Source organism: Peromyscus maniculatus, chromosome 1, assembly GCF_049852395.1.
Source record: "Peromyscus maniculatus bairdii isolate BWxNUB_F1_BW_parent chromosome 1, HU_Pman_BW_mat_3.1, whole genome shotgun sequence".
NCBI lineage: Eukaryota > Metazoa > Chordata > Mammalia > Rodentia > Cricetidae > Peromyscus > Peromyscus maniculatus.
The window spans coordinates 200,163,011-200,306,359 of NC_134852.1; the positions used below are offsets into that span (position 1 = coordinate 200,163,011).

The 143,349-nt window shown below is 44.6% G+C and overlaps 2 protein-coding genes across 3 annotated transcripts; one reads left to right on the forward strand and one right to left on the reverse strand.

Moving 5' to 3' along the window:
- Window positions 1-17,902: 17,902 nt before the first annotated feature.
- Window positions 17,903-74,617, forward strand: Slk (STE20 like kinase). Of its 2 annotated transcripts, XM_016001833.3 has the most exons (19): window positions 17,921-18,229; window positions 39,344-39,508; window positions 42,249-42,297; window positions 42,611-42,760; window positions 45,728-45,800; window positions 45,921-46,115; window positions 47,247-47,328; window positions 49,312-49,440; window positions 49,766-51,094; window positions 52,682-52,812; window positions 53,622-53,745; window positions 59,142-59,321; window positions 61,512-61,604; window positions 68,146-68,275; window positions 69,023-69,147; window positions 69,605-69,793; window positions 70,277-70,402; window positions 71,213-71,326; window positions 74,099-74,617. In XM_016001833.3, exons 1-19 carry the CDS (start codon window positions 18,080-18,082, stop codon window positions 74,243-74,245), a joined length of 3,681 nt encoding a protein of 1,226 aa, XP_015857319.1. In that variant the 5' UTR covers window positions 17,921-18,079; the 3' UTR covers window positions 74,246-74,617. The 2 variants fall into 2 exon arrangements, with proteins under 2 accessions (XP_006983371.1, XP_015857319.1); XM_006983309.4 differs by lacking the exon at window positions 61,512-61,604 and having other exon boundaries at window positions 17,903-18,229.
- Window positions 74,618-79,401: 4,784 nt separating this feature from the next.
- Col17a1 (collagen type XVII alpha 1 chain) lies at window positions 79,402-127,212 on the reverse strand. The gene is made up of 54 exons (XM_006983308.4): window positions 127,034-127,212; window positions 121,372-121,434; window positions 118,313-118,357; window positions 117,146-117,250; window positions 115,976-116,107; window positions 115,009-115,056; window positions 114,077-114,112; window positions 113,094-113,141; window positions 111,449-111,592; window positions 109,850-110,008; window positions 108,995-109,066; window positions 107,602-107,673; window positions 106,840-106,908; window positions 105,678-105,839; window positions 105,172-105,252; window positions 104,709-104,753; window positions 103,669-103,884; window positions 102,898-103,113; window positions 102,585-102,614; window positions 102,214-102,240; window positions 101,330-101,356; window positions 101,158-101,220; window positions 100,523-100,627; window positions 99,682-99,744; window positions 99,021-99,056; window positions 98,399-98,452; window positions 98,127-98,162; window positions 97,631-97,666; window positions 96,943-97,005; window positions 95,960-95,995; window positions 95,642-95,713; window positions 94,462-94,488; window positions 93,564-93,599; window positions 90,887-90,922; window positions 90,558-90,638; window positions 89,529-89,564; window positions 88,811-88,888; window positions 87,920-87,973; window positions 87,741-87,782; window positions 87,504-87,557; window positions 86,885-86,944; window positions 86,002-86,052; window positions 85,417-85,530; window positions 84,787-84,924; window positions 84,276-84,338; window positions 83,727-83,867; window positions 83,231-83,320; window positions 83,026-83,136; window positions 82,344-82,490; window positions 81,783-82,142; window positions 81,141-81,278; window positions 80,828-80,890; window positions 80,639-80,719; window positions 79,402-80,324 (listed from the first exon to the last, which is right to left on the reverse strand). Exons 2-54 carry the CDS (start codon window positions 121,421-121,423, stop codon window positions 80,272-80,274), a joined length of 4,404 nt encoding a protein of 1,467 aa, XP_006983370.2. The 5' UTR covers window positions 121,424-121,434; window positions 127,034-127,212; the 3' UTR covers window positions 79,402-80,271.
- Between the last annotated feature and the right edge of the window lie 16,137 nt (window positions 127,213-143,349).

Here is a 143,349-nt window from a genome sequence, read left to right on the forward strand (position 1 = left end):
CTAAATACTACTGATGTATTCATGTAGGAAATATTGGTTAAAGTTACAGTGTAATTATGGCATAGTGTAGTGATTTGCTAATAGGAAAAGCTTCATATGCAGAATATATTGCGATGAAACCAATCAATAGTAACCAACTTATCTATTATTCTCTTATAATGGTTAATTTGGGTCAACTCAATTGCATTAAGAAACTCCTAGGGCATCAATGAAGGTGTTTCCATTGGGATTGGGAATACCACTGCCCTGAATGTGGGAGGAACCATCTCATAGGCTGAGGTCCTGGACTGAATAGAAAGGGAAAAAAGCTAAAGTGAGTTAAATGACAGCTTCTCCCATTTACACTTCCTGGTACTGAGACTGGAGCATGTAGACTCATATGGCCACGACTTCCATGCCATGACGATTGTCTCTCCCCAAATCACAAGTGAAATGAACCCTTCCTCTCTTAAACCAGTTCATGTAAGGTATTTGGTCACAGTGATAAAGTAATACAACTCTTGTTTATAAAAAGTAATGTGCATTGCATGGTGGTGTACACCTTTAATCCTTGTACTCAGGAGGGAGAAGCAGGTGGATCTCTGAGTTTGAGGCCAGCCTGGTCGACAGAGAGAGTTCCAGGACAGCCAGGGCTACACAGAGAAACCCTGTCTCAAAAAACAAACACACAGACAAACAAACAAACAAAGTAATACATAGGCAGGGAGGAAGGGAAGGAAATGGGGAGAAAAGAAGGATATGTAACTATTTCTATAGATGCAGATTTATATTCAGTTTCTGGAAGATAATCCAGAGATAGTGAGCAATTATTTCCTCTGGAAAACTGTAGGTGAACTTTCTTTCCTGCCTGCCAGTTCCCACATAACTGACATGGAGACATAAGATAAATGATAAATGTTTGGCTGATAGCTCAGGCTTATTACTAACTAGCTCTTACAACTTAAATTAACGCATTTCTATTAATCTACATTCTGCCACATGGCATTACCTCGCTTTCATCTTGCACCTTCTGTTTCCTCTCTGTGTCTTGCTGGTGACCCTCTGACTCTACCCTTCTTCTTTCCTGGGTCCTCCTCATCTGGCTCTCCCACCAATCTCTCCCTGGCCAGCTATAGGCCAGTCAGCTCTTTATTACCCAATGAGAGTAATACATATTTACAGTGTGCAAAGATTTTTCCACAGCAGGGAACAGTCCAGGGGAGCAGGATTCTGACCACTCACTAAAAGTTTGGGGAAGACAGCTCTGGGACAGAGGAATGGATATCGGGTATCAGGGAATGCTACAGGGTTCCATATATGTGGAAGGGGAAAGAGAGAAGCAGGATCAGGCAGGGACTGTGGAATAGTCTTAACACAGGCAGACCTCAGCAAACCCCATTGAGATCCCCAGATCTAGGAGGGCCCTTGGGAGTTGTTTCAAGTTAAGAGGCCCTTGATAGACCCTGGCATCATTCAGCTAATTGGTGAGGAAGTGGGTGTAGCCTGGAAAGAGGATCCTCACTTGGGATGATTTTGAAAAGTTCAGAAGTGGGAGTGGCATGGCATATTAAATTCACTTCTATAATAAGCCTGTTTTTGCTAAGAACAGCGAGAGGTGGGGGCTGAAAAGATGGCTCAGTAGTTAAGAGCACTGGCTGCTCTTCCAGAGGACCCAGGTTCAATTTCCAGCATCCACATGGCAGCTCACAACTGTCTGTAACTCCAGCTCCAGGGCACCCAAAACCCATAGCAAAAACACTAATGCACATTAAAAAGTAATAATAATAATAAAAATTAAGAACAGCTCTGGGTTTGGGCCTTGCTCTTGCTTGACCCTGGCTGTCCATACTAAAGTACTGACCAAGGTTATTTAATTGCTGGAGTTGGGTTAGGAGTGTAGCTCAGTAATAGAGCACTTTCCTAGCATGGGTGAGGTCCTGGGTTCAATCCTCAGTACCAGCAGAAAACCACCACCACAACAGAACCATCTGCAGGCAGGTCTTTCCATGAGCTTAATTTGTGTTAAGACAATTTAAAAAGACAGCAATGCCACCCGTATCAGAAACTTCACTGTTTTGTTTTCTTCCCATTATGTGTGTGTGTGTGTGTGTGTGTGTGTGTGTGTGTGTTCTGTTTTTAAACCCTGCTTCTATTCATCATTAAAAATTCTTGGTAACGGGGTTTAAAATCCTCTGGTTAATTTGCCTGGAGTCTTGGGAATTAAGGGGCTATTGAATGTTTCTTCACAGAAACCCTCGTTCTTTAATAAAAACCACACCATCTTACAGTGCTTTGATACTAATAATTGAGCTAGCTGGCTTTGCCAGCCCAATAAAGGGGTGAGTGATTTGAAGATAACGCAGCTGGGTGGTTTTGCAGGAGTGTCCCACATTGTAAATGAGTTTATCTGGGGGATCTGGATACTATCAAAACAGAATGGAACATGCCTCCCTTTGGGAAACCAAATCACACAGCCTGAGAGGGAGACAAAGGAAGAGGAACAAGGGCGTCCAAGGTTGTTGGTTTAGCTGGATTGGTTCTGGTGCTGGTTGGCAGTAATACTCGATTTCAAAGCAGTCTTTATCCCCTAATAATTCTCTAATCCTTGTTGTTATGTGAACCAGCAAACATTTGAAACGCACACACGAAGATTAGAATTAGGATGGTCTCTTGAGTAAAGCAGAAATGCTCACGTGGAAGCACAGGACTTGCAAGAGACTCACTAACTCACGTCCTGTGAAACTCCGTGAATTCTGATCAGAAATGAAATGTCCCTGAATCAGTGAAACATCAATGCTAATTGAAGTTACAAGGACGAATGAAGTGGCTTCCATATTATGGGAAGGATCACAGCAGGAGGAAGACCTTGTGGACGGGCAGGAGCGCTGCTGTCGGTCAGACCCAGACACAGGAATCTTCTCTTCGGTTTTCACAGCATCTTATCTCATACCAAGAAAAGCATGTCTCTCTTATCTGTCCATTTCAGAGAGTGATTGCCAAGCTGTATATGGTGGTGCCTTCATAACTGCAAGCCCAGAATTCAGGAAGCTGAGATAGGAGTTTTATGAGTTCGAGGCCCAGCTTGAGCTACAGAGAAAGATCCTGTCTCCAAACACACACACACACACACACACACACACACACACACACACACACACACCAACAGCAACGAAAAGACTGGCGGTTGCTGGTGGCGATGCCATAGGTCAACCCTGTCAGCGGCCTATGAACCAGACACAGGACCATCATGGTTACATTTGTTGGTTGAGGAGACACTGTTAGAGGCACTTTTTGGTGTCACTGAGGTACAACTGACACAGAAAGTCACTCGGACTTCAGATGTGGGTTCTACGTCTTGACACCCGTGGTTCTGGCACCACAGCCACCAAACAGACCTCACCCCTGGGTTCCCGTGCTCCTCAGGACAGTCTCGCGCTCTCCCCACCCTCTCCTCTGGTCAAAGCCAATCTCTGCCTTTTCTCACTGTCATTGGTATTGTAGTCTCTATTTACTGTATACATGGACTGGGCTCTTTTGGGGAGGAAGGTCTGCCTTTTTTCATTTACTATAATTCTTTTGAGGTTCCTCTATTCTATTGTGTGTCTCTATGGCTCATTCTTTGTATTGCCATGTAGGGTTCCTTTTTATGAACACACCATAATTTCCTTTTTTTTTTTTTTTTTTTTTAGGGTCTTACTGGGTAGTACTAGCTGTCCTAGAACTCACTTTGTAGATCAGGCTGGGCTCGAACTCAGAGATCCACCTCCTCTGCCTCCCAAGTGCTGGGATTAAAGGAGTGCGCCGCCGCCCTGTGTTACCTTTCCCCAGCAGTGCAGTAGAGTTGGTCCATTTCTGCTTCCTTGCTAACATCTACAGGGGAGAGTATTTAAAATCTCCATCATTTTTGTAGGTGGTTAATAGTATTTCGTTGTGGTTTTAATTTGTCCTTGAGCATATTTGCATATGCATATGCATATATATATATGTATATATATATGTCTTCTGTATATTGCCTTTGGTAAAATATGTGCTCAAATTGGTGAGCTCAGGTTCAGTTGGAGATCTTGTCCTAAAAATGGTGGAGGGTGATTCACACCTGATATTGACCTCTGACCTCCACCTCATTCACATGCACACTCACAGGTACACATGTACACATGTACACATGTACACACACACACACACACACACACACACGTACACACGTACACACACACACACATGCCCACACAAAACAGGAAAAATGCAGCAAGAAGAAAACATAAAGATAAGGTATACATATCAGAGTTATTGGGCTGTCTTTAAAAAAACAAAAACAAAAACAAAAAACAAAACAAAAACCACCTTTAATTCCAGCATTCAGGAGGCAAAGGCAGGCAGATCTCTGAGTTTGAGGCCAGCCTGGTCTATAGAGTGAGTTTCCGGACAGCCAGAGCTTCATAAAGAGACCCTGTCTCAAAAACCCAAACAACCAAACCAAACCAACAAACAAAAAGCAATCATAGACAAGCTTGGCACACAGCACTTGAGGGACAGAGGCAAGAGGGTCAGGAATTCAGTGTCATACTTAGACACATAGTGAGTTCTCAGGCTAACCTGTCTTTCAGAAACAATAACAGCAAAAGCATCCATATATTTAAAAAATATTTTTAAAGTTGTACTAGAGAGCCATAGGATTTAGAGTTCAGTTTGGGCATATCTAACTAACATAGTGTCGACGTGGGACAGAACCGAATGAGACTTCTACCGTAGCAGGTGAGGCAGTGATGGCCTTTGAAGTGGAGGGACAGGCACCAGGCCTCTGAGAAAAAGGGAGGTAAGAACAGAACGTCAATCCAAACTTGAGAATGGAGAAGGATCGTGCAAGCCACTCAGTCAAACTGCCCATATTTAAGGACGACCTGAAAAGTCACAGAACAGGACAACAGCTAGTGAAGAGATATGACAGGGATGAGACATCGTGGATGTTCTGTGAAGCCGAGGCCGGGACAACACACCACTGTCAAAGCCAGAGAAAGGTGACTGGACGGGTCAAAGCAGACTCACAGGCACTCAGTCTGATAAATGAAATTCAGGCTGGATTTCGGTCCGTGTGGACCCCCTTCACTGTGTATTTTTGCAAAGCACACAGCAGCCAAACAAATGCTTATTCCACACGCTGAAGAGAACTCTAGAAGCCAGAATTCCTAACACAGCTGGTTCGTGAGGGAGATTAGAATCAGCATACTTTGGATACAAAGGTTCAAAGAGAACAGGGCCTCATCCAGTAGTCAGGTACAGGTCACTGAGGTCAGCCCTAGGGGGAAGTCAGGCACTGGAGGCCCCAGGGAAGAGTGGAGGAAAGACTACCGAGTGAGAGGGGAGTGTGGTTATCTGTAATCTCACATTAAACACGGAGGGAGGATCAGGAGTTCCGTGTAATCCATGGCTACACGGCGAGTTTGCGGCCAGTCTGTGTTACCTGAAACCATCCATGAGCAAAACAAAGCAGCCAACTGAAGGGAGGAGAAGGACATGTTGAAGGCAGGACCTAGCAAGATGGTCTGAGAGGCTGAAGTGGCACCGAGGGGTGCTCTGTACCTCAGCCTTCACAGAGCTATGCCTGAACCCTGCCGTGCTTAATGAGCATGTCTTTTAAATATACCACTTGAATTATTTTTTGAGAATTTCACAGTTCATATAATGTCTGCTGGTTATATTTCCCTCCCTCTCTTTGCCCTAACTCCTCCCAGACCGCCCTCCCTCCATCTTCCCCTGACTCAAGTTCTTTTTATGGCTCACTGATTCCTATTTGTGCTACCCACATACTCCTAGGTATGGGGAATGGATGTGCTTGAGGGGAGATATAGGGGAACTGGAGGGATGTAAGGGCTGGGAATTAGCCTTTGGTAGGAAAATTAAAACCAATCTTCTCCCGATTTGGATAGTAAGAATATACAGCCTAAAACAACTCTGATACTGTACCTCACTCGTGTATTTTCCTTTTGTTGAATTTTTGTTTTGTGTGCATGCCCACACACAGGAATGTGAAAGCCAGAGGGACTTCAGGAGTCTTCATCAGTCACCCTCCGCCAATGAGACAAGACCTCCAATGGTACCGGAGCTCACCAGTTCACTAGACTAGTTGGCTACCAAATACCAGCCACCACGGCTTCCCCAGCTCTGGGATGACATGCCTGTGCCATCTTACCCAGCTTTTTCTATGAGGCTGGCAATCCAGATTCAGGTCCTCATGCTTGCATGGTGAGCACTTTGCCGAAGAACTTTTACCAACTGGGCCATCTCTTCAGGCCCCTTTTGCTGAGTTTTTTTTTTTTTTTTTTTTTTTTTTGGTTTTTCGAGACAGGGTTTCTCTATGTAGCTTTGCGCCTTTCCTGGAACTCACTTGGTAGCCCAGGTTGGCCTCGAACTCACAGAGATCCGCCTGCCTCTGCCTCCCAAGTGCTGGGATTAAAGGCATGCGCCACCACCGCCCGGCTTTTGCTGAGTTTTTAATGAAGAGGAATTTGGTAATCTGTTAAAGGAATCCGCAGCAAGCACCTTCATCCCCTGAGCCAGTTGACTGGCTCAGCACTGCTAACTGCTTAACTCCTGGCTCTGGAGACCAGTCCATCATTGCTTCCATGGCACCTTGTTGGTTAAACAGCTGTAGTTCCCAGACGCGAGGGGAGGGCACATAGACCCTACTTTCAGAGAATGGGGTGACTCTACACTACAATACATAGACAACACAATGCAGAATTTAGCAAGTTTGTATATATTAAATTCACACATTCAACTGGTTCCCAGGAACTCTCCCTCACAGGTAACTGTCATCTTCAAACACGGTTACAGGGAATCCTTTCGAGCTATTCTGTGCCTGTAGAAGGGTTAGCAATGTCCCTGGCCCGTACCCAGCAGATGCCACTAGTACCCTGTCTCCTAGCTGTGACAACCAAAACTGTCTCCAGATATTACCAGATGTTCAAGGGATGATGAAAGTGCATGAAATCACCCCCCACCACCCAGACAAGTGTCAGTAAAATCCCACATAATCAGCTGAAATATAAGTTTTATGTGAACGTAAGAACTTTTTTTGACTGTTTTGATTTTGAATGACTCCTAGGACACTAGACCACCAGGAAAAATTGATGACCACCTGTTAGATGAATGAATGAATAAATGGTAGCAATTTGAAATAGCCAACTCTGGAATCCATATTTTCAGTCAACTGCATCCTTAACCACACATCACTTGACTCATTATAGTTGGTGATGTCCATTTTATGGAGTTGGCATTGATATAAAATACATTTGCCTCTGACAGGAAGCCATCTTAGTTCACTGCTTCATGTAGCAACATGAAATATGTGCCACGGAGACAGAAAAGATGGTGATTTCCCAGACACATAGGCACTGTCTCGTGACTGTGCTAATGATCCGGCGTCACAAGGCTCAAACTGTGGTTTGTAATTGCTGTGACAGTTCAGTGAAACAGGATTGAACAGGAAGTACTGGGTCCTGGGCAAGAGGAGGAAGGGAGAAGAGTACTGTAGTCGGAAAGATTTAGGAAGCTCTTTCTCAACTCTGATGCTGTGCAACAAAACTCTTCCTAGGAAGACGCCACACATGACTACTCACCCCAAATCGGGATTCCATAGACCACAGTAAGGACATCACCAAGTCTAACTTGGTGAACCAGTGAGTTTTATTGGCATCATTTACAGGAATATGGGTGAGGGGTCACTTGCAGGAACAGCAATGACTCAAAAGACAGCAGCGTCACCAAAGCCCACCCCAGCATGGGTGACAGCTCACAAAGGCAGGAACCTGGAGCACACTGCAGAGCCTGTGGGCAGCTCCACAGGTTGGAGAGTGTCCTTTCCAGGCGCCTCAGTTGGTCTAAACCTCTTCCAGGCATCTGGTCTGGTCTCAGAGTCTTCTTTATAGCTCAGCTTCACTACTTCTGAGGGCGACTGTCATCTTTTATTATTTACTCTGGTGGGGAGGGGCTACCGAATCTAGTCAGTTTTAGGGACTTCCCAAAGCTATTTTGAGTTGTTTACCTTTTTGCTTAAGGAGCTTCCGGGAAAGATGGACTGTTTCAATCTGGGAGGGAACTTTCACAACCTGTAGAAACTCAAAACACCTCTTTTGGAAGATAGCCACTGAAATTTCTTTGAAAATCTTCCCCTCTTCCCCTAGTGTCCAAGACAGGCTTGTCCATCTCACTATGTAAATTTCTTAAGAGTTACTTCAAAAATACTTTTCAGGGGGGATGGGATTCTCTGTAAGTTTTGACAGCTGTCCTTTTTGAAACTCACACTGCATTTATTCACTGGCCAGCTATAATTATGTCAGAAAAACGAACGTGAGCACCTTTCTAACGCATAAAGCAATCAAACACCGGGGCAGGGTGGAAATAGAATTGTATGTCCGCAAAAGCCCTTGGAGATCATGTGGTCATTTAATGTGGTGACTGCTGCAAAGATCTGACCTTAGCAGTGACCCTGTCCTGTCATTCTGGGTTGTTCCAGCTCCTTGAAGCCATGTGTGATGATACATATGCAAGCCTTGAGGGAGGGGCACAACCCCGCCCAGTGGCTACCAGATGCTTTAGGACAGGACAAGTCCTTCCAAACTGCTCTTATTAGGCAGGCATGGTGGTGCATGCCCTTACATTTGTTTGGTTTTGATGTGCAACCCCAGCACTTGGGAGGCAGAGGCAGGAGGATCTCTGTGAGTTTGAGGCCAGCCTGGTCTACAGAGTGAGTTCCAGGACAGCCAGGGCTATGTAGTAAGGCCCTGCCTCCAAAATAAGTTTTAAAATGAATTCTTTGAGAGTTTTGTCCAATGTATTTTGATTATTTTCATCTCAAACCACCCCCTTAACTCTTCCCAGGTCACTCCCTCCTCTTTACCTTTGAGGACAAATCATTTTGAAAGGCTAGTTGAACTGTCACCTCTAACGAACATCTTATGGAACACAGAAAATGTTTACTACAGAAAAATGAGAGCAACAGGGGCTGGAGAGATGGCTGAGCAGTTAAGAGCACTGGCTGCTCTTGTAGAAGACCCACGTTCAGATCCCAGCAACCCCATAGTGGCTCACAACCATCCATAACTCCTGTTCCAGGGCATCAGATGCCCTCTCCTGACCTCTGCAGAGGCCAGGCACACAACACATGTGGTACCACACATATGCTTGCAGGTAAAATAATTGCACACCTAAAATAAAATAAATAAATCTAAATAGAGAATTAACAGGAACTCCCTCCCTCTCTCTCTCTCTCTCTCTCCTCCTTTTGTTGATGCTCTTGGACCTGAACCTCACCATACTAGGCAAGTGCTCTACCACCAAGTCACATACCCAGCTTCATAGCAACTTTTATCAGCCCCATAGAGGCGGTTGCCAGTGGCTTCTGCTCCTGGGTTACTCCTACATAGTCAGTGTCAGAATAAAGAAAATTCAATATTGAACATCCATATTTAAGTTCGGAAGGTGTTCAGGATGGGGTGGGTGTACTGGGTGGTTTTGTCTGTCAACTTGACACAAGCTAGAGTCATCAGAGGAAGGAGCCTCAGCTGAGGAATTGCCTCCATGAGATCCAGATATAAAGCATTTTCTCATTCAGTGATCAGTGGGGGAAGGCCCAGCCCATGTTGGGTGGTGCCATCCCTGGGGGGCTGGTCCTGGGTTCTATAAGAAAGCAGGCTGAGCAAGCCAGGGGAAGCAAGCCAGCCAGCAGCTCCCCTCCATGGCTCTGCATCAGCTCCTGCCTCCGGGATCCTGACTTCCATCAGTGATGAACAGCAATGCTGAAGTGTAAGCCAAATAAACCCTTTCCTCCACCACTTGCTCTTTGGTCATGGTGTTTCGTCGCAGCAATAGAAACCCTCACTAAGACAGTGGACCTAGGTTTGAAGGTTACTTATAAATCAATGGGGTCCTTATTGTTTTCATTTTCTATTTTCCCAAGGTTTCAGTGTGGTAAGCCTTTTCATTACACTGCCAAATGTTCATGATTCATTTTAGCACAAGTAACTAGGAATGAGAAGTGGGTGAGTGTGGAACAATTCCCTATGACGCAGAGAGATGAATCGGAACTGAGGATATTTTTAGAATCCTTTTTTGAAACAAAAGAAAGCTTAAGGCAGGTGATTGTTTACTTCTCTTTCACTTTTAAAATGGGGGAGACAGCCAAATTTCCCATTCGGGGTATTCTGAATGACACACACATCTATTTCAGGAGAATAATTGCCATAACTGCAGGTATCTTTCTTAAAATACTTGCAAAATTCCTTTCTAAAAATACAATACCCAAAGATAGAAAAATGTATTTATACCACTGAGTATACCAAAGGAATTCACTACTTCTGCCTAATGTACACAGTAGCATTTAAAGAACCAATTAGGAAACTTACTGTCTAAATTAGAATCGTGGAAGCGGAAAGGAGCTAACGTGCCCTTTCTTTTACTACATATGTATACATTTTTCACTTGAATACATTCATTTAACAAAAGTTTAAGGAATAGGAAGACACTGGGCTGGGTTTAGGAGTACCAGGATGAGGGTGGTGACTCAGTCGCTAATCTCAAAGAACTTTCAGCCTGAACACAGAAACATATGTGTACCCTCTCACATGTTCACAGACACACAGGGCACCTGTGCAAACACCCCCACACAGCTGTATTCACACATATACATATGCTCATACAATACATGTACACATACATCAATACACATTACACACTTTTACACACTCATACATATGTGCATATAAGCATATAAAACATAAGTAACATATATACACACACTCACAGGCTTACATGCTTGGGTGCTGATAATGTTGAGGTAGTGAGTGGAAGCGTGTTTTTATAAGTTAAGAAAAGGGAGGAGAAAGCAAGTTGTAATGATAATCAAAGAAAGTTATGATGAAAGCTTAGTGAGGTCAAGGGGAGCGTCTTCGTGGAGTTGTTAAATATTAGTTAGGTTTGCCAAGTCCTGCGTTCAAATGCAGATTGCCATTATTATCCACAAGGCCATAAGCAAGGCACTGAGCTCTCCGGTTCAGTTTCCCTGTCTTTCACACAGGGATTATCACAGCACCTATCAGCTTTGGTGTGAGGTTAAAATGAGGTGACGTCCACAGACCACTTAGCAGGTGCCAGCTGTGCAGTAAGCACTGTATGGTAGGTGTCTATTTTTAATGACATCCTTATTCTCAGAGAGAGTTACCAGGTAAATTACTATCCTCTTCAGTGAGGCTAGAATGGAGCCAAACATTGTATATCAGATGCATACATGATGGCTGGTTAAATTTACTTTTAAATTTCCAAAAATTTAGCAAAGTCAGACTTTGATTATAAATAACACAAACATGTAGACAGAATAGTTTATTAATAGAAGTCTAAATCAGCCTCAATGACATAACTTCAAGGTGGAAATGTATAAACTATTATAACTCCATGAACACATCACCAAAGTATGTCAAACTTTAAAATCTAATTAATAGAATACTAACAAAATCATTTGGTATCTTTTATTGATAAGAGTTCATTTATAAAAAGGAAATAAAAGTGGCCAAAACGCATCTGCAAAGGCATAATTTCACCCATGATCTGAGAATTGTAAATCAAATAGGAGGTTATTTTGGGGCTGTCAGCCTGGCAAAGAGCAAAGGAAGGAGCCCGGGACCTTGGTGTGCTCTTGAGGGGGTAGTGCAGTTGGCCACACACATACTGTTGACAGAAGTATGAAGAGGAATAAGTCATACTTTTTGAAGCTAATTTGACAGTATAGGTAAACATTTTTAATACAGTTTTTGTCTTACTAAATCTACTCGGATTATATCTTAAGTAAACACAATCAGACAAACACACAAAGATACTTGTGTCTGCATGCTCATTGGGGTAGTGTTCACGATGACAACACACTGGAAGCCACCTGAATGCCTACAATCGAGAAATGCTTCAATACATTATGCCCTAAGTAGACAGTGGGACTCTCGCCGGCCACTGAAAAGGGTTAGAGAGGCTGACTAGCGCCAGCAGTGAAAGATGATGTATGGATACAAACTGCTTAGGGCCTGCTAAGCAGGGACTACTCACTACATGCTGTGTCTATTTTAAAATTTCTTTTTATTTTTCCTTTTACTGAAAATAATTTTTTTCTCACATAATATATTATGATTACGATTTTTCCTCCCTCTACTCCTTCCAGCTCCTCCCCTCTACCCTCCCATCTGGATCCATCTCCTTTCTGTCTCTCTTTGGAAAATAAACAGGCTTCTATGGGAAAACAATAAGATAAAATATAATAAGGTAAAACAGAAACTAACACACTAGAATGGACAAAAGAAAGAGGGGAAAGAGCCCAAGAGAAGGCACCAGAAACAGAGACCCACTCATTTGCACACTCAGGAATTCCATAAAAACACTAAACTGGAAACCATAATATATACACAAAGGACTTGTAGGGTAAGAAGAGAGAAGGAAAAAATATAAATAAAATAAAAATAGAAAATAATAATATAAAACAACCCAAAACAAAAACCCAAACCCTGGCATGACATTATGAGACAGGGAGCCTCCAAAGACAGCCCTGACTTCCTTTTCCGTTGGTGTCTGCTGCTGGGCGTGCAGCCTGCCCACCCCAAGAGCATTTGCTTCCCCAGTGAGACTCCCATGGACGAAACTTATTTTTCATTTGTGTGTGGTTGTCAATTGGAGAGAGCTTCTGGGTTAGGGATGGGGGCATGTGTCCACTTCTCCTTTCAGCTCTAGGACCCTAACTGGTGCAGACCCTGGAGGCTCTGTACACGAGCCTCAGTCTCTTTGAGTTCATATGTGTGCCAGCCTTGTTATGTCTAGAAGGCCTTGATTCCTTGGTGTCCTTCATGCCCTCTCTGGCTCTTACACTCTTTCTGACTCCTCTTCCACTGGGTTCCCTAAGCTCTGAGGGGAGGGATTTGATGGAGACATCACACTTAGGGCTGAGTGTTCCAAGGTCTCTTTCTCTGCATAGTGTCTGGCTGTGGGTCTGTATTGTTCCCATCTGCTGCAGGAGGAAGCTTCTCTGATAATGGCTGAGCAAGGCATTGATCAATGAGTGTAATAGAATATCATTAGGAGTCATTTTATTGCTACATTTTTTTCCTCTCCTAAATATCTTTTTTTTTTTTTTTTTTTTTTTGGTTTTTTCGAGACAGGGTTTCTCGGTGTAGCTTTGCACCTTTCCTGGGACTCACTTGGTAGCCCAGGCTGGCCTCGAACTCACAAAGATCCGCCTGCCTCTGCCTCCCGAGTGCTGGGATTAAAGGCGTGCACCACCACCGCCCGGCTTAAATATCTATTTTTAATGATACCTTTATTAACAGAGGGGGTTACAAGGCAAATTGTGAAGGTAGTACTGCACTTATTTCTTTGATGAAAATGTCTTTTGTGTAAATAGGGTCCTAAATTGTGTATTGAATGATTACTTGTCACTGGTTAAAATTTCTTTTTAAAGTTCTAAAAATTCAGGAAAGGGGCTGGAGAGATGGCTCAGTGGTTAAGAGCACTAGTGGTTCTTCCAGAGGACCTGAGTTCTGGCCTCTGTGCGCACCCACATGTATGTGGCATGAACACACACACACACACACACACACACACCCAAAGTTAAAAAAACATTCCTAGTTAAGACATCTTTAGGGAAGTATAATTTACATACCATAAAATCCCCCTTCTGTATAGACCAATGATGTTGTATAAATGTTGTTGGTTATTTTTTTCTTTTTTGGAGGGGCCTGCCACCCAGCTCCCAAATAAATCACTCACAGAGGTTTATTCTTAACTATAAATGTCAGCCTTAGCTTGGCTTGTTTCTAGCCAGCTTTTCTTAAAATCTACCTTTTGCCTCTGGGCTTTTTCCTTTTCTTTTCCTGTATACCTTTCTTTCCTTCTTACTCTGTGGCTTGCTGTGTAGCTGGGGGGTTGGCCCCTGATGTCCTCCTCCTCTCGCTCCCTCTTCTCCCCTCTCCCAGATTTCTCCTTCTATTTATTCTCTCTGCCTGCCAGCTCCACCATTCTCCTGCCTTGCTATTGGCTGTTCAACTCTTTATTAGACCATCAGGTGTGTTAGACAGGCAAGGTAACACAGCTTCACAGAGTTAAACAAACGCAACATAAACAAAAGTAACACATCTTAAAATCATGTTCTACAACAAGTAAACTTAACCAGCGTACAACCATGGTTTAGGTGGCTTTTTGGGGTGGTGTCAGGGTTCCACAATGTAAATGTAAACCCAACTGCTCTAGTATTCGTGTGTGTGTGTGTGTGTGTGTGTGTGTGTGTGTGTATGTGTGCATGTGTGTGTGTTTCGAACTGTTCTGGAACTTGCTTTGTAGACCAGATAGGAGGCCCTGAACACACAGAGATCCACCTGCCTTTGCCTCCTGAGTGCTGGGATTAAAGGAGTGCACCACCATGCCCGGTCACTTTTGTATTCTTAATTGTCCTGCCCTTGGCTTCACAATGGCATTTTATAATTTTTAAAAATTAGGTTTATTTTATGTGATGAGTGTTTTGCCTGCATGTACCAAGTGCATGCTTCATGCCTATGGAGGTCAGTAGAGGGTGTTGGATCTCTAGGAACTGGAGTTATGGGTTATTGTGAGTTGCTAGGTGGGAGCCAGGAACTGAACCTGGGTCCTCTGCAAGAACAAATGCTCTTAACTGTGGAGCCATCTCTCCAGCTCCAAATTTTAGAGCTTTTTATTATCCCTGTCTCAAGTTACTTCATATTCATAGACTTAGCATCTTTTGCCCATGCCTATTACCTTAATTTTAAAACATTTTCAGAAGAGATCCACTTATTTTTCCATAATACATGGAAAAAACTATGAGGATATTTATAATTGTTAAAGACGTCTGAGCTTTTCCTTTGCTAAGTGTTTTTTACTTTTTAAACATAGAACAACAGACACTTTTTTTTTAACACGAGCCACAGATGAGACTTATTTGTCTTTTTGGGCTTTGCTTCACCTTGCCCTCTAGCCACATAGCCATCTGCTCTACTACACTGGCTCTTTTTCATTTAATTTTTCTTTTCTTTTAAAGAAAACACGTTATTGAAGTATGATTGACACATACAAATATGCTCATAGCTAATGAAGAGTTTGGAGACAGGTATATGTTCATGAAGCTATAATCATAGTCTATGCCAGGAATGTATCTATCATCATAGTATTAGCTGTGTATGTGTGTGTGTGTGTGTGTGTGTGTACCAATGTCACATGTCTTCTTCTATTATCCCTACTTTAGTGTTTTGGGATAGACTATCTCACTGAACCTGGAATTTGAGCTTTAGGCCGGCTCGCTGGAGAGCCCAGGAATCGGCCTGCCTCTACCCCCACCACTGGGGTTATAAATGTGCTCTGCCTGGCTTTTACACGGGTCCTTGGGATTGAACTCAGGTCCTCAAGCATGTACACCAGTACGTTACTCACTGAACCATCTCCCTAGCCCAGCTTTGGCTTTTAACAGGAATGAATTTGAATGAGAATTCAAAAGGTAAGAACTATAAATAGCTTCCTAGATTATAATTTCTGTATTTCATTTTATATTTTTTTAAACCTGGAAGTCATTGTAAGCCTCCTGCCTCAGCCCTGATCAGGTGTGCTGAGATTACAGGCTTATTTCTTAAAATTTAATATATATGTATATAATCTTTTGGGCAGGCAGTAAAGCCGCTCCTATTTTGAAATGGACACCACCAAAAAAGAAACAGACCTACCCTTTTACCTAAATCTAATTCTGTGGTTTACACAGAGGAACTCATCAAATACAAAGGAATGTGAGGAAGGATTTGAATATAAAGGTACTTATCAGTGTTTTATTTTAAACAAAACAAAACAAACAAAAAAACTAACTAATCCAAATATCTCACTATGGCAGAGAACAATTACAGATTATACTAGAACCTTACAAGCGCTAGATGTAAATCTTTATATGAGGTATAATCTAATTTATGCAAAAAATTAAATTAGTACATGTAAAAAAATTCTGTTTGGAAATATGAGAAAATCGTATCAGTGGTTATTATTGGCTGGTGGAATTATAGTACTTTTTATTTTATTCTTTACACCTTTCTTCATTTCTCCATAAATGACAATAATTAAAATTGACTCGGTCATTTTCATGGTGTAAGTATCTGTAAATACGCGAAAGTGTACCTTTGTAAACGTTTGCAGTTCATTGTAAGTCAATTATACATAAAAAAACTTAAAACAATTAGAAGGATCTTGAAAAAACAATCTTAAAACCTTTATTGGAAAAAGGATTTTGCTACATTTTGGGGTTGGCACAAAACGTGTTTAAGAATAAATGCGTTTAACTGTGAAGCCATCCCTTCAGCCCCAATTTAGAGCCTTTTATTATCCCCTCCCCAAGTTACTTCACACTCACAGGCTTCATCTTTTGGCCATGCCTATTATTTTAATTTTAAAACGTTTTCCTGAGCTCCACTCACTCATTCCCTGTTCTGCTCACCAGGTCTGTTTTCTATTCCTACCCTGGAATGTTGCCCTGCCCTTGGACACCTTGACGGGTGACCCCACCTCTGCCCTGAAAGGGCTTTTGTCAGGTGGAGGAGGGGAAGGTAAATCATTTGACAAACTTCAGGCAACACCCACAAAGCCCCAGCAGATCTGGAATCTCAGGACTTATTAGCTCAGGTAAGAGTCACCAAGGGCGGAGCACCAGTTTTCTGGCTGTGGAGGTGGCCCAGAGGTTACCATTAGGGGAGTGTCACCACCCCAGATGCGAGCTTAAACAATTTCCTTTTTACTTTTTGAGACAGAAGTTTCTTTATGTAGCCCAGCCTGGTCTCGAACTTGCGATCAGTCTCCCCGGGCTCCACCACACCTACCTTTTCAACAGTTTTTACAACCTATGTTTGCACTACCTCCATACTTAGAAGAGTTCAAGACTGAGCATTTGCTGGTGCAAGCAAAGGGTTCCCATCTATTGTTTCTTTTGATCTAATCCACAACCGTCCGCAACCAACAGTAAGGACTATCGGGAATAGTAACAGTAAGCAATCCGGAATCTGATGCTCTATTCAAAGTCACTGAACTGCCGCTGAAAGCCCAATTGCCCGGATCTCCCCTCTCACTGTATTCAGGGTACTGGTTCTGGTACCAGCCCACTTCCAGGCACCAGTAAACGTAGCCAGCTTTCCCGCTTTCCCACTTCCCCCTATGCAGAATGAGGCAACATCCGCCAGCGCAATCAACAGGGTCGTGCCGGTGGAGACCTCGCTAGCCTCGCCGGAGAGCCACCGGGTTCCGGCTCCGGGAGGTCAACTCGAAGCACTCCGGGCGGATGGAAGCGCTCAAGCATCCACCACACCTCCCGCCGCAGGCGCCAGCGAGCCGCCCGGCAGCGAGCCCAGCGGACCCAACGCGCGTGCGCGGGGCCAGAGGGTACGCCCTCGCGAGCGCGCGGCGAGCGGGGCGCGTGCCCGGGACGCGCGCGCGAGCGAGCGCGAGCGGCCGGAGAGCGCGGGCGCGCTGCGAGTCGGCGTCGGCGTCCGCGCGCGCGGCGGGCCGAGGCTTGTGTGGGTTGGAGCAGCGAGCGAAGCGGCGGCGCCCCAGAGCCGAGGGGACGCGCGGGCCTGGCGCAGCGGCAGCGGACGGCTTCGGAGCGGACGCGGGGCCCCGGCGGGACAGCTCAGCCTCGCCGCTGGGCGCCTCGCCGGCGCCGGTCGCTTCCCGGGCCCGGAGTGGCCGCCGCCCCGGGAGACGCGCGGTGACACGGGCCTAGGGCGCCGCGGGCCGCGGGCGTCCGCGCCGTTCGGCCCGGTGCGGCCCGGTTGCGGGGCGGCGACGAGCGCCGGGGCAGGTGCAGCCCCCCGGGCCCGCGAGCGAGGTGTCCACGGCGCCGCTCGGCCCGTCCCGGCTCGCAGCGGCCGCGCGCCCCCCTCCGCGGCCGGAGCTCGGTCGCCGCCCCGCCTTCTCCGGGGAGCGCCAGGCGGGAGCGGCCCGGACCCCGGGCTCGCGCGGGAGACGACGCGCCACAAACTTTGCCTTTTATTGTTCCTAGCCCTTTAAGTGCGAGGGACTCTGGTGGGCAGGCAAAATGTCCTTCTTCAATTTCCGTAAGATCTTCAAGTTGGGGAGCGAGAAGAAGAAGAAGCAGTACGAGCACGTGAAGAGAGACCTGAACCCCGAAGAGTTTTGGGAGATTATAGGAGAACTGGGCGACGGAGCCTTTGGGAAAGTGTATAAGGTGAGAGGGAGAAAACGGGAAGTTGGCTTAGGAGATGAAACGGTCGCCGGCCTGTCCAGGGTGGCGCGAGGACCTCCCCCCGCCCCTTCCCGGGTCTTGCCCCCTCCTTGGGCTTTATGCATTGAAACTTCAGCTCAGCGTCGAAGCTGTGGCTCCGACCGTAGGGTCTACTGGAGACACTGGGGCCGGATGCAGTTCCGAGAGTGAGGGTTGTACAGTCCACCCTGTCAAACTTGGAAAGAAATGAGTGTAATTTAATGGGAGGAGCGGGCGGCTGTGGCCCTCAAGGATTTTAAAATCGGAAACTCGGTCGGCTTTTCAGTGTGCTCATGTTTGTTTACCAATGGCGTTTGCATGCACGCTTGCACCAAAACAGGTAACTTTTGGGAGATAGGGGCATGTAGCTGGCAGCATCTGTAGTTCAAATAAAACAAGAACAAAGTGATTGCCTTTTACTGGATGATGGCAAAGTCAGTCCTTGAGTTGGTTGCTTGGCCACATGGAATGGAATTTCTGACAGAAAACTTCCAGAAGAAAATCTGCCTTTCATCCTAGTTTCTAAATATAATAAGCATTGGCTCTACCAGTGCTTGAGGAATTAAAAAACCACACGCGTATTTATTTATTTCAATAGAGGTTTGATGTTTCAACATGAAGGTGTGAATGTTAACTGTTTACATTGTCCTAGGAAGTATATGAATGATGTCATTGGAATATTTACTTCCTGAAGGGTGAGGTTCTTATGAGCCGCAGTTTAGGGGAAGGATCCACAGGGTTGCCTAGAAGTGAAAACATAAATACAAGACTTTTCAGTTTTATGTAATTTGGCCCCTGTAAAAATTCTGGGAAGTGATCAGGTCAGTAGTAGCGTCCACATTTCCATGGATGAATACACTGAAGCTCAGAAATAGTTCACGACCACGTGATTCAGTTTAACCTTGGACTCAGGTCTTATGTTTCCCTATGTAGCAGTGTGTTTTTACTTGAACTTTATTTGATAGAAAGTGTTTCCCCTACTTTCTAAGCATAGTACACTTTATCTTGTAATGTGTACCTTGAATGCATTCTGTCAAAATCCCAGCCCTCATTTTTTATCCAGTCTGAAAGGCACACTTTCTTTGCTCTGAGTGTTTCACTTGTCATATATTATAATTGACATTTATATATAATAAGATTAAAGTCCAAAGTTTCACATTTGAATCTGTTTCTCAGCACTTGCATTTCCTCATGTGTTCATTGAAATGAAATAGTCTATGTTATCTTCAGATGAATGCTATTCAGAGTTGGCATATAATATGGTTTCAGCAAAAGCTTGCTCTGTAAGGTGTATGGTAGGAAGGGCACTTAGTGTGGTTGGAAAATCATTCTGGGGAGACTTGTTTAGTGCTGGCTGTCAGAGCCAGCTCGGTGGTCATGGACAGAATAATCACCACATCCAGCTTCGTTTTCTTAGTTGTGAAGCTATAGGTTCCCTTGGATGTTTCTTGGCTCTTGCCATCTGCTGATGTCCCTCTGAGTGTGCAGTTGCTGAGGAGAGGCGAAGATAAACCCACAAAGCATCTGAAGCTTGTAGTAAGAAGTGGGCAGTTTTCATGGTGTGAAGACATTTCATCAAAGAGAAAACAGCATAGGGTTAAGAGCATGGGCTCCTCCTATACCAGAATATTTCTTGCTCTCCCATACAGCAGTCTGTGACCTTGGCAAGTTACCTATGTATTCAGTGACTGACTTCCCTTGTTGAAAGGCCTACTTCTCAGTACTTGTAGTATAAATATATAGAAAGTATAAGGCACCCAGAAGGGGTTCAGTAAATAATGGAAATTACTGTCTTTATCTATAGAGGTCATAGAAGCACAGTGTGGTATGGGAGAGGAAAAGGGACCCAGAAGATAACAAACTATTTCTATGGCATAGGTAGATTGTGCCATTTTTCTCTGCAGAGGGTCATGTATAATCCTATTGCAACGTTAGTTGAAATTTCCTGCAAAATTTGAGACTTCATGTAGCTCAACATTACAAACCACTTAAGCATAATTCCTGTGGGCTTAAAGATTATGTTTTACAATAATACTGAAGAACACAAGTTCTTTGCATTTACTTTTGAGGAATCAGGCATGCGTTTTTTTTTTTTTAAACAAAAATTTAAATTTAAGGTTATCTGACTTTTTGGTCTTATTTTTCATTTTCTAAAAGTTGTGTATTTTTCTGGATTCTCTGGAAGTTGTAAATTTATGTGAGGGAAACTAAAGTCCTTTTTGAGGGGTGAATGCTATCATCGTACCTTACTTAATATTTGTGGTAGTGTGCAGCAGACAACTATTTTAAAACTTGACTCCAGCTACCATGTGCTTATGGAAATTGAGGACTATTAAGATGTTAAGTTAGCCGGGCGGTGGTGGCGCACGCCTTTAATCCCAGCACTCGGGAGGCAGAGGCAGGTGGATCTCTGTGAGTTCGAGGCCAGCCTGGGCTACCAAGTGAGTTCCAGGAAAGGCGCAAAGCTACACAGAGAAACCCTGTCTTGAAAAACCAACCAACCAACCAAACAAACAAACAAAGATATACTAAGTTGTAACTAGGAAATCGTGTTATGTACTTAGTTTATTGAAATGGGCTTTGCATCAGAGAGCTGCAATCCTTCCACACAGTCCACATCTGTACAGTTCTCACATAGTCACCTGGGTGCTTGTAAAATCATCACTGTGTAAGTTATTTTTCCTTTTAATGTAGTATGGTTGGATGTGCATGAAGATACCTAATATCCTTCGCATTATCTTATCAGAAACAAAAAAATAGTGACATAAAAATACACATTGAGTGGCATGTCTGGAAAACTGTTTTACCTGTTAAAGCAGTTGAAGCTGAATCCTGGCTGTGTCTGTGTGGCAGATGACAGGGCTATGTCTTTTATTTTATTTTATTTATTTATTTGTTTTTACATTTTTTAAAATTTTATAATTTAATTTAATTTTACATATCAGCCATAGATTCTCCTGTCCTCCCCGCTCCTGCACCCCAGGGCTATGTCTTTTAGAAAGCAGTGAAATATGTAATTCTTGTATTGAAGAAATACTGAAACATGTATGTGTATTTAGCAGATAATAAAGTGTTTACATTGACAGCATCAGGGTCAAGACATTCTGTTGCACCTCAGACTCTCCTTAAATTACTCCTTTGTTTGCTGTGTAGTGTAGCTTTTAGTTGTGCATCTCTAAACAGTTTAGTTTCATGTGTTTGAACATTATAAAAATAGAATCATATCAAGTGTACTCTATCTTCCTTTTCAGAATAATATTGTTAGTTATGTGATCTTTGTTATCACTTATTGCTGTGATTAGTTGATTTTCATCGCTCTATAGCATACTATTACAGAATTGTAGTGAGTCTTTTTCTGTCCCACCAGCCAGCTCCCAAATAATGACATGGAGACTTATTATTAATTATGAAAACTTGCCCATTAGCTTAGACTTGTTCTACTAGCTCCTAAATTAATCCATATTTTTATTAATCTACGTTCTACCACATGGCTTTACCTCTCTCCCATTCTGTATGTCCTCCACATTTTGCCTCTCAATGGTTTCTCCTTGTCCTCTTTCTGCCAGGAAGTCCCACCTATCTCCCCTAGCTGTTGGTCATTCAGCTTTTTATTACACCAATCACAGTAACACATATTCACACAGTGTACAAATATCCCACAACAGGTTGTATCTCAGTCATTTGCCATTTTACTGTTAGTGAGCACATGGGTTGTTCCTAGTTTCCACTCTGACATAAAATGCTGGGATAGTTCACCAAGACTTAACTCAGGAGTAGTATGGCTGTGTTTCTAGAGCATTATGACTTTAATTTTACTGGATGATGGCAAACTAATTAAGCTATTTTATATTCCTACTGGAGTGTATAAAGATGTCTTTGCTCTTCATTCTTGTCCCCATTTAGTATTGTTAGAATTTTTGACTATCTGATTATTAGTAAATGCTTTTTTATATGTTTATTGTAGTTTATTTGTGTTCCATTCTCTTGTTCATTTTCTTATTAATGTCATTTTCTGTCTATATGTAGTGTATGTATTTGTAGTATATTTGTGTATATTATAAACATGTGTACTTATCTTTTTTTTTTTTTATTTTAGCCATTTCCTGGTTATGGTATCATAAATATTTTCTCATTTTGTGACTTACCTTTTTATTTTCATTATAATGTCTTGACTGAGAGACTTCATGTCAGTATAGTACAATTTTCCATTTTTTTCTTTTCTTTTAATGTTGTTTATTTTTAAGGCATTCTTTCTAAACCAGTATCATGAAGATTCTACTTTATCTTCCAAAAGCTTTAGAATTTTTCCTTTAGCAAGTCCACAGTTTGCATAGACTAAATTTTTGTGTGTGATGTGAGGTCGGGATCCAGTCCGTGTGTTGTGTTCCCTTCCTCCCATCACGAATACTTAAAGTTCCAGAACCATTCAGGTTCTTTCTCTTAAGGAGGGCGGTCTTTCTGCTCTGAACTGTTTTATCTACTACATAACTTGTGCTTTTTGGCAGTTTTTACTTTATTGGTCTATTCCTAGCTCACTATTCCACTATCTTAGTTAGAAAAGCACTAAAGTAAGTCACCCGACAGGAAGACGGCCTCCTGCTTTTTCAACAGTCTAGGGTATTCCTGGTCCTTAACACTTGCACGTATATTTTAGAAATACCTTGATTGAAATTCAGAAAAACAACCACAAACCATTGTATTATTTTTGAGAGATTTTATTGAATTTATGAATCAGTGTTGAGAAAGTTGACCTATTTTCCTACGTATATATTTTCTTTCTGTTTATGCCTTTCCTCAGTAATGGGTTCTTGGTTTTTTGTTTTTTTTTTTCCTGAAAGTCTGGGGAGCACAAACTACTTCAAAAGTGTCCTTGCTCTTAGGATTTCTTCCTTGATTTTGTGTGAAGCCTTTAGGCCTTTTGAGAAAGGATCCATGGAGAGTATGTTTTTAGACTTTGCCTGTTGGAGTATCTTCTGTTTATAATGCTGAAAATGGTGTGTAGAATTCTACTTCAAAACAGGGTTTCCTAGAACTTTTAAGAATGAGAATTTTTCTGACTTAGTTCCATTGTCCTTTGGCTTCAGGTGCTGATGTTGAAAATCTGATGCCAGTTTGTTTCCTGATTGTGTGTGATCCTTTTGTTTTCATAGCCTTTAGGATTGCCTTTCTTTTTGTACTGTTTTATGATAATGTGACGCAGGTGTACACCCTCCACTTCCATCCTGTTCTGCTCTCCTTAGTCCTCTTAGTGCAGAGGCTCATGTCCTTCACTTCTATGGCATTTTCTTATATTATTTATTAGACAGTTTCTGCCCCTGCCCCCAGTAGCTCTTGTCATGATTTTGAGATTCTTTGTCTCCAAATTTAGTGGATACTTAATATCCTACTTGACTTCTCAGGAGCTCTTGGTACACTTGACCATTCTTTCCTTTCTAAAGCCTTCTGTTGGCTTTGATTTTCCTGCTTCTTCTATGTCTACTTTCCAGGCTCCTTTGCTAGCTCTTTTGCTAAAGGATATTTAAGTGTTGAGTTCCTGAGAATTTGGGTGTATCATTTTCTTTTTCTTTCCTCCCACCTCCTCTCACCTCCTTGCTGTGGGATGGTCTGTATGTCAAATTGCTCTGATTGGTCAATAAATAAAACACTGATTGGCCAGTGGCCAGGCAGGAAGTATAGGCGGGACTAAGAGAGGAGAAAAGAAAGAACAGGAAGGCAGAAGGAGTCACTGCCCCCTGCTGCCATGACAAGCAGCATGTGAAGATGCCAGTAAGCCACGAGCCACGTGACTAGGTATAGATTTATGGAAATGGATTAATTTAAGATATAAGAACAGTTAGCAAGAGGCCTGCCACGGCCATACAGTTTGTAAGCAAAATAAGTCTCTGTGTTTACTTGGTTGGGTCTGAGTAGCTGTGGGACTGGCGGGTGACAAAGATTTGTGCTGACTGTGGGCCAGGCAGGAAAACTCCAGCTACAGCTCCTTTCTCTCAGTAGCTCTAGGTAGCCTGGAACTCCCTGTGTTGATGAGGGTGGCTTTGAATCTACAGGAACCCTTCTGCTTCTGCCTCCTGAGAAGTGCTGCCACTCCTGGTTCCCTTCTCCTCTTTGCTTATGAGAGCCTATTTTCTCCCATGTTTTAATTACCACTTAAGGCAATTAAGTCTGCTCAAAGATGGTTCTTGAAATTTAGATCCACACATCAAGCTGTCCATTAGCTATGTCTTAACCTTTTTTTTAAACAGATCTTGCTGTATAGTCCTGATTGGTCCTGAACTGGTGATGTAGTCTAGGCTCCTTAGCCTCCGAGTGCTGGGATTATAGGCTTTAATTTATGTGGCTGGCAGTAATTTATAGTTGAGTTGATGTCTAACAGATACCTAGAACAAAGTCCAGAACATGAGTTCTAACTGTTGGCCCCTAGTTTATTCCTGTGGTCTCTTTAGTATTTACTATCTGGGGCTGCCATTTGTGTAGACCTACAGCTCCTGGGTTGTTGTTTAAGATGGGGGCCATAGCACAGTATGGCTTTGAAGTACATCTTCCCACCTCTCTTCCAAGTTCTGGGATTACTGTCATAGGCTTTCTAGAGGTTATTATTATTATTTTTAATTTTGTTTTTCAGTTAGCTTACAAAGTAGCAGGTTTCCCTATGGCATTTCATACATGCTTAGGTTTGGCCGACCCTTTCTGCTAACCTTCCTCTTTTGCATGTTCTTGTCCCCCATCTTCCTTTCCCCTTCCACTTTAGCAGCTGGTTGTTTACCATCACCAAAACTTGTGTACATTTTGTTTTAATCAATTTTCTGATTAATTTGTCTGTGTGTGTGTGTACGTGTGTATGTGGTGGTGGTGGTGGTGGTGGTGGTGTGTGTGTGTGTGGTGGTGTGTGTGTGTGTGGTGGTGGTGGTGTGTGTGTGGTGGTGGTGGTGGTGGTGGTGGTGGTGGTGTGTGTGTGTGTGTGTGTGTGTGTGTGTGTGTGTGCAGGTCCTCATGCCACAGGACGGTGTGGAGGTCAGATGACAACTCTCAGGCGTTGATCGTCCCTGGGATCAAACTCTGGTTGTCAGGCCTGCCCTCCCGTGCCTCTGCCTGCTGAGACATCTGACTGGTTAGAGACCTGTAAGTTACACTTAGTAAACAAGCCCTGACACACACGCTCTTTCTTTCCCTCTGATTTTCTAGAGAAAACTGCTCTACCTTATGTATACTCTTACAATTCTTGTTGCTATGTTTTGGGCTTGATATAAATGTATTCTTTTCTGTACGTTTATATTTTTGGTATAATGAGACTCATTGATGTCTCATGTAGTCATTCGATTTTTTTCTATAGTATTAAAATTTTTGAAATGCTAGTTTACAATTTATTCTTTTGTTGGTAGTCATTTGGATTGCCTTTACTTTTTGTGTATTAATAGTAAGATTAATCCATGTATATATGTTTTTTCTCATGTATATGTGTTTGTGTGTGTATGTATGCAATTATGCCTGTGTGTGGGCACTTCTGTGTTGGGGTGTGAGTGTACAAGTGTGTGGAAACTCAAGGCTTGATTGCACTCTATCTTATTCATTGAGGCAAAGTCAGAGTTCTCAGTTGAACTCAGAGTTTGCTGGTTGAGTTCGTCTGGCTAGCCAGCTTGCTCCAAGGGTCCTGTCCACCCTTTCCTAGAGCTGGAATTACAGGCAGGTCACATGCCTGCCTGGAATTCACATGGTGTTTTGGGGATTTGAACTCATATCTCTATGCTCCTGGTAAGCTCTTTAACCACTGAACTATCTCCCCAGATAGAAGGTCTCTCTCTATAGTCCAGACTAGTATAGAACTTTTAAGCCAGCTTGCCCTTGATTTTGTGGTCTTCCTGCCTTTGATTCTCGAGTGTTGAGAGGGCAGGCTTATGCCCTCTAGCCTGGCATCATCAGTACTCTTGAATAGGTTTTTTTTTTTTTTTTTGGTGCATACCTTCATTTGTGTTGGATGTGTACCTGGGAATGGATTTTCTGGCTTTTAAGTAGTTATGCCCACCAGGAAGACATTGAAGTATTTTAGTAAATTTTTTGATTATATAACTGAACATCATGGACTGAGGAGTATAAAGAGTGGAAGCTTATTTGGCTTGTGATCTTGGAGTTAGGATCATCCAAGAGCTTGGCACATCTGCTCAACATCTGGTGAAGGCCTTCTTTTATGGCAAGAACCATCACATGGAGACAGTAAATATGTCAAGATTTGCCTAATAGCCTGACTATTTCTCCAGTAATTCATTAACCCATCAATGTACTCTGGTTATGGAAGCAGGTACTGACTGCAAAGTGTGTGCAAGGGAACTTCTTGGACTTGACAAAATGATCTGAAGCTCAGCTATGGCAGACCCTTCATGATCCTGTTGTCTCCCTAAAGTCCCACCTCCAGTTACCATAAATGTATAAATTTGGGGATGAAGTTTCCAGCATATGAAGTTTGGAGGCTATGTTCAGATTTTCCCAGGGAGTCCTGTGTCCTTAGGCTGGGGTGATAATTGTCCTGTGTCCTTAGGCTGGGGTGATAATTCACACAGTAAAGTGCTGGTGAGGGCCGGAGTACAGTCTCTGAGAACCCGTGTCACAGCTGGGCATGCTTGTGATCCCAGTGCTGGAAAGGAGCAGACGGACAGATCCTTGGCCAGCTGTCCTAGCTAATTGGTGAATCCAGGCCAGTGAGAGACCCTGTCTCACAAAACAAGTTCACCAGTGCCTGAGGGACAGCAGTGAGATTGTCTGCGTGTCTCCACCCACAGACACATGTATTCGTGTATGTACTTAAATGTGTGTGTGTGTCTCTCTCTCTCTGTCTCTCTCTGTCTCTCTCTGTCTCTCTCTGTCTCTCTCTGTCTCTCTCTCACACACACACACACACACACACACACACACACACACACACACACACACACTTACCCAGCTCTTTTCACAAGTCAGTAAGAGAAACAATTTCTTTTTGCCAAGGTCCATGGATGTAAGATGTAAGATGCTGCTGTTACTATATAATGTTGCATCTTCATTATAAGAATTGGTGCTGTTATGTTCTAAAATAAGAGTGGGAGTGGCAAGGTTTTTTTTTTTTTAAATTTCAGAACTGCACACCCCCCCCCCAGGTTTTTCTGTGTAGCTATGGCTGTCTTGGAACTCACTCTGTACCAGGCTGGCCTTAAACTCAGATCTGCTTGTCTCTGCCTCCTGAATGCTGGGATTAAAGGTGTGGGCTACCACCCCCTAGCTTCAAAACAGATTTTTAATGATTAATACTAATCTGAACTCTGCTGAATTTATTTTCTTTCCTAAAGCTCTATTTTAGAAGATTTTAAGTTAATAATTCATCTTAAGATTATGAAAAGAAAAATGTCAGAAGCAGGACAACTTGCTTTCTACCCCTTCACTTTCTTGTTAGCTTTCTGCTTTTCTATATGGATATAATTAATTACTCAATGCACATACAGGGCGTAAAACATATTGGCCTTTTTTCTTTTAATCTATAAGATAGTCATCTTTGCTAGTTTATCCTTGTATTGGGTCACATGTCTTTGTAATGTGCTTTATTGTCACTAGCCTGCAAATAATGACATGAAGACTTATTAATTATGAAAGTTCAGCCTTAGCTTAGGCTTGTTCCACTAGCTCTTATAACTTAATGCTGTGGGATGGTCTTTCTGTACGCTGTGAATATGTGTTACTCTCATTGGTTGATAAATAAAGCTGATTTGGCCTATAACCAGGCAGAATAAGGCTAGGTGGGAAAGCCATATGGAGGGAGCTAGAGGGAGAAGGAGGGCGGAGTCGGGCAGATTCGATCCAGTTGCCCAAAGGAACAAGATCTCAGAGTTGGTAAGCCACGAGCCATGTGGTGATGCCTAGATTAATAGAAATGGGTTAATTTAAATGTAAGAGCTAGCTAAAAATAAGCCTGAGCCATCTGCCAAGCATTTATAATTAATATACGCCTCTGAGTGATTATTTGGAAATAGCTGCCAGGCGGGGAGGGACAGAGAAAAGCCTCTGGTTACAAATTAACCCATATTTTTATTAATCTATGTTCTACCACATGGCTTTTACATCTTCCATCCTATATGTCCATCTCATTCCTCCTGCGTGCCTCAGTTATCTCCTCTGACTCTCTCTGCCTGGAAGTCCTGCCTTATCTCTCCTGCCTAGCTATTGGCCATTCAGCTTTTTATTACACCAGTCACAGCAATACATCCTCACACAGTGTACAGATATCCCATGGCATGTCTTCCTATAAATTAGTGGGGGAATATTAGTAAGAATGCTTTTTTTGTGGAAAAATATTTGAATCTGTCTTCCCTCTCTTCTCATCCTTCCATCTTCTCTTCCTCTGGCCTTCCCTTTCTCCCTAACTCCTTCTCTCATTTTATGGCTTGAAAAATGTGGACAATACATTTCATTTCTCTTTGTATGTTGTCATTTTTACAATTTTAAAGAAATTACTAGAAACCAATATAGCTTATTTTAATTTTACTTGTAAATTTCCTGTTGATGTTTTGTATAGTGTGAGATTTATAAAGTGATTTAAAATTTTAAAGATCTGACTATAGTTTATTAGTATTCATTGACTAGTAATACTAATTTATTTCAGAATATCCTGCCAAAATTTCATAAGAATAGCCAAAAAGTAATAGACAGTATCTAATTTTGTATCTTTAAGTTGTCTTCAAAGACCCTTTAGATTTATTAGCCCTGTTTTCTAGTCTGTGACTTGATGGCTGTGAAGTAATTTTTCCTTCTCAGTGAGACCAACTCCTTTTCCTATGTTGATTGGCTGTTTCCATTCTTCTCGGAAGTGCTTGTAAGGTCTTCTGAGTTCTTTCTATTTCTCATAGGTTTATGGGAGTCATCGGATACTGGTCCTTTGTTATATATGGTCCACACATTTTCTTTGCCTCTGTGGTTTGTCTATTCTCTGTATCATGTCTTTTTTAAAATAGATATTTACATTTTTAACGTTCAATCTGTTAACTTTTCTTCTACATACTGAATGCTTCTGTATGGAGAAATTCCTGCCAACCTAATGCAGTGAAGATGTTCTTTTGTTATTTTCTTCAAGTTGGTAGTACTGTCTTCTCCATTAGGTGTATGATTAAGTGTATTGATTTTTGTTTCTAGTGTGAGGTGGGGATTCAGCTTTACTTTTTTCTGTGGAGATCCACATGTTATCACAGACCAGCCTCTCCTTTTTTCACATTGCGTTAGTCCTGTATCACATATCTGTTTGCACGAGGTACATTTCTATCACATTCTTTCTGATAAACTCCTAGAAAGAGAAAAGTTTTAGGATAAAGTGATTATTAATGCTTACTGTGAAAATACTTTAGAAAGGTTGTATACATTATTTCATTTTCAAGATTTTTTTTTTTTTCCGAGACAGGTTCTTGTGAAGTAGCCCACGCTGATTTTGAAATTGAGGTCTTTGTGTTTTAGCCTCTTCAGTGCTGTCATTGTTATGAACCATCAGGCTCAGCTTTTTTTCTTTGTGGTAAAAAATATATATAATAGTTACCACCACCACCCTTTCAGTATTGGACCCAGAGGTGGTTGTTTTTTTTATTTTTTTATTTTTATTTATTTATTTATTTTTTTTTTGTGGGGGTGGTGTGGGGTGGATTTTGAGACAGGATCTTGCTACATAGCTCAGTCTGGCATGGGTCTTATTGTGTATGGGACCCTCCTGTCTCTGCCTCTCCAGCACTGTAGTTATAGGTCTGCAGTTACAGATTATATGGGTGCTGGGGATCTGAATACAAGTCCTCTTCCTTGCATAGCAAACACTATACTGACTGAACCATTTCCTAGTTCCTCATTTGCTCATTTTGAATTATATTTTTGTTTGACAAGATTTTAGTTAGCAGTATGTGTTCTTTTTTTTTTTTTTTTTTGGTTTTTCGAGACAGGGTTTCTCTGTGTAGCTTTGCGCCTTTCCTGGAACTCACTTGGTAGCCCAGGCTGGCCTCGAACTCACAAAGATCCACCTGCCTCTGCCTCCCGAGTGCTGGGATTAAAGGCGTGCGCCACCACCGCCCGGCCGCAGTATGTGTTCTTAACTACTGGGTAGTCGATGTCACAGCCAAGGAGTGAGATATTAAGCATTTTGCCTCATGTATTCTTAAGAACAATTACATTTTATTTATTTTGTATGCGTGTGCATGTGTGGACATGCGTGCTGTGGTACACGTGGGCTCAGGACTGCTTGTAGGAATGGAGTCTCTTTCTCCTAGGTAGGTCCAGAGGTCAGATCCAGGTAGTCTTGGTAGCAGGCGTCTTTACATGTTGAGCTATCTCTTTGGCTTCTTAGTGTATTCTTATAGTTTTAGGCCTTATATTTTTATGTTTTGAATTAATTTTTGTATGTGATATTGGATAAGGTACCAACAATTCTTTTGCACATGGATACTAATTTTCCAAGCATGATTTATAGAAACAGTTGTCTGTCCTGTTGACATCCTGTTGAAGATCATGACCACACACGCCATTGATCAGTATCAGTCTTTATGCCCTGCTACACTATTTTGATTACTACAGTTTTGTAGTAAATTTTGAAATAAAGAATTATGAATTCTTGAAGTTTGTTCTTTTTAAAGATTTTAGCTATTTAGAGTTATTTGAAATTTTATATTTTAGGATAGCCTTTTTTATTTCTGAAAAAACCTTGAGGTTTTGTTAGAATTTACATTGAATGTATAGATTGATGTGGGCAATATTAACATTTTAACAATTCTGTCTAATCCATGAACATACAGTGTGTTTCCTTTTTTTTTAATGTCTTCTTTTCAGTATTGTTTGGTTGTTTTCACTTTCTGTCTTCTTTATTAAAATATTTTATTATTTGCGATGCAATTGTAAATGCAACGAAGATCCTTAAAATCTAAAAGCATTAGAATTAATTCTAGAAGGTAGTTTATGTTTGTCTTGTTAAATATATATCTTGAAACTCTTTGTAGTCTCAGTTTTCCACTTTATAGCTCTCAGTGTTGCTTTTAGCATGTTCAGGTCATTCAGAGTCAGCAGTCTGTGAAGTAAGTGGGACAGTGATGTAATCTGAGAATCGGTAGACATTTTAATTGTCCTTATGCTCTGGACAGTTGGGGTCTTACTCCTTGTTTGGGTAGTAGAATGAAACCTTTGCCTTTCAACCCCCAGAACCAGAAGCAGCCAAATTAACAGGACCAGTATTAGGATTAGTGAAGAGACTGAGTGTGTCTTTCTCTTTCTTTTCTTAATTTCTTTCTTTCTTTTTTTAAAAGATTTATTTATTATTATGTAAACAGTGTTCTGTCTGCTCATATCCCTGCATACCAGAAGAGGGCACCAGATCTCATTACAGATGGTTGTGAGCCACCATGTAGTTGCTGGGAATTGAGCTCAGGACCTTTGGAAGAACAAGCAGTGCTCTTAACCTCTGAGCCATCTCTCCAGCCCCCATCTTTCTCTTTCTAATCTTACTGTTTTAGGATTTCATTCATATTTATCCTGTATGGGGTTTAACCTTTTAGATTGCTACCTTTGTGGGACTGGAATCAACTTGATTTTCATTGTAGATCTTTATAATTTCTTTTCTCCTTTTTTAGGTCTTTTAATTTCTAGCTGAGATTATTAAAATCTGCTTGTTATAAAAATATTATGTAGTCTCAGAAATGTAGAACTGTAGAAAGAAAATAGGATTTAAAAAAATTTTCTCACCATCCAGGAAGTGTAGTAACTGTTAAAACAATAGTGTAGGAGAGTTTAGTTTTTACCCTCCTTCATTTAGAACATAAAGTCAGTAGAGAACTCAGGTAAGTTATGCTTTCCCATGGTCCTCTATTTGTTTATGTAAAATAGCCATGCTATATTGATATGTTACAAAAATAAAAATACAAGTTTGAATGTCCATGGTTGATCCTTGGAACCTTTTATCAAAGGAAGTCACATTTTAAATTAATTTTTATTACTTGTTAACTTACTCTTACTTTTTATTAACATTTGCTTAGTTATCTCATGAAATCTTTATGTTGGGCAGATAGAGCATGTGTTTAGCTTTTGCGAGGCTGTCGGTTCAATCCCAAGCTCTATATTAAACAAGACAAGACAAAACTAACTAAAAATACCTTAAAACTTCAAATTAGCAGTTTTCATGCTTTTGGTTATTGTGTAGATGACTTTTTAGAGTCATGGGTATTTATTAGTGCTTATTTTGGCTTGGGTGTTTTAGAGCTCTCTGGAACCAGATTCTAATGAGTGATTAAATTATTTTAAGGTAGAAAGTAAGAAGCCTGGCACTTTACCCCTTTCTTTTTTTTTTTTCTTTTTGCTCCAGGAATTGGAGCTAGGGCCTTTTAGGTACTAAGCATGCAGTGCACAGAACTACACTTTTAGCCCTTAGATACACTAATGTAACTTTTATTTGTTACATGAAGCAGAAAGATAGCATTGTTGGTTTCATCATTATATCTAGGGCAATGGAGTATAAGAATTTGTTACAGTAAGGAATTTTAAGGATTACCTAATAATGTCAGTTTCTTTTCTCCATTCTGTTTACTAGGGCTGACACTTTACAGTGCTCTCTCAGGACAAGCTGGCTCAGGTCTGTTCTTCCTGCAGTGTTACAGTAAAATGGTAGGAGAAGAGCTAATCTCTCCCTGGTTGATTTTTGTCTGCCCCAGAGGAAAGTAATTTTTAATTGCTGACTCAGCTGTAGTACCTTTTTAAGGGGGACAAACTTAATGCTGTGTCTTACCAGTTGTAGTAAGTCTCAGTGTAGCTAGAGTTTTCCTGCCTTGCCCACAGTCAGGAAAAAATCTCTATTACCCTCCAGTCCCACAGCCGCTCAGACCCAACCAAGTAAACACAGAGACTTATATTGCTTACAAACTGTATGGCCGTGGCAGGCTTCTTGCTAACTGTTCTTATAGCTTAAATTAATCCACTTCCATAAATCTATACCTTGCCATGTGGCTCGTGGCTTATGGGCGTCTTTATATGCTGCTTGTCATGGCGGCGGCTGACAGTGTCTCCTTCTGCCTTCCTGTTCTTTCTTTTCTCCTCTCTGTTAGTCCCGCCTATACTTCCTGCCTAGCCACGGGCCAATCGGGTTTTATTTATTGACCAATCAGAGCAACACATTTGCCATACAGACCATCTCCCAGCACAGCCAAGTGCAGACCATCTCAGACACCTGCACTCAGGCCTGTGGTCCTAATCATCCTCTATGTGGACCTGCTGGGTCAAGCCACGAGGAACCGAGAACGGGCTCCCACAGGACATATAGAACATCCTACAGCATCTCAGTCTCTCTCTCTCTCTCTCTCTCTCTCTCTCTCTCTCTCTCTCTGTGTCTTTCTCTCCCCCCTCCCTTCCCTCCTCCCCTCCCCTCCCTCCCTCCCAAACAACTCTGAAATTGGTGAAGTGGGAGGTGTTTTTGCCAGTGCCATTTTATAATGGCTGAGGGCTAGGTCTTTGTCACCATGTAGCCATTCCCGAATCACAAATTTACATGTGTCCTTAGTGTCATACAATGACAATTCCTTGGTATCTCAGCCTCTAAACTATTTTAAGGATCTTATGAAGAAGCAGTGTGAGTCCTACATAATTAAAACTTTTATGTGGAAAGTTCAAGAGGGCATCAGCATTATCACCTGCAAAATGGGAGTCATTCATTATCTTCCAGATCTTGGAGAGGATTTTGGAGTACTTGTTTAAGAGATGCTGGACCTCACTCAGTGTGGTGTTGTCAACATACCAAAGGTGGAGGAGGCAGGAGGAACCCAGGTTTGAGGCTAGCTTAGAATACTGCAGCAAGATCCCATCACAAAGCTAACCAATCACTCACCCAGCCAGCCAGCCAACTGACCAAAATTCTTCATTACTAAAGCTTTTAATGTTCAGAGGATGGTAGCATAGTGAAAATACAAACATCAGATAATGGTCAGTGAATGTAATTCAGAGGAGTCAAATTTAAAATTTCATATATTCATAGGGATAATAGATATACAGTAGTAATTTGGATGAAATTTCTGGATTATTGGCAAAATTTTAATTAGTATTTTCTTCTTTGGTCCAGAAAATAATGGCACATCTTCTTTATTTGGCTTTTACTTTTGAGATAGGGTGTAGTTTGGGTTGTCACTCACTATGTAGCTCATGCTGGCCACCAACTTGGAAGAATCCTCCTGCCTCAGCTCCCCAAGTGCTGGGAATACAGGCATGTACTAGTATACTCAGCTTTATTTTTTTCAATAATAATGCATCTTAAAAGAAATTCTAGATTGGATAAAGTTTGATGGATTATGGTATCTATCTAGAGTGGCAGAGTAGTAATGCTGACCTGTGTAGCAATCTTTTTATCTAAAACATATTCTCTGAACCCTAAACCTTAGTATTAGTTCTGTTTTTTCCAAAAGGAAATACAACTTAGCAATAATCTACTTAGGAAATTCCCATGTGGAAGCCGATGCCTTCTTTATTTTCTTTTACCTTCCCTGAGAAATCTCCAGTGTACTGATTTTGTTTTTAGTAGAAAGAATGCATGTCTATTTAAGAGAATTCAAATACTGTAATGAATACCAAAGTCAGGAACCTCCGTCTTCACTGTGAAGTCATCAGTGTGTGTGTCTGTGATCTGTCTGCAGGTGTGCGTAGATTCCATGTGGGAACATTATATACTTAGGCAGTTTTTTTTTTCCCACTCAGCCACGTGTTATGGCTACCATTTCATTTAAGAAATGCTAATTGATTGGTCAATCCTAGTGACTGAGTTTCCATTTTAGAACTGTACTGTGTGATTTAAAGGAGTTCTTGTTAGGCTAATCAGTTTTCTAGCATCATTGTAAATAATGCTTTGATACTATTTTTATGTATGGATATTTATTGTATGAAATTGTGTTTTTTTTGTTTTTTTGTTTTCAGTTTTTTGAGAGGGTTTCTCTGTGTGTAGCCCTGGCTGTCCTGGAACTCACTTTGTAGACCAGGCTGCCCTTGAACTCATAGAGATCTGCCTACCTCTGCCTCCATGAGTACTGGGATTAAAGGCTTAAAGGCTTGTGCCACTACCTCCTGGCTTGAAATTATGTTCTGATGATTCTTAAGCTAAATTGTAAAAAGTAGGATTTTTTTGTTTTTGAGGTATCATCTCACTATATTCTCCTGGCTGTCCTGGAACTGTGTAGGTAAGGCTGGCCTTGAATTCACAGAACTGTACTTGCCTCTGCCTCCAAAGTGCTGTTGGGCTTAAAGGCACTCGCCACCACGCCGACTTGCAGGATTCGAACCTCTGTTTATTCACACACATCTGTTAGTACTAGTGTTTGCACTTGGTCTTAGCTGAGAGGCCAAGAAATGATTTTTAGTAGTTTTAAAAGCTCATCACTCTGTTGCTTTAAAGGTAATAATGCAGTTTTGTTAAAATAACACATAATATTAAAACATCTTATAAAAACAAACTAATTAGTATTTTAAGGTCTGATTCCTAACCTTTAAAAAAGTGATCTTGGGGGTGGGTGAACCCCAAGATTAGACACTTTCCACAAAACCTGGTGACCCAGGTTCAGTTCCGGAGACCTACATGCCAGGAGAGGACTGACTTCCAAATGTGTGCCTTGCTGTGGAACCCCCATGGGACTAGACTAGGCCCTCTGGATATGGGCGATAACTGTTTAGCTCGAACATTTTGGGGGACACCTGGTCAGGGGGGTTGGGATTCATCCCTAGTGCATGGGCAGGCTTTTGCAAGCCCGGTGCCTGCGCTGTGCCACCTTGTGCAGCCTTGGTGCAGCGGGGAGGGGCTTGGACCTACCTTGGCTAGGTGTGCTGGGCTCTGCTGACTCCCCATGGGAGGCCTTGATTTGGAGGATGTGGGTATTGGGGGTGGCTTGGGAGGGAGGAGGGATGAGGTGGGATCTGTGGGTGGTATGTAGGGTGAGTAGAAAATTTATTAATTTAAAAAAGTGTGCCTTGGTGAGTGTTCACACACAACAAAATAAATAAAATGTAAGCTGGGTGGTGGTGGCACACTCCTTTAGTCCCAGAACTCGGGAGGCAGAGGCAGGCAGATCTGTGTGAGTTCAAGGTCAGCCTAGTCTACAGATTGAGATCCAGGACAGGCTCCAAAGCTACACAAAGAAACCCTGTCTCAGAAAACCAAAAACAAACAAACAAACAAACAACAACAACAACAACAAACCCAGATTTTGTCCTACTACTTAGTCAAAACCTTTAATTTATAAATGTTGTAGGTGAGAAATTATCCAGCCATAGGGGTAAAAAATGGAAAACAGCAAAATGGGACAAGGAAAAAAAATAGGTGGAAATATAGACAACCGAAAGGATTTGGAACTTAACCTGTACTCTTCTTTCAGGGTCCTGATTGGACCTGAGAATCAAATTGATCTAAGATGGATTATTAGGAGAAAAGCATACAAAGGTCACAGAAGTTTTACAGAACATGGGACCCAAAGAAATAATAACATAGATATGCTTTGTTTGGATCTTAGGTTGAACAAAGGCAGTTGTGGAAAGCTAGACAAATGATGCACGAAGATTACAAAGAAAACAGTGTTTTTTTGAACAGGGTCTATCTGTTGGATTCTCTGGGCTACAGCTTCAGTTAAGAATGTTCTTTGGGTCTAGAGAAATGGCTTAGTGGTTCAAAGGGTTTATTGCTCTTATTAGGAGATGCAGGTTCAATTCCCAGCATCCACATGATGGCTCACAACCACATGTAACTTCAGCTCCAGAGAATCCAGTGTCCTCTTCTGGCTTCCTGCACACATGTAGTGCATATAAATTCATACAGGCATGCATGTAAAAACAATACATCTTTTTTAAAAAGGAGAAAAAAATAAAGATGTTTCTTTTGCTGTACTGAGAAATGGCATCTTTCTTGCTTGACTTAAAAAAATTTACTTTTAAAAATTCTTGTTTTCAGGAATGGGAGCTGTGAGAATTGTCTTTTTGCATGTGTTTTTCAAGGCCTTTTGTTGAAAGTTACCCTTGTATCAGAATGATATATTTGGAGTACTCTTAGATAATAATGATTAATGTGAAAAATGGGCTTGGAAACATATGGATCTAAATCCTACTTCTGCCTTTTACTAAGCTGCAAGATCTGGGGAAGCTTGTTACCTCTTGTGTTAGGGTTTCTATTGCCGTGAGGGGACACCGTGGCCAGGGTAACTCTTAATAAGGAAAACTTTTAATTAGGGCTGGCTTACAGGTTCAGAGGTTTAGTCCATTATCGTCATGGCGGGAAGCATGGTGGCATGCAGGCAGACGTGGTGCTGGAGAGAAAGCTGAGATTCCTACATGTGGATCCATAGGCATCCGGAAGAGAGCCACACTGGGCCTGGCTTGAGCATTTGAAACCTTAAAGCTGACCCCCAGTGACACACTTCCTTCAGCAAAGCACACCACCTAACGGTGCCACTCCCTATGAACCTGTGGGGGCCATTTTCATTTAAACTACCATGCCTGTTTGTTTATATTCTCCTTTGAAGTGGGGGTAATAAGATATCTGGTGTTCTAAGGATTACATAACAGTAGTAATAATTATAGCTAATACTTTTGAATTCTTACTATGTGCGTCAGATATATTAAATGCTTGTATGTATTTTAAGCATGGTTAATATGTATTATCTTGTTCTCCCGAACCTGCAAAATGTAGGTAAATTTTACTGGTGATGGAACTAAAACAGGAATTTTTAAAAAGTTGCTGTAAGCAAGACAGCTTGGAAGTGGCAGCAGCGGAATGTGAGCCCCTGGCAGTGGAGCCGCCAGGGCAGTGAGCGCCGTCCTGGCCTGGAAAGCACTTAGCCCTTTGCATAGCAAGTGGGATTCATTTATTTGTGTGAGACAGGATCTTGCTTTGTAGCTGTGGCTGGCTTGGAATACACTGTGTAGATTGAACTGGCCTCAAACTAGTGTTGATTCTCCTATCTCTGCCTCCCAAGTGCTAGAATTGCAGGTGAGAACTACCTCACCCAGCCTGCATAATTAATATTTATATTTAAGTTACCTTTTAAAAACAATGTGTAAGAGAATGAGAAACCACAGGCTGGGAGAAAATATTTGCAGAAGACATCAACTAAAGGTTTGAAAACTCTTAAAACTCAATAATTAGAAATTAAAAAAACAACAAAACATGAATAGCAACCTCACCAAAGAGGATATACAGAGAACAAGTAAGCACTTAAAAGATGTCCCACATATGTCTGTAGGGAATTATGATTTGAAACATACCCATAAGACTATTGGTGATTACGCAGACACCATTGGGATATGGAGCAGTATTCTCACTCATTGTTAGTAGGGATGCAAAATGACACAGCCACTTTGGAATTCAGTGTGGCAGTTTTCTACAAAACTAAGCCCACTGTATGTTCCAGCAGCTATGTTGTTTGGTATTTACTCAATAAGCTGAAAACTATCCATACTGAAACCTTCACCCACATGGTAATTCATAATTTCCAAACTTGGAAGCAGCATGTGTCATTAATTAGGTGAAAGGGTAAACAAACTGGTACATTCTAGCACTAAAAAGAAAGAAGCTATCAAACCATGAAAAGACCTATAGGAGATATATATATATATATATATATATATATATATATATATATATATACTAGGAAAAGTCTATTATTCCTTATGTCATTCTAGAAAAGGTAAAAGCAAGGAGGTAGTAAAAGATGAGTGGTTGTCGGCAGTCAGGGGAGGTAGAGGTGAATAGCTAGAGCACAGAGGACTTTTAGGGCAACAAAACCTTCCGGTATGATCAAATGGCGGCAACATTTCATTACACATTGCTAGATCCCATAGAATGTGAAGCACCAAGACTGAACCCTAATGTGAGCTGTGCATAGAAGTGAAAATGGTATGTTAATGTAGGCTCACTGGCTTCAGCAGAGCAGGTGTAGACTGTGAGATGGGGTTGTGGGGGACACAAAGGAACTTTGTGCTGCTGTTCAGTGTTGCTGTGAACCTAAACATTTTCTTAAAAAAGGAAAAAATTTGAAATGTAAAGGCAAGCATTTAAAGTGTGACAGATATTTCTAATACTTTCATTTTTAGGCCCAGAATAAAGAGACCAATGTTTTAGCTGCTGCAAAGGTGATTGACACCAAATCTGAAGAAGAACTTGAAGATTATATGGTAGAGATTGACATATTAGCATCTTGTGATCACCCGAACATAGTCAAGCTTCTAGATGCCTTCTATTATGAGAACAATCTTTGGGTAGGTAACTTCCATTCCTTTACAGAGTAGCTGGAAGGAGTTAATTGTCCTAAAGAGGTTGTGAACACTCATTTTGTGTACTACCTCTTCTATTACTTACTTGCATTACTTGATTGAGGGTTGATTGAGGGTTGACCTGCCAATGAGAGTCATTAACAAGATAACGATCTCAGTTTCAATGGATGTTCAGTTTTAGTTTCAGATTATACCATTGCATTACCATTGTTTGACACTGGATCTAGGTGGGAAAGCTTGTTCAGAAGTATTAAAATTTCCAAGATACGTTTGTGTTTGTAGTTTCAATTTAAGTATTAAATATTTTTGAAGGATTGTTTCTCTTTTCTCTTCCTTTCCCTTCCTTCCTTCCTTCCTTCCTTCCTTCCTTCCTTCCTTCCTTCCTTCCTTCCTTCCTTCCTTTCCTTTCCTTTCCTTTCCTTTCCTTTCCTTTCCTTTCCTTTCCTTTCCTTTCCTTTCCTTTCCTTTCTTTCCTTTCTTCTCTCCTTCCTTCCTCCCTCCCTCCTTTCTCTCTCTCTCTCTCTCTCTGTTTTTCTATGTGTTATTTATAATATTTATCCCAAAGTTTTTATAAATCATACAATACTATAAACTATGAGAAATGTAAAATTTTATACTAGTCTCAACTTCACTGCATGATGAAGTGGTTAAATTATATACATTTTGTTCATTTTTAAGAAAATAGGTATAAATAGATAAAGCAATAATATTTTAATATTTACTTGAGCTAATATAGTTTTATCAGGAGCTTTTTTATAAATTAAAAAATATTGATTTATGTATGTTGGTGTTTTATCTGCATGTATGTCTGTGCACCATGTGCATTTCTGGTTCCTATGGAGGCAGGAAGAGGACATCAGAACTCCTGGGACTGGAGTTACAGATGGTTATGAACTTCTGTGTGGGTCCTGGGAATCAAACCTGGGTCCTCGGGCTGGAGAGATGGCTCAGAGGTTAAGAGCACTGACTGCTTTTCCAGAGGTCCTGAGTTCAATTCCCAGCAACCACATGGTGGCTCACTACCATCTATAACAAGATCTAATGCCCTCTTCTGGCCTGCAGTCATACATGCTGTATACACAATAAATAAATAAATCTTTAAAAACAAACAAACAAACAAACAAACAAACAAAAACCTGGGTCCTCTAGAAGAGCAGCCAGTGAGTGCGCTGTTGAGCCATCTCTCCAGGCTCTCAAGAAAGCTTTTTATAAAATAGAGTTGTAGATGTTTTTCTTAGAACAATGACCATATGGCTTGAAATCAAAAGGCTATTAGACCCATCTGCTGCCAGTTAGGAGCTTAGTTGGCTCAGCTCACTCTTGAAGCCTGTGTTTCTCTGGGGGATGAAAAAATATTTAGCTCTTGAATTATTTTTCAAATCATGTAATGAACTTGAAAATAAGTTGTAATCAGCAAGCACTTATAGAAATATTGTATAGCCTGGTGTGGTGATGTACACTTTAATTGAAGCATTCAAGAGGCAGAGGCAGGTAGATTTCAGTGAGTTTGAGTCTAGCTTGGTCTGCGTAGTGAGTTCCAGGACAGCCAGGGCTATGTAGAGAGATCCTGTCTCAAAAAAAAAAACAAAAACAAACTAAAAAATTTTTAGCAGGAGGGAAGATGTATGAAATTACACTGTTTGCTAAAAATATTATTTTTAAAAAATATAGTTATTATTGGTATGGTGTCTCTAAAATATTTGTTCAGGGCTCTAGCCTAATATTTTTAAGTATTACAAGAAAGTCTCCTAGACATTTTAACAAATAGACCTTTATTTGACACTATTGCAAAATAAAAATTTGGTTTACTATGAGGTACAATTTAATGGGAGACATAGATACAAACAAAATAATCATATTAGAAAGTTATAGCTAGTACCAGTGCAGAAGATCAGTACATGACAGTGATAATTGAGTTTGAATCTGTGTGTTGTGTGCCTGCCTGCTGGCCTTCTCCACCCCCCCACCCCTCTTTTTTAAATTAAAATGGCTGGAGAGATGGCTCAGTGCTTAAAAACATGTACTGCTCTTGCAGAGGACCCAAGTTTGATTCCCAGCACCACACTAGGTAATTCCCAGCTGCTTGTAACTTTAGCTCCTGGAGATCTGACACTCTTCTCTGGCCTTCAGGAGCACTTGCACTCATGTGCACACATCCCTGCGGAGGTACATGAACATTATCATAATTAAAAAAATGACTCTTTAAATTAAAATAAGTCTTTCTTTTTTCAGGATTTATTTATTGAAAGTTAAACAATACATTTGGTCACTTAACATTGCAATAGTTACTTGAAAGATGAAGGTAATAAGATATTTCAGTAATAAAATCTTTTAAATGTATATGGATAGTATTATAATAATGAAATAACCTATATTTGGTAATTTTAGAAAAGGATACTAAAAATTGTTATTTATAAAATTGGTCATGTCTAAGTATGTTGAAACTTATCTGTTATCAGCCTTTGGGAGACAGAGGCAGGAGTATTGCAGATTTGAGTCTAGCTTGGGCTGGACTCAAAAAATAAAAACAGAAGAAAAGGAAAAGGGGAGATAGGGTGTACTTCTATTGCATGTTCTCCTGTGCATGCTCAGAAGACCATCCTTAAGACTTGTAACTGATGACAAAGAATCCTTCATGTTTAAATCAGTAGCTTTTCATTTATCTGTCTTTGCTAAGTTTCTGAAAGTTGGTGTAATCACAGACATGTGTTTTGTTTGTGTGCAGATCCTCATTGAATTTTGTGCAGGGGGAGCAGTAGATGCTGTGATGCTTGGTAAGTACCTCTGTTCTTTATCTTTGCTTCTTAAATTGTTCTCAAACAGAAAGACTTCAACTATATGTGTACATATATGTAATTTTAGAGTTTAGTACATTAAGTAAATCAGCTTATATTTTAGACAAGTATAATTCTGAAATGTAATGTTGAATATTCTATGTCAAGAAATTAATCTTTTTAGAAACTTAGCTCTTTTACTTTAAATGATATTTGACAAGATCACAGGGGTAGTACAGAAAATATTTAGTTACCTTTATGTTTTCATTGTATAGAAATATATACATGTATTTTTTTCACTTTCTCCTTGTAGAACTTGAGAGACCATTAACTGAGTCCCAAATCCAAGTAGTTTGCAAGCAGACTTTAGAGGCGCTGAGTTACTTACATGACAATAAAATCATCCACAGAGATCTGAAAGCTGGCAATATTCTTTTTACCTTAGATGGAGACATTAAATTGGGTAAGTTATTCAAATGTTTGAATTTGTGCTCGGAGATTTATTCTGGAATGTAGTGACTTGATGCTGTTTTGGCCTACCCAGACATGTAGACCAGGGAGAATTACTCCCAGCTGCTCTTGTAAACACTTCAGTGGTTAAACATTCCCCAGTTCTTAGGATTCCTAAGTACATGCACCTAACGACACATAAAAGAGGTAAAAGATGGTGTGTTTTTATTTTCAGAAGCAGAGACTTGCAAAACACTAGTTAGAATTTTTTTCCTGTAAATTTTTGAATATAGATTTAACACTTGTAAATGTTCTGTATTTGAGTATAATACTAAGCTCAATTTTATTCTTATTAAAACATATCTAATAGATTTTTTTTGTTCCACCCAGAGCCTTGTACTTGGTAAGCAAGTGTTCTGTCATTGCACCAACCCCCCCCCCCCCCCCCAGTTTCTCACTCTATTTTCTGACATACCTATTAAACCATCAAGTAACCTTAGGTTTGAAAGTAAAACAAGTTTAACGACTAGCATTTAATTTGGTCTTTGATACCAAAGGAATAAATGATGGATGTCATAAAAAGAATTAGATGGAGATTTTTAGACTGAAGTTAGTTAAGTTCACACACAGACACATAAGTAGAAGATAACTTTTCAGAAGGGTTTCTAAAAGAGACAATTGAAAAAGAGACAATTGAACAGTGCTGTCTAAATTTATGTTTTTTGAAAAAGTAAAGTTATTCAAAAGCCATGTTGATTCCAGTGATTCTTACTATTCTATTTTACATTGTCACAACATGTAATGGGACATCAAAATGAAATATGCTGAATTTTATCCTTATTGTACCATAAAGAGATATGGAAATCCATAAGAAAAGCCACATAAGTTTTTAGACACAAGCTTTGAAATCAGTGCTTAAGTGAAGAAGTTGGACTTGGCCAGGCACCTTCTACAAGTCCTTCACACGCCCAGCTGATTTCACTCCCCACCCTTCCCTTCCCATACTTTGTGTTGACTTTATCATCACTCATTTGTGTTTCTTTATGGCTTAGTTATCCTATATTTATCTCTAATATTTAAACTTGCTCATATATAAATTTTGATTTTTCTTTGGTATCTCTATAAATTACACATTTCTTCTCTATTCCTTTCTTTACATGGTAGCATGCATTCTCATTGAAGTAACCAATTGTCCAACCAAGAGAGCAGCATTTGATTGTTTGGAGGCCAAAAAAAAAAAAAAAAAAAAAAATCATAATGATTTGTGACCTCTCCAAAGTCCACAGCATGCAAACAGATACACAGTGTATATGTAGTATTAAAATTCCCAGTGAGTGGGAAGATTAGCAAAATGTTCCTAAAAAGACTCCTTGAGGAGGTAGGAATGAAAGGCAGAACATTGAATCTGGCCACTAAACTTGCACTTGCTGATCACGTGGTCATGAGATTTCAGTTTCTTTCTGTATTTCCTTCAGTTAGTGGATGAAGCAAAGGCTTGGAAATGCTTGGTGGGTCTCAGGTGTGATGCCTGCATAAGACCAAGTGGTTGTGCATTGTTCTATTGACAGAGTGCAAGGCCTGCCTTCTGCTTTTGTTATGGTTCTTTTTTTCCACTACTGGGTACTGAGTCAGGGCCTCACAGTCCAGGAAAGCACTCTACCAAGACCAACATCCCAAGCTTATTTTTGAAATCCACATTTCTTCTTTGATTGAGGCTGCAAAATGAATTATACTATTTTTTTCATTTGTTATTTTGATAACTTTATAATCAACTTATTCTTTTCATTTATTACTAAAAATTAAAACCAATTTTATAAGAAGAGATTCTCTTTAGTTTTTAGTTTTAGTTTTAGATTTGTTTATTTGGGACAAAAGCAAAAGAAAATATTTTATTTAGTTTTTAAGAAAATTAGTTGGTTCTGAGTTCTAAGGTAAAATGGTAGGCTTACCCACGGATAAAGTTACAGTGCCGATGTTCTTTATAATGTAAATCAGAAGCCATAAAGCTTCCCATTTTTTCTTTGTAATGTAATTAAGATTTTATTTATTTATTTTTTAGTTAATCTCACTATACAGCCTAGAGTAGCTTAGAACTCCAGAGTTTCCTTCCTTAGCCTCCCATGTATTGGGATTACAGGTGTACACCATGATGCTCAGCTTTTGTAGTGTAATTTTATGAGGACACTGAGGAGATAGAATACTGTCATAAAGGCTATTTTGCTGTAATTTTTGTTTTTTTCACACTATAGGAAAATATCTCCATTGATTTAATTGCAGCATACAACATTTGGCATTTATTTTGAATTGTATGTATTTTAATTTAAAGTGAACAATGTTTTTGTTTTCAATTCTGAGGAATTTGTCATTATTACTATCATTTGAAGATGTATCTAGATGGTGATCAGTCTATTTGTGATGGAAAATTTGGCAGTTTCTTGTAAGAGGTGTCCGAAGGATGATGGTTAAGATAACGGGGTAGAGGCTGGAGGAAGACTCAGTGGGTGAAGCGCCTGCCGTGTACATGGGGCCCTGGGTTTGGATCCCAAAACCCATGTAAAAGCTAGGCCGTGATGGATGCTTGTAACCCTAGTGCTGGGTTGCTGGAAACAGGAGGAATCCTAGTGCACCCTAGCCAGCTAGTCTTGCCAATGTAGTAAGCTTCAAGTTCACTAAGAAGTAATGTCTCAAAAGGTTAAGAGTGGTGGAGGAAGACACCTGACATTGACCTCTGAACTCCATGAGCATGTATGTACACACCCTTTTGAACTCCATGAACACATGTATGCACTACATGGTACACACAAAAATTTAAAAAAAAATAATTAGAATGGCAGAGAAACCATTTCTCTTTCTGTTGTGTTTACCTTTTAATAAGGTAGGCTTTAAATACTTGAAATGCTCCCCTCTCCCATTCTATTAAATACAATTTACCATACTTAAAAGCTGCCATTAATGTTATTGTGTGATTATTTATTTCAAGCGGATTTTGGAGTATCAGCTAAAAACACCAGGACAATTCAAAGGAGGGATTCCTTTATTGGCACACCATATTGGTAGGTATTCATTTTTATGCAGTTATTATTTTGTCCACATAAAGTCATTATACTGACTGTAGTTTGTAATAACTGTTAATTAAACATCTCAACTTTTTATTTTTCTGTCTATGTTCATAGGATGGCTCCTGAAGTAGTCATGTGTGAGACATCAAAGGACAGGCCTTATGACTATAAAGCTGATGTTTGGTCCCTGGGTATTACTTTAATAGAAATGGCTGAGATAGAACCACCTCACCATGAGTTAAATCCAATGCGAGTGTTGCTAAAAATAGCAAAATCTGAGCCCCCAACATTAGCACAGCCATCAAAATGGTAAGCTGTTTTAAACAAAGTTTTTAAAGAACCAAAACTTGATGTTCTGTTCTTTTAGTTTGCTGAGGGTAAGTTTAAATTTGGGAAAATGGCACAAAGACTATGAATGAGGAGACTGAGGTGGGTCTATTTCCAAGACTTAAAGACCTGAGAGATTGGCTCGGTGATTAAGAGCACTGGCACCTCTGCTCCTTATAGAGGACCTGGGTTCAGTTACCAGCACCCACATGATGACTCACGTACTTTAGGTCTCAGAGGATCTGATCCCTGGCATCTGTGGGTACTAGGAACATACTTGGTATATGAATGCAGGTGTTCATATCTGTACATAAAGTGCAAATACCTGAGAAAGACTTAAGGATCATGGAAACCATTGTAAATCATTTCCCCCGTGTTAGACAGTGTGAATGAACTGGGTCTGTGTGGACAAGACATTTTCTGTACTCTATATTGATGTGTGTTTGTGGAACTTAGAGTAACAGTTTTTGTAACGTTTTGATAACTTGTAAAGATATGGCTGCCTCTCAGTGATTACCTGCTGTGGAATAATCCTTCTCTATGTACACTGTGTGAATATATATTTCAATTATTGGTTTAATAAACAAGTCAACTGGTCAGTAGCTAAGCAGGATAAATTGAGGTGGGAAAGCCAAATTGAGAATGATGGGTTAAGGGCGGAGTCAGAGGAGTTACCAGCCAGATGGTGAACGAGTCAGACATACAAAATAGGATAGCAATAAAAGCCATCCATGAGCCTTGGGGCAGCACATAGGTTAATAGAAATGAGTTAAGTTGTAAGAGTTAGTTAGTAACAAGCTTGAGCTATTGGCTGAGCATTTAAGATTTATATTAAGTCTCTGAGTCAGTTATTTGGGAAGCTGCTGTTGGTCATTTGGGAACAGGCAGTCGGGACAGGAAAACTCCACCTACAATCACCTGTGTGCCTTATTACATGTATGTCTAGTATTTACAGAATACATTTAATAACATTTTATTCTTATCAGTTCTCTTGTCATTATACTAAGTCAATATTAATCTATACTAAACATAATTTAGTAAGGAATCTAGTTGTTTTTTTTTTAATAACAAGAAAGTAAAATAAAATACCGTTGTTGACATTTTATTCTGCAGGTCTTCAAATTTTAAGGACTTTCTAAAGAAATGCTTGGAAAAGAATGTGGATGCACGGTGGACTACATCTCAGCTATTACAGGTAAGATGAGGCTAGCATGACATAACATTGTCTCTAAAGAACGCCTCTGCGTGTACATGTGCACTGCACATGTGTGAGCACCACACACACACACACACACACACACACACACACAAATTATGTAAGGTGGTTAGATAAATTTGATTTTACTTTAAAGCAGGGTCTGTTCCTTACATTTGAAATAAAAATTTGTCAAATTGTGTTATAGATAGACAAAATAACAAACCTTAGGGCAGTTGCTGTAAGGATGTGTGTGTGTAATGCCTGTATGATACTGTTTTAGGCTGACCTGTTTATCTGAGGAGAGGGTGTGGGGGAAATTGCCTTGCTGTGTTCAACAAGTATATCTCTGTGTCCCTACAGCACACTTCCCAGAATTTCCTTGCTCCTATAGTTGAAGATCTTAGCCTATAACAGACTGTGTTAGTCAGGGTTCTCTAGAGAAATAGAATCGATAGAATTCATCTCTATAGATGCAAACAGGTTTCATTAAATGGCTTACAGGTTATGGTCTGACTGTTCAGCAATGGCTGTCTACCGATGGAAAGTCCAGGAATCAAGTAGTTGTTCATTCAGTCCACGAGACTGGATGCCTCAGCTGGTCTTCAGTATGTGCTAGAATCCCTCCAAAGGCTCTAATGCTAGTGAAGGAATGGACTTGCCCGAGAGAGTGAGGGAAACAGGCAAAGAGCAAAAGCTTCCTTCTTCCATATTCTTTATAAAGGCCACCAGCAGAAGGTGTGGCCCAGATTAAGGTGGGTCTTCCCACCTCAGAAGATCTGGATTTAGGGTAGGTCTTCCCATTTCAAATGATTCAGTTGAGAAAAATTCCTCCCAAGTATACCCAGCAGCTTGGATTTTAGTTAATTCAGCTGTGGTCAAGTTGACAACCAAGAATAGCCATCACAGACACGGTGAAGAGTTGAGAGCACAAAGATGAGTGAAATGTCTTTTACTCAAAGTTAGGATCAGTTAAAAAAGCAAAATGGGGATTTGTAGATACTTTTAATAAAGGGCTTTGTAAAGCTTTATTAATACATTGATGAGATTTATCGCAGATACTAATGTAGAAACATCGGGTGTGGTGTGCTTACTTTTCCATGCTACAGTGTGTGTATGGTGGTCAGGGGATGGTGACTTTCAGGAGGTGGTTCTCTCCTTCCACTCTGTGGGTGCTGGCTGAACTCAGGCCTTACTTGGGCAGAAGCACCTTTACCCACAGAGCCATCTCATTGTCCTCTTTTAGTTACTTGTAGAGAAGTGATACCTAAACTTAGGACGTGCTTTAAATTTTAATTTAAAAATTATCTATGAAGTTTTCTTTTTTTTTTTTTTTTTTTTTTTTTTTTTGGTTTTTCGAGACAGGGTTTCTCTGCGTAGCTTTGCGCCTTTCCTGAAGCTCACTTGGTAGCCCAGGCTGGCCTCGAACTCACAGAGATCCGCCTGGCTCTGCCTCCCGAGTGCTGGGATTAAAGGCGTGCGCCACCACCGCCCGGCAATCTATGAAGTTTTCAAACATACAGAAAAACCAAATGTAACTTCTGCTCAGTTACAAGTTGTTTTCATTTTTGACAAATTCCTTCACATCACCAAATGAAACAAAACACGGGCTATAAGCTGGCTCAGTACAGGTCCCTGTAACCAAGCCTGGCAAACTGAGTTGATCTCTGAGATCCACCTAGTAGAGAAGAAAAACTGACTCCTGAGGTCTGACCGCCACATGCACACATGCAAACACTAAATAAGTAATAGTGTTATTAAAAAATAAAAACTAAAGTGTACAAAATAAAATCCAGTTCAGACAGTCTTTACTTTTGTTCACTCTCTTCTCCCTCTTTTTCTTTCTAGGTATAGTGTTTGAAGTTGTGTACATTTTTCATATCCATAATTCATATTTTTCACACAGAAGGATCTATTTATATAGAAGGATTTATAAGCATTTCAGTTGTCATTGAATATACTTTTTTTTTTAATGATTAACAGCATCCCTTTGTTACTGTTGATTCCAACAAACCAGTCCGAGAATTGATTGCTGAGGCAAAGGCTGAAGTAACAGAAGAGGTTGAAGATGGCAAGGAGGAAGAGGATGATGAGGAAGCAGAGAATGCTCTGGTCAGTGTCACTCAGGACGTTTCATTTTGTGGCGTTTTAGAGAGAGGTCTTGAGATCTGGTACAGGTGTGTCTGAGGGTAACAAATGAGGGCAGTTCACACCCTTCAGTTTTAGAAGTGAAGTTGGTTACAAAGTTTCTCTTGTCACCTATTTTCATCATGTTTATTATTGAAGACTGTCACTTTTTAAGGTTATTTTTGTAACTTCAAGTTTTCTAGAATATAGCTATTAAATATTTCACATATACTCATATATAGATGTATATATTAGGATGACCATCTTGTGGTCATGTTTTAATACTAATGATGTATAAAATCTTTTTTAGCCGATACCTGCAAATAAACGTGCCTCCTCTGACCTCAGTATTGCCAGCTCTGAAGAAGATAAACTTTCTCAAAATGCTTGTATTTTGGAATCTGTATCAGAAAGAATAGAAAACAGTACTTCTGGGGATAAATTTAGCAACAAAGTTCTTAATGAAAAGCCCACCACTGACGAACCTCTGAAGGTTGTGAAGGGTGTTAATGAGCATACAGATGATTCTAACTTAGAAACCATGGCTGAACTCAATGACCAAACAGTAGGAATCCATGAGAATGAGAGACAGAAGAGACCTAAGCTGGAAGATCGAGCTGACACCGAAGACCAACCAACTGTGGCTGTTAATTCAGTCAGTGAGGGAAACGAGGGGAATATAGTAACTTTAGAAATGGACACTAACCATCTGAAACCAGAGGAAGACAGGAAGAAAGAAAACCAGGAGATACTTGAGAATAAACTTATCCAACCTGAAGAAATGAAAGATGCGCATATTCAAACAATGGACTCAGTGTCTCAAGAGACTGGAGAAACCGAGGCAGGTTTTCAGGCAGTTGACAATGAAGTTGGGTTTACAAAAGAAGATGCCCAAGAGAAACTGGGAAAAGATGACAAAACTCACCAAGTTGTAGTCAGTGAGGTAGGAACACATGAGGCACTAGATGCTGCTGAGAAGGCTCCCGAACACAGCAGCAGGGATGCCCAGAGTGCTGATGGGAAGGAAGTAGTGGAAGGAACCGGGAAGTTAGAGAAGCCCATGGAGAGCCCTGAGGCTGATGGTGTTGAGGAAGAACCTTCTGTTCAAGAAAGAGTTGAGAATGAAGAGCTAGGTCAGCAGTCCGCAGTGTGTGACGGCGAGGGACCGTTAATCGGCACTTTAGAGACCACACAGGCAACCATTGAGGAGCCAGGAACAGATGAGGTGGAGCACGTCAGTGAGGCCCAGGGCATTGAGGAGACAGAGAGACGTGCAGTGACTGGTGGTGCTGAGGAGCAGGCTCTAGGAAGTGAAGCTGAGGCCGCAGAGAGGAAGGAGACCGCACAGGAAGTGCCAGTTAAACCAGAGCCCCAAGCTCCTGCGGCCTCGCAGCCCAGCGAGCCTCGTCCTGTCCTAATACCCAGGATCAATATTAACTCTGAAAACACAGAGAGTAAAGGAGAAATGGGTGCTTTACCAAAACCTGAAACCACACTGCCACAGGAGCCTGAAACCGAGAAGGAAAATGACGCCGACTCAGGGACCGGGTCTGCTGTGGAGAACAGCAGCAGTGACTTGAATTTGTCCATCTCCAGCTTCTTAAGCAAAACTAAAGACAGCGGGTCAATGTCTTTACAAGTAAGTGTGCCGGGGCCTTGTTTGCGGTTTGCTTTGTCCATTTAGTAATTTCTAGTTTGTTGCTATCTTAAAACACTATTAAATCTGTGTAATAATAACCCTGTGAATTCTTTTGGGATCATAAGGCCTTCAAAAAGAACTGGAAAGAGATTCTGGTAATAATCTTTAAAGATTATTAAAGAATTTATTTAAAGAATTTTATTTAAAGAATAATCTATAAAGATTATTTAAAGATTATTTTGCAGACTTGGGTAGATAAACAGGACAGGGTAGTTTCTTGGTCTTATTTAATTTTCCTTACACATACCTGAATGCAGTTTTAGCAAGTGTTACTGCTACCCTAAAGAACGAGAAACTGAAAGAATTGTCTCCTTTTAGAAAGCATTTTAAGGTGTGAATCATCCTTAGCCACTGGCACCTATAGATGTCCACCTCTGCTTCTCTATTCCTAGCCATTGGTACTGCCATGATAAGCATCATGGGGGAAACAAGCCCCCAAATACCGCCCTGCACTTGGAGCTGTTAGAGCATAATTCTCAAGTCTTGTGTACTTAGGAGGCACATGGCAGTTATGTAGAAGCTTACAAGGCTTACATAAATGTAAGATAGTTTTTTAACTTACATTTTATTTATTGCTTTGAATGTTTATGTGTGGGGACACGTGTGCCATAGCAAGCATCTGGAGGTTAGAGGACTTGTGGGAGGGAGTCAGTTCCCTCCTTCCACCGTAAGTACTTCTGTGAGAACTAAGGGAATATGAATTGTAGATACCTTATTGTAGAAGCTGAAGAAATTTGTGAAGTTTGTAGGTTAAGAAAGGTATATTTATTTATTTTTTAAAGCACATCAGCGTTAAATTTTAGAGGGATGCTGAGGAGGCTGCCATAGTCCTGATTTGGAGGGGAACATGGGGACCCTGAGAGGTTGCTCACAGGTGCCAGGGGCAAACTTGAATCTAACATTTTTAATTTAGTGCCTTTTCTTCCAGTTTTCTCTACTCCTTTTCTCTCTCTCCCCTTTGTTCCCTTCCCTTTCATCCTCCCCTTCTTCTTTCACACTTTTTCTTTTGTTTATTCCCTCCCTTCATTACTCGCCAGAGTCTTGCTGTGGAGCTCCCAACCTCTCGTCAAACTCCTGAGTGCTGGGCTCCCTTGACTTTCTACACCCCTATCCCGTCCCCCAGTAAAACAAGTAATTGTCTCTCTATTTAATCTGTTTACTAATATAACGTGTAATGCTGAGAACCTACAACAGTGAAAGATGAAGAAAAGTTGAATATGTAAAAAGTCATCCTATTTATTCATTTATATGGAATTTTTATTGCTACTATACCTATTATGTAGTGTCATAAAAGTTGTGTATGCACATGGCCAGAATGCCTAATGTCATGTAAAGTTTTTTTTTTCATCTGCAAAGTTGAGTGTGAGTTCTCAGCTTAAGTATGATGGAACCGTTGCACAGATGACTCCTACTGCTTTATGTGTGCAGTATTCGTGGCTGTCTAGGCATTTTTATTTTTAAAGAAGAAAATATCTTCTACATACAGTATTTATACAAAACCTAACCTGAATGAAATCTCGAACTCAGGAGACAAGAAGACAGAAGAAAACATTGAAGAAAACACGCAAATTTATTGTTGATGGTGTAGAAGTGAGTGTAACAACGTCAAAGATAGTTACAGATAGTGACTCCAAAACCGAGGAATTGCGGTTTCTCAGGTGAGTAGAGGAACACTATATAATGAGTATATATAACAATATATAATACAGCATGAGTTTAAACCCCCTTTCTGTTTCTAAAAACTATGTAGAATAGAGAAACTAGTAAATTCTTGGTTAATTTTGGATTATTTGAAAAATTATTTTTAAAGTTTAAAATCTTACAGTTAAAGCTTTTATTTAAAGTAATAGGTGGGATACCTTGCTCAGCCTTGATTGAGAGGGGAAGGGCTTGGTCCTGCCTCAACTTGATAGGCCAGGCTTTATTGACTTCCCATGGGAGGCCTTACTCTCTCTGAGGAGTGGATGAGGAGTATAGTGTGGGGGAGCAGGAGGAGGGGAGGGAGGGGGAACTGTGATTGGTATGTAAAATGAAAAAAAAAAAGGATTACTGTAGATGGAAGTTTTCCTGTGTCCCACAGCCTCTTGGTCTCAAATAAACACTCAGAGACTTAATATTTTAATTACAGACTATTTGGTCTATGGCTCAGGCTTATTGCTAGCTAGCTATTACATCTTAAATTAACCCATTTCTATTAATCTATATTTTGCCACGTGGCCATGACATTACCAGTCTGCTGACATCTTGTTCCTTGGGCTGCTGGATGGCGTCTTCCCTGACTCCACCCTTTTTCTCCCTGTCTCTCTGCTTGGATATTCCACCTGGCTCGTATCCTGCCTTACCATAGGCCAAAGCAGCTTTATTTATTAACCAGTAGTAGCAACACATATTCACAGCATACAGAAAGACTGTCCCAGAGCATATTACTCTAAAGTATAATTTGCTTCTTCCTGTTCTACTTTGTCAGGCGTCAGGAACTTCGAGAGCTGAGATTTCTTCAAAAAGAAGAACAGAGGGCCCAGCAACAGCTCAATGGCAAACTGCAGCAGCAGCGAGAGCAGATATTTAGGCGCTTTGAGCAAGAAATGATGGTGAAGTCTTCAAATTTGTGTTATTTTGTTAACAAGTGAAATCTAGTGTTTTAAAAACAGTCCTAGAGTAGGCTATAGAATTTGCTCTCTGATGACGAGATTTTTTTTCCCCCTGCTTTTGTGGTGTATTACTCTCGTCTTTGTTTCTGAGGTGTTTTGGATCCTTCTTAAAAAAACAAAAACTTCTTGAAAGGGATCTCCAATTCCTGTCTTATTACCGGTTTTATAGTGTGCTAAGTTTCATTTGAAATCTGTCATAGGCTGGTAGATTGTTTGCCAAGTTTTTAGATATGTCTGTTACTGAATGCTGCTTCAGTGTTCCAGTTTCGTATTTCAGTTTACAATATTAAGGTTTTTTTTAAATATTTTGAAATTAAAATATATAATTTTCCTTTTTCCCTTTCCTCCCTCCAGGTCCTCCCATGCACCCTTCTCCTCCTTTAAATTCATGGTCTCAGACTTTTTTCTTTAACTGCTGATTTGCATGTATATTCCTAAATATATAAATACAGCATATTCTGTTCGTATAATGTTGCTTGTATGTAGATGATTTCAGGTCTGACCACTTGGTATCAGATAACCATTTGGAAGGCTTATTCCTGGGGAAGACTGTTTCTCCCACTCTCAGCATTCCTTAGTTTCCTGTAGTTCTTTGTCTAGGGTTGGAGTCCCATGAGATTCCCCCTTCCATGTTAATGTTAGCATTTTCTATTGATATTGTGGTCCTTCAGGAATTGTTTTGGCAACTATATGGTTGAGACTTTGTGGGTGTAGTTTTCCCAACATTTGTAGGAGACTGTCTTTCAGCAGATGTCCTGGTCCTCTGGCTCTTACCATCTTTCCGCCCCCTCTTCCGCAGTGTTTCCTGAGCCTTAGGTGAGTTGTGCTGTAGATGGCTCACTTGGGGCTGGGCACCACAGGATCACTTGTTCTCTGCATTTTAATTAGGTGTCATTTTTCTGTAATGGTCTCCATCTGTTGCAAAGAGATTTTTGTTTGTTTGTTTGTTGTTGAGGGGTGAGAGCTACAGTTATCTGTAGGTATAAAGATAAGTATTTAGAATGCAGCCAGGAATTAATGCTGGGTTTGTAAAGTGGTTGTTGTAGTTCCTCCTCCAAGTTCCATGACCATAGGTAGGTTGTCTAAGTTTCTAATACCAGGCATGATTTCTCTCTTGTTGAGTGAGTCTTAAGTCCAATTATAGAGTTGTTGTTTACCACCAAAATATGAGTGCCGCTATGGTTATTATGCCATGCTGGTTCTTCATAGGTGTCATAGCTGGGTAGGACAAGGAGTAAGCTTGCTTGGAACCTTCTGGTACCATGAAAACTAATCCCTTGGGAGGAGGTTAGATCCAGCTTGGATTTTCTGGGTCTTGTGTATGAAGTGCATGGTGTCTTCAACAACAGGAACTTACCTTCAGCCTCTGGGAGGCAACCAAGACAACAGCAATAACTTGCAGTGTTTGGGAGTGTCTTGGACTCCCCTGACCAACAGCTCATAAGGGGGCTTCTCATTTCTGGTATTGGGGTTTTTGCTAGATTGTCTGTGGCTTTTGGGGGGACCATTGTCAGCCCAGGTGGGAAAATTTCATTTAGACTATGTATGCATATGTATACACATAGACTTAGATGTATTATATGTGTAATTTTAGGTAAATAGGTAATAATGATTTCTTGTGACTTTTTTAGACATCCTTACTATTATGTCTTACCTTCCCTCTGCTGTATTGACCTTCCTACCACCTCCCAACCCTCCCCCAGCCTCATTTTTCCCATTTTCCCTTCTAACTACCCTGCTGCTCTCCTCTCTACTGCACCTTTCCTTCTCCCATGGTCCCTTGCTACTTTCCTGGTTTCAGGTTTACTCTAGATTATACACTCAGATATGAAGATTTGAAGTTAAGAGCCACGATGAAAGAAAACATGGATTTGTTTTCTACGATGACTGGGTTAACTCACTCAATATAATCTTTTCTATTTCCATCCATTTGCTCGCAAATTACATGATTTCACTTTTCTTTATAGCTGCATTGTATTCTATAGTGTAGATGTACCATATACTATTCTATAGTGTGGATGGACCACATAGTGTTCTGTAGTGTGGATGGACCACATGTGTTCTGTAGTGTGGATGGACCACATGTGTTCTGTAGTGTGGATGGACCACATGTGTTCTGTAGTGTGGATGGACCACATAGTGTTCTGTAGTGTGGATGGACCACATAGTGTTCTGTAGTGTGGATGGACCACATAGTGTTCTGTAGTGAGGATGGACCACATAGTGTTCTGTAGTGTGGATAGACCATATAGTGATCTGTAGTGTGGATAGACCACATAGTGTTCTGTAGTGTGGATGGACCACATGTGTTCTGTAGTGTTGATGGACCACATAGTGTTCTATAGTGTGGATGGACCACATAGTGTTCTATAGTGTTGATGGACCACATAGTGTTCTGTAGTGTGGATGGACCACATAGTGTTTTGTAGTGTGGATGGACCACATAGTGTTCTACAGTGTAGATGGACCACATAGTGTTCTGTAGTGTGGATGGACCACATAGTGTTCTGTAGTGTAGATGGACCACATAGTGTTCTGTAGTGTGGATGGACCACATGTGTTCTGTAGTGTGGATGGACCACATAGTGTTCTATAGTGTGGATGGACCACATGTGTTCTATAGTGTGGATGGACCACATAGTGTTCTGTAGTGTGGATGGACCACATGTGTTCTGTAGTGTTGATGGACCACATAGTGTTCTATAGTGTGGATGGACCACATAGTGTTCTATAGTGTTGATGGACCACATAGTGTTCTGTAGTGTGGATGGACCACATAGTGTTTTGTAGTGTGGATGGACCACATAGTGTTCTACAGTGTAGATGGACCACATAGTGTTCTGTAGTGTGGATGGACCACATAGTGTTCTGTAGTGTAGATGGACCACATAGTGTTCTGTAGTGTGGATGGACCACATAGTGTTCTGTAGTGTGGATGGACCACATAGTGTTTTGTAGTGTGGATGGACCACATGTGTTCTGTAGTGTGGATGGACCACATAGTGTTCTATAGTGTGGATGGACCACATAGTGTTCTGTAGTGTGGATGGACCACATAGTGTTCTGTAGTGTGGATGGACCACATAGTGTTCTGTAGTGTGGATGGACCACATAGTGTTCTGTAGTGTGGATGGACCACATTTTCATTATCCAGTTGTCAGTTGAAGACATTGAGGATGGCTCCATTTCCCAGTTGTGAGTAGAGCAGCAATGAATGTACCAGAGCAAGTATCTGTGGGTAGGTCTGTCGAGGAAGTGGCAAATATCTGTCAAGTCTTTTGGGCATATGCCAAGGAGTAGGGTAGCTGAGCCCAGTGGAGATTTAGTGTAGCTTTTTGAGGATGCTCCACACTAATTTCCATAGTAGCTGCAGCAGTTTGCAATCCCACCCACAGTGAGTGAGGGTTTCTTTTTCCTCTAAATACCTTCCAGCATTTATTGTCAGTTATTCCATTGGTCTTTTCTGTTCTGATTGGGGTACAATGAAATCTCAAGGTTGTTTTAAATCACATTCTCTAATTACTAGGGTTGATGAATATTTATTGAAATATTTCAGCTGCTTTTTTTTTTTCTTCTTTTGAGAACTCTGTTTGGTCTCAGGTCCATATGTGAATGGGTTGTTTGTTATCTTGACTCTTTGTTTTTTTTTTTTTTTTTTTTTTTTTTTTTTTTGGTTTTTCGAGACAGGGTTTCTCTGTGTAGCTTTGCGCCTTTCCTGGAACTCACTCGGTAGTCCAGGCTGGCCTCGAACTCACAGAGATCCGCCTGGCTCTGCCTCCCGAGTGCTGGGATTAAAGGCATGCGCCACCACCGCCCGGCTGACTCTTTGTTTTTTGAGTTCTTTGTGGATCCTGTATATTAATCCTCTGTCAGAATTAGAGCTGGCAAGGATTCCCTCCCATTCTGTGGGTTTCCTCTTCAGCTGATTGATTGTCTCTTTAGCTGTTCAGAGGCTGTTTAGTTTTATAAGTCCCACTTATCAATTGTTGGCCTTAATTCGTGGGCAAATGGGGTCCTACTGAGAAGGTCCTTTCTTACACTTTTATCTTGGAGAACACTGCCTATGTTTTCTAGATTCTAAAGTTTTAAGGCAATCTAAAGCAGTTGTTTTCAAGCCTGGCTGAGTTTTAGAACTTGTCGGTGACTTGTCACAATTTACTCTCTTCACTGGCTCTTATGTGACCTCATACCTGCGTCACTGCTGTTGTAGAAACAGTGCTGTGGTCCTTGTTGCTGAGGCCTTCAGTTTTCACTGTGTTCACAGTTGGTATGGGAATTAGGAATGTGGTACAAAATTTCAGTTGAACATCTAGCTTAAAGTTTGTAGCCGGGTGGTGGTGGCGGCGGCGCACGCCTTTAATCCCAGCACTTGAGAGGCAGAGGCAGGTGGATCCCTCTGAGTTCGGGGCTAGCCTGGTCTATAGATTGAGTTCTTGGACAGGCTTTAAAAAAGCAACACAGAGAAACCCTGTCTTGAAAACACAAAAAACAAACAAACAAGCAAAAAGTATGTTAGAAAAGACAATTTAAAGTAATATTGAAGTTTAAATTATAATCCTTTGCAGTTTTGTAATGTGTCGAGGACTGTTGTGTGGCAGGCATTGTTGGTTTTATGTTCAGTTACCACAGCATGTTCCCAAGAAAATAATGAGAGATGTTCTCATTGAGTGCTTTTGCAGTCCTTTCATTCTGTTTTCCAGAATTTTAGAAATTGTGTTTTTTCTGTCCATGGATTTTTCCTGAAATGTTTTCCTTTTTAATTTCTTTTGTTTTTGAAGGTTTGTTGTTGTTTTGAGACAGTGCCTCACTCTCTAGTGTTACATTCCTGCCCCCATTTCTCAGGTGCTAGAACTAGAGGCATGCACTGCTCTGCCTGGCTTCACCTTCCTTATTTCTTTCCTTCCTTGCATACTTTATGATACATATTTCTGTATTCAGAATTGCATAGTTGTGGGACATTTACCCATCAACCCCACAGTTCCTCAAAGTTTTCTTGAGGGAGAGTAGTAGGAAATATTAGATAGAAGGATTTAGAGTGTGGAGATAAACAGATAGAAAATGCAGGGTAGCCTCAAGAGGGCCTGGAACCTATTCCAACAAGTTCTGTCTCTGCCCTAGGGTTTTGATAGAAATGCCAAGGGGTGGAGCAAAAGACCTTCTCCCAGCACAGCCAAGTGTAGGCCATCTCGGACATCTGCACTCAGGCCCATGGTCCAATCATCCCCTCTATGCAGACCTGCTGGGTAAAGCCACTAGGAACCTGAAAATGGGCTCCCACACATAGTTACTTAAATATTTGATGAATTAGTGTGGTAACAGACTACATTGTTTTACAGAGTAAGAAGCGACAATATGACCAAGAAATTGAGAATCTAGAGAAGCAGCAGAAACAGACAATTGAACGACTAGAACAAGAGCACACGAACCGTTTGCGAGATGAAGCCAAAAGAATCAAAGGCGAGCAAGAGAAGGAGCTGTCCAAGTTCCAGAACATGCTCAAAAACCGCAAGAAGGAGGTAATGCTGCTACAGTTGTGAGTTGTCACAGCTGTTCTTTAAAATGCAAATTGAAGACTATCTAAAGAGTTAGGAATAATAGCTGGTAACTGAATAGCACTCATTCATTCATTCCTTTGTTCTTTATTTCAAACAGTGATAGGCTGGCAGTTAGTGAGGTTGGACATTATTCTCATTTTACTGCCAAGAAAACAGGAATAAAGGAGTTTCAGTGGCCTGTCTCCCTTACCTTTGAGCCAAATCTTCAAATGAAGTCCAAACTGTATTTTATTCTGCCATTCTCTCTTATTAATAGAATATTTAGGGCTTTATTTAGAAATACTTTTTCAAGAGAACTTACCCTCATTGGTATTTACTGGTAGCAACAAGAATTATCATTTACAAAGTACTTGATGTTTGAATTTTATCTCCATTAGGTTTATTGATTTTCTTACACATTTTGCCAAGCAGAAACTGAATAGCTTGATATTCAAAATAGCACAAGACATGTGATTATAAAAAGGTTTTGGATTTTCTGAGTTGCTTCCATGTTGTTATAGAGCTCGTAAAGAGGCTTCCCATGTACTGTCCTTTTGTCCCTAGATTAAAATAAAATACATCCAGGCAATTTTCAGTGATAAGTTTATGACTTGTTCTACATCTTCAGTGCAAGAGAAGGATTTACATTCTCAGGATATGAATAAACAACCCCAGGGAAAATAATTATGATCAGTTCTATTAGGGTTGGAAGAAAATATCTCAACCAAAGTAGGAAATGTATTTTCAGTTTTGTTACACGTCTCAGTTACCAAGATTTTAGCATTTGACTTTAGCATTTAATTAGGAAGAAAACTGAACATCATATTATTGAATCTTAAGGATGTGTTCAAGTAGGACTGAGCAGTAACAGCAAGTGCTCGATGCCTTCCTTAGGTCAAGCGTGCATACGGGGTGTGGCCTCATTCGCTGTAGCCACCGTTTCTACACGCTGGTTTATTGTTGTTATGTCTTATGTAGAGTTGCTTCATATACCATGATAAAGATCTTTGCTAATTTTTAAAAAAATCTGGGTCATTTGTTGAGAGACTAATCTTTGTATCAGATTAAATTAAAAGATTTAATTCCAGATGAATAAGTCTGTAGTTACTGTTTTAAATTTGGAGAGTTTAACTAGTTATGTTTGAGATCATGATGTGTTTATATTAAATAATCTTACTGTGTATTTTTTCCTCATTGCTAAACCTCTTGCATTTGGGGAGTCTCTTGCTTTTACTGGTGATTTGGTTTCATGAGGAATTACTGATGGGAACTTTAAGGACACTGTTAAATCAAAATCAGTCTCTTTCTTGGGTGCCAGTGACATGTGGTGACTTGGAATCTGGGCTCTTGGTGCTTTTACTTGTAAACACATGCTTGTTTTTCAGATCTGGATTATATATCTTTTGGTGGGTGAAAGTCACATTTAGGGTTTTTGTAAAAAAGAAAGAATTTAAAGATATACTTCATTTAAAAACATACTTTGGTCTAAGAAATCATAGTTTACTAAATTTGAAGAGTGTTTACATTACTGATTTTAAAGTTGACCAGTTTGGCTTCAGTTTTCACCAAAGAGAATATATCCAATCCTTCAAAAAGTCATCAGCTGTATTCATTTTTGTCACACCAAGTAAAAATGGCATGTTTTATGGAAAAAGTGTAGTTCATATATTTTTCCCTTGTCCATTTGAAATCCCACTTCCTTCTTCCCTTCCTGCCCTGGTGTCATGAAGCGGCTCAGCTAGAGCTGTTTCTTTGGTGTTGTTAGATCCGTTGTCAAGTTTCCACTTTATAAATGGAGTTACTTTTCATGTGTTTAGTGGTCAGATAGTATCGCTAGGTCTGTAATTTCTTTGTAATTTTTGATCTCTCAAGAAGGCAGTTGAATCTGTCACTTTTACCTCAGCCCTAGTGTTCTGAGACTCCTTCACTGATTGATACGTGGGGATGATCAAGCAATGAGTGGACCTTTGCATGCCGGTCATCCTCTCTGCACTGAGATTAAGCATGTTCTATCTTTTTATTCTTTTCCACTAACTAACGCTTATGCTAATGCATGTTGAAAGGAATCTTTTAACAACTTTAATTTGACTTGTAGCTTTCTGCTCACATATGCATATGCTTTCCATGGAGAAAGTATTACTTCCCCACCTCGTGCATGCTTATACACTGTAGGTTATAAATGAAGTGGAGCAAGCACCTAAAGAGCTGAGAAAAGAGCTCATGAAACGCACGAAAGAGGAGCTTGCACAAAGCCAGCACGCTCAGGTAACGGCAGCAGCTTAGTGCTACTAAAAACAGAAAGCAGCCTTTCCTCTTGGCTCAGGAAACCATGGTTGAAAGAGGAGATTTTAACCGTAATTATTATTTAACATTGAACTTTTCCCCATCTATAGATACCCAGGATCTTTTTTTTTTTTAAATAATGCTGAATTTATACTTGGTGACATTTAAATTGCTATTATGAAAATAATTGAAATGTTTAGAAAGTTGATTCCAGATAAAAGAAACAAATACGTTAATGTAATGGCTACTGTTACCTGATTTTATCATGATGGAAGCCTATGTTTTTAAGAAGTGGTGCCAGTGCTTGGTAGACAACTTTTAGGGCAGAGTTGGGGGTAGATATGAGTCTTTTCTTAGAAAAAGAATGCCTATTAGGAAACCATTTAGAATAACAATGGTAAATTTTATCATTAAATGGTAGGTCATACATTTAATTACTTTTAAGATCAACAACATAGTCAACTTTAAAGACAAATTTTTAGTATATCATTTCCTTTTGATTTAGAATCCAACAACTAAATGGGCAGAATATTGTTACAAGATGAATGAATTAACTAGATAAATGAAATTTTAACAGAATTTTCCAGTTATCCACAATGTATTATCCCTTTAATGTGGTTTTATGTAATAACAACAACAACAAAAAAGTGATTCCTAAACTTTTAGACTTTATAGGACCCTAAAAAGAAACACAGAAGTAACAAAAAATCCATTAGGGACCATGGCATATACTGCCATTGAAGTGTGTGTATGTGTGTGTGTGTGTGTGTGTGTGTGTGTGTGTGTGTGTGTGTTTCAGAGTGGATAACATTTTCATATTATAAAAAAGAAGGAAGCTGTGATCTTAGAATTTGTCATTTTTAATAAAGGCAGTTTTGTTGAATAAAGTTAGTATTTTTCTTGCCATAAGGCTCTGAGACATTTTGTCTTGTCCTGTGGGGATGTCTAGTTGAAGGATATGAGACAGACATAGCATTTGCTGTGTGCCTAGCACTTATTCTGATGCTCTACGTATCGGGCTCAGTCTCATAACGAGCATCACCCCGTCTTAGCAGTGAGGAGCAAGCACAGAAAGGAAATGACTCACCCAGTGACACTCTGGTAAACCAGGATCCCCCCCCCCCCCCCGAAAACTTGAGCTGCACGTGTGCACACTGGATTGCCAGCCAGCATGCCATGCTGCCCTCTTGTCAAGGCTGCCCCTCGGCCTGGTCTGCATGGCTCCTCATCTGGCTAGCGTTTATTGTGAACATGTGAAAGAGAGACCTTGCCAGCTACACATTTACTTTTGGTTAGTTTAGATTTCAAACGAAGTAATAAATAATAGCAATATAATTTTGCCTTAGAAGGACTGTAATGGATGGTTTTTAGTTCCTAAAGTATACCAAACTTAAGAGTTGAGAATAAGAATTTATTGTTGAATAAATTGAGTGATCCTGTACTCTAATTTTAGTTTACTTTTTTTTAAAAAAAAAATGACTTTCCATGTAATTTGGGGGGCTGGCTTATGTTTTCCCATGAAAGAAATAATTAATGGTAAATTCTTCCTGTAAATTTACTGGAGTTTAGAATGAAGCACTTCAGAAGTCTTTATACCTTTGATAAGTTTACTAAAATTTGGTAATTTTACAGTCTGTTTAAACTGTTTTCAGAGTTAAGTCATAGCTGTGTAGCCATGGAGCTGGTACATATTTGACACCTAGTCCCCAGGCTTTCAGCTGTGTTCCTAGGAGCCCTTATTCAGGGCAAGGGTTGTGGGGCTGAGGGTCTTGCTTCTGTGTGGAAAAGAGGACGTTTTCTGTTCCTCCTTGTTCCACCCTTCCCCTCCCCTTTTTTCTTCCCTCTCTTCTTCTCTCCTTCCCTTCCTTTCTTTCCCTTTCCCTTCTTTCATACTCATTTATCTGTGTTTTGTTGGAGGGCAACATTTTTTGAGAGTCCTTTCTTCTTTCTACATGTGGGGCTTTGGCGGGTGCTGTACCCACTCAAATCACCTTGCAGGCCTAAGAGCATCACTTTTCACCTCATTTATAAGCATATCTATCTATCTGTCTTGTCTGTCTATCTATCTATCTACCTACCTATCTATCTATCTATCTATCTATCTATCTATCTATCTATCTATCTATCTATCTATCTATCTATCTATGTGGATGGACTTTTAAAAAGGAGTTTCACTGATTTAGAAATAAGCAACACATTGGAGTTTGGAAACCACTGACCTAGTTCTCACCTTTTATTGTGTAGATGGGAGATAAGTCCCTCTGTTAATTGATTTGACCTAGTCCTGAAGGTCAACATTTGTGCAATTATTCTTTCCATTTACACAAGTCATTCAGATATCTGTTTTCTCACCTGGGAGGTGCATTGTATTCTGATCCACAGGGTGTTGCTCAGGTCATGATTCAGTCTTTTCAGTTGTCATCTTGTGCAGTGTTCAACGCCCAAATGCAGGACGTAAGTCCGCGTGCTGTGGGAGGTGCCTTCTGTTTTACTTGTGCTTTCTTTGACTCACATGTGCCTTTCATTATGCACTTCATTGGCTGAAATGTAGACTATGGAGAGCTGATGCCAATAATAACAGTAACAATAGCCTGGCACAAACTTAGCATTAACAGTGTTCTTCAGAGTTTTCATATCTGGTTCTCACTGACACCATCCTCATGTAGCGATGGAGTATATCCTTTCTCCAGATACGGTGCATGGGCCCAGAAGACTAGTGATCTGCTGCAGACCAGTGGTCTCTATGGCATCAGCAGGAGAGCTGGAAGCAGAACACCTGCAGTGGAGGGCTCTATTTTTCTGCCTCTTCACCATGCATTCTAACTTGAAATTTTCATGATTTTTAAGAAAAGTAAAATATCTTCCTGGTAGAGTTTGTAAACTTTGCACATGTGAGAAATTGAATGCTGTGATTAGATTTTTATCTTTGTGTGAAGTGACATTTTGATTACATACAATTTAGATGTCTTGATTATGGATATGGTCAGAAAAGCCATGGTAAAAGGAGTGATTTAACTTCCATTTAATTTGTCTCCATTTATTCAAATTGTCAATAATAAATATCGAAGTATTGTTATTTTTACTGTAGTTTGAAATTATGTCTGGAATTCCAAACTGTATTCTTTCTCACAGTTCCCATAGGAAAGGCTAGCCAATATAACATGGTAATTTTTGTTTGTGATGTTTAATATATACTGCTGGAGTAGATAGAATACAGCTTGATTTCAGCCATTTCTGTTTCCCTCATTTCCAAATTAGATTAAAAAAAGCAATTGGCAGATACTTTTTTAAAACATGAAATTATGATTGATAATCTCTTTTCTGATCATTACCATTTTTGAGTAAATCTCTTGAGTAAGTGATCAAATTTCATACAAATAGTCCAACTCCTCATAACCTTTCTGACAGCTGTCAGGACACAAAGCTGTAGTTTTAGTATTTACAGTTAGTTAACTGATGATAACATTACTTACCAGGATTTGAACTTGTACTTTTAATGGTCACTGACGTCATAGTGTATGAGGCCATTTTTAGAAACGACTTTTGGCTTTCTTAGTTTGGGTTCTTTTGTTGTTGTTTTTTGTGATTTCTGCTGATAAGCTCATAGGTATTTTTAAAGGCAGAATGTAATCCATGCAGACTTTTTAGAATGTGAAATTTCTCTTAGTTTCAGTTCCTAAGAGCAATTTCTAGTTACAAATTCCACTGTGAATGTATTGTATTTGGCTTTTGAAGTTAAGAAGTTTAGTGAATGGGCAATAATATTAAAATTACATTCATTTGAAGAAAATAAGTGTATTAATTTGTGTATAGGGCTCTTTTTCAGGTAATTTTTAACTTTAATGTAAACTACTTGCTTGGTGCCCTCCATCTAGATTGCCATTTACACCCTACCTGCCTGTTCAGCTGTAAGGCGACCTGGCTCCTTGCTAGCTCCTGTCAGGAAGCATTCCCACACTGCCCTGACTTTGACTTGTTCATCCTCGGTTTGTCCTCTGGGCTGTTTTCATTGTTTTTAATTGCACTGTACCTAGCAGTGCCTGGCATGTACCGAGTCGGCCTGTACCTAGCAGTGCCCGGCATGTACTGAGTCAGCCTGTACCTAGCAGTGCCCGGCATGTACTGAGTACCTCAAGACCCCTCGTGTAATCCAGATCTTAAGGACACACAGATGGCACAGACAGAAATCACATGTACTTAGTGGCATAGCTTTTATTTACCTTTTTGTTTCACATATTTATTGGCTTGAGTTTATACTTTGATTTGACTTCTGAGCCTAAATATAAAGTTGATATATATGCTAGTCAAACTGTTCGAGCAGATATTTAAAAGATCTAAGATGCAACCCAATGATAAAATTGTTGACCCAGAGAAATTCCTCACTGTGTCTCCAGGTTTTAAACATTCAGACAACAAGCTTACATGTAGACACTTGGTATCAGAAGTTAAAAGGAATAATATTTTTATTACAAATATTTGTTGTAAGAAAAAGAGGAATGTAAGTTGCTTTCTTATTTGTTGTAACTGCTTAAGAGGTGGCATGCAGATTTTGCATCTCTTGAACGAAACCTAAAAGGCTTTATTTATTCTAGATGACTAAATAAATAGAAGGGGTTGTTTTGGTTTTGGTTTGGTTTTTGGTTTTTTGAGACAGGGGTTCTCTGTAGCCCTGGCTGTCCTGGAACTCACTCTGTAGCCCAGGCTGTCTCCAAACTCACAGAGATCCACCTGCCTCTGCCTCCTGAGTGCTGGGATTAAAGGTATGGGCCACCACCGCCTGACACTAGTTGTATTTATTTATAGAGACATTTCACTAGTCTTTCTTTGTGCTACTGTGTATTTGGATTTATAGTAAAACATACATGAGTGTGCAGATGAAATGGTGGTACCATTTGCAACTCCACATTACTCCCTCACAACAGCCTGAAGGGACCAACTCCAGAGGCACTGCCATAGGCCAACTCTTGGAGGAGATTTGCCAGACTGTGTGCTTAAGGACCAGGCTGGTAGTGATCCAGATCTTGTCTGACTCTGTCCAAGTCCCCAAGAACAGTTCTGAAATAGAGCTGGGACTTGATGGTTTCCTGGATGCAGAAGAGAAAAGGACTCTAGATAAGGATTGTTTCAGCCCTAAAATATAAACCTACATTTTTTTTTAATTTGTGTATCCTTTGAACTAAACACTATCTTCTGTTACTACCAAAAGGGGATAGAGATCCAGACTTGACTTTTTTAAAGCCTACATTTGGCAAATGTTAGGCGTCCAACAAATATTTATTAAGTAAGTTAGAGAGTCTCAAATGTGTTGATAGAATTTCTTCATTGTAAGAATTTTGTGTGTAGATTTTTTTTTTTTTTTTTTGGTTTTTGGTTTTTGGTTTTTCAGGACAGGGTTTCTCTGTGTAGCTTAGCACCTTTCCTGGGACTCACTTGGTAGCCCAGGCTGGCCTCAAACTCACAGAGATCCACCTGGCTCTGCCTCCCAAGTGCTGGGATTAAAGGCGTGCGCCACCACCGCCTGGCTTAGATTCTTAAAGTGTTACTTTCCTAGCCCTAATTTATCTCTCTCTAGCCATACATTGTTTAAGTCTTCAAACTGTTGTTCTTTTAGTCACAGGTAGCAGAGGATAAGCACTGTCCTCCACTGTTAGTTCAGGCGAGGTCCTTCTACTTCAGTCTGTTTCCTAGAAAAATAGTGTTAAACTGTCTCCCTCTCCCTCTCCCTCTCCCCTCTTTCCTCTCCCTCTCCCTCTCCTCCCTCTCCCTCTCCCCTTTCCTCTCCCTCTCCCTCTCCTTCTCCCTCTCCCCTTTCCTCTCCCTCTCCCTCTCCCTCTCCCTCTCCCCCTCCCTCTCCTTCTCCCTCTCCCTCTCCCCTTTCCTCTCCCTCTCCCTCTCCCTTCCCTCTTTCCTCTCCTTCTCCCCTTTCCTCTCCCTCTCCCTCTCCCCTTTCCTCTCCCTCTCCCTTCCCTCTTTCCTCTCCCTCTCCCCTCTTTCCTCTCTCTCTCTCTCCCTCGTTGCCTCTATCCTTAAAAGGAATTTCTTATTTACTTTTGTTCTAGTTAAACCATAGTGGAGCAGACGTTCCACTTCAGAAGTTGTAATTTTGTTATTTTCCCAAAGCTGTTAGTGAAATAGAACATTTTAATTATGAATGGATATATACTTTTTATGTGTATCACTTAATAGTGAATTTAGAATGTTGTACATTCTAATACTTTTCTAGATTTGAGTTGAGTGACCAGTACATTTGTGCTATATTTGTACAATATAATTTTAGTGATTTTTTTTTTTTTTAAATTCCACCAGCTTTGTAAGCCTCACTTAGAAATCTTCTTAAGCATCAGGGATGCAGTTCAGTGCTAGAGTTCTTGCCTTCCATGCACAAGACCTTGGGTCAGTCTCCATCACTTTCTCCAACAGAGAGGAAGAAAGAACTCCACTAACCACTAATACATAGGCACTAGATAACTGAACGTTCAATTCAGTAGATATGTATTAACAGATGGTTAACTGTGTCTATTAGGAACAAGAATTTGTTCAGAAGCAACAACAAGAATTAGATGGCTCTCTGAAAAAGATCATCCAGCAACAGAAGGCAGAGTTGGCCAATATCGAGAGAGAGTGCTTGAATAACAAGCAGCAGCTCATGAGAGGTATGTGAGAGGCCACAGTGTGTGCTCACACAACAAAAAAAAATACCACAAATACCTCAGAAACATTGCCTTGAGGTGTGCATTGCGGAGTACTGAGTGCTTTTTGCTAGAGTGGCAAGGGGAAAAATAAAGTTCAAATAAAAGCTTCTCTTTTTTAAAATTTGAGAAATACTGTGAGATATAGTAGAAGTGTTTCTAAAAGTATACTTAAAACATGGACTAGGGATGTAGCTCAGTGGTAGAATATGTACTTAGTGTGTACATGGTACCCTGCATTTAAGGGCCTGGTTCAGCTCTCAACACTTCAAAAACAACCCCCCCCCAAAAAAAAGAAACCCCAAATAACCCAACTTAAGACATATTTTATCTATCTGAATAATTTTATATACTCATTATGCCTTATAATTACCAATGTAAGTATATCATATATAATTATATAATAAGAAGATGGTTGGATGGAATTTTAAGTCCTTATTCCCCCCAACAGACTAGTTTAGTTTTTTTCTTTCTTTTTAAGGTGAGGTTTTGGCATTCCTGGTAGGACACTCTTAGTTTAGGACACTAAAACAAAATAAAAAGTGATAATAAATGCTATTTTACATTGGTAACATTTTATTTATACCTTGGAATATCTGTTTGTGTGTGTAAGTCAGTATATATAAAACACTTTAATGTAAATATTAAAGTGAAGGGCATTGGACATTAGTTAAAGAACTAAGTGACAATTTGAAAACCGCTTCCTTGTAGCTCGAGAAGCTGCGATTTGGGAGCTTGAAGAGCGACACTTACAGGAAAAGCACCAGCTACTTAAGCAGCAACTCAAAGACCAGTACTTCATGCAGAGACACCAGCTGCTTAAACGCCACGAGAAGGTGAGCAAAAGGGAGTGTCTTCACTTCTTTGTTCATTTTACTTTACAGCGTTATTCAGTTTTGTAGTTTAATTTCTTAGAGAATAGATTCTTGGCTTTATTTCTGTCTTTTGTCTTAATTTTTTTTTTTGAGTTTTGAGCACTTGTTTATAATCTTTATTTTGATTGCAAATTTTTCTATCAATTACAGTGTTTTAAAGACCTTATAATAAATTGTCATTTCATCTTGTATCTTGCTGGTTCCAATTGTGACTCAGGTATCTTAGTAACGTATCTTTCCTTGAACACTGCTGTCATCTAAGAACTTTTCTTATAAATTATTTTTGCCTAATATTTTGTTTCTCATTATGCAGTTATGGAGAGGGTACCTATGGGAAACAGTAACAGATGCGTGGAACATGTCTGTGAGTGCTGAGAGTTAAGGTATAGCTACACCATTAAGTCTGTTTAAATCTTAGGAAACAGAACAAATGCAGCGTTATAATCAACGACTTATTGAGGAGCTGAAAAACAGACAGACTCAGGAACGAGCAAGACTACCCAAGATTCAGCGAAGTGAGGCCAAGACCCGAATGGCCATGTTTAAGAAGAGTCTGAGAATTAACTCAACAGCCACACCAGACCAGGACCGTGAAAAAATTAAACAGGTACTTAGACAGATAGTTCCTTTCCAGGGTTTAACACCTCTGAATGACCTTTAAAAGTACCTCATAATTGGGTTTAGACATTTAGTCTCTCCTTAGGATTGTTATTTTCTGGGATGGGGCAGGGTATGTTATGTTCCAACTTAATCTTCCCTGTGTGGGACCATATAGGGCAAAGCCATCTCTCCCTTGACAGATCTTAGACCATGGGAATGAGATAACTTGTCCACCCTGTGACACTTCTGCAGCGACAGACAGATCATCTTCTTCCACTGGAGATCAGTAGGCAATCGAAACATGGAGGCTTTAAACCAGAAGTCATTTCCTCTCCCTTTACCTAGATCTATAGGTTACAGGTTCGAGTATAGGATTACAGCTTTCATTTACTGTTTTTTAAGCTTTGTTAAATTCCCTAATTATACGTGTAGATATGTAGAGATTACACTGCTTCCTAATTCAATTATCTTTTGTTTTTCTTATTTATAGTTTGCTGCACAAGAAGAAAAGAGGCAGAAAAATGAGAGGATGGCTCAGCATCAGAAACACGAGAGCCAAATGCGGGATCTCCAGTTGCAGTGTGAAGCCAACGTCCGGGAACTGCATCAGCTGCAGGTTAGGTCCCAGAGCCTGACGATGGGGGTGGTGACCAGGCGGCTTGTGTGGCTTCTGGGGAGAAAGTAAGAACTAACCCAAGTGTGCACATGCTGCTTATGAAAGGGCTAGAGCATTGAAAGCGTGTGCTGCCTGCAGAGCCCCAAAGGAGGGGCTGTGCAGTGCCAGAGAGCCTTGTTTTTATGCCATAGAACCAAGGTGAATGTAAGCATGAAGCTAAATTAATAAAAATTAATTAAAAAGTATGGGTTTTTTTTTTTTTTTAATTTAAAAGGATATAGCTGATTTCTGGTTTTGTGAAAAAAAATGGTAAACATTTGGAAATTTTTTTTGTAGGAAATTAGACTTTAGAGAGGACTATTTTTGGAATTCATATGGAATGCATAGTCCATCTAGTGAATGCATGAAATGCTTTATACTTTCAGAGTAACAGAGGTAATTTTGATACTCTGTATGCTTGGTTAATTTACTAGAGTAGAATACTTACTAATTCCAAATCTTTTACCAACTGGAAAAGCAAAAGCCCAGAGTATTTCTACTTAAGTTCTTTTTTATATATGTTATGTTAACAGCTTTATATGATATTTAGTATTTTTTGCAAGAAGATCTAAAAGTTTCAAAAACAGTGAAGGCATTTATACACTTATAGAACAGACTGTTCCACAACTCTTGGCACTTAGCTTTTAAAGGAGAATTTGAACTTCCATAACAGCATGATATCTAGTCAATAATTTGTTTTGAAAGAAAATTGTATCTGTTAAAAATTGCTCCATTGACCTGAAAAAAACTTAATACTAACTTTATTTTCAGAATGAAAAATGCCACCTGTTGGTTGAACACGAGACTCAGAAACTGAAGGAGTTGGATGAGGAGCACAGCCAAGAGCTGAAGGAGTGGAGAGAGAGGCTGCGGCCGAGGAAGAAGGTAACCTAGAGCTGTGCTGCAGTGCTGGGTGCGGTCCGTCCTTACCTGACACTGCAGGGGTGAAAAGACGGTGTTCCCAAAGGTCAGGGTCTTGTGAGAAGGGATCACAGTTGGGGAGACCATTGTTGGGGTAGGTTAGAACAGGATGCAGGGGAGTGGAGCGGAGTGTGTGAGCACAGGAGGAGTGCTGAACTCTCTGAAGTGGCCGAAGAGGTAGAGGCCGGCTAGGGATGAAGCGTGAATAATCACTTGCAGCAGGTGGGTAGATTGGGAAGGAATGGGACAGCAGAGAAAACAGAATGAGCAAAAGCACTGCGTGTGGAAAATGACCAACAGTCCCCTGCAGAGTAATGCAGGGTGGGGGCCTAGGGAGGAGGACAGCCCAGTCTGCTGTTAGCCGAAGCCTCAGGGACAAGGCCTTGAATTACATTTAAGATACAAAACATAAGAATGGCTTCTTTCCCCTTTCCCTCCATTTCCCTTGTTTGTAACTGGACTTCACTGATGGCCTGAGTTCGTTGGTTAACCATTGTATTTCCTGCTGTTACTGTTGTCCACATCCCTTTGTTATTCCTTAAGACATAAACCTATATTTTCTTATGATCTTCCTGCCTGATGTGTATCTCAGTGATGATGGTACATGCCTGAAATCTGAGCACTTGGTAGGTGGTGGCAGGAGGATCAGAAGTTCAAGGTCATCCTCAGTTACATGATGAATTTGAGGTTAGCCTGGGCTACATGAAACCCAGTCTCAAAAAGCAGACGGAAGAACAAGTTAAAAGTGGGTGATGTGTGTAAAGCAGTGTCTCAGGACTTGAGACCACAGCTGTGTTCATTAGTGCTGTACTGTTGCTATTTTAAATCAGGATTTGCTTGTGTCCCAGTGCTGGCTTCAAGCTTGCCATGTTCCTGCCTTAAGCTCCCAGGTACTGAGATCACAGGCATGCCCACTCTACCCAGCCGCTGGCTTTGTTACTGTCCGTTTGAACTTTTCACTCTCCTCCTCATTTCCTCTAGGCCTCCTCTTCTCCAGGGTCACTGTGTCTGTGAGGGCCTTGTTTCATCACCCGATCCCCATCTCAGTGTGCTGTGTCCTGTCTTACTTGTTTTTCTTTATTATATCCTTCACCACCAGATATATTTCTCTATTGTCTTAGTCCATGAGAACATGAGCCTCTTAGAAGCAGGGAGTTTCTTTCTCTCTTTGTTCACCGACCTGTATCTCGCTGTTAGAGGAGTTCTTAGAATGTTCTGAATGACTAGTGCACACCTGTTGAAGCTGATGGAGAACGTCACCTGAGCAGACTAGATTGAACTCAGTATTCGTCTCACCTTCCTTCCTCCAGGAGCCCCACCAATATGACATATGTCCCCCATCCTCTCTCTTAATTGACAGCCAGGTTAGAACCTGGCTGACTTAATCTGTGACACTCAGCATTCAACCAGATATTAATTGTGACTCATTTCTGGTATGGATTCTCTTTCCTGCTGCTGAGCTTGCTCAGCCGTGTCCTGCTGGGTCTTCTGACCTTAGTTCCTTTCCTTATCCTTGCTTGCCATCTGTTGTCAGTTACCCGCATGAGCATCTGAAGGTGTCATGGAGGTGTGGTGAATCTTCAGCTCCATCAGGCAGGACACAAAGCCTGCAGTGTGACTGGGCAGCCGTCACGTGACGGACTCGGCTGCAGCCTTGCCCACTGTCTCTCCCTCCAGCCACTTGGTTCTGCGTGTGCTGCGCATGGGTAGGGTAGGGTGACCATTCCTTCTACCACCTCTGTCTTCGTGTAGCTGTCTCAGCTTCTCTTGTCTGGGGCACCCTCTGTCCTGCCTGTCGATTTCTGACACTGCTTCATGGCTAAGTGCATGTCTTACTTCTTCTGACAAACCTTCTTGTACTTCGTTTCAACCTAAACAATAGCACTTTTCTTTAAATGACTTATCTACAGTCACCAGTACCTGTCCATTCAGTTCACTGTAACAAAATGTTATAAGATGGAGGCTTGAGAAGTCCATGTCCAGAGTTCTGGCATGGTCAGGTTCTGGTGAGGGAAGCCTTCTTTGGGAAAAGAACTCTGCTTGCCCCTTAAAAGAATAGTAATCCCATTTGGAGAACTCTGTGACCTAATCACCACTCAAAAGGTTAACCTCACGAAACCATTGGGGTTAGGTTTCAACAGATTCAGCTCTTTATCAAACACTTAGCATTCTTGCTGTGTATTGTGGGGATAGAAGATGAATCTAGTTTAGATCTTAGGTTTATATGGCTTGTGTTTCAGTGTGGAAGAAAGACATATGTCACTGACACAAAAAGTAGGTGAAAGTTGCTAATAGGTGTCACCTGCTGGGTGCTTACATTTAATGTTCACGTGGCATGCCAACAAGGTAAGTTAGTGCCCTTCTGCTGTAGCAGAGGACTAACTGAGCTGAGTCTTGAACCTGGGGCTGTGAAAAGTATGTGGTCTTAACTATTGAATAAAATGTTCGGAGCTAGGAGGTTTTTTTTTTTTTTTAAGATTAAAAAGATATGTGTATGCATGTATATCTGTGTGTGGGTGTGTGCATGTGGGTGCAGGTACCTATGGAGGCCATCAGATCCCCTGGAGCTGGAGTTACAGACAGTTGTGAGCCACTTGGTGCTAGGAACTGAGCTGGTCCTTACCAGAGACCTTGAGCCATCCCTCAGACCCTGGACAGTGGTGTAATCTTGGCTGTCAGAGTAAATTCTATGTACAGTGTAAAACAGGGCATAACTGTTGTCTCTTTTTTCTTAAGACACTGGAAGAAGAGTTTGCCAGGAAACTGCAGGAGCAGGAAGTGTTTTTTAAAATGACTGGGGAATCGGAATGTCTTAATCCATCAGCACAGAGCCGTATCTCCAAATTCTACCCTATTCCCACCTTGCATTCCACTGGGTCATAGCAGTAGCAGCATTCTCTGTCTGGACTTGGCTTCTAAGTACATCATTGTATTCCTTCATCTTCCACAGTATGTACGACTCACAAAGACAATCACCTGTTTCATCTTCTCGGTGGTTCTGAGAATTTGTTTCTTGGATTTTATTGTTAACAGAGATGAAGGGCAAACGAACTAAGACAGATGCCAGGCCATGTTGGCAAGTAGCATCTTGCAGTAATTCCCTAAGGTGATTTTGTATATTGACCTTAAATATTGTATTCTTTAGACACTGTTACTGAAAAACTGCCAGAAAAATAATGTTTAAAAGTATTTGGAGGAAAAAAAAAATCCAAACCTGTTACATCACTAAGTATTAATAAATATTGTTTTACCTGATTTCTCAATGATGCTAAATTCTATAGTAAAGATTCTCCTGTAGAAGTGGAGTAATTTTCTTTTGGTAAACCAGCTCTTATTAAAAAGCCATGAGTTATAGAAATATGCTATTGATTCAGTACCTAGATATATTTTTATCATAAACAGGATCAAAGTCTTTTAAAAAAGAGAAAGATTATTTCAGTAATCTGTCACAAACATTAGCCTGTGTGGGCAGGAATTAATAATTGAGGTGCTAATTTTATTAAGATAGTGCCTAAAACACTAAATTTTAATCATGTATAAAATGGGGTTTTCTTTTGACCAACAGGAACAAATACCCTTCTCACTGAACATTACTGTTTTACCAGCTTGCTTATATTGCCACTTAATATTCATCCTAAAACAAATGTACAAAATTTGGGAAGATGAACGAACTAGCTTTAAAATGTGCGACTTGAACATAGAGAACTCACCCCATTGTCAGTAGCACAGACTGAGCTCTCCCACTGACTCCCTCCTAAGAAGCCCACATCTCAGCAAGGTCAGTTCTGCAGTGGAAGCTCAGAGGCCTCTGTGCCCCGAGCTTCAGTCACGACTGCAGTTCTGAAGCTGGTCTTAGAAGAAGCCTTTGTCCGCAGAGAATTTTCATTCAGTATCAGGCACACATGCAAAGTGACACTGTATTGTTTCAAATGGGTTATTCAGGTGCATTTTGGTTTTAGCTTGTTCCATGTTTAAATTAATTACTTTGAGTCAGAAAAACCTGAAACCTTTATCATGTGGTTGCTGGTACATGTGATTATTAATGAAATGTTCACTCTTAGTTCCTTTTGAAGCTCAGCATCTCACCCGCGTCAGGTCAACAGTATTATAAACAGCACATTTGTGAATGATGCTTGCTGCCTGCCATTGGCAACCTGCTCTCTTCTAAGAGTGCTAGGTACCAAATTGTAAACGTTTCTGTTTTTAGTTATATTTTGAGGATGGTGAAGATTAGAAATGTCAGTGTAATGTTGTGGAAACACCAGTTCATATTAAGAAAATGTAAATGTCTGTAGTACTTTCTTGGAGTTCATTTGAAAACTTTGGATGCTGAACTTTACCTGGTTTAGATGGTTTAAAAATGCATGTGTAATTTTAATTTTATAATTATTTTGACAAGCTTAATTTTCTTGGACAACCTTGTAGGTAGCCTTAACTTTCAGCCAATTTTGTTTTTATATAAATATATATACATATATATATATATATATATAATGTATGGTTGTAAATTCATACACTTATCACATGAATGTGTTACTGTATACAGAATCCTTAATGCTTTATTTTCAGATGCTGGGTTGAAAACTGTTTGAAAGCCTTTAAATATATATCTTTATAAAGTAATATTCAGGATGATGATGGAAATTGTTTATATTATTATGATAAAAGACGGAATTATGTTGCCCAGTGTATTTAATGATTTATTTGAAGAGGGAGAGGGGAGGAAGGCTCTTATACACCACTTTCTCCTTTGAATTTTTCAGTTTACTGGATTTTTACAAGGGACTACTCCAGTCAGTGGGCTTTCTTTTCAGCATCGTTTAGGTAATTGTAGACATGATTTGGTCTGAATATCTGCCCTTCCTGGTCCTCTTCAGCTTGACATTTAGAGCATCGTATCTGGGACAGAGGCTGGAAGGGGTGTCTCCCTGCACCTGCCCTCCAAATTCCCTGCTGCTGCTTGAGGTTTCTTTCAAGCATGGCTGTATTTCTGTGGGTGCAGGGACTGTCCAGTGGTACACGTGGGGGGGGGGGGGCACTCCTCTCAACATTTCAGGTTACATAGAGAAAGTGTTTTGTAATAGAACATGCTCTTTCTAAACTTGCCTGCTTCTTGTGAGGCCTTATGCCATGTAGATAATTGTGACCATTCTTTGCTGCATGAAGTGTAGGTGGGGAGTGGCTGGGGGCACAGACTTCTTTGAATCTGAGAGTACAGTCGATCCAGCCCCCGATTAAGTTGTTTGGTTGCTGTGGCAGAATGTGCCATCAGTGCATAAAGGATATTGTCCATGTCACCTCCCCTTTCCCTACATGCTTTGAACATGCCACACTTCCACCATACTTCTGCAGGTCCAGCTCCTAGAGCCCAAATGCAGGGTTTCTGTAGACCTCTTGACCCACAGACTGTGGGTTGCTGAGTTAGCTGCTGTTTTAGGTGGAGTCACAGTAAGCTCACTCTTACCCTTTTCTGTGGGCGAAGAGGAAATTCAGAGTGCTTTTGCTTTGCTGAAAATGGTGGAACCTTCCCACATGACAGGACATGGCAAACCGTAACTAAGTAAGAAGCAGAACCGGAGCTACCTCTAAGCAGTGTTTTCTCAAGCACACGCTCTCAGGCACATGAGACCCTCCCCGTGGAGGCTTCTCTGATTTCTTGAGCATCAGCAAGTCTCAGAAGTGACTGTTTTTTCTACTCTTCCTGGTCCCCTGCACCCTCATACTTCCCCCATTCCACACTGTGCTTATTATATGACAAAGACTCTTCTAAGAAGCCAAATTCGGCCAAATTAGTAGCTAGGAGTATTGTAGAGCAAAGAAGCGCCCGGAGCTGCGGTGGAAGAAGGGAGTCGGTTCTCACAGCCTCCTGGTCCCTCCTGGGAATGGTCCTGGAGGACACGGTGGTGTTTTCAGTGCTTCTCTTACGTCAGAGGCAACAGTTAATGCCTCTGCTATTGCTGTTCTTTGGCTGACATGGTTTTGATAATGCTTTAAAATTTCTGCTACAAAGCTTGGGATAGAGTGTTTACCAGTTTCAAATGTTGGCTGCAACTTAAAAATGTTATTCTTCATAGTGTAATAAGTTCACAAGCTAAATTTTCAAAGAGAATTTCTTTTCACATTATGCTTCTTGTCTACTTGGAATCAGAAACATGCCTTTTCAATCCTGGGATTGTCAAACAATAAAGTTATTTCTTAATCTATTTTGGGAAGCATTTTTTTTTTAATTAAAAATCTCAGACATGAGATCGTCCTGCCTGAGACACCAGTTGTTTTTTTTTTTTTTTCTCCTTCCTTTTTGGTCCTAGTTATATTTTTAAAATTTCACTCTTCTCTATCTTCTGACCTTCCATGTTTATCATCGATCCTAGTCATCTGTGGTAACTAATCTCTCTCTCCTGACATGTACTTTTTAACTTGCCAGTAAGTACCTTCTAACATGTAGACTCCTCCTCCAGGAGGTACTTCAAATGTCCGTTGACATACCGGGTGTGTGTGCTTATATTTCCTTCTCTTCTCCTTGAAGATAGAAAAGTTGTTTTCCCAAGTGTTTCAAATCCAGTGAAAAATCATAGGCTGAAACCCTCTTGTTCTTGTCAGTTGATGTGTTCAGCACCACTCACAGACGCTGGCAACCCTCTTGGCATGTGTGCAGCTTGGCTGGAGGGAGGCAGTGAGGTCATTCTCTAATCTCAGAGCCTTGTGTACTATTGAGCTCATTCCTGACCACTCCCCCTTTCCCAGTGAAACAAAAGAGGCTCAGATCCACTGCTGTCCAGCTGAAGACATGACTCATGCCTGTCGGTCCTCTCTCTGGGTTTTGTCTGGAGAAGGTGGTACAGTTGGACTTTACTCCCATTTCTTTTGAGTGTAGAACTCCATGAAGACTTAGATATGTTTGTAAAGTCTAGTAACAAGGAAACATTTCCTAGGTCTGATTAATCAAGGTAGGAATCATTAACATGGAGTACTGAGCCCCAGAGTAAAAAGTACTATTTCAAAAGGTTTTTATTATGAAACTGATAAATTCTTTAAAAATTAAAAGACGGATTGCATTCTTTGTTTTTCACAATAGGTACTATTCTTCCCTGTGGGCGGTAAAACAAGTTATCTGAAATTGTGAAGGCTGTATGAATTCATGTGCAAAGATTCTCATGTTGATTCTTGTGGGTATAACAGCTAGGCCGAGAGACCATGCAGCATTCTGATGATGCAGCGTTCTGATGCTGGGCTTGTGTTGGCGCTGCTGCAGCTGCTTGTTGGAGTGAAACGAAATCGTGTCTTTTCTCTGGGATGATATGTGAGGTACTCAGGAGAGAGCATAGAAAAGGAAAGGAAGTCCCACTGGGCAGTAGTGGCGCACACCTTTAATCCAAGCACTTGGGAGGCAGAGGCAAGCGGATCTCTGTGAGTTCGAAGCTAGCCTGGTCTACAGAATGAGTTCCTGGACAGCCAGGGCTACACAGAGAAACCCTGTCTTGAAAAACTAAAAAAAAAAAAAAAAAAAAAAAAAAAAAAAAAAAAACAAAAAAACCAGAAAGAAAAAAAAAGGTAAATCCTGCCTTGGAAGGGTAGAGATGTAGAAGTGGATTTACATTAATCCCATGCTTATTTACCCAGTAATTGAGTCACAGCTTGTGACAAATTACCACTGTCCGAGTGCAGACTCCTCTGGTTTCACCATGCATTTCTGTGGGGTGTCTGATATGTGTACATTTTCCTTAGTAGACATCTTTGTGGTCTGTATATTTGCCCTCCAGTCATACATTCGTTGCAGAGAAGCTTGCTGATCTGTTGTATATGTGTTTATACTTCAAAGAAACTAGAGAAAGCAGACTGAATTGTCCGGTGTGTCCAGGTTGATCTAGTAGCTTCAGATAAAAGCAGAGATCTCAGTGATAAAAGCCGAAGGCTGGGCCTAAAATGTGGCCAGTCTTCTCGCTAATTTTTGTAATAAACGGTGTTAGAGTCAGACCCAGTTAACTCAGATGCTCCTTTTTTAAAAACTTTCTTTCTCACATGATTCATAATAAACATACTAAAAAAGAAAAAAACTTTAATTGAAAATTTTACAGTTGAAATGATTTTTCATCTTACAGATTACATACAAATGTTTTTAGACAGTGAAAAGTGCTTAAAAACCAGCTGCAGCCAGGCTCACATGCCATTTCCTACGTACAGAGCAGGGGCTGTGGAAGCTGTGTTTCCCTAGCATCAGGGATTCCCTCGTCTCCTCCTTCCTGGCCCACCGCCCCTCCTGTTCTGTCTGCTGTGGTCTAGTGTGGTATCATAATTGTTACTTCTGGCGTGCACGGGGACACGGACCATAGCTACGACGAGTCAAGCCCTGGAGGCAGCGGGAGGTGATTGGCATCTCTACGTGATAACTATTTGGAATATCACCTCCTTTGAGGACGTGAACTTCTCAGTTGCCCCTTCTCTTCTGAGACTGGAGAATGCAGAGTGAACAGGGAAGGAGCTGAAAGCATAGCCTTGGTACCGACCAGAAAGCACCCATCAAGTGCGGAGGCCCCCATTCCCGTTTTCCCGGCTCATGTTTTAGGCAAAGCGCCAAGACTCCCCAGCCAACATTTATGTACCTGGCTTCCCTGAGGCTTAGGCCTGAGCTAAGTGTTAAAGAAGCCAGGGAGCTCGGATCTGTACAGCAGAGAGGTTAAGTCGCATATTAAATTTTGCAGCTATTCTGAAGGCCCACCCAGTCAATGAAGCCGTTTCTGATTGTGTGTTTTTGAATTTTCTGGATGTATATATTTTGTTTAGACTAAAACAAGTGTCTCAGCAAGATGTGGACCAGTTCCAGTTTTCACCTGCAGGGGACACTTGACTTAGGCCCCCCGAGCACATGGCGAGAACTGGTCTGCGAAGTTGGTGGCCCTGCCAAGTGCAGTTTATGGCTTGATGGCAATACTTCTCTTCCTTCTCCCAGAGTAGACTTGGTCTCCTGAAAGTCCAGAGGTGAAGAGGGGTTAAATACGTCATGGCCTGTGACCTTAGCAGGACCAGTGATACCAACAAGTGATTGCTCTAAGTGGCCTGGAAGGTTCATCCTCTGTCAACCCTTTTTTCAAGCTATCTGCCCTATTCTGTTACCAGATTCTTTCTCACTCTGTGGCCGCTCTGGCCTTCCCCATTCCAGCTGTGCTAAAACCTTTTCCTGCATTAGTTTTTGTTTGAATTTCCCAGGCTAGCCTGGGAGTAGATTACCTTTTCTTTACCAAGCCCTGGGACCTCAGAAGCCACAACATCAGTGCTTACCCCTGTCTCCTTTCTCTCCTTTGTGCCCTCGAGGGCCAGGGAGCCCAGGAGGACCTCGTTGTCCAGCAAGGCCCCTGTCACCTAGAAGCACAGAGCGGGTGTGACGTTAGTGCATGAATACAGGGCTGAAGGTGTGGCACAGTGTGGCCCCAGAGGTGGTCATAGCACATGATCCCTGCTGCCGCCTACCTTTGGGTCCTGGCCTGCCCACCTCTCCCTTCTGCCCAGGTGGGCCTGGAATAGCTCCATACGCTGCAAGGAAGGAAAGAATTTGGCTTTAGACCAGAGGTTGCCGGAGGCTTGGGAGGTCAAGCGGTTTGTTCAAAGCAACACAGATAGATAGTGGTGGAATCTGGACCTGGACAAGGAAATGGAGCTAGGCTCCACTGGTTTGGGCATCTCAGCTACAGGGAGAAGGAGGGGTGTCAGGTTGGTATTTGTGTGTCAGCCCCAGGTGAGGCTAAGCAGGTTCGTGCTGGGGAAGCCACGGGGGTGTTCTTACTCCGGAAGAAGTCCATGAGGTCCTGTGTCACGTTGCTGTAGGCAGAGAAGACCTTGCTGATTCCAGGAGGACCCTGGGGCCCAGCAGGGCCTGGCGGGCCCTGGACAGTGTAGGCCATCCCTTGTAGCAGGCCTTGACCTGCAGAACACCAGGACGCAGGTGTAGGAAGCAGACTCCACTGCTGACATCAGACGGCCTTACTCAGAGCAGCTAAACTAGGTGGAACTGCCCTGAGGAAAAAGCCCTGCAGCCTCCTCCTCTGTTCTGAGACTGGCCTGGCCTGTTGGGACGTTCCTGGGGGCATTTGGACTGCAGGACTGTGCTGATAGCTGGAGGGAGAAAGGACTTCTTGGCTAACAACCTCGACAAGGTCCATGCTGTTGTCACCGTCAGGCTTGCTCTGAGCAGAGCGCCAAGCCCTTCGGGGTGCCCTGTTCCCCACAGCTCGGGTGTCAATACTGGGGTCCCTCCACTGAGACAGTGGAGACTTAGGAAGGGATCTCCTCTCTTTCAGTCCCTGCTCATCTGATTCCAGAGTTGCTATCTTCACGTACATTAAAAACAAGGGCCAGTCTGTGAGACCTTCTATGCCAAGGTACACACAAGCTCTTCTCCCTCTGAGGTCCAAGGGTTCCAACTTACGCTGCATGCTCTCCGACACCTGCACTGCCAGCTTGTTGTAATCCAGGTCTCCAGTGAAGCCAGCCCGGAACAGATCGCCGTTGGCGCCATACATGCCCCCTGCACCTGCCCCATAACCTCCGCCTGGGCCGATGTCAGTTCCATAGGGGCCCCCATCTCCTGTACCAAAGGTTCCGCCTTCGCCCAGGGAGCCTCCGTTGGCTCCCCCTACGCCCGTGGAAGAGCTGTAGGAAGAGCCCCGTCTAGCCGAGGAGCTGCTCCCCCAGTTGTTGTAGCTCTCCCTTAAGTGACCGTCTCCAGGTGGTCCTTGGGGCCCCGGAGGGCCTGGAGGGCCAACGATGAAGCTGCGGACATCGGGACCTGTGGGGTGGGAAGATGCATTAGCCCAGACTGTGGGGACAAAAGACTTGGGAGCTGGGGGTCTCTGTTAACTTGGAGGCCCTTGTACGTGTACAGAAGAATGCTGGTGAGTAGAGAAGCTGGTCTGTCTCCACTGCTGACAGTTTTGTGCCTCCTTGGCCACTCACAAGTCACGAAGGTCTAGAGAGGGAGGGCACCTACTTGTGAGGTAGCTGATCAGCTCGCTGCGGAAGTTGTCGCTGTTTTCAGCTGCATAGGTGGCCAGAGCTGCTGAGACACCTGGGGGCCCTCGAGGACCTGGGGGTCCAGGAGGACCTGGAGGGCCTGGGATGGAGGACAAGCCAGCAGCTGTGTGGGAGGAGAGGGAAAGAGGAAGGTCAGGGTCCTGGGCAGAGAAAGCTGGATTCTTGGTCTCCCCTTTCGCCTACTGTGGGCCCTCCACGGGTGGAGAAGAGGAGGGTAGGGATGCCTACTGGGCCTCTTGCATGCAGGAGGAGAGAGGAGGCCTAGGTGGCCCCTTTCTGGCATCATCCAGGGATGGCTGCTTCCAAGGGGCCCTTCCGCCCCTCACCCCACATCCTGTTCTCCTTGACCTTCACTACCAGGCATTAGAACACTTATTTCACGACTGATTCCACCGCTCGTGAGTTCTGCAAGGGCTACAGTGAAGAGCTCTGTTTCTTCCTGTTTTTTCCCCTGCCATGGCTCATGGCTCCTCACAGCTGTGGGGCCCTCTTCGGGGCCCCAGGACACATCCCTGTGCATGCTCCATTGGGGAATGGCACATTGATTCGCCTCTCCATGGCGGCCCTGTCAAGGACTAGGGATGCCCTCGAAATAAGGCTGCAGCCCTCTGCCCTTCTCCTGCTCCCTAGTGTCCTACTGTGCAAGTAAGACGAGAGGTCCTCCACGCTGATGCTGGACCACGCGCTGCCTGGCATCCCGGGTGGCCCAGGTGGTCCTGGAGGTCCAATGATGTCCCTATAGTCAGACCCTGGGACATCAATGGGCAGTAAGGAGTCACAGCCTGAGCCAAGGGTTCAGTGTCCGTCCCACACCTTTTGATGGATGTCCCTAGTTGGCCTTACCTCGGAGCATGGTGAGTAGCTCCTCGTAGGATGTTCCTGGCAGGCCAGGGGGTCCTGGTGGGCCAGGATGCCCAAAGCTGATTCCAGAACCTGGGGAATAAGGTCCCGAGTTGTTGGAGACTCACGTGGGACAGGGGAGAACAGACACAAATGGCCTGTCAGGGAGGAGGGCAGTTTGGACAGAAGTGGGATCTGAGGAAAGGAGATGGAGAGGAGTGAGGTGCAGATGTAGTGTGGGCAGTGACACCTGATGGGCAGGGCACTGGGCAGAGCATAGGTCCACGCTGCTTAGCAGTGCGGATGTGGAATGTGCATGCTTGTGCATGCATAGTCTCAGGTGCTGGTCTCTCAGACTTGCTCTGGGGCTTGCACTTTGCCTGAGCAGCTCTGGAGACCCTGCAGGGGTCAGTGCCGCTGGCAGGGGGGCGCTGGTCAGTGGCCATCTCAGTGACGTTGGACGCTCTAGACTTCATTCCATGCCCTCCTGACCACTTACTTGACATATAGTTGAGAATGTGTCTGCTCAGCTCGCCATAGTCCAAGGACAGGAGGGACCCATCTCCACCAACTCCTGGTGGCCCTGGGGGACCCGGGGGGCCCACCAGGTGCTGACGTAGGTACTGCCACACATCATTCCCTGGAAAGGAGAGGGTATGCTTTAAGGATCAACCCAGAAGCCCAGTTGGGTCCACCAGCCCAGCCTGGCTCCTAGTAACAGCTGGGAGTTCTTGGTTCTTGGGACGGAAGGACATGCATGCACGCACGCACACACGCACGCACGCACGCACGCACGAACGCGCAGCCAGGGAAACCAGCCTGCTTCTGGGTGCCTGCAGTGGAGGAGGATGGGAGATTCACTCTCATTTTTGATACATTTGTGACTCGGCACACAGGGTGGAACAGCGAGTGAGAGAATGGGTGGCTCCTCGTCACAGAGGACTTCCTCTTGTAGTCCTTACAAAGCTGGCCTGAGACCAGTGTGCCCACCAAGTGAGGTCCGAAGAGAGCAAAGAGGCCTCGTTCTAGCCCATGGTAGGTGACTCACGTCGCAGCATGGCCAGGATATCTTCTGAGGAGGCAGAGGACAAGCTGACACCGTAGCCTGACGCTGTGGGAAGAAGACCTCAGGTTACCTCCCTGGTCTCTGAGCAGACCCTCTCTGTCCAGACTCTGAGGGGTCAATTCAGCTAGGCAGTGTCTTTGGGCAAAATGAACAGATGGAACACTTCAGGCCAATCAGGAGGCCCAAAGAGGCCCAAAGCAGATGTTGGCTTTTCATAGGGAATGCCATGTTCTAGAATATGCTTTAGCCTGACTAGATACTGCCAGGCAAGGATCTCTCTTTGTGAAATGTTTTTCACGCCTGCCCCTATCATGCCTCTGTTCCCAGCGATCCAGTGTTTGCTGAAGCTGGGCCCCTGTGGCCCAACTCTGATGAGCATAGAACTAAAGGTTCTATAGTTAGGGGAAGTGTGCAATACCAGAGAGGAGGTTCTGGGAACAAGGGGAACTCTTTAGGAGGAGGGTCTTAGAACCTAGAAGAGTGACAGACTTACTCCGCAAGTAGCTCACCACCTGGCTTGCCAGCTGGGAGTAGTCCAGAGTCTCTCCTGTGATGGTGATGACAGGACCCGGGGGCCCTGGTGGGCCTGGGGGACCCTGGACTCGAGAGAGATAAGTCCTGATGCTGTCACCTGCCAACAAAGGAGGGAAGCAGTCACGCCTCCTGCCAAGAGCATCTGACCTCCCTGTGGTCACAGGAAGGAGGGAAAGTGTCCTGGTCTACACAGGGCCCGAGCCATGGCCAGCAGGGAGCCCGGACTGCTTGGCTACTGATAGAGAAACAGGCTAAGGCCTGTGCTGTCCATGAGGGTGTGGGCTGACAAGACTCTAGTAAGCCATCCATTTGATGCATCACCTATACACAGGGATGGGAGGGGTATGAGCACATTTGAAAGTGTGTGTGTGTGTGTGTGTGTGTGTGTGTGTGTGTGTGTGTGTGTGTAGTATGCACATAGAGGTCTCCAGGTAGGGTGAAGATGAGGCTTACTTGTGGACAGGGGACAGGTATGTTGGCCAGCTCTCTGACCTACAGGCCAGGCTTCATGGGTGGAGACGTGGGCCTGCCACATAGATGACAACCCTTCTCCCCCAGTCTCCTCCCAAGCTGGGTGACGGGCACTCACTCTGCATGTACTCTGCGATGTAGTTCTGGATGTCCTGGCTGAAGGAGCCTGGAGGGCCCGGGGGTCCTGGAGGGCCAGGTGGGCCCTGCGTGTACAGAGTGCTGGATGACTCCCCTGCAGGAAAGAGAAAGTTCCTGACTAGATGTCTTCACTCTAGGTCAGGCCCAGGCATTGTGTCCCGGCCTGGTCTAAGGCTTTCTCTGTGGAGGAAACAGTGGCAAACAGAGGGCCACGCCTGCAAGGACACAGAGCTGGGGGTCGGCCCAGGCCAGCCCTCCTGCCCCTTCCTTTCCTTCACAGTCCCTCACAGCCTCCCTCCTCCCTGGCCACCCGTCGCTCCCGGGGCCTGCTCCATTCTCATCTTTGGCCCCCAGGCACGGTCCACCAACTATGGATATGCATGCACCTTTCCTTCCATCTGCACAAGCCTGTGGCCTCCTTAAAGGTAGCTCATGTGGAGCCTCTGAGGAGCTCCCAAGTTACCATGGAAATCAGACATGAGATGAATGGAGGGATCACCATCCTCATTGGAACCCTCAGCCTCACTCGGAGGATGAAAGAACTTTAGTCTCTCTTAGTTCTTACCGTGAGAGTGACCACCAGGGATGCCAGGAGTACCTGGGACACCAGGATCGCCTGCAATCCAAACCGAAAAGCCGTTTGTACCACCTCCTCCAGGCAGCTCCCTAGTTAAGTTCAGCACCCTTAGTGGGTGGCTCAGCAATCTTTCCATGTCTACTACAGTCTTGTTTGCAAAGATACCATATCTCCTTTTGGGGAGGCTCCCTAAAATCCACAATTGCTGGGCCTGCATCCCTCTTGGACAGTAACACACACACACACACACACACACACACACACACACACACACACACTCACACACACACACACACACCTGCTCCCTAAAATCCACAATTGCTGGGCCTGCATCCCTCTTGAACAGTAACACACACACACACACACACACACACACACACACACACACACACACACACCTGCACTGCACTCAGTCCTGTACATACTTAGCTATTCACAGTGACTCTGATCTACTTGTGTGGACCAAATGCACTTTGAATAAGCTCAGAGTTCTTTGGGGTCAGCTCTTGCGACCTCGCCCCTACCCCAGGTTGTAAGATGTACCCTGAAGTCCTCTGAGGCCTGGATGGCCTTGCAGAAGGACACCTACTGCCAGATACTGATTTCCGTCCGCCCACTGTGAGGGGATGGATTCTCCGGTAGTAGACAACCTGGGGTGTCGCCTTCGACAAAGTCAATCAGGTGGGGATTGTTGGCAGAGTTTCTGACCACCCTGTCACTCTCCTACTCCCATCCCATGCCGCAGGCTGCTGAGCTTCTCATGGGACACGCAGAAGTGCCCTTGCCTGTCTAGCCTCATCCAAATGCTTTGGCCACCAGGCAGATGAGCAGAGGACACTGGCTTCTGGGATCCCCGAGACACAGATCTTACCTTGGTCTCCCTTGGGACCTGGGGGGCCAGGTGGACCCGGAGGGCCAGAGAAGAAGGTTTCTGTGAGGAAAGACAGAGTTGGAGTGTGGGTTACATGCTTCTGAGGAAGCAGCAGCTAGCACAGTACTGGGCACACTATAGATGCCCGGTCAGCACCTGTCGTCCCATAGAAATGAATGAAAAGACGACTAGGTAGACAGATGGGGGAGAGGGTGGAAGAATGGGTGGATGGATCTTCCGCAAGGAACACGCTCTGGCTAATGCTTATTCTTAGGTTATTTCCATACATTGTTGTTAATGTTGTTGCCCTTATTTATTGCCTGCATCTTTCATACTTGATCAGATCCCTGCTCCCTGAGTACAGGAACCAGGCCTCCTGCTCACCCCAGAGTCTCCCAAGGGCAGAACTGGCTCTTCCTTCTGGTTAGGGTCCCAGTGTAGCTGGGTTGACACGACCTATTTTTTCCACATGCAGCAAATAACGGATTCTGTATTCACTCTCCTCTCTAAAGCCGGATTGGGGAAGTCTGGGGAGCCAGTCAGGAAGACTGCTCTGCTGAAATGTCAGTCAGGCTAGGTCTGAGGGAAGGACAGGTGTGACTGGAGGCCCCAAAGTTACCTGAGTCAGCCAGGAATGATCCCGGTGGGCCCGGTGGGCCCGGCGCGCCTTCCCCTAGGGAAAAGAAGCCCAGGACTCAGTAGTGCCAGCAAATGAGCCAAGCGCCCTCTGCCTGGGGGAGGAGGAGGAGGCAGGGATGCTCTTCCTGAGAGCCACCCCAGAAGGATAAGGCTCTGCGCCTCCTTGCCTCCCGCTTCCCCTGTCCTTGTCCCTCCCTGCAAGGAGTTCAGCTCTCACCTGGAGGGCCTCTGGGTCCTGGTGGGCCTGGGATGGAAGGCCCTGCAGAAGGCAGAGAAAGTGCTGGCCTCAGAGGGCTGGTTGACTTCCTGACGGTAGGAGCTGAGCCTCCTCATAAAATGCCTCAGGTCCCCTGGCCCTCAAGACTCCCCACCTCCCAAAGACCAACAAGATCTCACCTGGTGGTCCTCGTGGGCCAGGTGGGCCTGGGGGACCCCGTAAGTCGACACCTTCTGTGGAGGGAAGCAAATAGGATCAGAAGGCTATGGCCAGGCTCTTCACCATATTCCTGATCTCTCACGGGGATGGCTAGTCTTGGGGCTGCAATCCCGGTCCTGATGGCACAACCCCTCCAGGGCCCCATCTGCTGAGAGGCCCCCATTCAGAAGCAGGGTGGGCTGCAGACTGCCGGAGTGGGGGGCGGAGTAACGGCAGGAATTGGACTTCCGTGTCAGCCACCGGAGCTGAAGGCCGGCTTCTGTGTAGCTAGCTGGCCACTTAGGCAACTTTTCACCCCCTCTCAGCCCGTCTCCTCCACCGTAAACCAGGGTCACTGAGACCTGCCCCGTAGGGATACCGAGATGACTCAGACTCAGCAAGATGCCACCAAATGCCGAGCCCCTAATGTTCTGCCCTCACCCCGCTGGAGCTGGCTGCCATCTTTGCTGCTCGGTGACCCAAGTGTTCGGGTGGGAGGTCCAGCTGCAGTTCCCCTTGGGCTCTTGACAGCTTTGTGGACGGGAGACCACAAGTGCTGGGCCTCTCACCATTGTTCTCTGAGTTGGGTAATGCATGACTCCCGCCAGCCAGCCACACTCACTCCCCGGGTCTGATCTGACCCAGGTCCTGCTGGAAGCCCAGAGCCGGTCAGCTGTCCCTTCCCGGTGACCGCCTCTCAGGCCAGACAGACAGACAGAGCCTGCTGTTCTTACCGGCTCCCGTCACAGAGCAGGGACTGTGACCATTCTGACATGAGACTTTGCGGTGACTCACACATGCAGCTGCCCGGGCCCTGACAACACTGTCACCTCCTCCATTCCCTCCCCGGTGACACCACTGTCCACACTCACGGGCAGAGAGGACCTCGGAGATAGAGCTGCCACTGCTTATGAATGAGTCACCGGCAAGTCCTGGCTCCCCTCGTGGGCCTGTGGGGAGGTCACAGAGTTAGGGTGCGCGCGCACGCGCACACACACACACACACACACACACACACACACACACACACACACTGCCTGCAGCAGAAGACTCCTCTGGGGTGGGGCCTAGTTGGAGGGTGTGGTCGAGTCAAGGAAGGGCAGGGCCTAGTGAAGAGAGGCTGTGTTCCAGTGGAACCAAAGAAAGAAAGGCTGGAGAGCAGGGCCAGGCCACTGATGGCTTCAGCCTGTGGCCAAAACCCATGGCGACTTGGGCCAGTTTTCCCGAAGCCCACTGTTCTTCTGATACTTGGAGAAATCGCTGGACAGTAATGTTATTATCAGGGTGGTTGTCTGAAGCCCAAGGCTATGAACATAGTCTGCTTAACCTTGACCAGGGCACCACAGAGCCTCAGTTCTCCTGTCCTGAGGACCCTAACCCTCTCAGAAATAAGGGGAGGGATGAGAAGAGGTGGCTTCCACCACGGTGGAGGCTTTGCATGTATCATGGTGAAGAGCCTGAAAGGCCCCGCTGTTTCTTCCAAAGCACATATCTCCCCCTTTATCTAAAATTCAGGGACTTTGACCCCACTTGGGAAGAATGCCCCCCTGACCCAGCCCACAGCCTGTGATTTTACAGGCTGTGACATACCTTGTTGTCCTGGGAGACCAGCAGGGCCAGCAGGACCTGAAACAGCAATTACAGAAAAAGCTAAATCACACCTTCCACCCCCACCCCAGGGTCACAGGAGAAGTGGGGGGAAGGGCGGCTGCCTGGGGATCCACAGGCATTCTCCCAGAGAGTGGACTAGCTGGCTATGACCGGAGTGATTAGCACCCCAGGTCAGCCCTGCATGTAAGACTCTCTCTGACAGGAAGGGGACCCCAAAGTGGGCAGGGCTGCCCCTTTTGACACTTTCTTTACCAGTTGGGGACATCTATGTCTCTCAAATGTCCCCCACTCACTGGAGCATGCATAGGACTGGAGCACACTTGCTTTGGGTATAAATCATGTACTTAACTTGAATATCAATATTTTAAGTAATTGAAACACATAACAAGATGGCAAGCATTTGGGAGAAATAGGAAACAAATCACACTCGCTTCACTTCTGAGCATTTTGTTTTGTTTCATTTCTGCAGTTTGTTGTGTGAGAATGTGGTTGTAACCACAGAGCTCACACATACCCCCGACAGTGAACTCTTTTACATAATGCTGCTGCCTCCTCACAGCTTTTCTCCACATTTCTGCAGCCGTTTCATGCCGCTGGAGGATTTGGGGGTGCTTCCTCCTCATAGAGCACTGGCATTTGTGTGTCCCTGGATACCGATTAGATTATTTTCTAAGAAACAGAGAGTTCAAGACCCGTCATTCTAATTGGGCCCAAGCTCTGGGGGGTAGAAACCCTTCCCTGCGGTTGGTTGGCTGTGTGACCTTAGGCAAATAATTTACCCACTCTGGTCTCAGCTTCTCATGTGCAAATGCGGAGAGTAGGATTGGGATCCCCTGTTGTGAGCAAGGGCTTTCTGGAACCCTCTTTTTTCTCTTTCCGTAGTTCCTGCCCTTGGTGTCAGGATTTGATAGTTCCTGCCCTTGGTGTCAGGATTTGAACAAATGCGGCTAGAATCTGTTGCATCCATAACTTGCTGCTGATGGAGGCAGAGCAAGAAGGCAGACTGACCTGGGGTCCCTGGAGGTCCTGGGGGTCCCATGGCACCAGGAGGTCCAGGAGGTCCGGGGACGGTGATTGTTGATGACCCCTCTGGAAACAAGGGACATGGAACACTGAGCCCCACTCATCCCCTTCAGAGGTTCCAGCACCCCAGTAGGCTGTGGGCGAGGCAGGCCAGACCCTGCTTCTCACCCCCCAATCCCCCTCCTTCCCTGTGCTGCTGACTCACAGAGCACACCTTGACCTAAGCACCACCCACCCCCTGGCAGAGCTACGCTAGCTGGCCCACATAGGACAGGCAAATAGAACTCAGGAAGGGACCCTCCCAGGCTGCCTACCTGAAGTCAGGACTCTGCCTGGAGCACCAGGTTCACCTGGGGAGGACAAGAAGCGTGGACAAGAGGATTAATCAGTGGCTTGATAAATCATCTCCAGAGTTTCTGATTGCATGTGAGGGCCACCTGTGGTGACCCTCTCACCCTCAAGCTCATGGGATTTTAACAGTGAAGGGTGCCTAGGGTACACTGAGCATTTCTCCCTCAATTCAGACCCAGGGCCCAGAGCATCAGTCATCTCTCAGAGAAGGGGTTCCCTGGGAGGCTATGGAAGAGTTGGCCCTTCCACAAGGCCGGAATGGGGCTAACATGAGACTCAGTCTCACCCACCCCAGCCTTTTCTCCCTCTAATGGCCATAGGTGGGGAATCTATCTGAGGGTCAAAGGGTAAATCAAAGCCATGATCTTGTGTGTGAATTCCAGTTCCCTGGGTGACAGGATGGACTGGACAGCAGGAAAAGGGTTTCGGCAGTTGGCAAATCTGCGTGATCCTGAGTCACATACGAGGTCACAGCTCTTTCATATCATTCAACTTAAGTGATAATAATGCAAGCCTGAGTGATGGACTTCCAGGAAGAGCACACAGGATTCATATGTCCCCAAGCATATCCACCACTCAGGCACCTCTTGACTGACAATCATGGAAGGATGGGCTTGGAAAGGAGTAGGCAGGACATGGAAGAGATCCTGGGGCTGGGAGCCGGGCTCAGTGTTGGAGAGCCTGCTGAGCGTGCTTGAGGCCTTGAGTTTTACTCAAAGAACTAAAAAATGAAGCCCCATCGACCAGGATCCTTCCAGGCACTCTTCAAGTCCGTGAACCATTATTAAGCTCCACAGTGAAAGGGCGGCTTTGGTTTCCTCTCAGGGAGAGCGAAAGGGTAGCTCTGTGCACATTCCCCCAGCAGGGCGTCAGGACCACGGCAGGAGAAAGTGCTTGAGTTTGTTCTGACAACACAACCTAAGAACTGATAACCTGCCTCTGCAGTGCATCTTGTTTGAGGAGGGCCTGAAGCCCCCTTGGACAGGAAGTCACTGAGGAAGAGTTTGTGGTGCTGTCCCTGCACCTGTGAAGCCACCAGAGATTTGTGGGAAGTATGAACTCAGCTGTTGTATTTTTAAGGTTGCCTTCATTTATCCTCAAAGATCTTTTTGGCTCAACTGCTCATTGGAAATTACAGTTTTTTGTTTGTTTGTTTTTTTTGTTTTTCGAGACAGGGTTTCTCTGCGTAGCTTTGCGCCTTTCCTGGAGCTCACTTGGTAGCCCAGGCTGGCCTCGAACTCACAGAGATTCGCCTGGCTCTGCCTCCCGAGTGCTGGGATTAAAGGCGTGCGCCACCACCGCCCAGCTTGAAATTACAGTTTTTTAAAGACTTTTTTTCTAGGGTCCCACTAACGGTGACCCTGAGTGCTTGTGGTGGCCAGTGTGTCAAGGTTCAGGAGCATGGCGATACAGGGACAGAAGACAGTGTGTCCCTGAGCACCCCGAATTCCTGGCATTCCTATGTCATTGCTCAGGACTGAGCAAGAGTGGCACTATATGCCTAGGTGGCACTGTATTGCACCAACCAGACCCCTTTTGGTCCTTTGGCGTTGTCTCTTAGTGGGGTTGAAACACCCCTTCTTCCTTCCTTCCTTCCTTCCTTCCTTCCTTCCTTCCTTCCTTCCTTCCTTCTTCCTTCCTTCCTTCCTTTCTCCTTCCTTCCTTCCTTCCTTCCTTCCTTCCTTCTTCCTTCCTTCCTTCTTCCTTCCTTCCTTCCTTTCTCCTTCCTTCCTTCCTTTCTCCTTCCTTCCTTCCTTCTTCCTTCCTTCCTTTCTCCTTCCTTCCTTCCTTCCTTCCTTCCTTCCTTCCTTCCTTCCTTCCTTCCTTTCTCCTTCCTTCCTTCCTTTCTCCTTCCTTCCTTCCTTTCTCCTTCCTTCCTTCCTTTCTCCTTCCTTCCTTCCTTCCTTCCTTCCTTCCTTCCTTCCTTCCTTCCTTCCTTCCTTCCTTTCTCCTTCCTTCCTTCCTTTCTCCTTCCTTCCTTCCTTCTTCCTTCCTTCTTCCTTCCTTCCTTTCTCCTTCCTTCCTTTCTCCTTCCTTCCTTCCTTCCTTCCTTCCTTCCTTCCTTCCTTCCTTCCTTTTTCCTTCCTTCCTCCCTTCCTTCCTTCCTTCTTCCTTCCTTCCTTCCTTCCTTCCTTCCTTCCTTCCTTCCTTCCTTCCTTTCTCCTTCCTTCCTTCCTTCCTTCCTTCCTTCCTTCCTTCCTTCCTTCCTCCCTTCCTATGTCAAGAGCTGTTTCTTCAGATCTGATGTCACACGTGGGTGGAGGAAAAGGTCTCAGAAAGCCCCAGTCAGCGGGGATGGAGCCTCGGTGACGCGAGTGTTTAAGAGGCAAACAAGGACTTGGAAAACTTGGGGACAAGCAGCTTCCTTTCCTACCTTCCTGTCACAAGGGCCTGGGACATGAAAATGAGCCCCAGACTGAGAACGGAGAGATGGCAAGAACAGGTGGCCCCAGGACTCCGGCCAGGATTGCTCTATACCAATCTCAGCGGCCCGCCTCTCAGCCTTCCGTTGGAACCACTAGATGCCACTGTTGGTCCAGGCTCTGGCCAGAGCGGACCTCCCGCCTGCCACCCCCTCCCAGCTGTAAAAATGGCTGATGAAAAGAAAAAAAAAATACCTTATTGGGAAAAATCACATACCTCTAGTCCCTGGTCGTCCAGGGCTACCAGGAAGTCCTGATGTGATTAAACAGAATGTCAGTCACGATGACTAAAGCCCAGCAGTTCTGAATGTCTATTCCCCTCCCCCCCTTCCCTCTGCCACTCAGCATGGCCACACTGGCTGCCTGATCGAAGCAGCAGGACTCAGGTCTTGCCTGGAGTCACCTGGAGCGGGAATGGGCGACTCTCACCCAGAGCCTGTCTGTATTTGGGAAATGGAGGCACAGCAGGCGTGGATTGAGGCAGACAGAGTCTCTGAGGGATTCCTGTCTCCTTGGGTTACAAATTGGCCACCACCCCTCTCTCTGTCCACAGCAAGACCTGCTGTGTCCAGAGCAGCCGCCGCTGATGGCCTTTGGGTAGCTTGGGCTTGATTTCACTGTGAATCTTTGTCCAGTTGCTTTTAGAAAATAAGGGGCTGGGTGTGGTGAAGATGATAAAAGCCAAGCAGATCTTACAGGATGGGCTTTAACACAGCCAGTATCCATTCCCCTCCCCCCCCAGGGAACCCCGGGAAGCAGTGCCGTGTAGGGGAGAAGGCGCTCCCTCCATGCCACAGGCGAACCTGGGTCTGCTGGCTAAGAGAATTCCTAGCCAGCAGTTCTCATGGCTCGGGTCTTCTCCTGGGCATTCCTGCACCAGAGGGGGACAGAGCACAGCACAAACAGGATCTGACGTCACTGACATCAGAAAGCGATCTAGATTATTCTGCGTGTGCTTTTTTTCTTATGGCCCTTCTCAGGATTCTCTAAGGCAGAACCTGAGCCTGTTTTCCTGAAGCTGGGGAGGAAAGGACAGGCTCGTATGACTAGCGAGACACTGGCCAAGGTGTCTGGCCTGGGAGGAGATGGCAGCTGGGAAGAGCTGGATGACTCACCCTGAGGTCCTTGGGGTCCTGTGACACCTGCAGAAAAGAAGACATAGTTGAGGGGTTAAGGACTGTTCCCAAGGAGCCATAATCTTGCCTGCAGGAGCCAGTGGGCATGACAGTGAGGGGTCAGAGGCTGCAGGAGGGTAGGCCTCGTAGTGGTGCAATCCAGAGTCCTGTCACCACTGGGCAGAGAGCTTCTGTGAGTTTTGCTGCGAAATGATCCAAAGTCAGTGGTTCTCAACTTTCCTGATTCTGCAGTTCTCAAAGACAGTTCCTCATGCTGTACTGACCCCAACCATAAAGTTATTTTCATTGCTACTGTTATGCATTGCAATGTAAATATCTGATATGCAGGACATCTGATATGTCCGATAGTCTTAGGTGACACCTGTGAAAAGGTTGTTTGATCCCAAAATGGGTTGTGACCCATAGGTTGAGAATCACTGTCCTAAACCCATTTGGATTTACAGGGCCAGGAACCCGGAAGATGTTCTCTCTCTCTCTCTCTCTCTCTCTCTCTCTCTCTCTCTCCTCTGTCACACACACACACACACACACACACACACACACACACACATACACGATGCCAAATGCTGCCACCAACCCCTCCATTACAGTTCACCTAGGCACCAGCCAAGGATTCCTTGTGTCAGGATTCCTGTGTCCTCAGTGTCTCCGGGAATGGTCACCTTGCCTGGTTCTGATTTGTTCTTCCCACAGACCTGAGAATCCTGTTCTTGTCTTGCCCTCAGTGGAGAGACTAAGAAGACCTCTCCTCTCTGACTGGTAGATACTAGTGAAGGCCCAGGTGTAGCTCCAGGAGAGGAGACAGGGAAAAGCTTGGGCAAGATATGAGCTTGAGTTCAATCTGCAATTTTAAGAGCACCCCAGAACGCCCTGCTTTCATCTGTTAGTCCCTCTTTTCCAAATGTCCAGACTTGGTGGCTGATGCTGGGCCCATGTCTACCACACAGCACAACTTGCCGTTAGAGTTCCCTGCTGAGCTGCTCAAGGCAGTGGAGTAAGGCTTTTACACACACATACAATGAAACACCTATGAACCTACCACATCCTCATGAGTGTGCATACACACCTGAGCATGCCTGAGTTGCACACACACACACACACACACACACACACACACACACACACACAGGACCATGGCTTTCTTTGCCTGTGTCATTACCTGGCTTTCCTGGCTCTCCAGAGGGTCCTGGGAGGCCTCGGGTTCCAGGCATCCCCGTCAGACCTTGCTCACCTGCAGAGAGCATGAAAAATGGGAATGCCTTTCCCTGGGGAAAGCACCTCCAAGCCAGTGGGATTTCCTGAGTGACATGCTGGCAGATCGGCAAGAGGAAGCACCAAGACCAAAACTGTGTACACGCTGCATGCCCCTTTGTCATTAGGAAGGAGGGTCGAGGCATGCATGTGGGGGTGAAGGAAGGGCGGGGAGGGGCAGACAAGGGTAGCTGGTGAGAATGAGGACCATAGAACAATGACTAACCTCTGGGGCCTTGCTGTCCGTCAGGGCCGGCAGGACCTGGGAAAGCAGAAAAGTGAAGTGTGTCAGGGACTCTCGAGGGATTGTTCTGCCTCTCTCTCTCCTGTCCCGGTAGGCTTAGAGCACATGGTCTCCTGGGTGGGTAAGCTCATGCAGCCCTCACTGTGGCTGTCAACCCAGAAGCTTTGTCGCTGTGATACCCCAGGGTACAGCCTCCTTCCTGCACCTTCTCCTAAGCCAGCATTTCCCCGCTGGGAATAATAGTCCAGGGCACCTGTCCCCACTACCTGAGGACCCAGAAGTGAAGGTCCTTCAGGTCCTTGTCACCTCTGCGCTAAGCATATTCCTAACCTCCTTCTGAAGTGGAGCCCCTCTGGGACTTGTCTCACTGGCCACCCGTTTGTCACCTCTGCATGGAGAGTTTTCCACCGTGGCCATAATATATAATCAAATGCTTCCCAAGGAAGTTCCACTTCCTCTGTCCTCCATGCTGTAAGCAATCTCCTCTTCGATTGTATCCTATTCTCTGTGCCTCTCATGGTCCCTGTCACCAATCACAAGCTTTGTCGTAGTTTGAGGGGATGAAGCATGCCACTTCCCAGCAGCTTACTTGTCCTGCATACAGTAAGCGCTTACTAATGCTTCGTTAAGTGAATAGTAGTGTAGGTGTCACATCTCCATTGGTGGAGCTTGAGCTTCTGTGGGACTCAAGGCGGAAGCCAGGCTTCCTGGAGCTTCCCTGTCCTGGCATAGACACCTCAGTGATGTCTAGTCAAAGGCCTGGACCTGGCTTTGAAGCTATCCCTGAGGCGAGCTACTTGGAGTTCAATGACCCTCAACCCTTGTTGGTCCTTAGTGGATGGGAGGTAGCCAGGAAGGAAGAGGCATGCTCATTCCAGAGCAGTGAGAAATTCCCAGAAAACTGCTGAGAGCCCCAGGAAGGACGTCCAGCTCAAAACGGTCACCTGTCTTTGTGGGACACTTACCCATTGCACCTTTGGCTCCAGGTTCACCCACAGCTCCAGGCAAGCCTCGGATGCCAGGCTCCCCTGCAGAGAGCAAAGGATCCGCTGCTGGAGGCTAACAAGCTATGCATGCTTCCACCACTGGCAGAATGCATGTGCCTGCTTCCTCCTCCTGCTGCTTCTCCAGAGGAGCTGAGGGAGGCAACCCCTGCCTTGATGCCAAGGTCAGATCCACCCATGCCCTCCACTCCACGGGCAGCAGGTTCAGACTGGCCCAGAAGCACACGTATGAGTCTGATTTCCTTGGAAACGGCAAGCTGCCCTTTGTGGTCAAAGCATTATTACTTTCAGCTCCCTTTAACCCATGCAGTTGGCAGGAGGTGAGCAGCGGAGAAGGCCAGCAGTGCACGCTTTATGCTGCTCTGAGAATTGATTCTTAATTTTCCCATCCAGATTCCTCCAAATAATCTGTGACGGCTATAACCTCTGCACCAGACAGACACGGTTTGTAGCTAAATGGATTGCATCTAGATTCATGCTTAACCTCCATCCTGACCTATGTTATTTTTGCCGGGGCTTTTCTTAGCTCAGATGAGCTTTGAGGGCTTGAGATGGAGATTCTGTCTCATCTTTCTGTGTTTGTCTCACTGTCTGGTGACTGCTAGATCTAACAGGTCACGGATGAGTTAAATTCCTGGTTAGGACTGACCTGTGAGGCCTCTGGGTCCTTTTTCACCCTGGTCACCTAAAACAAACAGAGTTGGGAGAGGAGCCATTAGTTGAAAGCAAGGGAACAATCTTCCCTCATGACAATGCTGGTGAGTTGCTGCACTGATGAAGCTGAGGAGCTGATCCGCCTACGGGCCACCCACCAACTGATCCCCCCACAACCTCTGCTGTGGACACATATAGGTGTCCTGGGCACAGGGAGGACAAGACCAGAGGGCAGACACCTCAGAATGTGCCTCACCACCGTGAAGAACACTCAACCCTGCCCTTGTGATGTGGGTACTTTGTTTCCCCTCTTTGTGCCTCAGTTTCCCTTTCTGAGGCTCTGGAGAACAATGAACTCTTAACTCCCTCTAACCCCAGGGCCCAGGAACCAGACTCATATGTGCCCTTGGATCCTGTACACAGGTTGTGTGTGGGTGCCTAGGAACAGAGGAGACCACGGTGATGAGTGAGCGGCAGAGGGAACAGTATACCTTTGGGTCCTGGTGGTCCTATAAGTCCTTTGTCACCTGAAAGGGAAACAGATACCTTGGTACAGAAAGCCATGTAGGGGATGACCAAGAAGGGCCAATGGCTGATTCTGAAGACAGACAGCTTCCCCTCCATAGTGGTTTCAGTGCCCCCTCTTGTACTTTATAACTTGTGGGTCATGTCCATCAGACCTCTCTGAGCCCCGAACTCCCTGACTTCCTTTTTGAATGAGAGATCTCCACAGTCTTTTACTCCATGCCCCTCCCCAGCTTACCTTTGACACCAGGGAGTCCCACTTCACCTCGGAGCCCTTGGGGACCCATAGAGCCTGCGCCACAGAGGAAAACATATGGTCAGAGGAGTGTCCCATCTTTGGAAGGGATGGACACACATGTATACTTGTGCATGCACACAGAGATGCACATACACCCTGAAGCAGAAGTCAAGGGCTGCTTCCCGGGGACTCCGCATCCATCCCCGCCCCCCATGCTCCTGCTGGCCATCCTGGCCCACAGTCCTTGTCCCTGCCAGTCACCAAGCTCAGGTATTAGAATACCCCAAAGGGTCCTGACAGAGACACTGGCTGAATCGTAAGCTCTCAGGGTAGCAGGATGGCTTATTTGACCCATTGGGACAAGGCAGAGTCAGGATGGGAGCTTCCTATTGGTCAAGTTACTGGGAGGTCTCAGGCCTGACATCTGTCCAGAAGTGATTGGGACAGGACCTAGGGGACACCCAGGCTCAGCCACAGGGTACACTGTGGACTTCCATTTCGTATGTCCAGTAGGCTCTCTCTGTAATCACTTCTTTGGCTTTTAAACATGTTTGGTTTCCCCTTTAACACCCGTTTCTTTACCACGGAAGCAGAACCTATTTACAAGAAGCAGTACACTTACCTGGGGGTCCCTGGGGACCAGGAGAGCCATTGGGACCTGAGAAACAGGGGAGAGACAATCAGAAGGCCAGGGACTGGCTGGGACAGCTGACCCTAGTGTGAAGGACAGATGAAGGACAAGGAGCTCATTCTAAGGGCCATGTGGCCCTTGCTGGGAACACCAGAGGGTTCAGTGGTGGCCCTAGGCCTTGTCTTCCCTTGAGGGGAGGTCACAGCTCGGCAGGGGCCAGAGACCTTTGCTTCTTCCTAAGACACTGAGGCCGGCTCTGAGGTGGAGAGAAGAGGTCTCAGCTACGCATCAAGTGCTTGCTGCATTGTGTGTGTGTGTGTGTGTGTGTGTGTGTGTGTGTGTGTGTGTGTGTGTGTGTGTGTGTCTGGGTCCCAGTCAGGGCAGGAAACTATCTGGTTTCTGGTATAATCCATCCAGTTGCTTAGACGCCACCTAACGTGGCCACTGAACAGAAACAGAAATGTGTCTCAAGCCCTACTATAAAGCCAGAATTGTAGCCCAGTCTTGACCCCCAGAACTGCCTTGTGGAAGAACACTTTGTGGTCATCTTGTACTAATCTGGGGCTGCCAACCAGCACTCTTGGGGAACCCAGGACCTTCTCCTCTGAATGTGGCCCCTCCCTACAAGCTTGGGTTGGTCTTTCTAACATACCTCTGGGACCCACAGAACCTGGGACACCAGGAAGGCCTCGAGGACCTTGTTCTCCAGCAATCCCTGAGGAGAGATAGAAGAAACATGTTGAGGAAGTCCCAGCCCATAGCCCAGCAGTCACATTTGGAAGGGAGGCTTTGCACTCTGACGATGGTCCGGGCACCATTGGGTGCCTCTGTGAGACCACTCCAGCTCCTGCGCAGAGAAGCCTGGTACCTAGAAAGCATTCAACAAATACTGGCTCGTTCTAAGGGCCATGTGGGTCTTTGCCAGGACCGGACACTAGAGGATCCGGCAGTGACTTTACTTGAGTGACCTTTTTTATTATTTTTTAAAGAGAATGTGAATCTAATAGCTTCCCTGCAGTATTTTGGCACCAAAAGCTGCCAGGTGCCCTTCTTAGTTTCCCCGTGAAGTTAGTCTCAGGGTTAAGGAGCTGAGTTCCAAACCCCCCAGCCCCCGAAGCACTAGGCTTCTGACTCAGCCTTCTGCCTTTTGCCCTGCTGAGCCCCGGCTCCCAGAGGCCAGAAGGCCTCACCTTCACCCCACACCCGGCTCTGCTCCCAGCTCCACTGCCCTTTGCTCTCCGCCCTGACCTGGCCTTGCTCCTCACCCTCTCTGGAAAGGTCACATCCTCGGGACCTCTTTCTCTGGTTAAGTCCCCAAATCACAGCCTGTTTCTTAGCCTGACTGTACGCCATCATTAGTCACCGTCTATAGGGTTTAGTACAGAGCGTCTCCACCGTCCACCTCTGCCAGCGCTCAGCCAATGCTGCCAGGAAAAGGTGCAGATGGACGGAAGCATGCAGCTAGTCCTCTTGGTAAAAGTGCCGTCTCTTACCTCTGTCTCCTTTCTCTCCAGACCCGGGAGGCCCAGGTTCACCACGGGGTCCCATGGGGCCTTCTAGTCCTCTCTGGCCGATGGGTCCCTCCATGCCAGGATCTCCTAAAGATGGAAGTGGCCACCCTCACAGTTAGGGCTCGGTGCCATGGCCCACAGACAGCCCCTCCTCCGCAGAGCATCTCCTGGGACTCTTGTTTCTCTTCCCCAGCCGCCTCACTCAGCCCAGGACCAGCGTGACCCTGTCAGTACATGACAATGCCTCCTGCCTTTGCCCCAGATCTGCAAGTGGCTTCTCAGCTCCCCAGGAGTAAAAGCCATCTCTATGCCGGCTTTGCCTTGAGGCCGCACACAGCTTGCCACCCTGGGCCAGCCCTTCTGCCTCTTCAGCTTTTGGTTTCCATATCCACCTGGTGTCCTTCGAACTTGCTTTTGGGGCCTTGGCTTTGGCTGCCCCCTCTGCTCAGAATGGGGCCCTAGGTCTTCTGCCGGCCAGCCCTCTCCCGTTTCAAATTCCCTGTTTAACTCCCCGTCTTTCCCTGTTGTGGTCACCCTTGTCTCTAAAACAGGATCTCCTTACTACACGCTCAAGAGACGAGCAGAGAGGAGACTAGAGACTGGAAAGTGGCTCTTACCAATGCTGCCTTTTTGTCCCTTCGGTCCTTCCGGGCCGGGGTGGCCCAGGGGCCCAGGGGCACCTGTGGGTATATAAGAAGACGCCAGTCTATATTTCCTCCAGAAGTTGACATCTAGGACTGGTATACCCAACCCGACACACCAGGTGTGTAATCACCGCAGGGTACACACCTATAGTCCCAGGAAGGCCTCGGTCTCCTGTGGGGACGAAAGAAAGGGAGCCGTCAGAAGGAGAGCATGACCTGGTCCCCCTAAGGAGCTGCTAGTGGGCCCTCAGATGGGCCTTCCAGGGAGCAAATGCATCAGTACATTCAAATTGCTGCTAAAACCACAAATATGTTTTTTGTATCATTAGGTCCCATAAGTTGCTTGGGACATAATTATAGTGAAAATTTGATGTTGTTCTGAGTCCAGCTGTACTCTGCAGTCCTGTACTCTACCTAACACATCAGGCTGGGGCCCCAGAACCACCAGCCCCCATCCTAAGCAGGAGCAGGAGGACTTCGGGATTGTAGGTCTTGGGAGGTGGACTTAGGTAGGGGTCCAGGGTATGTGTGCTGGGGTTGCAGGTGTGTGGAAACCATGAAGGAGATAAACAGAAGTGAAGAGCGGGCATATAGAGGAACCCAGTTCCTGCCTGGGGTCTCTTGGGAAGTGAGTTAGATCGGAGTCACGGATGGAGATGGACCTTTCACCTGGAATGGTGATTCTTAGGAAAGGTACCCCTAGGTTCAGAATCCCTGAAGACAGAAGGTTCCAGGCCCGTCCACATCCACTTAATCAGAGGCTCTGGGAGGGGCTTAGGATCCTTGGGTAGTTCCTTCCCACTCTAGAGTTGACAAGACCCTCAGTGATATGCTTCAGGGAAAGCTGCTTTGTGTCAGGCGAGGGTCAACTCAATCGGAAGCCTCTTCCTCCTCCTCCTCCTCCTCGGGCATGTGGGGGCATTTGTGGACTACAGCTTGTTAAATTGCCTTTCTCAGCCTGAGGGTTTTCTGCTTGCTGTAACCCCCACCTCCCCAGTGTTTAAGGTAAATTGTTTTTGGAATAGTTACCTTTAGGGCCTTGACTTCCCATGTCACCTAAAACCAGAAAGACAGATACTGTGAGATGGTATATTAACCAGAAGCTGCCTTCATGCCCATGTTTCACAGCCATGTGGCAACATGTGAACCACATATCACAGTAAGAGATGGGACCCTGTCAGAGGCACCCCGGCACAGACCACTAGGCTTCTCCTGGACGCTGCCTAGGCTCCCAACCCTGCTGTGGTGTCTGACTGGGAAGTTAGCTCCCTCCTTTCTGACAGACAGACAGGTGGTATCCGCACTCTCCCGTTTGGACAAAGAGAAAAGGATTCCAATCCCGGAGAAACATGCCTCCCTGCAGAAGTGAGAGCAGAGGAAGGCTTGGGCCACTCCAGTACCTTTTGGACCAGGGTTTCCTCTGAGATTTCCTACAAGAAAGAGTAAACTTGGAGTCAGTCTCTCTCTCTCTCTCTCTCTCTCTCTCTCTCTCTCTCTCTCTCTCTCTCTCTCTCTCTCACACACACACACACACACACACACACACACACACACACACACACAAATATGGGGATCCCAGCCCAGCTCCCTCTTGCTTCTTAGGAATGGAGGGTGGGATGGGAGGGAGAGGGGCTGAGGAGTGTCCCAGGACACAGGTAAGGCCACCCAGGCCCGGGTTCTGGGCTAACTGGCCTCGTTGCTGCCCGTTCTCACCGTTTTCCTGCTCTGTCATCAGCTTGTTCCTTATAAACAGCCAGATCGCCTCCTGGCTGTGGCCATCCAGCTCCGCTTTGCCTAATCCGGGTCCCACGAAGGGCGCCTCACCCAGGAGGCGGTCCTTGTTGCTTCTCTCCATCTTGTCTTCAGAATAGTGCACCCTGATCTTCTCGAGCTCATCCACCCGGGCTTTCAGCTTCCTCACCTCCTCCGCTGTGATGGACACACGAGGACCACCCATGAGGACCAGGGCTGGCTCCTGCCCTGGGCCCTGGGCCTTGGGGAGGGGGCTTCTTCACACCCCTGGGCACATGTTTCAGGAAGACTTATGCAGAGACAATCCTTGTGGCCAGTAGCAGCCAACAACATCCTGGGCCTCAAGGAAGCCTGGCCCTGTCACCACCCGAGCTGAACACAAAGCTGGCTCTCCTTCCTCTGGGAGGTGGAGAGGGAGATGGCAGGGAAAGAGATGTAGATGCTCAGGCAGGGTAAAGGCCTGAAGACCACGAAGGAGTGAGGCCTTATTAAAGGCCATCAATGCAAGAGCCGAGGGTGGAGCCGGAGCCTTAGATTCCAAGCGCCCTGCTTAGTGACCTGGAGACTTGGGCCAGGTGCCTCCAGGGGCTCTTTCCTATCTGCAGGAAGACCGGGCTTGAGCTTGTAATCTCCAGCCCCTTGGCTACAACACTCAGGACTGCTTGTGGTTTCTCATCCCCGGGAAGGGGTAGAGGGGCTAAGGACTTCAGGCTCTGTGGCCTTGGCACCTACCCAGAGCAATGAGGCCGAAGAGCAGCCCCAGCAGCAGCAGCCAGGTGAGCAGCAGGCCCAGCAGCCACTTCCACCAGCTGCAGCACGAGCCACAGGGGCACCAGGCAGGTGCAGCCCCCCACGCTCCTCCGCCGGCGGCACCGCCACCTCCGCCACCGCCGCCATGGCCTCCTTTGCCCCCGCCACCACCGCCACCTCGGTCATAGTTGTGGTTTTCTGTGGAAGGAACAGGGAGGGTGAGCTGAATTCAGGAGGCTCCTGCCAACCTCCCTTCAAAATTGGTGGCATCATGTGGGTCAGGCAGGAAGGTTGAGTTTATGTGCAGCTTTTCCTGAACGCAGGCTGGAAAGTAAGTCTGAAAACCCCGGGCTTTGGCTGTGTGGTTCCGACGAGACGGTTCTTTATAAAATGACCTGCTTCGTGAAACAGTTATGGGATGAAACAAAACAAGATCCGTAATCGGTGGAGGACGCAGCCCACAGCACGGGGTTTAAAACATCTTCATCGTGAGGAGCGCCACCTGCAGCTGCCACATGCCTGCCCCTGATTAGCCCTGAACCTGCATCTCTGGTCACTAAGCCTCACTTGACACAGCTCACCCTTGGTGGTTTCCACAGCGCCTAGAGTTACACTTAGCACCACAAACCTAAAAGCACATTTTAAAAGGTAAGGGCGGGCGGTTCTCTAGGGGGGTGGGAACTTGATGCGCTTCTCTCCCAAGGCAAGTGGGGTGAGGAAAGAGCAGTGGGATGAGCAGGCCCAGGTCAGTGTCATCTTGGGCCTGTCCTGTGTGCCTGCTCTGGTGGGAGACTGTGGGCCTCAGGGACCATGGCGGCTGGCCATTAGGAGCTGTGAGGCCCGTGGAACATCATCTCTGTGATTCCAACCTGTCCACTCTCATTTCCACCCTTCTCCCTTTGGGGCCTTCAGGAGGCCGGATCTGGGTAGCTCATGTGTGCACAGGCGAGGGCCATCATCTGTCCCGCTAACCAGGGCCAGCCTCTCGATCCTTCACACCAGGGACCCCCATTCTTACTCACCTACGGAGGTGGCCTTGCCCTTTGTGGACACAGTATTCAGGTCTCCTAAAGTACAAGCACAAGTTGGGAGTTGAACTCGAGGGCTGGAAAAGCACACAAGCACCCGCACACATACTCCCACACACGTGCAACCACACACATGTGAACCCCCACACAGTGCATCCCCACACAGTGCACCCTCACACATGCCCCCTCCACACGTCAACCCACACAGTACAACCCACACAGTATACCCACACACATGTGTACCCATACACACATGAACATGCATACACACATGCCTATTCCCTCATAAGAACTGCAACTCCCCACCCAGCAAATCTGAGGAGGACTGGATCCTACGTTCCTAACACACTCTTGGGTGCTGCCAGTGGACCCCACTTGGTGCGTTGTGGTCCCGGAAGACAGAGAAATGAGATGTGAATTTATTGAAGTTAGGTAGGCGGGTCAGAGTTTGTCTTACCATTTATATCTGCCTTTAGGCAGGTGTCAGCTGCATAAGCAGCCTGCTTTTCTTTTTTCAGGGTGTCTTCTGTAAAAGAAGCTGTGCACAGAACCAGTGACAACCTGGTCTATCCTCCCACAACTCTCCCTGTCTGCCCCCCCACCCCTGTCTCCCTGTCTGTCCCCCCAGTCTCCCTGTCTGCCCCCCCCACTCTCCCTGCTTGCTCATATCCCCTCCATCCCTGGGAAGACCCAGATTAGCCTGGTGGGAAGCAGGTCCAGTTTTCCTGGGTTAATCTCTTTCCCTGGGGCTGTGGTTAACCTCCCATTGTTCACAGACTCCCTGAGGGAGCTCTGAGTTTTCCTGGCGTAACTGCATTCAAGGCAGGTCCAGGCAGGTATTTTTCCATTAAAACGGGATCCCGTTGGCTTGATGACTCTTGGGCTCAAACCACCCGGTAATGGCATTGGGCCTCCCACACCATCTGCCCTTCTGAAGCCCACGTCACCCAAGCTCTGGCATACTTGAAGAGATGCTGGCAGGGGAGGCGGTGAAGACCTTCCCACTGTCCTTGGTCATGATCAAGAGTTCCATCTCCTTCTTGGCTGGCACGTTGTCTTTCTCCAGAATCAGGAACTTACAGTCTTTATGCAGGAGGTCATCGCTCTGGACACTGGTGGTGCAGGCTGTAGAGGGAAGATGTGGCTGAGGAGGGAGGGAAGGATGCCAGAAGAAAGGAGAGGGAGGACGTGGACAGAAGAGGAAGCCGGGAGGAGGTAGGAAAGAGGTTTACCACTGTGTTTGGGGGCTTCCTCTTTTAGACAGTGGTGCTATGAAGCATCTTGGGGACCCTGTAGGCTAGGTCTGGCCGTCAGAAGGTTGATGTCAGTGCTGGGGACTGGCCTATGAGGCTACCTCCCTGAAGACACAGGGTCTTCATTGACCTTGCCGGTCTCCTTCATCAGCCAGGCCCTTCTTTAACTAACATAATAGATTGGTTTTACCATCCTGGGGAGGCTTTTTCTGACCTCTTCCCTACAGCTGTGCACTCTCCTACACGGACCCCATGTCTGCCACATCGCTTGTTTGCTTAGGAATCACGCCATTGTCTGTCATTGTCTGGTGTACTTCGTCTTTGTCCTCATCATCTGCTCGCTCCACTGGCATTGCCCTGATCTCACCAGGACCCTGTCCCGTCTTGTCCACCTGCTACTCTTGGCACCTGGAAAACCCAACTGCCTGTCTGATATTAAATGAGTGCTCAGTAATTTTTTATTTTAAATGAATGACTCGCTAATTAGAAGGAGACACGGCAGGACCTGAGTACTGGAGGAAACGGCTCATTGCATGGGGCGAACCCACGTTGATGGAGTCTATAGAAAGCAGTGGGGGTGTTGGCAGCTTCCGAGGGCCTCCCAGCCTCTCCTAGGTTACAGGTAACAGGAGAAAGCCAAGAGTTTCTGGATAAGTGGGGCAGCTTGATTGTAACAACAGGCAGGGGTGGGGGGGGTGGGGCTTCCTGCTCCCGGAACGAAGACCAAGGTGAGTTCAGAGCATGCTCATCTCTGTAGAAACATCCCTGAGACCACCCACGGATTCCAGCCTCTTTTCCAGGACACCATGCATCATAATGGCACCCCTCACTATATGCCAGCCTGGGCCCTAGAAGTTGGTAATAGCACTCACTGGCAGAGGTGGACACACCGGTGCTGGTGACTGTGGGTGGCTGTGGCACATTTTTCTTCACACCATATGCTGTAGGAGAGAAAGCACCAATGAGCTGGGCGAACATGGGATGGTGGCCCGGGAGCAGCCTGATCAGCTGAGAGGAAGCCCGTGAAATCAGCTCTCTCCAGTGGGGGTGGGGTGGGGGACTTAATTTCCTGTGTCTTTTCCTGGTTCTTAAGCCCACTTCCTTCAGGAAGTCCTCTTAGGCCTCACTCTTCCCTTAGTTCCTGTTGTTTTACGGGGTTCTCTTATTGCTCCCTGTGGGTTAGATGTTCTCCTCCGACTAAGGAGTGGGCAAGTTGAGTGCAGGTGCTGAGCATCACCATGGTTCCCTTGCTCTAACCCCAAGTCTGCACAGGGGCAATGGCCTGGGCAGCACACCATGAAAACAACCACTGAGATTTATTTGAAGTGACAGTGAGCTGCAAAAGAGTGAGCTATGAGCTGGAGAGACCACTGTCCTGACCAGTCGGGCTGAGAGATACATGGGAACAAGATGCCACGGGGTGGACATGCTTGCTAGCTTTCCAGGCTCCCCTGTGTGTTTAACTCACAGTGGAGACAGTGAGGGATGAAGGCTGGCATCTCTAGGCTGGGAGCGGGGCCTGTCTGACTGATGGGAAAGGTCTCTTTAACTCTGTTGTGAAAAGGTGTGTTGGGAGTTGTGAGGTCTAAGGGGTGTCCATTCCCAGTCCTGAGCTCCAAACGCAGGCTACCAACCTGTGGAGGTGGTAGCTGTGCCGTGAGATAGGACAGAAGAGCTGGGGGCCAGATTGTTCTGCATGCCAAACACTGCGAGAGAAACGGAGAACGGGTGAGAGCCGTGAGTGGGAGGACGCCCTCTGGATGCCTCAAGCATCCCGAAGCCCCCAGATCATTTTCCTGAAAACTGCCTCTACCAGGGGCAGACTGCAAAACTTCCTTGGTTTGCATGCTTTTAGTAATGTGGTCATCTCCCACCCAGAATAAACTTTATTAATGATTGTTTCAGAGTAAGGGCCATGTGACTAAATAGCAGTAGTTCACACAGGGCTGACAAATACTACTGCCCCCCTTAACAATCTGAGGCTGGTTGGTACACGGTGTGGGAACTGAATACAGACACACTGAGCTGAGACCCACTAACATGGCAGGTTTCCCCCTGTCCTTTCAACTCTTTCTCCTGACTCTAACACATAAAACTCCCTGGTCCCACCTCCCTTTGAGGCAGCGTCTCTTCTTCACACCATACGCTGCATGAGAGAGAGCACCATAAGCTGGGCCAACATGGGAAGGTGGCTTCCATGGCGCAGGAGTAGCCTGATGAGCTGAGCATGTGAAATCAGCTCTCTCCAGTGGGGGTGAGGGACTTAATTTCCTGTGCCTTTTCCTACTTCTTAAGCCCGCTTCCTTCAGGAAGTCCTCTTAGGCCTCACTCTTCCCTTAGTTCCTGTTGTTTTTTGGGCTCTCTTACTGCTTCCTGTGGGTTAGATGTTCTACTCTGACTAAGGAGTGGGCAAGTTGAGTGCAGGCGCTGAGCATCACCACGGTTCCCTTGCTCTAACCCCCAGGTCTGCGTAGGGGCAATGGCCTGGGTGGTACACCATGAACCACTGAGATTTATTTGAAGTGGGCTATTTGAAGATCCCCTTTTGAGACAGCACATCTCTATACAGCCCTGGAACTCACTATGCAGATCAGTATGGTCTTGAACTCACATATCTATCCATCTCTGCCTCTAGAGTTCTGGGACTAAAGGTGTTCGCCACCATGCCCTGCTAAATCCTTGCCCTGATTTTGACTCCAAGGCTTGTGATTGTTGGCTTAACTGTCAACTTGACATAACCTGGAATCACCCGGGAAAGTTCTCAGTGAGAGATTGTCTACCTTGAGTTGGCCTGTCGACATGTCTGTGGGGGGTTGTCTTGATTGCCTTAACTGGTGTGGCTCCCAGTGCCTATATGGAAACTTCAGTTCCAAGTGATCTCATACCCCTTCTATCCCCCGTAGGCACGTCACACTCATGGTGAACAAACATCCATGCAGGCAAAATTCTTGTTCACACAAAATAAAAATGAATAAATGATTTCCAAAACAGTGTGAGAGGAAGAGTTGACAAGATGGTGGCACTGACCTGAGGAGCAGCTGCTGAGTCCGGGGGGCAGGGTGGGGGAGCAGGACGCCATGTTATTTGGCATTCCAAAGACTACAGTGGGAAAGAGAAGGCAGTTGACAGTGAGTCTCAGGGCAAGGCAAGAGCTCAGATGCTGTGGACGTGCCAGAAGAAAGGCTGGGTCTGGCTCGAATGTTCTGTTGGGTTTTTGGTTTTAGAAAAAAAACAAAACACCTTTAATATTCAGGTCTCTCTCTTTGCTGCAGAGAACCAGACAGCAGCCTGTGGCACCCTAGGATCTGGCCAAAGAATATCTTGGATAGCTAGACCTGGAGTAGACAAGCGTGTCCAGTTAGAGGCTCTCTTGTTAGTGGCCCCATTTTATAGAGTGGGATCTTGGAAAATTAATTGGGTTGTTCAAGATTCCCACAATCAATTCACACTCATTGATAAATGGTGTCCTTATCTATTTTTAGTGTTCCTTTCCATTACATTTCTTCTGATACCACACATTGCCTGTTCATTCTTTTGTTTGTTTGTTTGTTTGTTTGTTTGAAACAGGGATCTCACTCTGTAGACCAGGCTGGCCTCGAACTCACCAAGATTGCCTCACAAGTGCTGGGATTAAAGGCGTGCGCCACCACCGCCCAGCGCATGTTCATTCTTTTAAAAACAGCTTCTAGATTAAGTTGAAATGAATGATGTTCCAGTGGGAAATGCTTTGGACATTTGGCCAGCCAGCCAGATGGGCAAACAAACAAACCCTTCCCAGGAAGCCCTGGGGATGACATACACAGAGGGAATTCTTCAATAGTGGAGGAGAGCTGCAACAGTCCCCATTCTAGAAGCGAGAAGCCAAGTACAGCCCACACCCACCTGATCCTGCTGAGTAGGCATTGGTGTTCAGGAGGGACGAGCTCTGGGTTGTCATGTTGTTGTGATAGGTCCCCATGGAGGACCCTGCAGGCAAGGTGGAGGACCACATGTGGGAAGGAAGGTTGGTATCCAGTATTGTCGTGTCGTAGGTTCCTGATACTGGAAAGAGAAACACACGCATACCTCACCGTGAGACAGATGGGCGCTCCTGCTGGTGAACTTGGTTGCTTGGCTCCCTGGGGCATCCCTGAATTTAGCACTGAAGGTCCATATCCCAGGAACTCCCTCCATTCAAGACAGCCTGGGGCACTTAGTCATTCTATTTTGACCGAAATCATTGATCTCTTAGATCACAAAATTCTTGCTAGTTCTTGGTGAAATATGAAAATAATTTTTAGTGTCCACTTACTGTATCTCCTTCTAAGTTTTTCTTGCTACATCTTGATGGCCTCTCTCTACCAATGGGGGCATCCCCTTACTGCTCTGCCATTTTTAAAGATGCCAAGAGGTAGTTTAGTCAGGAGCTGCTTCTAGTCACCCTAGCAAATGTGGGGGATGCATCGGATGAAGGATTGCTTGGGTATAATAATGCCTTGAGCCGGGCAGTGGTGGTGCATGCCTTTCTTTAATCCTGCACTCGGGAGGCAGAGGCAGAGGCAAGCGGGTCTCTGTGAGTTTGAGGCTAGCCTGGTCTACAAAGCAAGTTCCAGGACAGGCTCCAAAGCTACACAGAGAAACTCTGTCTTGAAAAAACAAAAAATAAACAAACAACAACAACAACAACAACAACAACAACAAAACCTCCTTGAACATAGCAGCCTTCTTGGTTAGAGCCCCATTAAAGCCTCTCTGTGAATCAACCAGACCCAAAGGCTCTCTGTCCTGACAGGGCTTTTCATGCTTCTTCCAATCTGATGCCATTCCTGCCTATTACTCTGTGAGAGGGAGCTGGCCAGACAGCTGCTAATGTGTGTGGAGACTTGGCTTTACAGGGAGGCCACACAAGGAAGGTCACGGTATCAAAGCTTTCCAGAAACAGTAGGAAAGATTTACAGAAGATGTGGCTTTCCCCTCCTCTCTGTGACTCTGCCAAGTTCTCTTCCTGTCATCTGAAGAAGTATTTCCCTCATGGAAGACACACGTCCCGTAAGGCTGCTAGGTACTATTCATCCCACATGACCCTAGTCTCTTGGCTTCCTGTTCAATTCCCCCAGAGACCCTCTCTTCCACCAGGGCATTGACCACACCTCTCTTGTCTAGAGCCTTTTCTCAGGGATTGACACAGAGCAGGCATAGGATAAATACTTCCTTCCCGATGATGTAAGTGCTACAACTTTCCCCTCATTCTTCTCTTGGGGAGCCTGGACAACACATCTGAGGATGTGGTACCCAGCTCTAAATCCTCTCAGAACCTGCTGGGGAGAATCTCAGTCTCAGGGATTTAGAACTGGGTGCCACATCCTCAGAAGACAGCTGAGCAGGTGGATAAGAAAGCCCCGCCCAGACAGTCACAGTGTGGAAGAGCAGACACTCAGTGCTTTCCTAAGTCTGGCACGTTGTCTCTGACTCCCCATGGCAGCCTGGGGCTCTCGAGCTTACCTGAGTGGGAGCTTGCTGTCACCGTTTTGGTCTCTACAGTGCCTTTCTTGGGGATGGGGAGTGTGTTCGAGGCGTTCCTGGTAGGACTCGCACTTGCAGATCGGCTCCCCTTAAGCAAACGCTTGACTTCATCCAGTTCTGTCCCTGCGAAGAACCCCAGACCTTGCCATCAGGCCCCGGACCCTTTCCTAAGTCCAAAGATCAGGGAACGAATGTTGATGGCATGCTGATATCAGAGAAGCTGGCATCGGCCTCAGAAGTGGGGATACTTTCCATTAGCTTTATAATTTGGAAATCTGACGATTTATAGCTCTATGAACCTGCTGGTTTGTAACCGTAACAGTCTCATAAATACAGTGCTCCACACACGGAGCTCAGAACCCTTGGGAGATATTTCCTCATCGGACCTCATTCGGCACCACAGGGGTGACTACCTGGGAGACATTCTTATCTGGGATAGGGCAGTTAGAGAGCTAGTCTCTTTTAAGAAACTAGCCTAACCATTGGCTTCCCTCTGAATATGGTGCCTTGGGTGACTTGGTATGCCTGCGAGTGTCAAAAGGGAATCGAGGTCTATTAACTCCTAAACATTACACTGTGTTCAATGTGCTCTAGTTTCAGGTCCATTTGGCTGGACTATTTGTAGCAAGGTGAACTATAGAGCAGGGTCCTTGTATCCCTTTAGACTGGCAAACAGGGTGGAAGGGAGGTATCAGGCAAGGATAATGAGCAAGAGACAAGCAGACTGATAGATGGCAGGTGCTGGGAAATGTCCTGCCTCTCTCCTAGAAAGCTCCATCCGCTGGGATCAACATCTCTAAGTCTGGAAGGACTCAGGTGAGAAAGCATTAGCCCTGGAGTCAGATCCCATGACCAGGGCAAGCTCTGGGGCCAGCCCGGCATGGGGTCCTGAGTCACCTACCAGCTCCTCCTCCTCCTTTCACTCCTTGTCTGTGGATTCCACCCTAAAAGTCAGGCTCATTTCCCAATGTGCCCAAGGAGCCTCTAGCAAGGGCACCAGGAATCTAAGGCTCCCAGGGCCCTGAGTCTGGTGAATCTCTGACCTTGGAGATGAAGTTAAAACCCTTATTTTTGACTTCCAAACCTTCTCTAATCTGAACTCTCCCACTGTGACTCTCCACAGAACCGCCCTTTGAATGTCTCCAGCCAGCTCCATCTGCTGAGCCTAACTGGTCCAGCCTTCCGTCTCTTCAGTCAACCCCAATCACAGGAAGGCTTCTCTGGCCCTTTCCTCTGTCTCCATCTCCCTGGGCTGTGTGCTCCCCTTCACACTGAGCTGTGGGGTTGACTGGTTTTCCATTTTCTGTATTAGACTCTGAACTACTAAACACTGGCCATGGCCCATTTACTCAGCAATTTAGCTCCAGACCCTAGCCCAGGGGCCACCCCCAGGAAGCTCTCGAGGATGTTTGATGATTGAGTGCACGCGCATGTGCGCGCGCGCACACACACACACACACACACACACACACACACTGAGAGAGAGAGAGGGAGGGAGGTTGGGAGAGAGAGAGAGAGAGAGAGATATCATTATCTCCTGACTCCTCAGCGCTGCTCCGTTTCTGATTTACTCTGAGGGTTTCCTGGGCCCTTTCACTGAAGCAGCAGGATAGTGACCACTTACATCTGGTGGATGGTGATGCACTCTGCAGTCGAACTCGAATTTCACTCTCTGCACAAAGGGAGAGAAGAGAAAGAAAGAGAGGCTGTGGATGAAGGAGTCTGTACCACTGTTCTGAACAGAGTGTGACTTGTTGGGCTACTTTGTGTGTTGCTACAGAAGGGGTATCTCTTCCCCCACCGCACTTGCCAACTGCACACTCCTAGGTACCTGAGACTTAACGAAATCCTAGGCTGTGCAAAGAGTCCCCGTGACACTTGATCACCACCTACTTCACTGCCGCCAGCATCAAGCATCTTCCTGCCTCTGAGCTCATGTGAGGTGGGACAAGAGAACTCCAAAACCTCCCGTGTTCACTTAGTCATCTGAACAGGAAGTCAGCAAGTCAGCAGCTTAACAGTATTAACTTCAGCTAGAGAGTGGGCGTCTCTTAACCCTCATCCTAAAGCTGTGGGTGCTTGGTGTAGCCCGAACTTAAGCTCCTGATGATGCACAATGGGAGCATAACGTGGCCATGAAGAACACACAGAGCCTGCAAAGGACTCTGCCTTCAGCGCAGTCTGACACAAGGCTCCCATGGTCACGCAGGGCTCTGCTAGGGTGGCTTTTCCTAGGGTCTTTCTCTCCTCTCTCTTATCTAGATGACCACTTTACAAAATTGTCCCTTGCAATAATTTGAAAAAGAAGGGCTTTTGCTTGTCTTTGCCCATAAAGGCAATCAAAGCACATCTGGGAGGCCAGCTGTGAAGACAAATGTGGCGTCTGTATCTCTTAGATTGTCACTGTGTTTGGGTTCCTGCCTGTGGAGCTTTTTAGGTTGTTCTCAGATGCTCCACTCCTGTGCTCAGAGTTGTCCGGGATTCCTTCGGTACCCTGGGCTCCTCAAGCAGATGCTCTATCTTTGCTTCTGTGCTCTGCTTCCTGGCTCCAGGCTACAAGTACTGTTGCTCAGAGTGAATAGAACTGAATTCAGTGGTGGCACTCACCTCGTGTTTGGCTTCGTCCTCTGGTTGAAGAAGATGCTGAGAAAGAGAGAAATGTGGTCTTAGGCACGTATAAGAGTTGGCATGCTGAATATATTTTGATACTTGGGGATATTTTCACAGTGTCTAAATCCAGATGGGGGATTTTACTGTATAGAAGATGCTAAATAAATGATGCCCAGATGCTGAAGGGCAGATCGTGTTTTTGCAACATCTCTATGCAATTTAGCTGAGTAAATGTTGAGTTAGCTGATGCTGAGAGTGTGTGTGTGTGTGTGTGTGTGTGTGTGTGTGTGTGTGTGTGTGTGTGTGTGATAGATTCGGACCAGCTGAAAACACTGTCAAATGGACCAAAAGACTGCTAAATCTTTAACTTGTTTATTAAAGCCTGCTTTGGTTTTCCTAATGTAAGCAAATATAGAAAATTATGATCATTATGTAACCACTGGTCCTAACCTCAGTCCATCTGTATATCAAGACTCTGAGAATATAGACCAAAGACTTAAGGTCAAGTGAACACACAGCTTAGCGTGGCACAGGTGTGCCATGTGGCCCTTGGAAGAGAGCTGTAGAGGAGGAGTTGGGACATCCAGCATTTGTACATTGTGTCTGTTGCTCCTCCTTGGTGGCAGATCTCTGTGAAGCCCATGGAAGGAAGAATCCCTACAGTTGTTGCGTGACCTTACGGGCTTGTGTGCCCTAGCATCGACACTGTACACAGCTTACCGTTTAATAGTGTCGCGAGCAACTGCTGATGACAGCAAGTTCATAGGACTGGCCAAGGGGTGTCAGAGCCAATGGGAAGCAAGTCAACAGGACTCAAGCTCTTTGAGAAGAAACCATTTGGCTCATGGTATTCCCCGCCCAGCATCCCACCATTCAGGCATTTAGTGCCCCATTAAAGCATTTTGATGGCAAATAAGGAGAGGACTTACCGAGTTCCTTCCGTGGGTACTCAGGGGAGGAGTTGCCGCTGGAGCTCCCTGGAGAGTGGATGGAACACTTGGTACAAATGGCTACTCACCTCCATAAGGCTTCCTGGGGGCGGGGGGGGGGGGGGTGCCAGCTGCTGCAGCCCCACAGCTGGAAGCATTCCAGGAGGGAATGGGCTGCTCTCTTAGCAGAGTTCACCCAAGCAGGGGCCTTCCTCCTGACTTTCCTGATTCAACCGTTGGCACCACCTTGAGCCCAGTCTGCGTTTGCCCCAGCGGCACGGCTATTTCCGGTTCTACTTACATTCATATCAGTTGCAAATCCTCTTTTATCTCCCACCTCCCAGCCCCCACTTTACTGTTACAAGCTTAGTCCCAGCCCAGATTTCTCTCTTCTCGACTACTGAAGATTTTCTTTTAACTTGTCACCTGCCCATGACTTTCTGGGGCTCAAATATGATCAACTGTTTGACTCAAAAACCTCCGTGTGTTCTTGTGTGGAGACTAAAGTCTTATCTAGCACAGGATCTGGGCCTCCCAATCCCTCTTTGGCCCTGGACTGTCCTGTCCTTCCATCTACGAGTGGCATCCGTCTAGGATGCCAAGGCTTAGCACCACCTCCATAGAGTCACCCTTGATTTCCTCGGTGGAAAAGAGTGACCCTTCCACTTAGTGTCGCTGCTTCTCTCTGTCACCTTAAAGGGTCTATAGACTAGAGGGTCCCTGAAGACAAGATCCATGAGGCATTTCACACGGTGGAAAACATGATAACGTGCTAGCTGAAAAGCGACTAAGTGGCCAAAAGAGTGAGTGAGAGAGATAAAGGAGTGCATGACTCTTCCAATAACGTGAGTCCGCAAGAGCAACCAACAAGTGAGGAGAAGGATGGGGTGGAGAGAGGCCAAGAAGCCAGCATGCGGAGGATGAGCGAAGTCACACCAGAAAGAGAACTGCTCTCTTCTGTGGATACCTTCGTAAGTTCCATGGCGGGTCATGTGAGTTTTCCTTTCAAAGGTGGAGCCTGGAGAGTTGGGCAGGGTAGAGGCCGGTGAGTGAGCTCTCCTGTAACTGGAGGTGGAAGTGTTGCCCCGGATGCTCCCACCTGCCATTGGGAAACAGTGTAAATTCTCGTGGTACCACCTCACCAGGGATGTTCCTTCCTACTACACTGACCCACGGTCCAATTAGCCAAATAACCCTAGACTACTAAGTGAGGGCCCCGAGTGGGGGGTAGAGGGCCCCAGGGACACAGATGGAAGGCAGGATGGCTGCTCCTGCCTTTTCAGTCAGATACTGAGAGGTAAGGATGTCCTCATATACAGAGTGCATGGGAGTTGTAAGGATGCCTTCAAGTTTTCTCGAGGACTTGTTGTCAATCAGTTCCTTTAATTTTCTCTACCACATCCAATGGCTTCCAGAGCTGGTTGTGTGACTGTTTTGTTTTGTCATACTTTTGCTGTCTTTTGTTTTCATGTGAAAGGTTGCCTCCCAGGGAACATTAGGGCCATGGTGGGTGCTTGCCCGGAAGAATACTGCAGCTCGGAACTACGTGTCTTTAGATCAGTGGTTCTCCACCTCCCTAATGCTGAGACCCTATAATACAATTCCTTGTGTTGGTGACACCTAACCATAAAATTATGTTCAATGCTACTTCATAACTGTAACTTTGCTACTGTTATGAACTGTCATGTAAATATCTGATATGCAGGATATCTGATATGTGACCCCTATGAAAAGATCATTCAGTCTCTGAAGGGGTTGTGACCCACAGGTTGAGAACCACTGCATTCAATTTCCTCAGCAGATCAAATTTGTCTTCACCTGTCATTCCGATTGTAAACCTTAAACACACACGGCCTTTCCTAAACGATGTGATAAGCAGAGGGATCCAGTGGGAAAGCAATAATCCCTTCTCGAAGTCTTCTCAACTGATGAGTGTTACCTGTCCTGGAGACTAATGAAAATCGAACCCATTTCATGAAGGTGTCCAATGCTGATGATTTGAGAGCCATACCCTCCCTTGTCATTTGGGTGAGTCTTGGGGCAGGGCAATGGTCCCCCTCACGCAACGACCGCAGAGGGTGGGTTTTCACTGTCTCTCCTCTCTCTCACCCCGACCCTCATGCCAGTAGCCGCTTACTTGAGTGGATGTAGCCGCTGCTGCCGTGAGTCAGGCTTTGTTTCTCTAGCCGACCTCCTCCACTGAGAGAGCCTGTCTTCGCGTATCCATTGCTGGTGCTCCCTTCTGCAAAAGCGGGTGACAGTCTCAAGGTGGATCCAGGCCAGGGGGTCTCCCATCCTCTGCTCTACGGAGCCTTCCCCACTTTCTCGTCAGGATCCTGCTGGTTGGGGTCTCTCGGGTCTACCACACTCGGAATTCCCAGCTGCCCTTTTTGTACTACTTATTTTCAACACGGGGGGGGGGGTGGTGGCTGGAATGAATATCCTTGCTGGATGTGCCTGAGAGCTTTCTGGGGGAGCACAGAAAGTTACTCTCTAGGAAAAAGGGACTAGGTAGCTGAGTGATGCGAAGCCCCCTCCCCCGTCCCTGATGAAGGTTGGGCTTGCACCCCCCCCCCATGCCTCATCAGAACACAAACACAACAGCCCCTAGAGGTGCCGGAAGGACCAGAGGTGGCTGTGGGTCCACTTGACTTGCCTCCCTCCCTGCCGTGGCTATCCCAAAGCCGTGTGGGCTCAGGGGTGGTGTTGGGACTTGACCTCTGCTGTGAGAATCTGCCAGGGGGATTGGAATCCACTAAGACTCCCGAACAGAGGTGGAATGAGATGAAATGGTCAGGGAGGACAGGGTTTCCAACACTCTGCGACTGTACTAGCAAATCCACAAAGACGGGCAGGACAGACATGGTGCCTGGGGCCAGGGAGAGCAGAGGGCAGTGGGGCATGACTAGAGGGATCATTGGAGGGAGGGAGGGAACGTCCTCGCATTAGACCAAAGCAAGCAGCTGCTGTGCACTCCAGCCGAGAATCACGCAATTCCGACTGGTCGCTCCTGTGGTTGTGTAGACCAGCATCAGCATAACTCCTAGCAAAAGGATACACTCCAAGCCGGGTGGTGGTGCACGCCTTTAATCCCAGCAAGCGGGAGGCAGAGGCAGGTGGATCTCTATGAGTTTGAGGCCAGCCTGGTCTATAGCCAGGGCTACACAGAAAACCCTGTCTCAACCCCACCTCCCAAAGAATATATTCCAGGAAGCCTGGATTTTCTCAGTGGGAAAGTGAACTCTGTGTTCAAGATCACAGCATAGCGTCTTCCCATGGGACCTACTGAGACAACGCCACTTACTTGGTGGTAAGGATGTGAGTCTTGTAGTTACTGTTTCCGTGATAACTGGAAAAAAAAACGAAGAGAAGAGGAGATGCTGTGGCAGGTACTGACATGGCCGGGCTTTGGTAGGGCCTGGCGTCTGTCACAGGTGAAGCCTACTGTTAGGCTCAACAAAGGTTTCACATAGCTGTGTCTTATGACAAGAAATCTGCCAGGTGGTGGTGGTGGTGGTGGCGGCGGCGGCGGCCTCCAAAGCGAGTTCCAGGAAAGGCGCAAAGCTACACAGAGAAACCCTGTCTCCAAAAACCAAAAAAAAAAAAAAAAAGAAAGAAAGAAATCTGACCTACTCTACACGGAAACCTGAGCAGTGACAATGAGGCTCAATGTACCTACCTAGTCTATAAACTTTCTCTTGTGCCTGTGGGGTCTTAAATAAAAATGGCCTCCCGAAGGCCCATAGGGAGTGACACCATTAGGTCTTGTTGGAGTAGGTGTGGCATTGTTGGAGCAATTGTGTCACTGGGGGCAGGTTCTGAGGTCTCAGATGCTCAAGCCATGCCCAGTGTGACATTCACTTCCTGCTGCCTGCAGATCGAGATGTAGAACTCACAGTTACCTCTCTAGCACCATGTTGGCCTCCATGCTGCCATGCTTCCCACTGTTGTGGAATATTATTTTAAGAAGTGTTAGATTAGTTTATGCTGAGGAATATTTGTTTAATGATTCTTGTTATATTCTTGTAATATTTATATAATATTCTTATATTCTTGTAATATTTGTTTAATGTATTCTTCTATGTTGCTTTTGTTTAACTCTGTGAAGCTGTGTTACTTTGCCTGTCTAAAACACCTGATTGGCCTAATAAAGAGCTGAAAGGCCAATAGTGAGGCAGGAGAAAGGATAGGTGGGGCTGGCAGGCAGAGAGAATAAATAGGAGGAGAAATCTGGGAAGAGAGATTAAGGAGCAAGAAAAGGAGGAGGACACCTGGGGCCAGCCACCCAGCCACCCAGCCAAACACAGAATAAGAAATAAAATATATACAGAAATAGAGAAAGATGAAAGCCCAGAGGTAAAAGGTAGATGGTAATAATAGACTAAACCTTTGAATTGTAAGCCACCCAATTAAATGTTTTCCTTTATAAGAGTTGCCATGGTCATGGTGGCTCTTGATAGCATAGAAACCCTAACTAAGACAGTACCTAAAGAAGTTACCCACTGAAAGAATGGGTTGTCTTGGCACTAAGACCTCTCAATGATTGCTCCAGTCCAGGCCTGAGTTTAAGTTTGAAAGAGGGTCAGCTTTTCTTATAGCCACACATATCATCTCTGCTTTGTTCCTTCCCAAAGACCCCTGGGCCAGCTGGGGCCAACACCCTGATGAAGTTGAAGGTGTCTCTAGGATACCATGATTCATCCTGGAGCCCTCAAGGACATGCGTGAGTGTGGAAGGTATAGAAAGGAGGGCAGATTGAAAAAATCCCCTTTGGAGAGCAGTGAAATGAGCCATAAATAAATCCCAGAGGCAGACTTTGAGGGACATCCTTTACACCACACAAACCGGAACTTCTCTAGTGCCAAGTGGTGCCACGTATACAGGGAGGCTAACAGCTTCAGGTGTCTGAGAAAACACTGTCCAGAAGCAGGACCTCTTTCCTCAGGAGTCAATCCTCTGAAGTAGCATGAGGTTTGGGTGGATTCCCAAAGCCATAGCAGGGCCAGCGTTTTGTCTGACTGTGGCCATCAACACTACCTCCCTCACTCTTGGGCCTCATCTGGCTGAGGCCACTGAGTGTGTGGGCACGCACGTGCCACAGTATGGGGGTGGAAAGCAGAGAACAACTTGAAGGAGTCAATTCTCTCCCACTACTGTGTGGGGCCTGGATATCAAATTTAAACCATCAGCAGGTTAGCGCCTCTCCAGGCTGAGTCCTCACTGGCCCCTTCAAGACTTTTCTGTGTGGATGTGCACATGTGTACAGATGTGGTTGTGTAAGTGCATGCACACGTGCACGTGGGAAGAGGATGAAAGAGCAGGGTGGAAGGAGATGGTTTGGACCACTGCGTGCCACGTGAAGTCGGCTGTTGCTGGAGCTCCAGCCATGCTGTCCATCTGTCCCTGCCCTTCACATGACGTGTTTCTAATTAGCTCTCTCACCCTCCCAGGAACACAAGGTTATGAATGCAGTGAAAACAGCACTCAAGACATAAAAGGGAATGGTTTTTCACAGGACGGTGGCAGCTCCATCTGAATAATGGCGCTTGAGCTCCCAGCAACCTCTCGCTGTACAGACCTTTGGGATTTTTTGACACATAAAAATAAATTATTTTCTAACCTAAGGTTCGAAGTCTGTGCAGCCAGAACTTTTTGTTGTTGTTGGAAATAAATGAAAGTTACATGTTAAGTGAAAGAGTTCCCTAATATGGAGTTGCTGGAGAGACAGTTTAAACGCCCCTGAATTTATCATTTGGACAGTTCCACAAAGTAAATGTCTGTGTTTTCAAGTTTTAGTGTAGATTTGGATTGTGACACGTGTTATTTCAACCTAGTCCCTGACACAAATAAGACATTATACTTGTAGATTTCTATTGTCCTACATCCCTATGTAGAGAAGAGTTACATAAAAGAGTTAAACAAACCACAGAGGATTAGGTAGTCATTAAACAACAGAGTATCAGGCAGTTATTAAAATTCTGCTCATGGAAACTATACATAGAAAAGAAAATCCTTCTTTCTTCTTCCCACCCTCCACCCCCCCTCCTTTCCTCTCTCTATTTCTCCTTCATTTTCTGTAGTACTGGGGACAGTGCCCTGAGCCTCCTGTGTGCTAGGCAGGTGGTCTACCACCGAGCCACACCCCTGGGCCCAGAAATGGACATTTTCACCCAGAACAAGATGCAGAACTCCATTGGTTATAAGCGTGTGGAGGTAAAAATGGAGAAGAGCGCTCCCAGGAAAAGGAGTGGAGTCTGTGAAGACACTGGAGATACAGCGGTGGCCGAGGGATTAGAGCGGATTGTTGACTCTGTTTCCAAATGAGCTAAAACAGTTCCAAGGAAAAGAAATCCAAACACTTACTTCTTTCTGTGACTTCAGTGCCATCTCGTTTGTTTTTCTTGGTCACATCCATCCCATAGCCACCTGCAGGAACAGAAGCCATTGCTTTTAGCAAGCCTAGCCCCCGACACACATCCAGATAAAACACCTGCTTCTTAGCATTCAAAGCCTGACTCTTGTGCATGCCTTGTACAGATACCATCTCCCATCCTGGCCATTGATTGTAAAAACAAAATCCAATACTTCCCCTGTACAGCCTGTTCCTTTTAGAATCTAGTAGGACAGCCTGCCCTCTGCTGAGCATCCAAGGGCCTCGGCAGCTCAGGTATCCTGACCTTGGTCTAACTCTAACTCTAACATCTATGCTTCGCTACGGTGATGGAGGATGGCAGGGTGTGTGCAGAGGCATTGGTGGGATTGACTAAAGTGTTTTTGATGTGCCACGTAGTGTTCTGTGTTCTAGGGCTGGGAAGGAGCTCCATGGATTAAATGCTGGTGAGACGAACATAAGGACCAGAGGGTAGATTCTCCCAAACCCTCATAAAAAGCCAGGCAGCCGAGGTGGTTACTCACCATCCCAGCACTTGAAGGGCCGAGACGGGGGATCCCTAGGACAAGGTGCCACTAGAGTAGCTAGAACTGGCAAGCCAAGCCCTGGGTTCAGCAAGGGACGCTGTTGTAATAAATATGGTGGGGAGCGATGGAGGAAGACACCTGTTGGCAACTCTAGGCCTCCACACACATCTGTACACACTCACATTCGAGCACTCATACACAAAAGACAAATAAAATGCCAAACCCAGCATTCTGTGTTCTAGGTGGGACTCTGAATGTATGACCTGCATGCTGTGATAGAGTTGGGTGTGAAAATGGTGCTTGGATAAAAATCACATTCTATACTTGCAAAGATCTTTGGAGTTTGCAAAGTATGAAGTGTGCTCTCCACAACAGACTAGTCCCAGAGACTTACATGCAGACACCAGCAGGAAAACGCATGCAAACCAGCTGCCTTACCCTTACTGTGCTCTGGGAGGAGAGAGCTCTAGGCTGCCATGTTCCTAAGCACGGGAGGCACCGGGGAATGGTGATGGACTAAGGGCGGCAGGTTCACACAGAGGAATGGACAGGAAGGATCCCCGTCCCAACCCGGCTCCTCTTGCCGTGGTGCTCAGCACCAGCGTGTGGGAGGACTCAAAGCCAGCCTTTCCCTGTGCCTCGCTTCTGCTAAGCTTCTCTTCAGCTTCATCTTTTGGTGCAATGCTGTCCATATTGTAGAATCCGAGCCGTTTCTGCCCAGGGTGCCCCCTGCACCCTTCACCTGTCTTATGGTTCCATGTTGCCTTACTACGTTGGCACAGGGAATAGTGGACTGCATCTACAACGTGTTTTTGTTTGTTTGTTTGTTTTTAATTTTATGAATGGGTGTTTTGCTGCATATATGTCTGTGTACCACATGCATGCCTGGTGCCTGTGGAGGTCAGAAGAGGCATCGGATCCCTTGGAACTGGAGTCACAGGTGGTTGTAAGCAGCCATGTGGGTTCTGGGAATCAAACCTGGGTCCTCCGGAAGAGCAGCCAGTGCCCTTAAATGATTAACTGTCTTTTTAGCCCCACAACATGGTTTTGGGTTTGTTTGTGGTGTGTGTGTGTGTGTGTATGTGTGTGTGTGTGTGTGTGTGTGTGTGTGTGTGTGTGTGTTGAGAAACCATAAAGTTATTTTAAGTTCTTTTAAAATCAGAAGGGAAGTAAATGCACTCATCTGGATTATGTTTTTATTATGAGGTTTTTGTTTTGTTTGTAATGGAGGAAGGAACACACAAAGGCAAAAATATCTAAGACTCATCCATGCAAGTCATGATGTAGCCTGAGGTGACTTCCTTGATGAGACCATGACAAAATAAGACCAGCATCAGCAACCTGGTGGCATTAGCCAAGACCGGGGAGAGTTCGCTCCGGGGCCTGGCTGAATGTTCCAACTCCTTGTTCACTGGTGTTTCTTAAGCCTAGCTCTAGACAAGGAATGTGGCATCATGGAAAAAATTTAGCTGCTTCTGAGATGCCACAGAACGTCTTTACAGTTGTGTTTCCTGGGGCTAAGAGGAACGACTCCATAAACAGCCTAATAGGGGAACCTAGCCTCGTTAAAGGCCAAACCTGGCTGGTGACCACACCAGAAGTCTGTCTATGGCCTATTGGACTGTGCATGCCAGTCTATGTGAAGCTGGACTTCCTCTTTAAATCGTTAGTTTAGGAATTAATCATCTCAGAACCTCTGACATTCTCTGTTGTGTTATTATCACTGTCATTATCATTATTCTTTTCAAATTGACCATTTCCACGAGCCAGGAGGAATTTGAGGAGATTAAACATTTCAGTACACTGGGACTCTGGTTAGGGCAGCAACTGGCTGTCTAGAATGGTACTTAATCAATAGGAAATATTACCCTGAAATCTCTGTTTAGTATAATGCTGAATCCTTTACTATTCAAGGTATCATCTTTTGATACTTCCACGAGTGGTACTGATGGGATTGACTGATTCTCCTTGTAGCTATGAAGGCAGGTGGGTGACCGCTCTGTGAGAGGCCAGTCTCCAGAACTAACAGGCTGATTCTGCTAGTTTTCATGCATCCAGGACAATAACAGACATTCGCAGGCTCTTCATCTTCCCCGAGTTCTGAAAACAAGCCTCCTGTTTCTATAACGTAAAGCCACAGGCTCCCCAGCTTCCAGAAGAAGAGACAGCTTGCTATAAAGGCAGATGCCTTTTTGTGGCTTCCCAACTTTTGTGATTTTGAGCCATTTCTAAGCACTACCTGTGAGTTCCTCAGAGGAAGTACACTGTGGTAGGCACAGACCTGGCTGGGATTGTCTCATGGCGGAGAAGTTTTTCTCACAGAACTTCTGTTTGAATCATTCCAAGAGCTGGTAGTTGTTTTTTTTTTTTTTTTTTTTTAAGTGTAACATCAGGGAAAAGACAGTTTGGTCGGCTTCGTGCCTGAACCTGCCATTCCTGGCAGTCCTTGGCTGTGCTCTGGAGATCCCAAAGTACCACTTAATGGGCGCTTTGTCTTCTGACAGAATTTCTAACTTCCTAGATGTTTGGGCTGCCTCACTAGCATGAAGGAAAAGTTCTTCATTTATGAAGTTCTTAATCCCAAAGTTATACTGATTTCCATCTCTAGTCCCCCCCACCACTCCCGATATTTATTTTTATTTATTTTGAGACAAGTTCTCATTATGTAGCCTTGGCTGGCCTGGAATTTGTCATGCAGTTCAGGCTGGCTTTGAACTCATAGCGATCCACCTGCTTTTGTGTCCTGAGTGCTGGGATTAAAGGTATATGCCTGGATCTCAGATTTATTTTCAAGTTACATAGTAAATGTGTGTTATGATGAAATGCATGTACACATGCAATGATCCAGTCATGGTAAAAGGCATTCCCATCTTCTTAAAAGCCATTATCTGTTTTTCTGAGCATTGCCACCTACAAACCTTTCTTCTAGTTGTTTATAAAATACACAATAACTCGCTGCCAACTCAGGCAGCCCCTCATGCTGTGGGACACAAGCCCCCCACCTGACTGGTAACTCAGGCAGCCCCTCGTGCTGTGGGACACAAGCCCCCCACCTGACTGGTAACTCAGGCAGCCCCTTGTGCTGTGGGACTCAAGCCCCCCACCTGACCATAACTGTCAGGCAGCCTTGTCTCTTCCCACCCCCCTGGATTCCTCAGCCTCCAGCGATCACCATTCTTACTCCGTCTATGACGTCAACTTTTTTAGCCTCCCTGTGAGTGAGAACATGCCCACCTTCTGTCCTTAGGAGCTGCTTTATAGTTATTTCATGGCTAATGCTTTTTTTTTTTAAATATCCAAACAACCCCACATGACTTTCTTATGTAGGAAAACAAAATTTGAAAACCGTTTTCTACTTTGATGAGTATTTTCCTCCCTTTACACTTTATTTGAATGGTGTCACATCCACTGAAAACTCTTCAGGCAGGGATGTGGTCTAACACACCCACAAGCAAAGACCAAGCGCTGTCAGTGTGACAGCAAACCATGGCCTTGACCTTGTCTTCTAAGACACAGAGGAGAGGATGATGAAGATAAATGCTTTTATCTATGGCTTTTAATCTTAGGAATAAATGCTCCTATATTCTGCTAAAGAACCAAAATGTTTTCAGCTTATTGTTACTCCAGTCTCTGTAGACTTTACATTTTAAAATAAAGTAACATCGAAATTGCTGCAGAATGAGAAAACCATGCCTTGGCCATTTATCTGATGGCACACAGGAGCCAAGCAGGTTGAAGGTCAGGGAAGCCAGAGCCCTGGTGTTTGTGTTGTGGGGTCATGCCACAGGTAGTGTCCTACGTTTGCTGCCTCGTGCATTTGGCGACCTTAGATTTTCATGACCACCGCTAAGACATCAGCTTGTGATTATGCCAGCTCATTGGCCACTGTGGCTGCTGCCACCGCTGATGGTGAATAAGCCAAGCATCGCCAACAGACGACTACTGGTTACAATCTGACTGTGTTTGGTACCTCGTTAGGCCTGATCCGTTTCCCCAATCAGAGGGGTTTCTGTGCAGATTTAAAGCAGGGCTTTTCACTGTATCTGACCCATGTACATACTGGTCTGACTCCTGTGAGATTTTGCAGGGCCTAAGAGCAAGACAGACCCCCTTATTATCTGAGGGCATCCATCAGCAGATGGACCTGTGTTAGTTTTTACTCAGGTTCCTGCCTCAGCTCCAAGAGAGGACACAGTCCAGCGTTTCCAATAAGTATACTTAAAAACTTCACCATGTTTTGAGGACCTAACAGTTCCAAACTTTAGGCTGTGGAATAACCACTTCTAGAGAGAAGTGAGATGGCAGAAGCTGGCCTGGCTTTCAAAGTGAAGGGGCAGTGTGCTAGTTACCACAACCGTGGTCCAGTTGGACCTAAACTGCTAAGTCTAAATCCAAAGTGATTTTTTTTTTTTTGGGAGGAGGGAAAAGAGAGGCCACATTGGCCAGTGAGAGCATATACATAGAAAGTCTCTCTCTCTCTCTCTCTCTCTCTCTCTCTCTCTCTCTCTCTCTCTCTCTCTCTCTCTCTCTCTCCTTCCTTCCCTCTCTCGGTTACTTCCAGTTTGACTCTAGGAAATCCCTGGACCAATTACACCATTCAAAGATTTCACTTTCCATTAAATTAGGGATGAGCAGCAATGTCTGCTTAGGCCCCAAAGCTTAATGTGAACCTTGCTGCTGCAGCAGAGGCCTGGGGCAGCCAAGGCTGTGCCTGGGGGGCCTCTGCTCACCTGAACTTGAACTCCCCTCCTGGGCCATTCCCCTCTCCAGTGGAAGAGAGAGACAGAGGGGGAAGCCACCCGGCAAGAGCAGTTTACTACAAGCCGTTTTTCAGTACTGACAATAATGGAGTAAAGTCCTTGCCGGAAGATCCCACTGGCTCTCCACTGGCCTGCTTCGCATTGCCTTACACGGCTCTTCCTTGGCATTCCTTTAAAAGACCAACCCTAAGCAGCATGCACAAATGTGTGACCAATTATCTGCTCCAACCAGAACACCAGACATAAATCTCCTCTTATTTTTTCCCCCCATAAACATTTTACAATCGAAAGCAAGCCTCAAACCAAAGTCTCAGAAAGGGAGAAAACGCAGTGTTCCCATAACTCACCTGGCTTCGAGTCTGGAGGAACTGGAAACAGCTTCGAGCAGACACCCCCTCTTTCTTCCTCGGATACCTTTCTTCTAGAGGTTTGCAGTGGCACTTTTTTTTTATCCAGACCCAGCCAAGGTGTGTTAAAGCTGAGTGATCTTTCAAAAATGTTCGCTTCTTCTCGCCCTCTTGTTTCTTTCAGCGTTTTGCTTCCAAACAAGTCCTGACAAAGGTGTGCCGAGGTTTGCAGCCTTACTCCACCCTTCCAATTATCTGACACTTGCTGGATTTAAAAAAAAAAAAAATCTGCCTCCAGGAACCAAACTTTATAGAAGGCTGGCAGAGAACTGCTCCTGCCAGCTTATTAACCGTTTATAGACCCGTGGGGAAGGGAACAAAGGACGGGCCCCCAGGAAATACCCTTCACAACTTCTCTCTACCTCTGGTACCTGGGGAATAACCATAACCTAGCAGTTCCCTTCCTCCAAACCACAGGGTACCTGAACCCCAGTGTACGTGATTCACAGGGCATCTCAGCTCATGAGGGACCTGTGGGCAAAGTGCCTGAGCTCTGGAAGAAGCATGAAGAATGTGTATTCGAGATGTTTCTCCCATCCACGCCTTTGCCCTCTTTCCTTCATTCTGGCCAAGCCAGGCCAGACTCACCTGGATCAAACAGTGAAGTGATGCCTAAGTAAATGCCCGAGACAGACGAGCTTGAGTTGTTGGTGGGTTAAGGGTTGCTTTTTTGAAAGAGGTTGACCTGATAGGTGACGATACCTAAAAGCAACAGCATGTTGGTAATGGGCACTCAGCCACCGATGATGGAGAGATGATGGAGAAAGATGCTTATAGAGAGGGCTAGGGAACTTCTTGTCCTCCACATCAGGTGACCACACATTTCTTGTTATAAGGCCACCAGTTAGATCGCATTAGGGCCCATCATAATGCCCAATTTAAGCCAATCACTTCTTTAAAGGCCATTTTATTCCAATACAGTCGCATTCCCAAGAGACTTGTGGCTAAGACTTCACACGTGACTTGGGGGGGGGGGCATGCCACAATTTGATCTGCAAGAAAGAATATGTATGTAAGGTTATATAATTAGGAACGTGACAACTGCTATAAAAACAGTTCTGGACACTGCGGGGAAGCAGGATTGTGAGTAGGACTAAATACGTGACATTTGAATTGATACATGACAGAGATTACCTAGGTGAGGGGAGGTCTAGAGTAGTCTAGAGCCCGGACAGAGAACAAGGCACCTGAGAAGGCTCTGAAGTGGGACAATCCTGGTGAGCTGGAGGAGCAGAGAGGTTCCCCCCTTCACACATGGCTTCACACCTCAGCAGGGGAGTGGGCTACGGTACCTGGAAAGTGTTCTTAAACTTTCATTCTTTACCCGCGCTCTCTGAGTGCTTGAGTCACAGATCCTGGGGGAGTAACCTGACAGAACTAATTTTCATGAGGCCTGTTATATGCTATTTATTTCACACACATTGTTTTAACAGTCCCTATTGTATAAGGGATTATATCAGTTCTAAGAACCGGGCTTCATTATTGTCCTGCTTTTTATTATTATATGTATTTATTCATCTTCTCTCTCTCTCTCTCTCTCTCTCTCTCTCTCTCTCTCTCTCTCTCTCTCTCTCCCTCTCTCTGGGTATGTGCGCATGCCAAGGTTCAGAGCAAACTTTTGGGAGTTAGTTCTCTCCTCCTACCTTGTGGGATTGAACTCAGGCTGTCAAGTTTGGCTGCAAGCGCCTTTACCTGCTGAGCCGTCCCACCGGCCTTCCCCCCCACCTTTGTAGCAGAGAAAGGGTGATGTTCTGACGGGCTGGGCAATCGGGTCAAAGGCCCTATACTTCACAGAGGGCTGGACCTCTATTCCACTTGACCTTCGATCCCTTTTACCACCACCTCGCAGATCGTTAAATTTAAGTATTCCCTTGGTTTGATTTTCTTCTGCTTTGAGACGGGATCTCATTATGTAGGCCTGGCTGGCCTGGAACTTGCTGTGTTGACCAGGATGGCCTGGAACTTACAGAGATCCACCTGCCTCTGTCTTCCAAGTGCTGGGATTAAAGGCGCACAGCATCATGCCCAGCACACCCATGGTTTTGAAAAGGGGGAAAATAGTCTCTGTCAAACAGATCAGACTGCCTGCAAACAACAACCTAAAATAAAAAATGTGCACACGGTGGGATTTTTCAGTCAGTAGCACTAGGATACTGAAGCAATTTATTGATAGTAAAAGGTTAGATAGAAATCTGTCTATTAAGACAACCGACTAACTACAGCTACTATATAAAACATGTGAAGTAACCACTGCATAAACATGGCTGGGCTTTCCACCTTCTGGTTCCTGTAATAATACTGATGTTCTCCACCTTCTGTGAAAAGTCAGGCCCTCGAACTAACGTAGCAGCTAATAAGCCTGTGTGTACATATAAGCACATATGCTTCTACATATTCATGTGTATGTTTAGTCCTGCTCATGGGTTCTACACTAGATACTTTGGGGAAGAAGAAAAGGAAAATTCAGTATTCATCCTCTGCCTCCCCAAGGTCTTTAGTTTCCAGTTCTTGACAAAACTGTATGAGACTTACCATGGTGCATGGAGAGAGAGAAGCTGTGTTCTGTCAATAGTCACGTGTGACACTCTTAGTATTAGGAATGTTTTAGAATAACTAGAAAACAAGGGACTTCCTGCGGAAGTGAAGAAGCAGAGAGTCAGCTTCCGGAAGCGGAAATGACTAAGACACCAGAAGGCAAGCTGTTCATCTCTCCTGTTTACAGCCAGAGCCGTGCTAATGAGTCATTAATCAATTTTTTAAAAATATGGATTTATTTTCATTTTATGTGCATGAGGAATTTGCAGGTACTAAGAGTGTGAAGTACCCTCCAAGGCCAGAAGATGGAATTGGGTCCCCCTAGAACTGATGTTGCTGGTGGTCATGAGACACTATGTGGGTGCTGGGAACCAAATTGGGGCCCTTTACAAAATCATCAAGAGCTCTTAACAACCACTCATCATCACTTTAGGCCCATTAATTTTTGACTGGCTAGGAGTCCAATCAAAGTTCTTTAGAAGGCACCCAGAAAAATATTCCTATTCCCAAATGTATCCAATGTCTTTAAAACAGGCTGAGAAGAAAGGATGCCTTCTCACGTGTGGTGCAGATGGACGTCACATGACCAGACTCTTCACTAGCTGAGCAGTGTGGGAACGAGTGAACTCTCCCATCAGTGATAGACACATTTCTGAAAAGTGACAGATAAACCCAGGTCTTGGTGGCTTTTGTTAAGTACTTCCTGTATATATCTTCATATGTACACATTCTCCTTTGTTTGGTTGGTTCTGATGACTGTGTCCCACAGACTCCACCTATTCTGTGGCCTTCCTCCCATAAGGCAGCATCAGTTGGTAGTGATGCCTTAGTACTTTCATCCAGAGATCCTAGATTTTGGGTACTCATTTGCACATCGTTCCTAAGACACAATCAAAAGGAAAGGGCATTGCTGGACTTGGTGGCCCATGCCTTTAATTCCAGCACTCAGACATGGGATCTCTGCGTTCAAGGCCAGCCTGACCTACAGAGTGCATTCCAGGACAGCCAGGGCTACACAGAGAAACCCTGTCTCAAACAAAACAAAACAAAACCAAAAAGGAAAAGGCGTCAAGAAGGGAGTAGGGAAAAACAAAATAGTTTTATATTTTTTATATATTTTGTGACACCACTCTAATCTCTATATCTGTTGATTCAACTCTTTTTATTGAACAGCAAATCCACTGATTTTTAAAGAACTAATCCCCATGTATTAAAATAGAATACAAAAACTACTTTTTGTGTTTTGTTATCGCTGCTGCCAGGACTAGAGGGTGGTCTGTCTGCCTGGACTTCCCTGGTGACCGTGGTTCTGGGTAACAGAACTTCTCCATAAAGAATTATGATAAGGACATGTGTTACAGTTTGTGGAGAAGTCTGGCTACCAGAAGGATGTGGGAGCTGGTAACAGCCTCCCTTCCCATGTGGCTTTAGGTCTCTGTTTCTTTTCATGTCTATAATGCTTCCTGAACAGTCTGTCCCGGATGTGTTCCTTGCTTCCTTCATTATAATAACAAAGGAGCTGGTTTCCTTTCTTCCAGTTCCAACTTCAGATCTATTCACTCATGTATCCACCCCAAACTCACACTTATTTGCTGAATGAGAAAACCACTGCCTACTGAGTGTGGACCATGAGCAAGTCATCCTAAAGTGCCTGGCGTCAACTGAGGTGGACTTGAGTTGTACAAATAGAGATATATTCAGTATGTATGTGTGACACACGGAGAATGTAAACTCAGAACTTTGGAGACTCCTCTAGCTTGGGACACCATTGGAGCCAGATCTTGAGGGTTGGGTGGTATTAGAAACTGAGGTTGGAGAAAGAACTTCAAGTACAGGGTACAGTGGGAAAGAACAGGGCTGGAGGAGGATGGGTCAGCATAGTGTGAGCAAAGGAGAGCAGAGGGGAGGGGTGGAAGGCTTGGATGTGTCTGTCTGTGCAATCATTCCAAAGGAGGTGAGGGGGAATTATTGAAGGTGGAGATGAAACAGTGAGTTCTGGGCCGAGGAATGAATGACCAACGACAACACAGAGACTGAAGACAGAGACAGCACAGTGGGATAAAGTAGTGAGACTTCAGGAAATGATAAATAAAAAGAGGGCTTGGGAAGATTGCTCAAGCGGTAAAGCGTTTGCCGTTCAAACGCGAGGACCTGAATTCAAAGCCAGACGAAAAGCCAGGCACATGGCTTGTGTCTGTAACCCTAATGCCAGGGAGGCTGAAACAGGAGGATTCCCGGACCTGGCTGGCTAGCCAGTCCAGCTGGATCAGGTTCTGTCCCAAACAGAGCGGGAGGCTAGCGCTGTGGCTCAGCAGGTCAAAGTGTGTGCCCTCAAGTCTAGCGCAGAGTCTCATCCCCGGGAGCCACGTGGTGGAAGGAGAAAGCTGACTTCTGCAGGCTGTCAGTGACCTCTGTGTGCCCACACCCTTGCACACGAAAACACACACAAATAAAAATAAATAATTGATTTTTAAAAAAAGGCGGAGAGTGAGTGCGGAAGGAGCCCATGTTGACTTCTGACCTCATGCCTGGGTGACCCTGATAGATTCACAACACACCCCCACAGTTGGCCATGTCTGGTGGACCTAGACACTTCCGCCTAGCCATTTCTGGGTCAAAACGTCTCACGTGACCAGGACCCCGTGGCTTTGCATGGTTGCGTAAAGCGTGTAGCGCAACCATGTGATCTACGCGCATGCATGGAGTAGCCATATGAACCTGTGTACGCATGCGCAACCCAGCCTTTATAAGCCGGCGCCATATTCCCGGCTTCTTTCCTTATGCACATGTCTTTTCCGCAGGCCTGAGGACACATGTCCCTCTCTCTTATCTTAATAAAACTCTTGTTAGTGGATTCTGTCGTGTTTCGTGACATTTCCTAGCAGGGTAAGAGTGCCGCCAAATAACTCACAGACCCCATGCACACTTGCACACACACGTGAACATGATTCATTAATTAAAAAGGAGCTTGGGGTGGGAGCCAATACCAGCGAGGCTGGACAGAGCCCACAGCATTTAGTGATGGTTGTTAGTCTGCAGAGACACCGGGCGCTGGGAGGGTGTTGAGATTTTTCCAAGGTGCCCGCCGACCACAGCAATTTGCCTTCCCTGCCAAGTTACCTTCCTCAAACCTCCCCGTGCTAGAGCTTACATTCCAGGGGGATATGAAAACAATAACGAGATTATTCCTTTTGTTTCCAGTCTCCCCTGCCCCCACCCCCATTTTGACCTATGTTCACCCCCCCCCCCATCACATTGTAAATGGGAGACTTAAAAATGGCCCAGTTTTCTGTCTTGAAAGAATTTAGGAATTAGGCAATAGAAAAATACTAGACCTTGTCACCTCTAGGTGACACATCTAATTGGTGGGAAACCACCATATGCTATTTCTGACACATACCCTACAAAAAAAACCTGACATTTATTTCTAAATATTTAACATTCATACTCTTTCAGCAAAAGAGCACAATGTACTCAAGAAAAATACCTGACAGGCTGGCCTTAGCAGTCACCTGCTTTTACTGTGGCCACAGCCTGTTCCACCAAGGTCACATGTTGGAAACTTAATCTTAAAGCAGCGTTGAGAGAGGAGACCTTTTGAGATGATCAAGGTCATAGGGAGTCTGCCCTCATGAACGGATTGATGCCACCATTGGTTAGTGGGTTCCACACAGGAGGGAGAGCCTGGCCCTTCTCTTTTCCTCTTGCTCTGAGATGTGTTCTGCCATGTTAGGAAAAGGCTCTCATCAGATTCTGGGTCCTCAATCTTGGACTCCCAGAGAGATAAGTCCCTCCCCCACTTTTTTCTTTTAAATTACCTGTTTCTGGTAGTCTGTTACAGAAGCACAAAACAGATACTTTTATAATCTGAGAAAAAGTTCCCCTGGGATGATAAGACAGTCTTTCATTATTAGTGGGAGAAAAGGAAATCCTTGTGTCAGGATTGAAGCCCTTTGTAACCCTGAGCTTGGCGGTGTTCCCCTGCCCACTCTGGTGGAGAGAGCCTGGAGCAGGCAGCTCCTCCTCATGTTATTTGTTCAGAAATGTCTCAGGAACTTGTCAGAGCATAAGCAAAGCTCAATACAGGGAAAGATGTGCTCTCAGCACCGAATTATCTTACTAAATGAGTTGTTTGAGATTTGTGTTCTGCTTGATCCCCATTGGGGAACAGGAAATAAAAAGTTTGACGAAGCAGCAGGAAATGGCTTGACAGCTGGATTAATTAGCAGATTTTTATGCTTTTAGGCCAAGAAGCTGAACGATCTGAGTCAGGCGGTGAGCATTCTCCTGTGCTGTAGGCCATGATTCAGGAGCTGGGTTTGCTTTTCATAGGCATGTTCACACAAAGACTGTCTTCATTAGCATGAAGGCCGCACCCTATTATCTCTTCTGTGGTTACCAGTGTATTCCCCACGGGTATGTCTCCAGCGCATAGACTCACGCTGAGAATCAGGTCTCCGTACCAGACACACCCATGGACTCAACATGCTGCTGGCTAATAACATTCATCTAGAAGTTCCTGAACTAATTACACCAGTGGTCTCCACCTTGGAGGACCCTGGAGCTTTAACAGTTCACAGTGATGTGCTGCTGGCTTGTGGACATTCAGGAAAATCTACCCTTTCTGATGTTCTGGGTTGATCTTGGTGCTGGGGATCTGCCCAAACCTTATTTGTTCTCACTGAGCTACACCTTTAGGCCCTAGGGAGTTCAGTGAATGTTTGTAGCTATGTAATCATCACTATATCCAAGACGCAGCGAAATTCCTTACACCCCCAAATTCACTTGTGTTCTACTCTAGTTCGTTCTTATCTCTAGTCTCCAATCACCTACGACAACTACTGATCTGGTTCCAGTCTGTGGCTTTGCCTTTTTCCAGAGTGCCATTTACAGGGACTAAACAGTATACAGCCTTTCCTGTTGATATTTGAGATTCATCCGTGCTGTTGTATGCATCATTAGTCTGACTTTGTTGTGGAGTAATTTTCCATTGTTTACGTGCTCTTACAGTGATGGACATTTGGATTGTATCAATTGTCTTGAAGTATGACAGGCCAGGTTAATACATATTTAGCTTCATAAGAAATAACAAAATTTGCACTGTATTGCTAGGACTCAGAAAACAATATCTCAAATTGTGGTACTTTGATTTTTTTTTTTTTTTTACTTACTGAACTGGGAAAAAATAATCTTAGAATCAATGACCCTGACCTCTAGTCTCCCTCTCCCAGTAGGGACACTATTGGTGTGGCAGCTGATGGTTCATCATGTGTTATGTCCACCAGATTTAACCAAAAGGACTTGTCTGCCTTCTGTTTTCACCTTGAGGTCCCACTACGTACTACAGAGAAAGAGGCTGAGAAATGCAACCTTACCTGAATGGACTGTGTCTCAGCACAGTGCCCGTCATCTTGGCTCACTCAAATTTCAAGAAGAATTATTTTACAAGCTAATTTCTGTCTCAGGGTCCATTTGCTCCCCTAATAATTATTCACCATTTCTCTGAGTTGCCTGTATTCTCACATGCTCTTTTCCCCTTTGACGAGATCATTACACATGGGACTCCATTGGCGTCATATGTAATCACACTGCTGTGATTCATTCCTCTGCCTGTTAATACATGTGTGTATCTTATCTCCTATTGATTTGTTGTCACTGGGGAGAGAAAATAGTACTGTGGGGTACAAGCTGTTCCAGAAAACCTTCAGAGGGCAAAAGAAATGCTTTCCCTGAATCCCACGCTACTGTTTTCTCTTTCCAAGAGCGACGTAAGAGAATTCTAGGTGTTCCAGATCCTTGTCAGCTCTTGGTATCATCTGTTTGATTTTAGCTGTTTCAGTAATTGTGAAGTAGCATTCATTGCCACTTTAATATGTAATTCTATAATGAGTAGATGTAGATCATCTTTCCATAGGATTATTTGCTATTCATATATTTCCTGGTGAGGTCTTTGTAAGAGATTTTGTCTATTTAAAAATGGAATTGTTTTACTGTTGTTGAAATTTGATACTTCTTTATACATTCTGCATATTAATTCCTTATTAAATATCTAATCTGCCAGTGGCTATGCTTGCCATTTTCTTCACAGGGTCTTATGAAAACATGATCAAATTTTTATTTTTTTCTATTATGAATCCTACTATTGGTATTGTACATAAGAAATCTGTGCTTAACAAAGTTCACAAGATTTTTTTTGATATATTTTCTTCTAGAAGTGTTATTATTTTCAGCTTTGAAAAATGATTTTGAGGACTTTTGTATATGGATTGAGGTTCTTTGTCTTATTTCATTGCTTTTTTTAGATCAGGCCTGGCTGGATATTTGTGCTAAACTTTCTGTGGCTGTGACAAATAGCAAGTAAACAGCTTGAGTGGGAAGGGCATCTCTTGGCTCAGGATTTCACCCATGGCAGCTTGTGGTGATTTGAATGTAATTGTCTCTTCACATCAACAAAACCCCTAACTAAGAAAGAGGTTAGTACCAGGGCCTGGGGTATTGTTGTGAAAGGCCTGACCATGCATTTCTTTGGAGTAGTATGTATGTACTTCGGCACTGTGGATTAGAAAAGAGGTTGAATGTTTTAAGTGCTGCTTAATGGGCCATACTAGTAGGAGCATGGATGACAGTGGTGCTGAGTGTGACTTGATGAACTGTGGGCATCAAGAGGTTTCAGAGGAGAAGGATGTGAGTACATGGCCTAGAGACTGGTCTTGTGATATTGGTGAAGAATGTGGCTGGTTTTTTGCCCTTATCTGAGGAGTCTGCCTGAGCTAGAGTGAAGAGTTTTGGATTAATTATGTTGGCAGAAGAAATCTCAAAACAGCCTAGTGCAGATTCTGTAGTTTAGATATTAGTGGTAACTCTAATGAAGATTCATAATGAGAAGGAGCAAGCTGAGCAGGGCAAATTATAAAATGTAAATTTTGAGGAGAAAAAGAGCACCAGGGAGTGGAACGGAGCTAAATCCCGTGTTCAAGGAGATAAATGGATTAAGAAATGGAATAAAGGGAGTGGTGACTTCAGGGCAAGATCCCACCCATCTAAGCTTCCAACTTGTGGAAAGAAACTAAAGAAATGTTTAGAGCTAGATGTGGTGTGGCACACTTTAATCTCAGCACTAGAAAGGTGGAGGTTGGTGGATCTCTAAGTCTGAGGCCAGCCTGGTCTACAGAGCAAGTTTCAGGACAGCCAGACTTGGGCAGTGAAAGGTTGAAAGCTGTTGGAGATATAATTGAATGAGGTGGCCATGTTCCAACCCCAGCAAGCAGCAGAACTTGGCAGTTTAGGCCATGTGGTTCTGTATTTAGAGTTAAGGAAAGGAAAAAGGAGTTATGGAATAAAGCCACTGAGGCCAGGCACGTGTCAGGGGTGTCCCTGAATGAAGGCCCAGAGAAGCCATTGTGTGAAGCTGTGAAGTTGAAGCCTAGATTGCCTTGGAGAATCCAAGATGTTAAGAGATGCCAGAGTTGTTGGATACCTGCCAAGGAGAGCTGCTAACAAGGAGCAGAACCAGCCCAAGAGAAAGAAGTGTGCTGCAGTCAAGAATGCTGAAAGGAATTGGAGATGTGGAGAGCATTTTGACATGAGGCACAGATATGCAAAGTTTGGAGTTTGCCCAGCTGGTTTTGGTCTTGCTTTGGTCCAGTGTTTCCTCGCTATGCTCCCTTCCCTGCAATTTGGAATGGTAATGTATATCCTGTGCCATTATATGTTGGAAGTATGTGATCTGCTTTTTGACTTTGATTTTATAGGGGATTACAGTTAAGAGACTGTGTGAATCTCAGAAGAGACTCTGAACTTTGGACTTCAAAACATTGTCGAGACTGTGATAGACCAGGGAGACTTTTGAAGTTGGACTAAATTAATTTTGCATTATTATATTGTTACAAGATTATGGGAGCCAGGGAGTGGAATGTGGTAGTTTGACTGTAATTGGCCCCCATTATCTCATAGTGAGTGGTATTATTAGGAGGTGTGACTTTGTTGGAGAGGGTATGACCTTGTTGGAGGAAGTATGTCACTGTGGGGGCGGGCTTTGAGGTTTCCTATGCTCAGGGTACCACCCAGTGTCTCACTCGACTTTCTGTTGCTTGTAAGGTGTAGGACTCTCTCAGCTACTCCAGCACCACATCTGCCTGCACGCCACCATGTTCTCTATCTACCATGATGATAATGGACTGAACCTCTGAAACTTTAAGCTAGCCACTCCTATTAAATGTTTTCTTTATAAGAGTTGCTGTGGTCATGGTGTCTCTTCACAGCAGTAGAAACCCCACTAAGACACAGCTGTGTCTGGTTTGTGTCGAGACAATAGCTCATGGTGGCAGAGGGGGGTAGTAGACCAAAGTAGAAATCATGGCAGCCCAGAAGCACACACAGAGCGTGCCTTCACTAGTGAACTCTTTTCTTTCCTTTCATTGCATCTGGGTCCCCAGCCAATCGCATGGTGCCATTTAGGGTGGGGCTTCTCACCTTGGTTAATCCTCTCTGAAAATGCCCCCATAAATATATCTAGAGATTCATTTCACTGATCTCTTAGGCCTCTCAATCCAATCAAGTCAATGGTCAAAACTAACCATCACAAGTCCAGTCCTTGTAAACGTGATACCTAATCACATTACCTTAAGCCATAAAATCTCACCCCCAGACCTCAAAAGGCTCCTTTTAATCTTAGAATGCAAAATTCATTCAGTCTATCTCTAAGAGCCCTCCTAGGGTTAACATTTCCAACATTGCTCAGACTCTCTTCTGAGATGCAAGGCAAACATTTATCTTGAGTTTTTGTAAAATTAAACAAACAAACAAAACCACAAATACCTTCACTGCATACCATGCCAAAAAGTAAGCATTTCCATTCCAAAAGTGGGAATAGGTGACGAGCAAGGAAGTATCAGTCCAAAGCAAAACCAAGACCCTGCAGTGAAAAAATTAAATCTGTAGCTCCACGTCCTGCATCCTTGGCACATGGTATTGTGATATGAGTTCTGGTGGACTTGGTACTTTCTGCCATAAGCTCCCCCCTCTATGGGTCTGCTGGCTGTAGCCCACTCACAGCATACACTCCAGCCTACTTTCTGAATGTCTCTAACTTCCTTGTGTTTCTTTTGTACCTGAAGCTCCCCTTTCACTGCTCCATGGATTATGATCTAATCATGTCTAGAGAACCTGCTCCTGCTGTGTGTACACTCTCTAGTCTCCCAGGCTGTCCTTTGAAATCTGGGTAGAAGTCCCCATGACCTTTGTTGTGGATGTGGAACATTGGTTTTAATGATGCAAAGATGTGTTGCGTTCTTTTATGTTGCATTTGTTTAACTCTGTGAAGCTGTGTTACTTTGCCTGTCTAAAACACCTGATTGGTCTAATAAAGAACTGAACAGCCAATAGCAAGGCAGGAGAAAGGATAGGTGGAGCTGGCAGGCAGAGAGAATAAGCAGGAGGAGAAATGTGGGAGGAGATAGAGGAGCAAGACTAAGGAGTGAGAAGGGGCCAGCCACCCAACTACACAGCCAGACACAGAATAAGAAGGAAAGAAAAGATATACAGAAATTAGAGAAAGGTAAAAGCCCAGAGGCAAAAGGTAGATGGGATAAGTCAAGAAGTTGGCTAGAAATAAGCCAAATTAACTAAGGCTGGGCATTTATAAGAAAGAATAAGCCTTTGTATGTATTTATTTGGGAGCTGGGTGGCTGGTCCCCCAAAGAATAAAAAAACAACTACAGACCTTGTAACTTTTGTATTTTGCATACTTTGAAAAGTGGAATCATGTTGATTGATGCCAAGGTCTGCTACCACCTTGAGGAGTAACCAAATCTCTTAGGCCATGACTACAATAGCTGCTCAGTGCCTAGATGGAAAGGGGCCTTTCTAGGTGGCCCTGGAAAACAAGGAACCCTGAAACTCTTTTCTCAAAGCAAACTCTTTCCAATGAATTCAAACTTCTATGTCTTTGAGCCTGTGATAGGTTGGGCTGTGGGGTGTTTACCCACCAACCCCACAGCTCCCCAGAGTTTTCTTGAGTGCAAGCAGCAGGAAATATTAGATCGAAGGATTTATATTGTGGATATAAACAGATAGAAAATAAAGGATAGCCTTGAGAGGGCCTGGAACCTTTTCCAATGGGCCCGACTGTCTCTGCCCCAGGGTTTTGCTAGAGACGCCAAGGGGTGGAGCAAATGACCTCCTTCCCCAGCACAGCCAAGTGCAGACCATCTCAGACACCTGCACTCAGGCCTGTGGTCCTAATCATCCTCTATGCGGACCTGCTGGGTAAAGCCACAAGGAACCTGAAAACAGGCTCCCACATTGGGCCCAGCCTATTTCTAGATGCCCTGAAGGCTGTTGTCCCACCTTAAAGATCGTGGCTTCTGTTTGATGAACCTAATCTCTTTAACAGCTGCACGATCTCTGGCCCTGATTTTGCACATCCCTCCCTACAGACCATTGCTGCTAGTGCTAACAATTCCTACTGTAAACTTGGGTAAATAAATACCCATGTCACAGCCTGAATGCTGAGCTGCCTTCCAAATTCCTTCCACCAGTTTAATTAGTCCATGACCTTTAAACTCCCACAAAGTGTTAGAGCATGGATAAAATGTAGACAAGTTCTCTCCTTAAGGTAATGCAAATAGCCTCGAGTCCTAAGGGAGTCTGCATTCCCCTTGAAACCTCCTGAGCAGGAGCCCTCGTTTCTATGAGCATTCTGATCTTTTGAGTTCCTCCCAGAATGGACTGTTAGTCTGCTTACAGCATTCTAGGTTTCCAGTAGTCTGCATTTCCAAAAATTCAGAATTCCTCTGGCAAATTACTTCACAGGTGCCCTGTAGGGGAGTTACAGTAATGACCTACTTCTGTTATGCATTTTATGTGCTATCTAACTTTCTTTGTCCATAACAAATATAGTTGAGGAATGACTTAAAGGAAGCAATGTTTCTTTTGGCTCATGTCGTCACAGGTTTCCATTTGTTAGTTTTCTGGATCTGTTTGAGGCTACTGTGCATCATGGCAGCAAGGCATGGTGGGAAAGAGCTAGTCACTGCACAGTACATGATAGCCAGGATAGGCAAGGAGGGGGGGTGCTATTCACATTCCAAGATTTTCTCCTTAGTTAATCATTTTTGGAAATGTTGTCATAGACACCCCTTTACTAATGCCCCAGGCCTATCTGAATCCAATCAAGTTGACAATCTTGATTAGCTATCAACAGCCCAGACTGGTATTGAACTCATAATCTTTCTTAGCCTCCCAAATGGGAAGATTACAATCATTTGCTAATGTTGTGCCCAGGTTGCAAGACCCCTAAGCAAGACCACCACAGAACCGATATCCAATGTAAGCACACAGGAGTTTATTAATAACAAAGCAAGCCCAGGCTTTCTCCGTGTCCAATACCAGACACAGTGGGTGGAGGAGGATGGCCCCAAGCACTCACTTCAAGGGGTTTATGTAGGAAAGGTTTATGTGTAGAGGGTTACATATCTCGGGATTGGATGAAGGGGCAAGGGGGCAGTTCTTTGAAGTTACTGGCTGAACTATAAGCGTGAGGTTACTAATGGCTAACGGAATGCAGGGAATCTACACAGACATAATTTTTTTTTATTCCCTATATTCTGCTTTTGCTGAGCCCAGGATATATAGATTTATTGTTCCAGTCTTATCTTCCCATGAGTTCAACTTCTGGTCAGTTCTAAAACTGCAAATACCTTTAGAGGAGGAGAGGGGAAAGAGTGTCTCTCAAGAGGGCCACTGATTTTTTCCTTTCACTACCATATCTGGATCCTTCATACATACATGTATTTTTCATGCCTGGTAAAAACCTACCTTTAAAAAATTCGTGTGTGAGACACACTTTGTTTATCAGTAGGTTTCATAATTACCTTGTTTTTGAAAACAGTGTTTCAAATAACATAGCAACTCTTAAAATCAGCAACTTTTAAAATTCACTTCTCTGTCATTACTAATTGCTGCTTTTTATTCATGAGTGGTCTCAATTAGGTGACAAAGTCTCCATTCTGGTTGTGTATGGACAATAAAGTCTCTACCCAGTTGACTTAATGTGAGCAAATAGATTACCTTAAATGCTTAAAACCAATAAATGTCCCCATCTGTTAAGTTGTTCTATGCATGTAGTAGGGCACATGCTCAACATTCATCCAGAGAGTTGACTCCTCCACCTTAACCTTTACTTCATGCTTTCACAGAGCCTTACAATTGTAATGAGAAAAGAAAGACTTGAGACTTGGCTGAGCGTGTGTGCAGGCAAATCCACATTTCTATGCATGCATACAGTCTTCTAGCTTCCTAGAAACATGTTAAACACCAAAAAGCCCTCTTGTGTGGTATTTTGATCACATTCTGACAATAAAGTTTGATTTGAATCATAGGGCAGAGCTGACCACTAGCTGACCAAAATTAATCATAGAGGTTTTGGAGGACTGAGGACAGACAGAAAGACAAGAAGTAGTAAGGCATAGCTTAAAGAGGATCTCAGTCCCTTTGGATGGAGAAACAGAAGAGATAGGATGTCACTGGTTGCTTCTCTGATCATTCAGGTTCTTACCCCGATATCTTTGACTCCTGATTTTTTATTGATAAAGAATGATTAGGTAAATACATCATCTGGCATCCAACTTGGGGCATGAAATCATGAGATAGTGCTTGCCCTTGGCTTTGCAGCCACCAGAGCCGCACAGAGCTGCTGTAATTGCCACCACTAGCTGGGTTTTCCTCCCTTGCCCCAAGCCCTCTGAGCCAGTCTGGGATTGTCCTGTTGTAGCCTCTCTACATCAGCCTCCAGCTGCTGCCCAAACTCCACAGGCCCCAAACTCCACAGGTGCCTGGGCTCCAAACCTTGGAGTTAGTTGCCCACAACCAGCTAGCTCTGCCTTTAGGCAGCTCTGTGTTCTCACTTCCTGCCATGTGTGCTTCTCCTCTTGTTTCCCTGTGTCTACTTTTCAGATGTTTAGACCCTTCTCCCTATGGGTTGCGGGCTTCTCCTGGACCCCCTCCTCAGCCGTTGCCATACCAGGTCAGCCACCTCAACACACCCTCAGGCTTCTGTTGTGGTTGTGACCACCACACACTCTCAGCTCACAGCTATATAAGAGCACAGCCAGGCTGTGCACCACCTGTGTTCTCTGCCCAGCCATGCTACACAGAGACTGGCTGTCTCACGCTTCACTGTCATGGTCAGCAGATCTGGTGAGACAACTTGGAATTCTTAAAGGGGGGAATTAGTTTTAAAAAAATATAGGCTTTTCCCCCCACATTAAAAATAGGAACTATTACAATGCAGGGAGTTAGGTCTCTGTATAGTTCCACAATGGATGGTTTGAAAATGGAACAATTAAATGAAGAGATAATCAGCTTAGCTGGGATTGACATAATGTCAATGATAATTATTATCATTTTGATAATTCATGTTTCATCCCTAAAAAAGTTGTTTGATATCAATGACAAATATGAAAAATTGATAAGATAAAATCCTTAGAAAGATATACTAATGAAACTAAGAAAAATATTCATACATGGACAGAGGAGTTTAGAGCAGAAGCTGCCGGTCCATTGAATTATGAAACTGAAGAGGAGTGGACCAAGGTTATTAGAAAACCAACCTTAATTTATCCAGTTACCATTCAAGAATGACCACCAGATGATAGGTACCCCCAAAGCTATTCAGAAGTTAGCTGGGGTCCTATAGAAATGTTCAATTTGAAGAGATTTAA

Excerpts from the sequence above, each read along its gene's own strand:
- Slk (XM_016001833.3), top strand. The coding sequence starts at position 18,080 with ATGTCCTTCTTCAATTTCCGTAAGATCTTCAAGTTGGGGAGCGAGAAG. Across the intron at positions 47,329-49,311 it reads CTACATCTCAGCTATTACAG|CATCCCTTTGTTACTGTTGA; the intron begins GTAAGATGAGGC and ends AATGATTAACAG. Across the intron at positions 52,813-53,621 it reads GAGGAATTGCGGTTTCTCAG|GCGTCAGGAACTTCGAGAGC; the intron begins GTGAGTAGAGGA and ends CTACTTTGTCAG.
- Col17a1 (XM_006983308.4), bottom strand. The coding sequence starts at position 121,423 with ATGGATGTGACCAAGAAAAACAAACGAGATGGCACTGAAGTCACAGAA. Across the intron at positions 102,241-102,584 it reads AGGAAACCCTGGTCCAAAAG|GTGACATGGGAAGTCAAGGC; the intron begins GTACTGGAGTGG and ends TTCTGGTTTTAG. Across the intron at positions 95,714-95,959 it reads CGGACAGCAAGGCCCCAGAG|GTGAGCAAGGTCTGACGGGG; the intron begins GTTAGTCATTGT and ends TGCTCTCTGCAG.